Source organism: Pipistrellus hanaki, assembly GCF_964339955.1.
Source record: "Pipistrellus hanaki genome assembly, chromosome: 16".
In the NCBI taxonomy this organism is placed as follows: domain Eukaryota; kingdom Metazoa; phylum Chordata; class Mammalia; order Chiroptera; family Vespertilionidae; genus Pipistrellus; species Pipistrellus hanaki.
In genome coordinates this window covers 2,937,910-3,061,333 of record NC_140518.1, presented here as the reverse complement: position 1 = coordinate 3,061,333, position 123,424 = coordinate 2,937,910, and the positions used below count along the sequence as shown (strand labels likewise).

The 123,424-nt window shown below is 52.5% G+C and overlaps 9 protein-coding genes across 18 annotated transcripts in view; 5 read left to right on the top strand and 4 right to left on the bottom strand.

Annotated features, from left to right (window-relative positions):
• Window positions 1-2,294: 2,294 nt before the first annotated feature.
• ATP5PD (ATP synthase peripheral stalk subunit d) lies at window positions 2,295-8,061 on the bottom strand. Of its 2 annotated transcripts, XM_084862675.1 has the most exons (7): window positions 7,026-7,956; window positions 6,673-6,815; window positions 5,700-6,200; window positions 4,712-4,808; window positions 3,608-3,679; window positions 2,616-2,678; window positions 2,295-2,494 (listed from the first exon to the last, which is right to left on the bottom strand). In XM_084862675.1, the coding sequence occupies exons 3-7, from the start codon at window positions 5,819-5,821 to the stop codon at window positions 2,363-2,365; spliced, it is 486 nt and encodes a 161-aa protein (XP_084718801.1). In that variant the 5' UTR covers window positions 5,822-6,200; window positions 6,673-6,815; window positions 7,026-7,956; the 3' UTR covers window positions 2,295-2,362. The 2 variants fall into 2 exon arrangements, with proteins under 2 accessions (XP_084718801.1, XP_084718800.1); XM_084862674.1 differs by lacking the exon at window positions 6,673-6,815 and having other exon boundaries at window positions 5,700-5,830; window positions 7,946-8,061.
• Window positions 8,062-8,132: 71 nt separating this feature from the next.
• On the top strand, window positions 8,133-16,835 carry KCTD2 (potassium channel tetramerization domain containing 2). Of its 2 annotated transcripts, none has more exons than XM_084862672.1 (6): window positions 8,133-8,612; window positions 10,196-10,304; window positions 12,071-12,162; window positions 14,140-14,235; window positions 15,102-15,227; window positions 15,878-16,835. In XM_084862672.1, exons 1-6 carry the CDS (start codon window positions 8,187-8,189, stop codon window positions 15,905-15,907), a joined length of 879 nt encoding a protein of 292 aa, XP_084718798.1. In that variant the 5' UTR covers window positions 8,133-8,186; the 3' UTR covers window positions 15,908-16,835. The 2 variants fall into 2 exon arrangements, with proteins under 2 accessions (XP_084718798.1, XP_084718799.1); XM_084862673.1 differs by having other exon boundaries at window positions 8,135-8,612; window positions 14,116-14,235.
• Window positions 16,836-19,203: 2,368 nt separating this feature from the next.
• On the top strand, window positions 19,204-27,784 carry LOC311610795 (tripartite motif-containing protein 16-like; the record flags this gene model as incomplete). Its single annotated transcript, XM_084862313.1, has 8 exons — window positions 19,204-19,261; window positions 19,398-19,454; window positions 22,425-23,059; window positions 23,666-23,761; window positions 23,926-24,159; window positions 25,522-25,684; window positions 25,892-25,954; window positions 27,240-27,784. The coding sequence occupies 8 exons, from the start codon at window positions 19,204-19,206 to the stop codon at window positions 27,782-27,784; spliced, it is 1,851 nt and encodes a 616-aa protein (XP_084718439.1).
• A 10,881-nt stretch (window positions 27,785-38,665) lies between these two features.
• On the top strand, window positions 38,666-51,936 carry SLC16A5 (solute carrier family 16 member 5). Of its 4 annotated transcripts, none has more exons than XM_084863143.1 (6): window positions 38,666-38,846; window positions 40,116-40,285; window positions 42,682-42,944; window positions 45,421-45,564; window positions 48,227-49,036; window positions 49,995-51,935. In XM_084863143.1, exons 3-6 carry the CDS (start codon window positions 42,746-42,748, stop codon window positions 50,261-50,263), a joined length of 1,422 nt encoding a protein of 473 aa, XP_084719269.1. In that variant the 5' UTR covers window positions 38,666-38,846; window positions 40,116-40,285; window positions 42,682-42,745; the 3' UTR covers window positions 50,264-51,935. The 4 variants fall into 4 exon arrangements, with proteins under 4 accessions (XP_084719269.1, XP_084719267.1, XP_084719268.1 ...); XM_084863141.1 differs by having other exon boundaries at window positions 40,113-40,285; XM_084863142.1 differs by having other exon boundaries at window positions 39,447-40,285.
• A 1,429-nt stretch (window positions 51,937-53,365) lies between these two features.
• On the top strand, window positions 53,366-62,064 carry ARMC7 (armadillo repeat containing 7). Of its 2 annotated transcripts, none has more exons than XM_084862244.1 (3): window positions 53,366-53,753; window positions 53,848-53,991; window positions 61,075-62,064. In XM_084862244.1, exons 1-3 carry the CDS (start codon window positions 53,663-53,665, stop codon window positions 61,434-61,436), a joined length of 597 nt encoding a protein of 198 aa, XP_084718370.1. In that variant the 5' UTR covers window positions 53,366-53,662; the 3' UTR covers window positions 61,437-62,064. The 2 variants fall into 2 exon arrangements, with proteins under 2 accessions (XP_084718370.1, XP_084718371.1); XM_084862245.1 differs by having other exon boundaries at window positions 53,522-53,753; window positions 53,848-53,927; window positions 61,075-62,058.
• A 371-nt stretch (window positions 62,065-62,435) lies between these two features.
• Window positions 62,436-63,932, bottom strand: NT5C (5', 3'-nucleotidase, cytosolic). The gene is made up of 5 exons (XM_084862242.1): window positions 63,674-63,932; window positions 63,285-63,385; window positions 63,135-63,195; window positions 62,843-62,957; window positions 62,436-62,755 (listed from the first exon to the last, which is right to left on the bottom strand). The coding sequence occupies exons 1-5, from the start codon at window positions 63,869-63,871 to the stop codon at window positions 62,541-62,543; spliced, it is 690 nt and encodes a 229-aa protein (XP_084718368.1). The 5' UTR covers window positions 63,872-63,932; the 3' UTR covers window positions 62,436-62,540.
• Window positions 63,933-66,122: 2,190 nt separating this feature from the next.
• On the bottom strand, window positions 66,123-77,716 carry JPT1 (Jupiter microtubule associated homolog 1). Its single transcript, XM_084861625.1, has 5 exons — window positions 77,544-77,716; window positions 71,798-71,940; window positions 71,303-71,406; window positions 70,404-70,422; window positions 66,123-67,057 (listed from the first exon to the last, which is right to left on the bottom strand). Exons 1-5 carry the CDS (start codon window positions 77,597-77,599, stop codon window positions 66,909-66,911), a joined length of 471 nt encoding a protein of 156 aa, XP_084717751.1. The 5' UTR covers window positions 77,600-77,716; the 3' UTR covers window positions 66,123-66,908.
• Window positions 77,717-85,564: 7,848 nt separating this feature from the next.
• Window positions 85,565-96,597, bottom strand: SUMO2 (small ubiquitin like modifier 2). Of its 2 annotated transcripts, XM_084861623.1 has the most exons (4): window positions 96,405-96,597; window positions 94,727-94,858; window positions 90,351-90,422; window positions 85,565-86,217 (listed from the first exon to the last, which is right to left on the bottom strand). In XM_084861623.1, the coding sequence occupies exons 1-4, from the start codon at window positions 96,423-96,425 to the stop codon at window positions 86,155-86,157; spliced, it is 288 nt and encodes a 95-aa protein (XP_084717749.1). In that variant the 5' UTR covers window positions 96,426-96,597; the 3' UTR covers window positions 85,565-86,154. The 2 variants fall into 2 exon arrangements, with proteins under 2 accessions (XP_084717749.1, XP_084717750.1); XM_084861624.1 differs by lacking the exon at window positions 90,351-90,422 and having other exon boundaries at window positions 96,405-96,596.
• Window positions 96,598-108,675: 12,078 nt separating this feature from the next.
• Window positions 108,676-123,424, top strand: part of NUP85 (nucleoporin 85) — an 18,732-nt gene continuing 3,983 nt past the window's right edge. For all 3 annotated transcript variants that reach the window (XM_084862668.1, XM_084862667.1, XM_084862666.1), the window contains exons 1-14: window positions 108,676-108,805; window positions 110,189-110,282; window positions 111,763-111,922; window positions 113,055-113,125; window positions 114,162-114,205; window positions 116,331-116,400; window positions 116,907-117,028; window positions 119,648-119,782; window positions 119,886-120,008; window positions 120,201-120,332; window positions 120,567-120,673; window positions 122,349-122,432; window positions 122,582-122,647; window positions 122,822-122,973. In XM_084862668.1, the coding sequence (XP_084718794.1) occupies window positions 108,773-108,805; window positions 110,189-110,282; window positions 111,763-111,922; window positions 113,055-113,125; window positions 114,162-114,205; window positions 116,331-116,400; window positions 116,907-117,028; window positions 119,648-119,782; window positions 119,886-120,008; window positions 120,201-120,332; window positions 120,567-120,673; window positions 122,349-122,432; window positions 122,582-122,647; window positions 122,822-122,973 (1,393 nt within the window). In that variant the 5' untranslated portion in view covers window positions 108,676-108,772. The remainder of the gene's footprint in view (window positions 108,806-110,188; window positions 110,283-111,762; window positions 111,923-113,054; window positions 113,126-114,161; window positions 114,206-116,330; window positions 116,401-116,906; window positions 117,029-119,647; window positions 119,783-119,885; window positions 120,009-120,200; window positions 120,333-120,566; window positions 120,674-122,348; window positions 122,433-122,581; window positions 122,648-122,821; window positions 122,974-123,424) is intronic.

Here is a 123,424-nt window from a genome sequence, read left to right as displayed (position 1 = left end):
TTTCTAGACCCCAGATAAAAAAACTTGCCTTCTCTTTTCTCTTTTTTATAGCCTTTTTTGTATGTGTTGCACAGGAGAGCTTCAGCAGCAATTATCTTACCCTTTTAAAAAAACGTGTGTGCATATATATATAATTTTTATTGATTTCAGAAAGAAAGCGATAGAAACATCTATGATGAGAATCATGGATGGACCGCCTCCTACACGCCCCACACGGGATGGAGCTCGCAACCTGAAACCACAGCATGTGCCCTGACCTCCTGGTTCATAGATCCACACCACCCCGGCTGGGATTATCCTTTCTTTTTGATCAAGCTGTACTGCACTCTGAAAGATGTGAGAGCCAATGGGGCCCTACTTCCTGTTGCCTCTGCGTTGGTATCCACTCATCTGGTGAAAGGAGTGTGTTCTGTGAGAGACCATCACTGTATAGTTAATTGGCAAAACCTTAGCCCCTAGTCTCTCCCTGCCTCCCATTGGGGTGAAAATGCTGCCCAATTCTATGCCCAAGATTCTGCTGTGGGCTGTTCCCATTGAGATGGCACCCAGTTCTATGCAGGAAAGAAGCTGGCACTCAAACCTTCTGATCCAGGAGTGTTGAAAAGAGGTTATTAGCCTTAGCTTGTTTGGATCAGTAGATAGAGCACTGGCCTGTGGATTGAAGGATCCCAGGTTCGATCCTGGTTGAGGGCACATTCCCAGGTTGCAGACTTGATCCCCAGCTGATCAATGATTCTCATCATTGATGTTTTTCTCTCTCCCCCTACCTTCCTTTCTAAAATCAATAAAAATATATTTTAAAATAAATATATAGATAAAATAAAAGGTACATTTATAGCTGAAACTGGTTCGGCTCAGTGGATAGAGTGGACTGTAGACTGGAAAGGTCTCAGTTTGATTCCGGTCAAGGGCATGTACATTGGTTTCAGGCACATTCCCTGTGGGGGTGTGCAGGAGGCAGCTGGTTGATGTTTCTTTCTCTCTTATTGATGTTTCTAGCTCTCTATCCCTCTCCCTTCCTCTCTGTAAAAAAATCAATAAAAAATATTTTTTAAAAAGGTACATTTATGATTTTCACACTTTCCTATGTGTGTATCCTTTAGAAAAAAAAATTTAAGCTACAAATCTGGCCAGATTTTTTAATTTTTTTTTTTTTTTTACCTTGAGGCCCATAGCTCCTGAGAATGGCTGGGCTTCCAAGGTTGAATCTCTCACATTATGTGCTGTGTTGATGGGATTTTTCAGAAACCCTTGACTCCAAAAAGTTTAAAAACCAGTTTCTTGTACTTTTGTAAAAGAAACAATGAACAAAACAAAGAAACAGAAATTCTCCTCTTCTCCAGGGCCATGCAGAGTTGTCTCTACTCCAAACCAGTCACTAAGTGTCATGGATGCCACGTTAAAGCTCCCTCTGGCTCCCAAGGTTTGCCACATGGGCTCCTGTGGGGTCCTCTGCCTGAGACACTGATTCTGTTCATTTCAGGCTTGTTCTCCCTGAAACCATCATCCACGCTCTGCCTCCAAGGAGCTTACATTGCAGTGAGAGGACAGGAAGTAATTAACAGATGATTCAAAATAGAGGGCGATGGGAAACTACTGAGTAGTCAGAGGCCTCTGGGTAGAGAATAGCAAACTTACCATTGGCAATGTTGTCACCTTCAAAGGACTTTATATATGTTTTTATTGAGTTTAGAGAGGGAAGGGAGAGAGAAACACCAATCAGCTGCCTTTTGCAAGCCCCCTCCTGGGGATGGCACCTGCAACCCCAGCGTGTGCCAATCCAGCCAGGACTTCCAAGGCCTTATTTAATGTCTTGGCTGATACACTACCTACCTCATAGTTGTTTTGGGGAGAAATGAGGTATTTATCTACAGTGATTAGAACAATTCTTAGGACATAGTGTATGCTTTGTAAGTCCTGATCATCATTATTTACTAATTAATATATTAGTTGGCCCTATTATTCAAGGTTTATGTGATAATCTCCTAGCTAGCTGTGAACCCCTGAAGGCTCACATTTCTTCTCTTTCATTTACAAAGAATTCATATTAAAGCTCTTCTAAATCCCAAGCACAGTGCTAAGCCCTGGGGAATAGAAATATGACTAAGGTATAGTGCTGGCACTCAACGAAGAATCTTCTAGATCTTCTGGGATTGAGAGCATATCCTGTCCATTAGACAACTGAACCACATACACCTATAGGCTCACCTTTCCATTTTAACAAAAAGCCTACTTCCTGTGAGGTGCCCCAGAGCTGTGACTACCTCCACTGCAAAGGAGCAAACACACACAGCGCCATCTGATAATCTTTAATGTCCAGAGAGTTCATAACACAAGGACCAGAGCTTCCTCAGACTCAGGTTTATAAACTCTCTACTGGCTTGTGAGGCCAGTAGGGATATTTCTTCTTGTCTAATTTGGTTTCTGGGAAGACTTCATTCAAATCCTCCATGGTCATCTGGTCGAATGGAATTATGTTCTTCATCTTCTCCAGCTGGAAGGAGGGGAAACAGGTGAAGGTAAGGAGGGCTGCAGAGATGCAGAAAAGGAACCCAAGGCAGGTTACTGCCGCTCGGTAGGAGGGGAAACATATCCCCAAGGCCGGTCCTCCTTACCTCTTTCTCGTATTGCTCAATCCTGGACTTTGAGAGAGACACAAACTCAGCACAACTTTTCACCTTTAAAAGAAGGGAGAGATTCTGGTTTGGATCCAAGTCAAAGAGTCCTGACCCTGAGGCCCCCAAGGTCTGAGGAGTCCTGGAGCCAGACCACCGCTGCTTCCTCTGTAGCTGCTGACTCCTGGGGGAGGGGGCTTTGGGAGGCAAACTCCAGCCTAATGCACAAGCAGCCCACGCAGGAGAGGCCGCTTACAATGGCAGAGCCAGGGTTCTGCAGCAAGTGACTCGTCTAGGCAACCTGCAAAATGCCCGTTTCCCAGGTGCTGGGTACCGAAGGGCCGGGACAAGATGCCTGACTCCCTCGCCAGACTTCTCTTTTGCGGAGCCACCTGCACTCCAACCTTCGGCCTTCAGTACTGTCAAGCACATTGGGTAATTTTCCCACCCAATTCCAACTTCTTAATTGTTGGTAACAGCTTTGCTGAGGTGTAATTGCCATACAGTAAAAACGCACATATTTAAAGAATCCACTTGGTCAGTTAAATGCATCCACCGGTGAGACCATCACCACAATCAAGAGAGAGAACACACTGATTAGCCCCCTCCCTCCAATTACCAGGCAACTACAGAGGTTGCATTTTCTAGTTTTATTCCTCCTTTTATTCTCTACTTCAACCTGATGACTAAGAAGAGTCATCAGGAATGAAGAGCATCCTATATAATAAAGATGCAATATGCAAATGTCGTTACGCTGTGAAGTGTGAAGACGGATCACAGATCAGCAGGAGGTGGGGGCAGCGAGCTACAAGTGGCAGTGGAGAGCCACAGGAGGGGGTAGGGCAGCTATGAGGTGGGGGGAGCCCCAGGAAGGGGGGCAGCAGGCGGAGAGCTACTGGAGGGCCCAGTGAGGTAGGTACTGGCGAGTTACTGGCGCACGGAATCGAGCACAGGGCTACTAGTTTTGGAACAGAAGAGTCCCAGCTACTTACATCTTCTTTTTCTTCAGCATCCACCAGGGCAGTGTAATTATCCTGTGGCACAGGCACCTTCAGGGCGTTAAACTGCAAACACAGGCACAGCGAGCCGCCGTTAACACACGCCGCTAATCCTTAGCGATCACATAGAACACAGTCTCCATAACAAGAAAAAGCCAGTATGGAGCTAGGGTGTTGCAGTGGAAAGAACATGGGACAGAGAAAGGGATCTCGGGTTCTTCTGAATCCTGTCACGAACTGGAGACCTTGGACAATCCTTTACTACGATGACCTTCATCTGAGAAGGACAGCTGAACTGGATGACCTCAAAAATGGCCTCTTATCCCTGGCCCGGTAGCTCAGTTGGTTAAAGCGTCATCCCAATAGGCCAAGGTTATGGGTTCGATCCCCGGTCAGGGCACATACAAGAATCAGCTAATGAATGCAGAAATAACTGAAACAACAAATTAATGGTTCTACAAGAAAAAAAAAAAAAAGAGGGGTGGGGTTGGGGGATCTCTTAGAAACTTGTAGCTCTAAAGAAATTCTTATTTCTCTTTTAAGTGAAACCCTAGTGGATTGGGGGAACTAATGTTTGCAGAATGGAGATGGAGATGGTCGCCCTAGGAGATGGCTTAGTGTTATAGCCCCAGCACTCAGCGCTGCACCTGGCACAGAGTAGACCCTTGATAGGTAAACAAGAAATTACAGCTTGTAAATTAGAGTGAAAAAAAGAAAAGAGAAAAAAAAAGAGCAGAGTAGAGAAAGGAGGAAAACAGGGAAAGGGTAGAAAAGATAACAGTTTATTCCAAAGGAGACAGATGGGGGACCAAAAAATAATTCAGGAGGAGGAGTGGAAACCTAACTTGACAGCCCTCGGGCTCCCTGATAAGGCCATACTGTGTGTTTCTTTGGATAAAACCTGTTGAATAAACAGACCTGAATTCTCTGCATGTACCGTTTACCTGCTAGCATGAGACCTCTGGCCACACACACCTCCCCTGAGCTTCCCTCGGGACCTGAGGCTACCACCCCCTTCTTTCCTTGCAGTCACCCCGCGTCCCCCCTCCCCCACCAGCTGCGTCACCAGGCCAGTGCGCTAGCTGCCTGCAGTCTCACCTTCTTCTCAAACTCATCCACCAAGCCGGCCTTCGCCACATTGGCCTTGTAGTAAGCCCAGTCGATGGCAGGAGGTTTCTCGGGGAGAGTAGCCAACCTGCTCACATGGGAGACAAAAGTTAAGATTGTTCTGTGAACAGAAAACTCACACAGTCACTCCCTGCTCCTTATTCCTGCCGCCTGGATGGATCATCACTGTCCTCTAGGAGGGAAAGCACTGGAAGGCAGAAAGGTTCCTTTCATTTGGAAAATACATGGATTTCTTTATCCTTTCAGAAGAGCATCAAAAAGTCACTTGTCGCCCCTAATCACCGTTTCGTTTCCACATTCCATGGAAGTCAAAGCACTCCCTCTGCGAAAGGGGCTGCCCTGGAGAGAACCAAGACGAAGGCGAAGTAACGGCCTGTGCTTGCCGCCTCCCACAACCGTTTCAAAATCACAAGCAGCACACAGAACAGCCAGCATTCAGAACCGCCCGGAAGCTGGCTGAATGGAAGCCCTACGACTAGAGAAGTAAAGAAGGCACAGACACTGCCTCGCTGAGCGGCCTTCTGGGTGCTGTGTACCCCCAGGTGAGCAACAAAGCCAGCCTCAGGCCCAGCTGCATTGAATGACCTCCACCAATCAGTGCAGACCACAACCCCGAGAGGACACACCTGGAGAGCTGCTGAGTATTCTATGACCCTCCCCTGGGGCCGCCCCTAAAATCTCCGCCCTAAAACCCTTAGGATGGAGGGCCCAGCGCCTCCCCCTCCGGGGAGCAAGCCTGTGCCTTTCCCTAACGGTTAGGGGGAAGGGGTTAGGGGTTAGGGCCTAACCCCTAACCCCTTCCCCCTCCGCCCCGCCCCAGGCCCGTTACCATTGGCTCCAAGGGCCTTCCTTCGCCTCTGCAACTTGTTTCCTGAGCCCATTTCTTCTAGGAATTATTGCTTCTACCTCTGCCGTTTACCAAATAACTGTTCTCTTACAACAACACAGGGGGACTGACCTGGAGGTGAGGTTCTCATTCCAGGATTTCAGGGTGTTAGCAATGGCCTTCTGGTTTTTGGGTATGATCTCCCCAAAAGCTACCCAGTCAATGGTTTTTAGAGCAAGTTTTCGCCCAGCCATCTTGAGATCCTGGAAAATAAAACAGGTCAGATCAAAACTGGGCTCTTGGAGAGAATTCTAGGGAGGCCATCTTGGAAACACGCCAGTCTTTCAGAAACAGATCCGCATCCTCCGAGTGCGTGGTGGACGTACTTAACAACTAAAGAAATCGGAATGACTAACTCGGAAAAGGCCAGCGCAGCTCTTCAAATTCAAGGTGTGCAGCTTGACACGTAAATATATTCTTCCCCCTATGCTCCTCCCTCTATTCTCCAACTCCTAACTCATCCTAAAAACCCCGATTCTCTGGTGTTTGTTTTCCATGTACCTTTGGAAATATTGCTGAAGTAACACTCATGCCTTGCATTAAAGTTAAAAATTAAATGCGTTTCCACTCAGACTGTGTTTTATTCGCTGACTCTCCCGTGCTCAGAGCTGACACATACCCCTGTTCCCACCAAGGCTTAAACAGAGCAGACTCTAGACGGGAATCTCGGCTCCTGGGAAGTGAGGGTCTCCTCAGCCCTGCTTACTCAGGAAGCTGGTGAAAGGATCAAATGAAATCGCGCACTTCAATTTCTCTACAGTTTTATACAAACTTAAGAGGCTCTCGAGCCCTCCCTATCAGATGGGCCACACGCCTGCACTCCATACTCCTGTCTGATGTGTCCCGGCGGCAGCGGCACACTGAGTGTGCTGTGGGCAACACCCTCGGCGTGTACGTGAATGTGAGACAAGGAGGAAAGTGATTACAGCCTTTTTGTTTTTAGTAACTCTTCATTGTTGGAAGTATTACATGTCTCCCCTTTCCCCCCAGTGGGCCCCCTCCAGGCCCCCCCGGCCCCCATTGTCTGCAGCCATGGCCCAGGCACATATGTATATGAGGTTCTTGGTTGATTACTTGGCACCCACCACAGCCATTTTTAAATAAGACCGAAGAGAGTAAACAGTCCACTGAAACTCGGTAAGACAAGTGCCAACATCAGGAGGAAGGCTGAAATGTCAAAGGTCTAGGCTAGGGGTGTCGAACTCAGTCAGAGAAGGGGCCAAAATCTAAAATCCAGCCTAAATCGCGGGCCGAATGGTTTACTGAACAGTCATAAACTGACAATGTCATAAACTGACAGCGGAGTGCAGTGATGACAGCGCGGTGCGGGCCACATTGCAAGGCCTGGCGGGCTGGATTTGGCCCGCGGGCCTTGTGTTTGACACATGTGGTCTAGGCCATGGGGTGGGTCACAGGGAGGTGGCAGTGAATCTTCCCCAGATCTTTTTTTTTTTTTTTAATATATATTTTTATTGATTTCAAAGAGGAAGGAAGGGAGAGACAGCAACATCAATGCTGAGAGAGAAACATTGATTGGCTGCCTCCTGCACGCCCCCCACTGGGAATCGAGCCTGCAACCTGGGTATGTGCCCTTGACCAGAATCGAACCCGGGACCCACATTCTAACCACCAACCAGATCTTAAAAAAAAAAAAAGAAACTTGTCCAACACCTGCCGCTTCCCTTCCTTCCCCCTCAGGACTGCCTGCTTGCGGGAATGGAGGGGAGGGGAGGGGAGTTTTAAAGATGCCAGAGGAGCAGCTCCTTAAAGTGACCTTTCCAAGCACCAGGCGCAGGTGGGCTCCGTAAGGGAAGGGATTTCTGTCTCTTATTTGCTGGGGAGTCCCCAGCGCCCAGAACAGACCGTGCACACAGGAGGCGCTCAATGAGGACCTGCTGAAGGGGAACATGAACCTGCACCGGAGGAGCTCCGACCAGGCCACAGCTCGAAGCTGGACCCCTCGGGAGGGAAGGGCGGACGCACCCAGTTGCATTACTATCTTCAGGGGACGCTGCTCCAGCACCCAACCCGGACGTCTAACCTCCGCCGCTCCCGGGGCGCCCGGGCGGGAGCGGGTCCGCGGAGGCGCCTCGGTGAAAGGTGACCGGGTCGCAGCCGGCCCGGCGACCTCTCCCGCGGGGAGGGAAAAGGAAGGAGCGCGGGGCAGAGCGGCTCCAGCTGCACCCGGGCCCGCTTCCAGCGAGGCGCCCGCAGCCCGGCGTCCTCGGCGGCATTGCGACAAGGGTCGGCGCGAGGTTTGGAGGCGAAAGAGCAGAGGAACCCCCTGGGGTCGGACCCTGCGTCCCAACCCGACTCACCTTCACCGACCCCGGCGGCCCACGGTCCACAGAGGAAGCAACGGAAGTGCGTCACCGGAAGGGCCTCCCTCAGCCAACCACTAATCCAGAGGGGCGGGCCTTGCCGCGCAGATTAGCCAATTAAGATGAAGGTTCCTTCGGGAAGTCCCGCCCACAAGGGCGGGCACAGCGCCTCACGGTGCGGATCCCCGGGTGCTGGTTGGGGGCGCTCGCGGCCCTCTCCCCGGCCCCACCCCCGTCGATGGGCCGGCCCGGCTCTCCCTCCGCGAGATGGGCCGGCCCGGCGGCGCGCGGGCAGTGGCGGCGGCGGCGGCCCAAGATGGCGGAGCTGCAACTGGACCCGGCGATGGCCGGGCTGGGAGAGGGAGGTGGGAGCGGGATGGGCGACGGGGGCGGCCCGGGCCGCGGACCTCCCAGCCCTCGCCCCGCCGGCCCCGCCGGCCCCACATCCCGCGGCCACAGCCGCCCGCCCGCCGCCGCCGCGCAGCCGCTCGAGCCGGGTCCCGGACCCCCCGATCGGGCAGGGGGCGCCGGCGCGGCCCGCTGGGTCCGGCTGAACGTGGGCGGCACCTACTTCGTGACCACCAGGCAGACCCTGGGCCGCGAGCCCAAGTCTTTCCTCTGCCGCCTCTGCTGCCAGGAAGACCCGGAGCTGGACTCGGACAAGGTGCGCCCCGCCCTCGGGCGCGCCCTCGGCCTGCAGACCCCCCGCTCCTCCTAGGCTGGCCCCCCGATTCCTGTGGCACCCCCTCGCAGGCGGGCCCCGGGCCTGGACCCCCTCCCTTCCCTCCTCCCTACAAGCTGTAACCCCGGCAGCTCCTCTCGCCCATGCCCCGGCGCACCCCGGGTTTCTCTCTGACCCCACCCTTCTTTCGGTGGCAGCGGCTTGCTCGCCACACCGCCCACCCGCACGCACGGGAACCCCTTCTCCGGATTCCTCGCCACCCCTCATCCCAGCCCCTCGGGTCTGCATGAGTTTCCCCCTGGCTCCCCGTCAGCCCCTCACTGCCGGTGCCAGGTCCGCCCAGAACTGGGTCAGGGTGAGCCAAGGCATCTTTGTCGCTTTCTCAGACTTCCTCTCGGACCCTCTGCCAAGTTGGGTGAAAGCCTGGGTTAGAGGGTGGCTCCACACGGCTGCCATCACATTCCTTTCCCGGGATCACGGCCCCTGAGCGGGGCGCTGGGAGCAGTCGCTGTCTGAGGTCCATCTCTGAGATGAGATGCATTCCTTGGAAGGAGGTTGCCGTTTCCGGTGCCAACCCCAGACCACGGGTTCAGATCCAGGGAAAGGAAAACAGGAATGCTGTTGGGCAAGATGCATCGCTGCTCACCAACAGCGGGAGAGGACCCAAGAGACTTAACTCATTTCCAGTTTGAACTGTTGTTTTTTGTGTGTTTTGTTTTTAACTTGACACATTCAGCCTTTAGTTCCCAGCCTACAGGAATTGATCATTGCCCACATCACCTTGTAGCCCATATACCCCTGCAGCCCGTTACCTGGAAGCAGACTTGGGGCTGGGTAAACATGGGTTGATTTCACTGACCTCTCCTCTAACCAATCTCCGATGGATGGAAACCTGCCCTGCCCTGACTTTAAAGAGATTCCCAAACCCTCGCTTTTAAAGGAATTGTTTTTCATCCACCCTAAGCCTCCCTTATTGCAATAGGTTCTGTTTATTCTTCTCTCTTTTACTGTAGAGATGAGTAGGGTCAGAACTGCTCAGAGCCAAGCCCTGGCAGCGCCCAGCTTCCTCTGGGCACAGAGCTGGGGTGTGTGAGGTGCAGCTGGCACTGCAGACTGCCACTGACGTTGGCCTCGAACCCGGGAGCATTGCCAACTACACAGGTTTTCTTAGAATTAGGAATATGACTCAGGGACAAGAGGGAATTCAGAATGTCCATCTCAAGCAGAGATTTAACCACAGCTATGGCGTTTTTCTTCCTGCCTTTCTTAAAAAAACAACAACAACCACACACACACACAACAATAGCCAGAAAAATTGGTCATTGTGTCCAAGTAAATATTTTAAAAGTTCAAGTAAACACCTACATGATATGACTGTCCATCCGGAACATCTCACCTTAAATTATCTTAAAGTACCAGATACATAAAGCTAGCCTTCCTGCCAGCAGTTCGTGATATGCAAACGTCTAGCAAAACATGCCCTGTCATGCTTTGTGACCAGGTTGGTACCCTGTCCGGACTCCGTCTAAAAGCTCCCCAGCGATAACCCTTGTGTTTGTCTGCAGGATGAGACGGGGGCCTATCTGATTGACAGGGACCCCACCTACTTTGGTCCTATCCTCAACTACCTCCGCCACGGGAAACTCATCATTACCAAGGAGCTGGCCGAAGAAGGTAAGAACGTTTGAACCGGCCATTTCCACACTTGAGGCCGAGTCTGTTTCACAGCTTTGACTTTTGTTTGAGACTTGCATTGCGCTCACGTGCAGGTATAATGAAGGCGTATGAGAGTGAGCAGGGAGCCTCCGTTACTTAGCGGCGTCTGAGCGAATCTTATTTAAGGAAGAATCGTCACGTTCTGCTCGTCCACCTTAACGAGAAGGAGAAGAGGTAGCTCAGCTTTGCCCAGACCTGCAGAACGTTCAGGATCCCTTTTTACGTCTCCTTGTATGCTAGCAGTGAATGTCTGTAGCCTGAAGCAACACATCTCTGATACCTAGTTATTTATATTTTTAATTTTCGTTTGAACTTGCAGCTGTAAAGAAATAATAAAGGCCTGGCCTCATTTCTTTTAAGACTGGCCTCGTGCCTCCTCGTCAGTTTTTGCAGCTGACCTAATTCATTCTCCCATCCATTGTCAGCTTCATCACCAGTGAGTGGCCTCATCCTTTTGTTTTTTAGGGCGTTTAGACTAAGTGGGTCTAGCTGTCTTTGTGAAAGGCTTGGTCTCATCGAAGACCTTCGGTCAAAGACGGGGGCCTGTCCCCGAGCCCCGGGCACCCTGATCGGGAATGTTCTCTGAGTAAGGAAGCCGTAATGGCTGCTGGTTAATTCAGCAGCTGCAGAACACCTCTGTTCTCCCAGGGAAAAGAGCGTGCTCTCTCTTTGTGAACGCCCTCTTTACAAAACAAACGCATTTCCATGCACACAGAAGTAACGGGCATGACACAGCAAATCCCATGCACCCACCATCCGGCTCCCAAATTGCCAACTCGGGTAATCTTGTTTCTTGAAAAGAGGACTCTTAATGCAGTTCTTTTCTAATGCCTTTTCAAAAACTTTTATTTTGAAACAATTTCAAACTAGGAGAAAAGGGCAGGAATGGTACCAAGAACTCCCTTTACCCAGACTCACCAACTTTTAACAATTTTTTTTTATCACGTTTGCATTATCATTCATTCATTCTCTCTCCTCCTCCTGCCTCTCCATCCTCCACCCCTCCCACAGGTTCATTTCTGAACTATTTGAGAATAGATTCTAGACTTCTCCCCTTAATACTTCAATGATATTTCCCAAGAACAAATCTATTCTCTTACATAACCTCAGCATAGTGATCAGATTGAGGGGATTTAATACTGATGAATACTTTTATCTATAGCTTATTTTCCAATTATGTCTACTATTCCAATAATGACCTTTATAGGAATTTCTTTTCCTGGTACAGGATCACATATCCCATGTAGCTGTCCTGTCTGAAGTCTTTGATTTTATGGGGCATGGGATTCTTCCCATTATTGCCTTTTATATTGTTCAAACAATAAGCATTCTGTTAAATTTGGTCCACGTATACTTACACACACAACCCACCCCTGGTCTTGTTTAGGATAAACTGCAAGCTCAGGAGTTATCTGATGCGACCAGTTCCAGGAACTAAGTGGTAGATGGCCAGGGTGTCCTGCAGCTAACGGCAGGCACAGGGGAGTCAGGGAAGGCCGGTCGGAAACTAAAGGTGAGGGAGCGGACAGGCCAGGCCCTTCTGCTTGACTCCCTTCTGTTGGGCAAAGGGGATGGGTGCACCCTAAACAGCAGAGAAGCCTCTCGCAGGCTGAGGGGGAGGCTAGACTGGCATCTGGAAACGGCAGCTCTCGGCAAACACAAACGCCAGCCTTCCCGCCCTCGGGGAGCGCACGGTCTCTGACTGCAGTTTGGCCTTGTTCCAGGTGTGCTGGAAGAGGCAGAGTTCTACAACATCGCTTCTCTCGTGCGGCTGGTGAAGGAAAGGATACGGGACAATGAGAACAGAACTTCCCAAGTAATGGATTTTGAATTTTTAAGGGGAAACTACCTCAAGTGTCTGTCTGTCCGTGTGTCTGGGTGTAGTTAGGAAAGGGTGACTTGCCCTCGGCGCCTGAGGTCTGTGTGGCAGGCTGTCCATCTGCCAGACGGGCAGCATGTACCCCACCAGGCTGTTCAGAACAAAGAAAACAGAGGAGAAGAAATAACAAAGAAAACTCATGTCCCTTTAGAAGAACGGGGAGGCAGCTACTCACCATCTGGCAGTGGGAGGTCCCAGCCCTGCTCTCGGGGGAGAGCATCTGTCTCCCTCCCGGAAAGGCCAGGCCAGGTCCCGCCTGCACCTGCGGGCTGCTCTTTGTCAGGAACAGCCTCACTGTGTGGCCACTGCACGTCGGCTCCTGCAGCCGCCTGAAACCAGTCTCCTGGTGTGGACTTCAGACGCTGCTTGGCCTACTGTGCTCCTGAGAACATAGTATCAAGCTTCTCATTTTATTATGAAGCCTAGATTTTGGCATTAGCTCAGTAGATAACAGTAACAAAAATGAAACACACTTCCCCACCTAGTTTGGGAAGGGAAGACATAGAGCAATGGTCGGCAAACCCATTAGTCCACAGAGCCAAATGTCAATGGTACAACGACTGAAATTTCTTTTGAGAGCCAAAGACCAACTGCACATGGGCACTGTACATGCGCGCCCGCTAGTGGTATTTTGTGGAAGAGCCACACTCAACGGGCCAAAGAGCCGCATGTGGCCCTCGAGCCAAAGTTTGCCGACCACTGACATAGAGCATACTTGGCTTATTTTATGTCATCCATCATGTGTCTTAAGAGGCCACAGTAGCTTCTGTTAGGCCCTTGGGACTCTGACCACGGAGAAGTCCCATACCCTCAAGAAGCTTGGAGTCAAGCAGGAAAAACAGACACCCCCTTTCACGTGTGCAGGCTCTACTTTAAGTACAACTGCAGTACCAGGCAGGGTCAGACTTCGCCATGACTCCGGACTGTCTGTTCTGTGGTGTGACGTGCCTCCTCCCCCATCAAATCCCATCAGACTCCTGTGGCGGAGGCCTTCTTGAGAGCTAATCGGTTGCAACGTAGAATTTTCCTGTGATTAAGAAGAGGGCAGTACATTTCTTTCCACAGTAGTTCCTTGCTCCTCCGGTGTTTGACTTGACAGATCCGTTTTCTGGCTCTGCATGGATTATCTGAATGGAATAACTGACACCTGAGATAAAAAATGAACTTTCTCTCCAGCAGTTTGCAGAGGTGGAAAGAAGGGCGCATTCATTTGGTTTCCATCCAGCTGAGGGCTGAAAGGCTGCTTTCATATCAAAGATGAATTTCCAGTTGGTTTGCAGATTACCAGTGAAATAGGATCTGGTGCCACCAAGCTTTTGCCACCTCTTATCATATTTACAGGCGCCTTTCCCTGGTGTAGAGATTTAAGGGCTTAGATGTTCTGAAAGTTCTAACTCTCTCACCACAGTTCTGGTGGCCGGTCATTAGCATATGAAAGGCGTTTATCACTCAGGAGATTCCCAGGGCTCATTTTTTATTATTGCACGGTCTGCAGCAGAATGTCATGTCTCCCACGGCGACACTCCCTGTCCGCCAGCATGGCAGAGGGTAAAGGTAGCTGGGACGTGTGTATGTGATGGGTTCCTAGTTCATGTTATTCCCATAAGAAGGTGTCACTGCCAATAAACCAAAACATAATCTACATTTTCCACACGTATGTTAGACATGAGCATGTGGCTTTCTTGTCCAAAGTAAGTTTGCTCTATTTTCTGTTTAGGAAAACAGAGGGAATCTAAGAATATAATTCATCCCTCCACACTTGAGGATAATTTTCCCCACTGACTCATCTCCCTGCCCCTGTGTGGTTGGAGAAGTTTTATTGTAAAAGGGGGTAGGTTGGCTGCCAAGAAAACATTCCAAGCAAATCCTTCTCAGCGTTTGTTCTTTTAGCCTCACTGTCCGTGGTTGTCGCAGGGCCCCGTGAAGCACGTGTACCGAGTCCTGCAGTGCCAGGAGGAGGAGCTGACACAGATGGTCTCCACCATGTCTGACGGCTGGAAATTCGAACAGGTATGTTTCCTAAGCGATACAGCCCCAGTGTCTCCCCGGGCGTCCAAATACGGAGCTCCGCAGCCAGGTAGGAGAGAGAAACATCCATGTGAGAGTGCAACATCGATGGCTGCCTCACGCATGCCCGCACCGGGCATGTGCCCCCAACTGGGCATCGAACCAGCAGCCCTTCGGTGCACAAGACAGTGCCCAACCAACTGGGCCACACTGGCCGGGACTCTTATTTTTTTCTCCCCCCAGAGGGATTTTCTTCAGAAATGCGTGTTGACGCATCTAGAATAATTACCTAAAGAAGACTAGGATTCACCAATAGCCCTTCCTTTGCTTGCCCCAAGGTCAGAACTTTATCATCCTCGTTGTGTGTGTCATGGGCAGAGAGAGCATGGTGAGCTGCAGTGATAGGAGAGGAAGGAATCAAACGAATGGTTACCGTCCGCGGCTGTGGATTCTGTTCTTGTAGCTTTTGCCATTAGGTGGCAGAATTGTCCTGTTCATCCACTTCCTTCAAAGCATGGGGGCTGAGCATGAGCAGAATGAATATATTGTCATTTTATTTGGATCCTGACAGCTTTTATGTAGGCCAGTTGAACTGTTACCATAACTTACCTTCTCAGAAGTTCCTTTTTGTGTCTCTGTCATCAGAACAGACATTGGACTTTTCCTCCCACGGACCTCCCACGGCAGAATCAGTTCTGCCCGCGTGTCCTTCTAGTCTTGTCAGGTGTGGGTTGCAAAATGTTGCCGTACTTCCACTCCAGAAGTGTTTCCCCAATTAAAGTCTTTTTTTTAAAAAAATATATTTTATTGATTCTGTGGCACTTCGTGGTGGAAGGTCCCGTGTGTTCAGCATGTCCTTGTTTTCTCAGCTCATCAACATCGGGTCTTCCTATAACTATGGGAACGAGGACCAGGCCGAATTCCTCTGCGTCGTCTCCAGAGAACTAAATAATTCCACCAACGGCATCGTCATAGAGCCGAGCGAGAAGGCGAAGGTAAGAGGCCGCTTCCCCAGTCTGCATGGGACTCCCTTGCTGCCCCAGGGGCCCTGTCTCGTTCCTTCCCCTCCGTTCTCAAGGCAGCTTTGCGGTTCTTCATTGGGTCTTTTGATTATTATAATTTAAATCAAGACTTATGAGCAGTGAGAGGGGCTAGAAAACACACAGAAAAGAGCAGAGAGTTCCCAGCCTCTGTCGAATCAGTGAGAAAGGTTATCGCTCTGATCCCCCAAGGTCGGCATTCTGAACCTCAGCATTCGTGTGCGAAGTCCCATATGTCACCATTATTCTTTGAAACTGTCCTTTCCCTGCCTCAAGAAGAATTAGGTTACCTTTGTGGCTTAAGTTACCGGAAAAATGTTGTACACAGTTGCCTTTTCCCTCCAGTGGGGCCCCTTGAAACCACTTGGAAGGCCCCACATGTGTCCCGACCCGTTCCCTGGAGCGGCGGTCACAGTCTCCAACCAGAGTGCCGGGGGGCGGGAGGGGGGGCGCGAGGGGGGCTCCCATCCTGCCTCGCTTCCCGGGAAACGGATTGGCTGCTGCTCGCCGGGGCCAGTGGGAAGCGGTGGGCCTGCTTAGCAGCTGGGCCTAAGCACTCTGCACCCGGAGTCCACGCCTCAGCCCCCTCCCACTTCCTCTTCCAGATTCTTCAGGAGAGAGGGTCTCGGATGTAAAGGCCAGAATCCTGGACATGGAGAGCCCGGCAGGGCACCTCTGGAAGTCAGACTCACTCCTGTGCAGTGACAGCTCCTGGAAGCAGCGCTGAGCCTGCCCCCCGTGGGGAGTTCTGGTCAGACCGAAGGAGCCGCCCCCACCCACAGGAACCTGAAGACAGACGTGACTTCCGGCTGCAGACACCTTTTCAGAAACCTGCTTTGTGTCCTAGCCAGCGCTATAGCACACCTGTACAACCGCGTCTGGGCTGGGTTCCCAGTGGGGCTGGGCCGGGGAGGGAGAGGAGGGCTGCTCCCGCCGGGCTCTGCTGCAGGAAGGGGAGCAGAGAGGACAGCCCTGAGCTGTGCCCGGCCTTCACCGCAGTGAGGCGAGATGGCGCTGGCACCAGCCGCTCTGTAACCATCTTCCCTCCCCCTTTGCACCGCACACTAACGTAGCAGACGCAGAGGAGTCTAGCTCCCATTTGTGAACTGAACTGAGGGTTTTGGTAAAGGACCGAGTACCCCGCATTCCTATGAACTAAGCCTCTGAGGACAGGAGGATGGGGAGTGCTGCTCGTGTGGGGCGATCGGCTGCTGCCACGTCCAGCTTCGCCCGCCTGTCTCCGGAGCCCGGGCGCCGGGCGGCTGGCCTTCTCGCCAGGAAGAGGGTGGAGGCAGGCGGCATTCTGCACCGGGTGAGACGGACAGATGGGAGCTGTAGGTAGTCGGTGTAACTGCTTCCTCGGCCTTCTCTTACCCTCCCTCGGTCCCTCTTCCTTCCTGACTGTTTAAACTGGGATGAAGGGACTTGGGACCCCTGGTGGCGTGGGGTGCGGATGGCTGTTTCTTTAAGAGTTGCCAAATGCGTCCTGTTCTGGTGTCCAAAGTGTTATTTCTGTGATTGTCTCCTGGAAATGCCTTGACTAACATGTACTATTTGTCTGTGTGTCTCTTGGTCGCTCACTCCGGCAGCCCTGCCCCGCAGCCTTGTCGGCGACCCCCCACCTCCCCGCTGGAGGGTATGCGTTTGCGGGGCAGCCTGAGGGCTCCCTCCCTCACCCTCCCCCCCCCCACTATCACTTCTTTCTGGGGAGCGCCCTGCCCTGGAGGACCGAACGCTGTCTGCCCCGGGGAGCTGAGCTGTGGCCACAGCTTGTACCGACCTCAGCGTTGAGTTTCGGAGCAGCCGTGACTGCCCGGGGCCGGAAGCCTTGTGTTCCCTGATGCCCTGAGCGTGCCAGGTGGGCCTAGACGGGAGGGGGCCTCGCCAACCCCCACCTGTGAGCCCCCGCCAGCCAGGGCTGCTAGCTTCTCCAAAGCTGAGGTCCCCGCAGCTCAGCTGCTTGCTGGGGGCCCGGGGTATAATTTTTGGATGTGACTGGAGACTGTGCCAATGTCTCTTGAGCTTGTGGCCTGCGCATGCCCAGGATTCTCCCTCTGACCCTATTCCCCTGTGTGAAGTAGGATAGACAGACGTGTGTCTGCTGCCAGACGGCCGCACGCCAGCCCGAGGTGCACACTGGCACCTCAGAAGCCTGGCCGGCGCCCAGGGTCTTTACGGCTGTGACGTCGAGGAACTTCTGCCTTCAGTAAAGGCCGTCACCTTCCAGAAAGGGTGTAGGCATCCATCCTGTCATCTGCCGGGGGGAGAGGGGAGTAAATATGTCAGGGAAAAGCCGCTCTGACAGGACGGAGGACTGGAGGGGTCTCTGCACAACTGGGATGAGGAGCCTCAAATGAAAGGAGGGCGGGACGCGCCCCGTGAGACCTGCTTTCCCGGGCCCTGGGCGCGCTGCTGACCAGCCTGGTCCCGGCTCAGGGGCGGCGGAGGCGGGCACGGCCAGCCCCTGGGGTGCCTCTCCTCGCAGAAACCCGCCGCGGCCTGGGACGGACTGCCGAGCCGCTCAGCCCTCCGAGCAGCAGCCTGAGTGACGCTCTTGTCTCCTCGAGGCTGGCTTTCCCCGCTCCCCTCCTGGCAGCCCTTTCAGAGGCTCCATCGCTCCGGAAATCTCAGATCATTTCTTTCTTAAGGTTTCTGGGAAAGTATTTTACCCAAACCCTTCATGAGCCAAGTGGGTGTTTTTCTTAAAAGTCTTCTCCCCCTGGCAGAGTCTGGCTAATCAGAGAGGCCTGGCCACTGGCTTGGGGGTGCCACAGGACCAGTGACCCATCCTCCAGCTTCCCGGCGCTGCCATGGGGAGTGTCTTCCTGCTTCTTCTCTGCCCAGGGCTGTGGCCACAGGCCGTGCGGGCCAGGCCTGGGGAGCAGCCGGTATCCGAGTGGCAGACAGCAGTGGGCTTGCCATGTGCTCAGAGCTGCTCTTTGCCCTTGGCGGTGAGGGGGGCCAGCCCCTCTAGGATGACTTGGTCCCTGCGGTTGTAGCTGATCTCAGGGTGTTGGGAGGAAGGGGCGGCTGCTGAGGGGCAGGGCTGAGAGGACGCCCACACCCTGCAGCGCGGCCTTCGGTCCTGACATCAGGGAGCAGGCCCCCTGTGGGTGGCCTCTGTGGAGTGCTAGGAGAGTGAAATGGTGCGGCCTATCCTTTTCCTTTTGGTCAATAAACACGTGACACGAACTGCTGAACCTGAGACCGTTGGTGTGTGTTTCCCAATATCGGCAGCTCCTGTGTCCACGCACCATCCATGTGTCCACTCAGCTCCTATGTCCACTCACCATCCATATGTCCACTCAGCTCCTGTGTCCACTCACCATCCATGTGTCCACTCAGCTCCTATGTCCACTCACCATTCATGTGTCCACTCACCATCCATGTGTCCACTCAGCTCCTGTGTCCACTCACCATCCATGTGTCCACTCAGCTCCTGTGTCCACTCACCATTCATGTGTCCACTCACCATCCATGTGTCCACTCAGCTCCTGTGTCCACTCACCATCCATGTGTCCACTCAGCTCCTGTGTCCACTCACCATCCATGTGTCCACTCACCATCCACGCTCCTCCTGCCCTCTCAGCGGCAAGCTTCACCTCTGCCAGCAGGGCCGCCCACAAAGGCCCAATCTCCTGCTGCCAAGACTGCCCGGAGGTGCTGGGCCTCCCTCCGCCCCTTCCATTTCCCTGAATCTGAGAGGACTCAGTGCTGAGGACCAGAAGGTGGGACAGATGGGCACCCACAGAGCTGGAAAGAGATGGGGGAGGAGTGAGGTGTTTTATAGTTTTTATTTCAGAGAGAAGAAGGGAGAGAGAGAGAAATCAATAACATTGACCAGCTGCCTCCTGCACGCCCCCTACTGGGGATGGAGCCCGCACCCATGTGCCCTGACTGAGATTGAACTGTGACCTCTTGGTTCATGGGGATGACGCCCAACCCAATGAGCCACACGGGCCGGGGGAAAACAGTCCTCCTAGGAGAGGGTAAGTAACTAGTAGCCCGTTTCTTCTGCAAGGTAGAGGGTAAGAAATGAGAGGACCCATCACTTCCGGCACCAGGCAGCGTGTGGGGTCCTCAAAAGGCCTTTGTCTCCCCCCTCCGCCCCCCTCTCCCCCATAGGAGACAACTGGACACAGAGGTTCAGAACCAGGTACAAGGTGGTGTCAGCAGGATCCAGTGAGCGGGAGGCCCAGTGGTTACCAGGCTGTGGGGAAAGGAAGGAAGGGCCTGGGGCACACGGATGTCGCAGGTGGAGTGATTACAGGACGCTCCGGGCCCCAGGAGCAGGGGGAGGAGTCGGGGTTGTGAAAAGGGGAAGCCGCCGTCCCGGGGCTCAGGAAAGCTGGGCTCATGGTTAGAGGCACAAAGGTAAGGTGCCCGGACGTCCCGCTTTTGGCGGGATAGTCCCGATCTTTAACAATTTGTCCCGCGTCCCTCGGCGTTTTAAAAAAGTCCCGACATCTGGTCACCTTACACAAAGGACCCTGCTGGGAGCTGCTCCGCTGCCCGAGAGAAGCTGCAGCGCTGTGGCTGCTCAGCTGGTTGGAGCACCATCCCAGGCACCAAAAGGTGGAGGGTCGGGCACACACCTAGGTTGTGGGTTCGATCCCTGGTTGGGGCAAGTACGGGAGGCGAACCGATGGATGTTTCTCACATCGATGGTTCTGTCTCCCTCTCTCTAAAATCAAACATCTCCTGTGAAGATAAAAAAAAAAACATAAATAATAAAGATCTCTTCCTCCGCCAGCAGGAGGCAGCACTGTGCCGACAGTCATTGCCCAGGCGTCTGAAAGAGTCACACCGGCTTCTGAGCAATTACACAGGCCGCGTGGGTGGGAGAACACCCTGTTTGTGAGGGGCAGTTCAGGTCCTGTGGCTACTTGATGCCCCCTGGTTAGGTGGCGGGAGCTGTACCCCAGAAGGAAAAGAGTTAATCTGCAAAAGAAAGCAAGGATCTACTCCACAGCCCTGGCGTTCTGCCTGCTGGTGCTCCAGGGAGGGCTTGCTGGCAGCTGCCGGCAGCACCAGCACCTGGAACAGATCACCGAGCGGCCGAATCTGCTGTCACAAAGCCCAGGTGGCAGCCTCCGGCTAAACTTGCAGCAAGAATCACCCCGCGCATTCTCATCAGGAAAGCTTTCCACCGGAGGGAACCGCACTCCATGCAGCCAGTGTAATTCCTGGATCGGTGTTCTATGCCGTGCAATTCAGTTGTTTCCAAGTTCTCTGTTCTCGTTTTCCGTAAAAATATTTTCATGAAGGCCCAGCCAGTTTGGCTCAGGGATTGAGCATCGACCTATGAACCAGAAGGTCACAGTTGGATTCCCGGTCAGGGCGCATGCCCAGGTTTTGGGCTTGATCCTCAGTTTGGAGTGTGCAGGAGGCAGCTGATCGATGTGTCTCTCTCATTGATATTTCTCTCTATCCCTCTCCCTTTCTCAAATCAGTAAAACAGCCCAGTCAGCGTAGCTCAGTGATTAAGCATCAACCTATGAACCAGGAGCTCATGGTTCAGTTCCGGTCAGGGCACATGCCAGCTTGCGAGCTTAATCCCCAGTGTGGGGTGTGCAGGAAGCGATCAGTGATTCACATAATTAATGTTTCTACCTCCCTCTCCCTTCCACTCTGAAATCAATAAAAATACATTTTAAAAAATAAAAGCAGCCGAAACCAGTTTGGCTCAGTGGTAGAGCGTCGGTCTGCGGACGGAGGGGTCCCAGGTTCAATTCTGGTCGGGGGCATGTACATTGGTTGCAGGCACATCCCCAGTGGGGGGGTTGCAGGAGACAGCCGGTCGATGTTTCTCTCTCATTGACGTTTCTAGCTCTCTAGCTCTCTCCCTTCCTCTGTAAAAAATCAATAAAATATATTTTAAAAATAAATAAAAGCAATAAAACATTTCAAAAAATTCAATTTTTAAAAAATATTTCCATTAAGATTGATGTTTTCCATGTTGACTTTATGGTGGGATTTACAGTCTTTGCCCTTTGTGAGCTTTCTTTTGAGGCTATTATTTCCTCCAAGTCAAATTTGGCTGCTCAAGATCTAACTTTCGTAACTTTTTGAAACAAAAAGTGATATACTACAAACTTCTCAGGACATCGGTCCTGTGGGACAGGGAAGAATGAGAAAGAGAAAGACGAACAAGAAGCCCTCAGAGTAATGAGGGTCCCTCTCCAGTTTTGCTCATCCTTCTTTTCCTCCTGAGGGTCAGGACCAGAGTGGGAAGCATCGATCTTTAGGATCAGCGATCAGATAGTGATCGGACCAATCCGCTCTAGACCAAGAGGGGGCCTTGACACACCATCTCCTACCACAGCCCCGTGGATTCATTAGAGAAGAGCCATGGTCCAGAGACACTCAATGCATATCCCGAGATCCTGCTGCCACCGAGTTGCCATTTCCCCCCTCGGGTTCCCAATGAGTCCCTCAGTCCCACTGCGCTGGCCCCGGGTGCAGCGGCAGCTCGGCCTCCTGGGACGCAGGCCCCCGGATGAGGAAGAGCCTGCGGACAGGAGAGCCATCGGCACCGCAGCAGGCCCAGCGTACACCTTCCCCGCTGACGTCACAAGCAGGAGGCTGGGCCTGGTCCCACTTGGATTGTGACGTCAGGAAGCAAAACTGAGGACAGTCAGAGGGAGTGAGGGGGCAGCTAGATAGGGAGACTGCAAAGCACAGCCGAAGGGAAAGGTGAGATGGTGGCCACCAGGCCCAGGGAGATGCAGGGGTGGGGTGGGAACCCGCTAGACGGATGGGGGCCCTCCCAGCAGCTGGCGAAACGGGACCAGGGGGGCAGGGGCCCTGCACCTGAGTGCCCGCGGGCTCTTCCCTCCCGACAGGCAGCCACCCCTGGCCCTCCCTGACATGCAGAGAGGTTCACGTAAGTACCTGTGCCAGGGAAGGGGTTCCTTTCCCTTGTCCTGTGACTGCTCTGCCATCCACCCTCTCGTCCCGGACTTGTTCCAGGAATTAGGGCTGGGGACCGGGAGAACACAACCCCCAACATCTGTCCCCGCTACGGGCTGACGGATGGCACAGTCCCTGTCCCCCTGGGCAGACAGCTGCCTCTCAGAGGAGCGGGGTACCCCTGTCAGGCCCCCTCAGGGCCTGCCCAGGCCTCCCCATGGCTTTGCTCCGTCTCTCCAGAGCCCGGCCGGGACCATGTCCGGGCCCCGCAGTCCCCGGCCTCGCCCTCCCGGCCTCCACCCGGCCAGCTCCCGCCGAGGACCACCCGCAGCCTCTGCAAGTTGGAGGACCAGGTCCTCTGCCCCATCTGCCTGGAGGTGTTCCGCAGCCCGGCCACCACAGCCTGCGGCCACAACTTCTGCATGGCCTGCCTCCAGGGCTTCTGGGACCACCAGGCGGCCGTGGGCGAGACGCTGTACTGCCCGCAGTGCCGGGAGAGCTTCGCCTCGCGGCCGCGCCTCTGCAAGAACGGGACCCTGGAGGACATGGTGGCCTGCCTCACGCAGGCCGGGCCCCGCGACGTGCTCTGCGACTTCTGCGGCCCCCAGAAGCGCAGGGCCGCCAAGTCCTGCCTGCAGTGCGTGGTCTCCCTGTGCGAGGAGCACCTGCGCAGCCACGCGGAGGACCCGGCCTCCCGCGACCACCAGCTGCTGGAGCCGCGGTGGGACTTCCGCAGCCGCCTGTGCCGCAAGCACGGCGAGCTGCGCGGCCTGTACTGCCGCGCGGAGGGCTGCTGCGTGTGCGGCGCCTGCCTGCGGGAGGAGCACCGCGGCCACGACGCCATCCCGCTGCCGGAGGAGCGCGCCCGCCGCGAGGTGAGCGGAGCCGGGGCCTGGGGTTCTGCGTTCCACCGACGGTGCCAGTCTTTCGCAAGCCCCTCTCCCACCCCGTCCTCACCCCCACCTTTACCCCCCAACCCCCTCCACACACCTTTCCCGGGAGGAAAATTCTGCAGCCGTTAGAGTGTGGCCAAGAGCCCTGGCTGGTGTGGCTCAGTGGATAGAGCATCAGCCAGCGGACTGAAGGGTCCCAGGTTCTACTGCAGTCAAGGCATGTGCCTTGGTTGTGGGCACATCCCCAGTGGGGGGGGGGCAGGAGGAAGCTGATCGATGTTTCTCTCTCATCGATGTTTCTACCTCTCTATCCCTCTCCCTTCCTGTCTGTAAAAAATCAATAAAACATATTTTAAAAAAACAACAACAACAACAACAAATAAAAACGGGCAGAGACCTAGAGGAGGGGGTGGGCCCTCAGCCAGCACCCCTTCAGCTCTGCTCTTTCTCATCCTCACCCTCACCCTCACCCTCACCCTCACCCTCACCCTCATCTCCTTGAAACCTCTCTGTGCGTGAGCCCAGGGCTGCTTGCAGAAGGCTTCTCCTAGGCGCCCCCTCCTCCACGCCCCTGTCCCCCGTCACCAGGTGGAGCTGCGGCAGGTCCAGGCCAACATGGAGAACCAGGTGCTGATGATCACCTCCGACAGCCAGAAGCGCCGCCAGCAGGTGGCCTTCCTCCTGGTGAGGCCGCCCCACCCCAGGCGGAGGGGCTCGGAGGGCTCGGTGTGGATGGGGTGGGGGCAGCGGGCAGAGAGGGGATCCAGGGGGCTGGGCACCATGACATGCAGGGAGCAGGGCGGAGCTCAGAGATGCCTCTCTCCGCACCCTCGCGCCTGCACCCCCAGAAACTGACCCAGACGATGCGCGATGAGGTGCACTCCTGCTTCTCGGGGACCATCCGGGAGGTCAGACAGCTGCAGGGGAAGGTCCTGGACTTTCTGGACAAAGAGGAGGCCGCCGCCCTGGAGAAGCTGGGCAGCTCCATCCAGCAGAGCCACAGCTGGCTCCTGAAGCTGGAGGCCGACAGCATCTGGCTGCGCAACCTGCTCACCAACCCGAGTGACCAGCAGTTTCTGCAGGCAGGTCCCGTCCCCACCTCCGCGCCGGGCCCCCACCCCCTCCGTGCCGGGCCCCACCACCACCACCCTCCCTCCTCCCACAGACACACCCCCACCCCACCACCACCCCATCCCTCCTCCCTCCTCTCACAGACACACCCCGCCACCCCCATCCCTCCTCCCACAGACACACCCCCACCCCACCACCACCCCATCCCTCCTCCCTCCTCTCACAGACACACCCCGCCACCCCCATCCCTCCTCCCACAGACACGCCCCCACCCACCCCATCCCTCCTCCCACAGACACGCCCCCACCACCCCCATCCCTCCTCCCACAGACACGCCCCCACCCACCCCATCCCTCCTCCCACAGACACGCCCCCACCACCCCCATCCCTCCTCCCACAGACACGCCCCCACCACCCCCATCCCTCCTCCCACAGACACGCCCCCACCCACCCCATCCCTCCTCCCACAGACACGCCCCCACCCACCCCATCCCTCCTCCCACAGACACGCCCCCACCACCCCCATCCCTCCTCCCACAGACACGCCCCCACCCACCCCATCCCTCCTCCCACAGACACGCCCCCACCACCCCCATCCCTCCTCCCACAGACACGCCATCCGCTTGTGGGGCAGCGTCACTGGGCCACTCCCCTGCCTCTCAGGTCATCCGTCACCCACACCCTTGGCTTCCTCCACCCCAGCAGCCAGCCTGACCCTCACATTCCTGCCTTCGTTCCCCTGGAACAGAGGGGTGCACCCTAGGGTTCTGGGCTGGAAGCGAGGCAGAGCAATCTACAGAGCCCGGATTGAAACCCCATTTCTTTCCTCAGCCCGGGCCTGGCGCCACAGCCCGGTTGGCTGCTGCTGCGGGGGGCACCAGGCAGGGTAGCTGGGGGGGGGGGGTGTCAGGTGAAGGTTGGGGGGCAGCCTTCTCTATGGGCGGGGCCGGGGCTGCCCCAGCCCGGTGCTGGGAACTCCCAGCGCAGCTCTCCTTTCAGCGCATCGCACCCGAGCAGACTTCTAGGGCTGTCTCTCCCCTTCCCCCCCCCCTTGTCCCCCCCCCACGCACATCAGGAAGCATCTGGCAGGGTTTCCCACTAAGCAGTGGGAGGCCGCAGGAGGTGGTGCCAGCTCTGTTTCCTAAAATCACTCTGCAATGCGCCAGGCCAGGCCTTTGGCAAAGCCCGAAGCTACGGTGTCCAAACGCCAGGAGTGGGGGGGAGGAGAGGGGGCGGGGGATGCCCTGGCTGGAGAGCAGCAGCTTCTCCACCTGCCCCACGCCCTGGGCGCCACCATGCAGAGGCGGGACCCTGGCAGCTGCTTGGGCCCTGGTGCAAGCTGGCACCGCTGTCGCCGCCCCTCCCGCCTGCAGGAGTTCCCCAGGCTCAAGCTCTTCCAGGACCGCACGGAGCCCCTGATGGGCACCAGGTGGGAGGAGAAGCAGAGCTTCCTGCAGCTGCCCCAGACGCTGGTGGAGCTCCGGAGCCGCCTGGTGGGCCTGGGGCTCAGCCTCGTCAACCAGCTCCTCCTGCAGGGTCCGTACTGGCCGGGGCACGGGCATTCCGGGCGGGGACGGCCCTGCGGGGCAGCGGTGGGGGGGTTTCTGGGCAGCTCAGAGGGCCCTGCTGGCCCGTGTGCACCCCACCTCCACCCCCTCAACCCCCGGGGACGCTGCCCCCTGGGAGCCCTGTCTCTGGGCGGAGGGGTGCGGGCTGGGTCCTTAGAGTCCTCCGTCTCCGCAGGCATCAAAATGAACTCCTACGAGGTGCTGCCCGCCCCCACAGACAGGAAGACGCTCCTCAAGTGTGAGTCCTCAGTCCTGGGGTCCAACCGCGGGGAGGGGGGGAGCAGGGCCCCTAGGTGCCTCGACTTCCCCAGCTCCGCCTCTGCTCGGGCCAGGGCTCCGGAGATGCCAGCTCTCTCTTGCCCGGGACTGGAGACGTCAGGCCCGGCCTGTGCCCCAGGCCCTGATAGGAAAGAAGACTGTGCTGTCCTACCCCGGGGGGGGAGGGGAGGAGACAAGGCCTCACCCACTGCCCAGAGGTCTGCGGCCGTCCCTGCCCTGTGTCCCTCCTCCTCTGTCCCCGCTGGGTGCCTGACCCCCTCCAGGGACTTTAGCCAGGCCAGCTGGCAGGCCCTGTCCCTTCTCCCTCAGCCCCCCTCTCCACTCCACCTCCCCCCGGCTGGGCTGGGGCCCAACCCCCAGGACTGCCCTGCGGTCCCCAGGGTCAGGGTTGCCCTGCCCTCGGGGAGCCCTCCCTCTGAGGGTCCCCCTCCAGGAGCCCTTGACGCCCCCCCTCACCCGTTCCACTCTACCTTGCATCCTGAATAAGTAAAAAGGGAGACTGTGTTAGGGGCTGGTGAGGGCACAGCGGGAGCCTCAGCGCTCAGCGCTCCGAGAAAGGCGGAGCGTGGGCTCCGCTGGCTGGGCGTCATCCATGCACCAGGCGGCGGGCCAGGGCGCGTGGCCAGGCTGCGGGCTTGGCCCCGGCTGGGGGGGAGCAGGCAGAGCAAGGCAGCCGACTGATGCACTCTCACACTGATGTTTCTCTCCCTCTCCCTCTCCCTCTCCCTTCCTCTTTCTCTAAATATCAATATTCTTTTAAAAATAATAATTTCATATGTGTGTGTGTGGAGAGAGAGAGAGAGAGAGAGAGAGAGAGAGAGAGAGAGAGAGAGAGAGGAGAGAGAGAAGGAAACCCTGGACCTTGGGGCAACACCCATCTCATCCTCTAAAACTGTGGTCGGCAAACTTTGGCTCACAAGCCCCAGGCGGCTCTTTGGCCCCTTGAGTGTGGCTCTTCCACAAAACACCACGGCCTGGGCGAGTCTATTGGAAGAAGTGGCGTTAGAAGAAGTTTTAAGTTTAAAAAGTGTGGCTCTCCAAAGGAATGTCCATCGTTGTGCTGTTGCTATGTGGCTCTGTGGACCGATGAGTTTGCCGACCACTGCACATCCCCACCACCCACCGGTCAGGGACTTTAAGGGGGTGGAGGCCACTCCTAGGAACTGGGGGAAGCCCTGGGATCCTCTGCCAGGGGGGCCCTGACCCGGCCGCTGTCTCCCCACCCCCCCCCTTCCCCCCCCCAGATTATTGCAACCTGAATTTCGACCCGGCCTCGGCCAGCGAGGAGCTGTTCCTGTTCAAGGAGACGCACTCGGTGCTGAACCTGGGCCTGCTGCTGGAGCCGTTCCCGACCGGCGGCCCGATGCGCGGCTTCAAGCAGTGGCCGCAGGTGCTGTGCTCGCGCGGCCTGGCCGAGGGCCGCCACTACTGGGAGGCCGAGGTGTCGGACTCGTGGGTGAGCCTGGGCGTCACCTACCGCCGCAGCCCCTCGCCCGGCGGCCCCCGCGGTGGCATCGTCTGCCTGCTGGGCCGCAACCCCGACTCCTGGTGCCTGGAGTGGGACTCGCTGCGCTTCTCCGTGTGGCACAACAACACGCAGACCGTGCTGCAGGGCACCTACCACCGCACGCTCGGCGTGGCCCTGGACTGCAGCGCCGGCTGCCTGTCCTTCTACGGCGTGGCCGGCCGCGTGAGCCTGCTCTACCGCTTCCTGGCCTCCTTCCTGGAGCCGCTCTACCCCGCCTTCATGGTCAGCAGCGGCTCCCTGGTCACGCTCAAGCATGTGTAGGGGGGTGGGGGGCCGAATAAAGCTGGGCTCCAGCGCTGGCCGGCCCGCGGGGTCCCCTGGCTGGGGGGAGGGCGGGGACGGGGGCTGGGGGTGGGCAGCGCACTGGTCACTCAGCAGAGCTGAGTAGGGATGGCAGAGACCAACTGGCTTGCAAAAACCTAGAAATCTAGCATTTGGCCCTGCAGTAGACAAAGTGTGTGTGCCAACTCCCGCTTGAAAAAAAATCCATAGGAACACACAGTCCTGGGAAGGACCAAGAGGAGAGAGGTGGATGTGCCAGGGGGAGAAAGGACCGGAGAGCCAGCCTGGGTGGGGAAATCAGGGCAGGCTTCCTGGAGGAAGCGCTATGTGAGCTGCTGTCTGAGGCAAAGGGTTATCCGGGGAAATAACGGGTTACCGGGGCCTGGGAATCCCAGAAAACAGGCAGTCCCGTCCGTCCCCACAGCCACAGGAGAAGGCCTCTGAACCAGGCTGGACTGTCGTCCCTGGGACTCAGGCCTTGGTTCTCCAGGCTGGTCCCGGCCACTCGGCACCAGGTACCTGTCCCTAAAGGCCTTGCGGCCTGAGAGTGGGTGAGGGCTTGGGCCGGGTGGCCAGACTGAGAGGTGGCACCTGACATTGGGGGAGGGGGTGCTCTGTCTGAGTTACTGGCTTCATTGCAGGCTAGAGGTCAAGGCCAGGAACCCAGGCCCATCTCAGACCCCAAAGGCAGAGACAGGCTGCTGACCCTCCTGCCCAGAGCTGAGCGTCTCCCACGGCTGGTGTTGCATCGTCCAGGGGGGCTGTGGGACTGAGGCCACCCTGGGTGGGCAAACCCTAACCATCTGCACCCTCCTCCGTGTTCCTGAGGCCGCCAGCCTGCCCCAGCCACAGGCCCACCCCGCAGAGCTCCTCAGCCGGGCCTCTGCCACCCCACCTGCCAGGCAGTCCTCTGCCGGTGCCCTGGGACCCTGGCTGAGCCACTGCCCTGCCACCCTGGTGGGAGGGGACTGGGGACTTGGCCCCCCTGCAGCAGCCGCCTCTGCATTTCCAGCCTCAGCCAGCGCTTGTTCCCGGGCCTCTCCAGTGGGGGTTCTCGGGGGTTAATGATTGGCTCTGAGCGGCCATGAGGCCGGTCACAGGAGAAACTCCTTCGGGCCGCGGGGTGCGCCTGTATCCACCCCCGGGCCTGTTCTCTGTTCTCCGAGAAGTGAGTGACCCCGCTTCCCAGTAGGAGCCGGCTGGAGCAGGCTGCGGGCCTGCTCTGTGGTCTGGCAGGGTGGGGCTCCCCTCGGCTCCTCTGAGCACCCTTGGCTGGCATCTCCCGCCGACCCTCCTCCCTGCACCGATTCCAACCACTTTCCCCAGGGGCCGGGACCTGCTGTGGGCGGGAAGGAAATCTAAGCCTTTCCCCGATGGTCACGAAAAGCCTTTCCCGCCAAAATCCTAAATCTCGCCGCTCCACCCGCAAACCTTCACTGTCCCTGCGTCCAGGGGCTGCAGGCCTCTGCCTCACGGGGTGGAGGTAAGGAACGCGGAGGAAGTGAATGTGTGGCCCTAGGCCAGTGGTCGGCAAACTCATCAGTCAACAGAGCCAAATAGCAACAGAAAGACGATTGAAATTTTTTTTTTTTTGAAATTTCTTTTGAGAGCCAAATTTTTTAAACTTCTTCTAACGCCACTTCTTCAAAATAGACTCGCCCAGGCTGCGGTATTTTGTGGAAGAGCCACACTCAAGGGGCCAAAGAGCCGCATGTGGCTCGCAAGCCGTGGTTTGCTGACCACTATCCTAGGGGACAGGCCCTGCTCTTGCTGGCTGCCTGGTCTCAGAGTCCTTCCCCCTCCGGGCACTGACATGGACAGGGGCGTGCCCTCACCTTCTGGCTCTGAGGGACATGAAGTCCCGGATTGGGGTGTGGGGTGACGCTGGCACCGTGACCCCCTGGGACACACAGGCTGAGACCATATCCGATGTCAGAGGGAAGTCACTGCCTTTCTCACTTGGAGTTCCTGGGCCCGTAGGTGTCCACAGAGACAGAAATCATTTTGAAATCATGTCTAGTATTTCAAAAAGCCCAATGGTAAGCAGGTGAGGCTGGCCAGCAAAGCAAAATGTCAGGGTCCTTTGCTCAGGACTCAGCGTGTGTCTCATGGGGGACCCCATGGAGGGGGACCTTCGCGGTGCAAGACCAGCCAGTGCTGGTGCCCTGGTGCCCCACACACCCCTGCCCTGGTGCCCCACACACCCGTGCCTTCCTGCTCCTGCCCTGGCTTCCAAAGACTGTTTTGTCTAATGTGAATCCAAACAGGCTGTAAACTAATCTGTCTCCAAGGAGTATTTCACTGAAAAATGTTCCGTGTTATTTCGTACAAAAGGATTGGGTAACTTCTAAATGTCTTTTTGCATTTCCTTTTTTTTTTTTTTTTTTTAGTTTATTTTTAGGAGAAACATCAATTAGTAGCCTCTGGCATGAGCCCCAGCCTGGGATTGAACCCAGAGTCTGGGTCTGTGCCCTGACTGGAGATTCAATTCGCCAACCAACGAAGTCGCACTGTCCAGGGCTGTTTCTTTGCATTTTTCTGTAAAAGTCATTTGAACGCACATTTTTACAAAATCTAATGAATGCAAAAGTCACGATTGTTGGAAATAAGGTGAGCCCCCCAAGTCAGGGGTCCTGGTAGAACATAAAACATACTCAGGAGCCAGGCAGCAAGGCAAACCTCTTTACTTCTGCGTAGAAGGGTGGGGACACTGAGCAGGTGGGCTGCTCGGGTTTATAATCGCTGATGCACGTGACCTGTCCTTTGCTCTTGATTGGAGCTCAGGTGCACAGTCTTTCGAGATTGGCTAATTCAAAGGAAAGGGGTTGGCCTTTGCTGTTTCAAGATGGCGGCCCCCAGGGGAGCTGTAAGCCATGCAGCCAACATGGCAGCTGCCAAGTCACACAGTCCAAAATGGCGGCTTTCTAAACTATTCTTTGACGGAAAAGATGACTTGTTTATTCTCACACGATGGACAGAATATCAAAATGATAAATAAAGGTCAGACCGGACTGGGCTCTTGTACCACCTGCCCCAGACCCCTCGCGCTAACCTGATCCAACAAAATGTTATTGGAAAACAGGTGACTGTTCCACTGGCCATAGTTTGTTGATCTCATTTCTTTAAATCTCTTGATTACTGCGTGGTGTTGGCATCTCTGTAAATGTGAGCCCCAGCCCGGGTCGGCCAGGGTCAGTGGTTGACCATCGACCTATGAACTGGTTCAATTCCTGGCCAAGGGCATGTGCCCGGGTTGCGAGCTTAATCCCCAATGTGGGGCATGCAGGAGACAGCTGATCATTGATTCTCATCCTTGATGTTTCCATCTCTCTCTCCCTCTCCCTCCCTCTCCAAAATCAATAAAAAAAACTTTAAAAAAAAATGTTGCCTCGCTCGCCTCCCTGCTGAGGGTGTCACAGGTCTGGGGGCACTGGTGGGACTTAGTGGCTGGACCAGGGGGAGGGGCCAAATGTCCTGCAGAGCTCGGAGCCGCCGTGCCTCACGCCCTGCTGTCAGCGTGGGTATGCACACCACACTGAGGCGAAACGTGAGTGACAGCCCTGGGGCCGCGCCCCCTTGCCAACACCAACCACAGGCAGAGCGGCAGAAGCCCAAGGGCACCCGTTTAGAGGCTTTGGCTCTTTGCCAGGTGCTTCTGGACGCCAAATCCTCCTCCCGGACCAGATTCTCCCTGCCTGGAGGATGTGTGTCTCGCACCTCGGAGATGACGGGAGGGTTAGACTTCTGCTCAGTTTGCTCCAATGTCCCACAAAGGCCCCGGAGTTCTCTGTGGGCCGGGCACAGGGCTCCCCAGGAGGATGCGGCGAGAAGCAAGATGGTAGCTTGGTGGGTGGAGGGAACACGTCCAGCCACGCACTGAGGTAAAGGCTGTTAGGGAAGAGGTGACAAAGGAGCCCTCCCACACCAGGTGACCCTGAAGAAGAGAAGCTGAGCCTTAGCCGGTTTGGCTCAGTGGGTAGAGCTTGGGCCTGTGGACTGAAGGGTCCCAGGTTCGATTCCGGTCAAGGGCACATGCCTCAGTTGCAGGCTCCCTGGTCAGGATGAGTGCAGAAGGCAACCAATCGATGGGTCTCTCTCACACCAGTGTTCCTCTCTGTCTCTCCCTCTCCCTTCCACTCTCTCAAAAAGTCAAGGGGAAAACATCCTCAGGTGGGTTTGAAAAAGAGAGAAGTTCACTTGATGCATGGAGAGTCCTCGGTGGGATAGGGGCGTGTGGCCGGCTGGGGAGACCAGCAGTGTCCATGGCCAGTTGTTGGCTGCTGTCGGGTTCGGGGTGAAAGGGGGAGGCCAGGGCCTGTGGAGCTCTGCCATGCAAAAGGTCAAGAGTGGGGGACACTTTGTAAAGCACGTGACTGCCTACCCCTGTGCTGTACACCTGCGTGGCCAGAGACGTGGAGGATACCGGAGGGAATGGTGTCCCACGAGGCCACGGAAAGGGCGAATTTCAGGGAGGGAGGGTCAGTGCTGGAGGTGGATGAGGACTGACGTGTCCATTGGATGTGGTTACACGGGGATGACCAGAGGGACAGAAGTCCAGCTTCAGAGGGTGCAGGGAGGAGGGGGGTGTGGGAATGGGTCAGAGAGAGGAGGCGCCTCTCACAGCAGGTCAGCCTGTCAGGGGCTGGGCAGAGGCCGCAGGTGGGGAGGGGGAGAAAGAGGGCGGCCTGAGAACCAGGGGCAGCCTGGGGGAGAGGGAGGCGGGAGGTGAGGGTGTGACCTCCAGTGAGGTGGCGGCGGCGGGGAGATGAGTCCTGTGCGAGGGCTGTGGGCACCTGGGCTGAAGGACGGGGGAGTGGGAGGTGGGTGTGCAGACCAGAGCCCCACCGGGCATCAGCGGCCCCTGAAAAGCGGAGCCTTTGGAAGGTGAGTCTGGGGAAGGCCGGAGCCTGAACAGAGAGGCCCTATCGGGCTCAGCGTCCAGGCCTCGTGGCCTGAAAAGGCTCAGCATCAGGAAGAGACGAGAGCCGAGCACGGGGAGGAATGGGCGATAAGCTGGGCAGGAAGATGAGGCCTTTGAGTCAAAGAGTGGAGGTGCGGCCTGATCCAAAGAGGGTGAGGGTGAGGGTGAGGTGAGGTGAGGTGAGGGTGAGGTGAGGGTGAGGGTGAGGGTGAGGGTGAGGGTGAGGTGAGGGTGAGGGTGAGGGTGAGGGTGAGGTGAGGGTGAGGGTGAGGGTGAGGGTGAGGGTGAGGTGAGGTGAGGGTGAGGTGAGGGTGAGGTGAGGGTGAGGTGAGGGGAGGGTGAGGGTGAGGTGAGGGTGAGGTGAGGGTGAGGGTGAGGGTGAGGGTGAGGGTGAGGGTGAGGGTGAGGGTGAGGTGAGGGTGAGGGTGAGGGTGAGGTGAGGTGAGGGTGAGGTGAGGGTGAGGTGAGGGTGAGGTGAGGGGAGGGTGAGGGTGAGGTGAGGGTGAGGTGAGGGTGAGGGTGAGGGTGAGGTGAGGGTGAGGGTGAGGTGAGGGTGAGGGTGAGGGTGAGGTGAGGGTGAGGTGAGGGTGAGGGTGAGGGTGAGGTGAGGGTGAGGGTGAGGGTGAGGGTGAGGTGAGGGTGAGGGTGAGGTGAGGGTGAGGTGAGGGTGAGGGTGAGGGTGAGGTGAGGGTGAGGTGAGGGTGAGGGTGAGGGTGAGGTGAGGGTGAGGGTGAGGGTGAGGGTGAGGTGAGGGTGAGGGTGAGGTGAGGGTGAGGGTGAGGTGAGGGTGAGGGTGAGGTGAGGGTGAGGGTGAGGTGAGGGTGAAGGTGAGGTGAGGGTGAGGGTGAGGTGAGGGTGAGGGTGAGGTGAGGGTGAGGGTGAGGTGAGGGTGAGGTGAGGGTGGTGTGGGGACAGTGAGATGGGGACAATCTCAAGGAGATGGGCCTGGAGCTCCGGAGAGAGCTGGGGTAAGAGAGCTGAGGAGGAAGAGGCAGGAGAAGGAAGAGGGGAGCCCCAAAGCCATGAGAGCCGCACTCCGACAGCCTCTCCTTAGGCTCGGGCGGGGCAAGGGGTCCTTGGAGGGAGGGCTGTGCCAGGCTGTAGATCCAGGCGTGCCCACTTGCCTGGATTTACGACCATCGCCCCTTCCCACACCCCTGAAATGGGGCAGGGCTCAGCACAGGGGGTCACAATATGGTTTCCCGTATCCTGCTCCCCAGCATGAGGTAACCTCCCCTGACTGGGCTGGACAGATCAGGACATCTCTGTCCACCCCCCAGAAGGTGGGGACTGGAGTGGAGTGCGGTGGGGGTAATGGGTACCCAATATTACAACTAGCGTCTATGACCAGCCTTGGGACCGATTGCCCACCAGATCTGCGTTCAGGGGGACTTGGGGAGAGCAGCCAGCTGGTGGCACAGCCTAGGCCTCTGGCCAACTGGCAAGCTTCCACCTGCCTGGGCAAATGGGCAGAGGGGTGACGTGGAGGAAGAGCAGGGAAGCTGCCCTGGCACTAGCGAAGGAGAAAGGGGTTGTGAAGGGGGAGGCGCAGAGGGCCCCAGCCCCCCCAGCATCCCGGGGATCAGGAGCAGACCTGTCGCCCTTGTGCCAGCAGAGGGCACTCTGTCTATGCCAGGACACAGCGGGTCGCAGCACTGGCCAAGAGCAGGAGCCCACCCTGGAGCGTTGGAGTAATTCAATACTTTAAAGGACCCAGCTCTGGGGTTGGGGTGCTAGGACCAGGAACAGGGTAGCGCCTTGGGTGGCCGATGTCCATTCCTTCACTGACACTGGCCACTGAGCCAGTGCCGGGCGCTCCATCCATGGGGACCCTCAGTACTATGGCAGCTGTTGGCCTGTGCCTGGCACTGGGCTCGGTGCTGGGGCAGCAGATCCCCGGGGCTGGGAAGCTCCTGAGCCTTCGGGATCTCAGCAGGATCAGGCCTCCACTGGGGAGGCCTGGGGAAGCTGCCCCCTGCAGCCCCACCTCCTGCGGACAGGGTGTTCCCGGCAGAGAGCACACCCATGGGTGCACACAGAACAAAGGGGGGGTGGGCCGCAGACCAGCAAGAGAACAAGGTGCCGGTTGTTATCACTGACATGGTGGTGGCAGGAGGCAGTTAATGACAAATTATTGATTATTGATTACTAAAGATTTATGATTTGGAGCAGGCGCCCCCCCCTCTTTGAAGAGGTGGGCCAGTTCCCCTTTCTTTCTTTTTTTTCTTTTTAAAAAAATATATTTTATTGATTTTTCACAGAGAGGAAGGGAGAGGGATAGAGAGATAGAAACATCGATGAGAGAGACACATCAACCAGCTGCCTCCTGTGCACCCCCCACTGGGGATGTGCCTGCAACCAACGTACATGCCCTTGACCGGAATCGAACCTGGGACCCTTGAGTCCGCACACCGATGCTCTATCCACTGAGCCAAACCGGTTTCGGCGAGTTCCCCTTTCTATAGGGTGATGACCCCTTCCCCTCTGGTCACTCTAACAAAGCCGTGTGCCGAGACCTCCCTCTGAGGGGACAGTCAGAGGCGGGCAGGGGAAGGCGGGAGCACTGCCTGTGGGAGCCGGAGTGTGGGATCCCAGGGCAGCACCCACAGGGGCCGGGCCCCAGCCTGACGGGAAGCTCTGTCTGAAAAGGCCCCGGGGTCCCCCACAACTCTGTCAGCTTCCTCCCGCGGAAGCACAGGTGAACTGCAGGTTGAATCAAGCGGGGGAGGGTGATTTTTTCAGAGGGGATAGAAAATATGGTAGCAACCACACTTGGGTAAACACTGCTGTTTAATATTTTAACCTTGCTGTTCTGGGCTCTGTACTCATTTAAAGGTTATTTTGATTTTTCCGAACGTATGGATGCTGTCCCAGTACTCCGTGGATGGTGGTTTGAACGTCCCATTGATTGTGATCTCACTGGTCATCCAAGCACATTCTTCTGGGACCAGGACAGAGCCCTTATCCTAAATGGTCTCAGGGGCTACAGATAACGGAGTTTCGGGTGACTCAGTGGTCCCGGGATCGGAACAGACCCTAAATGGCCTCAGCGGCTACAGACAATGCATTCCTGTTGACTCAGTGGTCCCAGAATCTGGACAGCACAGTTATTCTGAATTGCCCCGGTGGTCCCAGAGAATGTGTTTCTGTCCACTCAGTGACTCGTAGATACTTGCTAACTAACTGGTTAGATACAAGATAACTAACCTGCTCAGTTTCACTTCTGTAAAAATGCTTTTCTCGAAGCAGGTTCCTCACTTTGGACCCAGAGATGTAATCGATACCTTGTGATATTCTGCCAATATAAGCCGGATGTGGCGAGCTGTTCTGTTCGGGGCTGCGAGATTTGGAGCTTTAACCCCTAGTATGCCGCCAGCCTTTCATAAATGACTCCATAATGTGACTTTTTGAGGCGTCCTTTGTAAGATGGGGGGTTACACTACAACAATAGGATCCTCCAGGACACCCCTGGATGGGGTGCCTGGGCCCTGCCGGGGTACCCAGGGCGGGGTGGAGGGCTGCACCCGCCTGCACTGAGTGCCGGGGGTAGTGCTGCCACTCAGTCCCTGGCCGCCCTGAGATAAGGAGCCCAAGATGGTGCAGACCCCCAGGTATATCCTCCCTGTCCCCCATCCACACCTCCCTAGGTCTGGGGTCATCCTGTAGGACCATAAGATAAATCTTACTAGATCCCCTTCCCTCATCCTGTTACCGGCGAGACAACGAGACCGTGGTCCTTGTCTTCTTGAAGGAAAGATTTCAATCAAGAGACAAACTGCAGCAGAGCAGACAGAAGCCTTGACCGGTTTGGCTCAGTGGATAGAGCGTCGGCCTGGGGACTGAAAGGTCTCAGGTTTGATTTCGGTCAAGGGCATGTACCTTGGTTGCAGGCACATCCCCAATAGGTGGTGTGCAGGAGGCAACTGACTGATATTTCTCTCTCATCAGTGTTTCTAACTCTCCATTCCTCTCTCTTCTCTCTTAAAAAAAAAAAAAAAATCCATAAAAAAAATATTTTTTTTTTTTAAAAAAAGAACTCATTGGCTTCAGCAAGAGCACACCTGGAAGGGAGACCAGGGGGGCTTAGCACAGCAGCAGCAGCAGGAGAGCCCAGGCGGGCCGCTCTGGCTCACTGGGAAGGCAGAGGGGAGGGCGCCTGGAGACAGGCTCGGGGGGTTCACTCACTGCCCACTGCTCCCCTGTGGCAGGGGGTGTCTTACAGGGAAGAAGGGGGCAGAGGATGGCTAGGGTGTGCTCCTGGGGGAGAGGTGGAGCCGGGTCCTTTGCATTGAGGGCATTTCTCTCTCTTGCAGGTGAAATCTCAGGGGAGGGTCTTCATAGAACCATAGAGCCACCAGCTCCCCAGGTGTGCTCTCTCAGGCTGTGGTCTCCGCTGACTGGCCGGTGCCGGGGCAGGGTCATGAGTCACTGCAGCTGGTCCTGAGGCAGCCACGGGGTTCCTGGTCTGGTTTTGCTGCTCTTCTGGGCCTGAAACTGAAATACCACTGAGGCCTGGAGGGTATCTTCAGGGAGGAAAGGCCAGGGGGTTAAATTACATGACCAGCGAGATGCCAGGGCCGGAAAGGTCACCCGGGGGCGGGGTCCCGCTTTCCCAGGTTTGCCCTTTGCCAGGCCCGGGCTTCCCGCCCTGGTGACCTTCTGTGCCTGGCCCGTCGCCCTTGCTCGGCTCAGGTCTGCCTGACTGCCCACACCACTCCCACGGTTTACATCCAGACACCTCAAGTTACACTGAATGTCCTCCCGTGTCAGAGCCAGCCCGGCACGGAGACAGGTGGCACAAAAAGGGAGCCACAGGCACAGCGGCGACGTGTCTAAGACACGCCTTCCAACCCGTCACAGGTATCACTCTGTGATACACCCAGAGGTGAAGCCACCCCGTGGGTGGCAGATGGTATCTCCCGTGGGTTTGATTAGCATTTCCCGATGAATAAGGATGTTGAACATCTTTTCATGTGCTTGTTGGCTGCTTTGGAGAAATAGCTACTCGGATCCTTTGCGGGCTTTTTACTGGGTTGTCCTCTCACTGCCGAGTTGTAAGAATTCTCAGCACAAGTCCCTTATCAGATACAAATGGTTTCTCCCATTCTGCTAATTTTTTCACTTTCCCGGTTTCTTTTGCCCTGGCTGGTGTGGTTCAATGGATAGAGCATCGGCCTGCGGATTGAAAAGTCCCGGATTCGGTTTTGCTCAAGGGCACATGCCCAGGTTGTGGGCTCGATCCCCAGTGGGGAGCATGCAGGAGGCAGCCGATCCATGATTTCTCTCTCCCTCTCCCTTCCCCTCTGAAATCCATCAAAATATATTATTCTTAAAAAGTGTTTTATTTTGCCGAAATTGGTTTGGCTCAGTGGATAGAGTGTTGGTCTGCGGACTGAAGGGTCCCGGGTTCGATTCCAGTCAAGGGCATGTACCTTGGTTGCCGCGCATCCCGGGTGGGGGGTGTGCAGGAGGCAGCTGGCCGATGTGTCTCTCTCATCGATGTTTCTAACTGTGTATCTCTCTCCCTTCCTCTCTGTACAAAATCAATAAAATATATATATATATATTTTTTTAAATAATAATTTAATTAAAAATTTTAAAAATAAATAAAAAATTAAAAAAGTAACTACATTTCAAACAATGCAGATCAAGGGCTGGCTAGCTGGGGGCGAGGACAGAGGGTGTGGCTCTCCACGCTCCAGCCTGTCATTGGGAGCCCCCACCCCCACCCCGGGCAGCTAACCACCCTGGCTTCCCACCCCCTTCCCGCTAAGAGAGGGAGCCTCTTGATCGCACGCTTTCTCCCTCGCTCTCCTGGGGGCCCCAAGAGGGAGCATATGGTCTATGCAAATCACATGCTAACGACATTCAAATGAGCCCCGCCCAGCCGCGGCCGCCCGCTGCCGGACGGTCCACGCCGCTCGGAGGAGGGGCCGGGCGGGATGAGGTGCCGGCCCCGCCCGCCCCGCCGCGCTCCCCGCGCCCGGCTCCGAGGTGTCCCACCCCCTGCGCCCGCCTCCCGGGCCCCCGCCCCGCCTGCCCCTCCGCCGGGAGGCCGGAGGCCGGGCCGCAGGAAGCCGGCGGGGAGCGGAGCTGCCGCCGCCAGCGGGGCCCGAGCCGGTAAGCGGGCTCCTCCCTCCCCGCGCCCCGCGGCGCCCTCCGCCGGGGCCCCGTCCGCGCGCGGCCGCCCCTCCCTCTGGGGTCCCCCCCCCCCCCTGGGGTCCCCCCCCCCCGTCCGCGCGCGGCCGCCCCTCCCTCTGGGGTCCCCCCCCCCCCCCGTCCGCGCGCGGCCGCCCCTCCCTCTGGGGTCCACCCCCACCCCCACCCCCGTCCGCGCGCGCGGCCGACCCTCCCTCTGGGGTCCCCCAGCCCCTTCCCGCCGGTCAGGGGGGAGGATCTGGGAAAGCCTTTTTGTCCCGGGTCCTGGGCTGCCCCAGCCTCCGATGGCGGGGACCCCCCCCTACCCCCGAGGGGTCTCTCCAAAGCGACTGCTTGACCCCCATGACCTGGGGAGCGAGGGGATGGGCACCCCCACCCCTCCACCCCCCAGGCCTGGCCTGAAATGTGCTCGCGGGCGCCGCCTGGACGTCCCCAAGCCCCACCCCAGGAGCTCCGTCCAGGGAGGGTGGAAAGCCGAGTAGAAATAGGATCCCTGACGGCAGACAGGGCCCAGGGTGGCAAGAGGTCACCAATTTCTGTTGCCAACCACCCCCCTGGCAGGCTGTGGCCGGCCGGCGCCTGTGGGGCCACGTTCGGGGCAGAGAAGGGCGAGGGTGACCTGCCCCGCGCTCGCCGACCTCTGGACCTGCCTGCTTCCTTCCGGGGCCCCTGCCAGGTGCGGGGTTTGAGGGTTCACGCTGGCTCTGGCAGCTCTGGGGCCCAGGGGGAGCCCTAAGCTGCCTGCCCCGTGCCCTGTGTCCTGTATCCGGACATGTATGGTCTGGCGAGGGAGGGGGTCTCCAGGGCCTGCCTCGGGCCCCTCCTCTGGCTGCTCTGGGGCTTTGGCCCCTCCTTTGCCCTCACCGTGAGAAGAGAGAGGGGGGAAGAGAGGAGGGGGCCCTCCACTTTGCACACCTGCCCAGGAACCCCCACACCCCGGCGTGAGAGCTTGGCTGGTCCTTCCCACCACGCTGGCACACTCGGAAGGACAGGGGGAGGATTCTGAGGGCCCAGCAGGGCCTCTGACATCGACGGGAGGCTCTAAGCACAGCCCGGGGTTGGGAGGGTGATACACGTCATCCTGGCATTGTCCCCTGGCATGAGGGTGGTCGCTGGGTCGGGGGAGCCCCTGAACGCGGAGGGGACTGGCTCACCCCCGGGCCCAGGAAGTGAGAGTGAGGTGTCCCCAGCCGCATCTCCCTCCTTGCCCGACCGACCGCACAGCAGCAGGTGGTGACTCATGGTTCCCAGCCCGGAGGAGAGACCACTTCCCCGCCGGGGCCGAGGCCACGCCAGAGCCCCCAGCCCCGTGGCGTCTCGGAGTCTTCTGGAATGGCCCTGCCCGCCAGGAAGCCAGGTCGGCCTTGGTCCTCGGCTTGCCCGCCTTCTGGGGAACACAGGTGGGTCACGTTAATGGTATTTGGGGGGCTCTGAGGGAGGCTGGGGGGAGCGGGGGAGCAGGTGCTCGCTCCTCGTGTAGGAGATGGGGGCAGGGGCAGGGGGACCAGAGGGGGGACTGACCCCTCCCATGTGGTATGACAACCACCGCTGAGGGAGGAGACAGGAAGGGGGTCTACCCCCCTGGGGTGGGGGTCAGGGTGGCCTCCTAGGGCGGGATCTTGAAGGACCAATCAGACTTCTCTCCGGCTTAAGATCTTGGAGGAACCGCCACTACAGCCAAGTTGGGGAGTGGGAGGGACAGCTTGCTTGGGGGCGGGGGGCGGGAGGGGGTTTGGCCTGAAGGACCCACGGGACATAAAAGCCTGGGAGATGCTGAGGTGAGAGGAAGGCTGGGTCCGTGGGGGAGCTTCCAGAGGGACGAGGCCAGGGGTGCCCAGGCTGGGAGGCAGCACCCTACGAGAGGGTCCCTGTGCTGAGCGGTGTCCTGGGCTCTGATTGCCTCCGGGGAGGAGAAGCTGTGAAGTTCCTGGAGTGAGGTGGGTGCAGAGTGGAGGTCCCCAAAGGCGCTATCTGGAGAAGGGGCTGCCGAGGAGGGCAGGAGAGGGACCGCTCCACGGAGGGGCAGGCCGAGGATGAACCGGAAGGGACCATGTCTCTCCTCCCATCTCCCCTCCCGCCACCTCCCTGCGTGCCTGTGCTGCTCCGAGGGGAAGGGAGTGCCGGGTGCGGCGGCCGCGGAGGGGAGAGCGGGAGGAAGTGGGGGTGCAGGGGAAGGCTGGCGGCCCTCCTGGGAGCACAGAGGGAAAGCGAGGGGCCCATCCCAGAAAGCGGAGGGGCCGGGATGTGGCAGGGAGGAGGGCGAGCGGTGGGCGGGTTTCGGGACTTGACATTCAGGCCGCCGTGGGGAGGATCAGGTGGCATTGTGGCCTTTCCGCTTGCTGAGGGCACAGAAACCCTGGGAGGGGCCGAGCCAGCGAGGAGGAGCCGGATCTGAGGTTTGCCAGTGGATCGGGCCGAGGGATCTTCAGGGCCGGTGTCCCAGGCCGGAGCCAGGGGGCAGGAGCTGCTCCTGGCCCACAGGAGGGCACAGTCACACACTCTCACGCACGCCCTCAGGCTGGGATGACGGGACAATGGGCTGGGCAGGACTGTACCCCGAGAAGGGATCTGAGCACCTGGAGCACTCCCTTCGAGGTGGATCCCAGCTTCCCTGTTGTCGGCAAGCTCCTGGCCTGGGGGGAAGGTGTGGGCTGCTGGGCTTGGCAGGAAGAGGGGGTTTCATGTTTCTGAGTTCCCATGGATCTTCCCCGGAACCTGGGGCTCAAAGGGGGGAGGTTGTGGGAGCGGGAGCGCATGGGCCCGCGGCTTCATGGAGGACAAAGCTGCTCCACGGCTGCCAAGCCCGGAGCCCCGAGAGCAGGTGAGTTAGAGGATGTTGGGGAGAGCCAGGATGGAGTGAAGGTCCGGAAAAGGGCTCTGCCTTTGGGGGGCTGGGGGTTCTTGGGGCTTCTAGGTCTGGTTACGGCGGCTTCTGTGATGAGGGGGAGTGGCCCGGTGGTGGCAAGGACCTGAGACAGGACTGAGCCAAAGATGGGAGGGTGTGTGTGCGTGTGTGTCTGTGTGTGGGTCTATGTAGCATGTGCCTGGCTGTGCATTTGTTTGCATGCCTCTGGGCTTGCCTGCGTGTGTCTATGCCACTGTGTGTCTACCTGTGTGTCTGTATGTGAGCGTGTGTCTTGATTTGTGTCCACGTGGGGCTGTGTATGTGTTGGCGTGTTGGAAGGGGCAGTGCGCAGAGGAGCCCTCCCAGGTGGTAGATCATGGGTCGGCACGGACTGTTGGCCGTGGCTCTTTCTAGAAGGAGCCTGGCAGGGCTGTCCGAGGCCGTGCCCTTGTGAAGTGTTCTGTACGCTCCTCAGCTGCACCGGGGCCAGCTCGCTCACCTTGGCCAGTCCGGGATTGCGAAAGACGGTGTTTGTGTGCGGGAGGCCCGGTTATGAATGGAAATGTATGCGCGTGCCTGTGGGGTCAGTGGGACGGCCCGGGGCCCTGCTCCGTTCTCCGGGTTACCCGGTGCGTGCCGTGTGCCCGGGCCGGCCCGCCCCGGAAGCCCCACCTGCCGGCTGCGCCGAGTGATGTTAGGCTGGAAAGAATCCCACTGGCCTGCCGGGTCCCTCCGATCCCACACCTGCCAGCGCCTCCCGCCAGGCTGGCTCTGGGAAGTGGCTGGAAGGAGATGCCAAGGCCAGCGCGTGGGCCCCTGGCCGCCGCCCAGGGGGTGGCGCTCCTCTGATACCTGCTGCTGAGGCAAGAGGGACGGTTTCAGCCGCCCAGGGGAGGCGGCAGGTGAGCCGGGAGGCTGGCGGCGTCATTCTGTCCCCTCTCTCCCCCCCAGGCGGCCCAGGCGCTGGTAGCGGGGGCAGCGAGGCCGCGGCCGCTGGCGGCGGTCCCAGCAGAGGATGCCCCAGGCCCTGGAGCGCCCCGAGGGCTGCTGGGCCTGGGTGGTCCTGCTGGCCTCCGTGGTGGCCCAGGCCCTCACCCTGGGCTTCCCCGCCTGCATCGGCATCTTCTTCACTGAGCTGCAGCGCGAGTTCCAGGCCAGCAACAGCGAGACCTCCTGGTTCCCCTCCATCCTGACGGCCATGCTCCACGCAGGGGGTAAGCAGCCGAGGGCCGAGGAGGGCCGGGGAGGGCAGGAAGAGCCACAGCCTCGCCGGCCTCTGGGTCCCTCCCCTGGAGGCCCCGGGCTTTGCCTTTAGGGTGAATTCCTAAGATTTCACTTGATTTCAGCAGGGCCGCTGGCTCCCAGGGCTGGAATCCTGCTCCCCTGGCTGGAATCCGCTGGGCTGGGCTGGGCTGGACAGGGGCTGGGGAGGCACCCTCAGTGGCCACTGCAGGATGGATCCAGTCTAGAGGAGGCGCAGCCTGGGGTCCAGCTGGGAGATCACCCCGAACCTTAGTTCCTTCCCCTGCAACAAGGGGTGACACCCCGCGTCCGGCCCACCTCCCACGTGGGATCGTGGGGACATCACGTGACACTCAGCAAGCGCTGAGGGAGGGAGAGGTCAGCTGTGAAGGCTGGTATCCTGAGATCCTCATCCGGGCGTCAGGACCCAAAGGGGCTCTTTGAAGGCACCGGGAGCGAGATGGGGGCATTGCTAGAGCCCCGTCTCTCACCAGGCAGCAGAGAGGGGGGTTGCAAGAGCTGGGAGATGGAGGAGGCAGCCCCCTCATTTCCTGGTCGGCTCCTCCAGGGCTGTGACCGCCTCACCCCGCCCCCAGCCATGGGGAAGGTCAGCTGTCCAGGGAGTCTGCACAGCAGCCGCGGGCTCAGGGGCCTGCCCCAGCTTCCGGCTGCTCTGGCCTTCAGGGAGACTCCGCAGGGGCCTGCAGGGGGGCTGGTCCCCTGGAGCGGTGTCTGGCGGGCGCAGGGCTCTCCCTGCATGAGGGTGTGGGATGCCTGCCTGGCAGACCTCATCTCCCTGCCTGCCTCCTGCCACTTCCTCCACCTGGCACCAGTCGCCGCTTGTCCTTCCTCTTCCTTCCCTCCAGTCGGGCGGGAGGTCGGACTGCGAGGTGCCACCTTTGCTGGAATGCCTCCTGAACGGGCTCAGGGCGAGGGGGAACGGCCAGGCCGGGCCCAGGCCACGCGACCTTTCCACTTGGGAGGCTGGTGCAGAAGTGGGCATCTCAGAGGGCTCCTTCCACGCAGCCAGGCAGGTCTGGGCCACAGGCCGGGAGCCGGGCAACTAGTGGGACCCCCACTTCCCAGCCAGCTTTCCACTCACTGCCCCCTAGCAGGCTGCTTGGGACTCCTGTCTGTCTGCTTGGGACTCCTGTCTGTCTCGTCCGTCTGTCTCTCTCACACACCTGCCTTTAGCCCATGCTCAGAGATCGATAGGCCATTTTAAACTGGGAAGTATCGTTGATCCCAAGCGCCTCCTGCTCCCACACATTTCAGAGATGAGGAAAGCACGCGAGAGCAAAGTGCAAGGCCTGCCCAAGGTTGCCGAGTGAGTTCTGGCGCCTGCCAGCGGAACACCCTGCCTCCCAGCGCCCCACCCCGCACCCCCAGCTATCTCAGCCGAGCTGGCTGCCGGCCCGGGCCCACCCCGACTCCATGACTCAGGGCTTTCCCCAATATCACCTTTCCTGACACAGGTCAGCGGAAGGCGGCAGGGGGGGCCTGTGTGGGCCCGGGGTCATACCCGCGGCCAAGCCTCGCCTCTCCCTCCTCTGCTCCTTTATCTCTGAGCATGGGCTGCTCACTTCCTCTTTCCCCCCAAAGCTGATAGCGGCCACACGCACACACCCCGCTTCACCCCAGAAACGCACACGCTAAGCTCGTGCACACTCACACTTTCCCTGGAACTCCGTTCCGGGGCTTGGGGGCAGGGCACCGGTGCAGCTGGCCGGGACTGGCTGGTTTCCACTCCTCTGGGTCTGGGCCCGGGGAGAGCCGCTCGGGGTGGGGTGGGGGTGGGGGTGGGGTGGGAAAGGCAGGCCCCTCTCCCACAGCAGCCGCACACCTGGGTGCCGGCTCTGGTGGTGGCTGGAGGCCGTGGGGGAGGGGAGAGGGACCCCACCCAGTTTTCTCCGGCGGCCAGTGCAAAGGGGTGCAGAGTGGCCCAGGCCCCAGCTGCTCACCCTGGACAGACGGGTGGGAGGCAGCAGGGAGGGCTGTGGCCAGTCTTCTTGAGGATGGGGGGTGTGCTTCCTGATTTAGATGCCTGGTCACCCCCCTCCTCCACCCCCGAGACAGACCCCCAGTGAAGAGCGCACCCCGGCCTTGAGCCGATCCTGTTCCAGCGGCTGGAAGCAGCCTCAGGTGGGCGGCGACGGTCAAACTGGACGTCGGACATCGGCAGCACCTTACCTCACACCTGGTCACACATGCCCCAGCCTGACCCCTCCTGTAGGAGAGGAAACTGAGGCAGAGAGAGAGAGAGCCTTGCTGGGGTCACCGGGGCAGTGCGTGGCAGGGTGGGCATCAGGATCCAGGACTGCGGGCCCTAGGGCTTATGCCCTTTAAGCCTCCTGGCTAGTTCCTGCTGGAACCCCTTCCCGACCTGCCCTCCCCCCCCCCCCGCCCCCGCTGGCTGGCTTCTCACCCCGCCCCTCCCCTCCCCCACAGGGCCCCTGTGCAGCATCCTGGTGGGACGCTTTGGCTGCCGAGCCACCGTGATGCTGGGGGGCGTGCTGGCCAGCCTGGGCATGGTGGCCAGCTCCTTCTGCCGCTCCCTCGGCCAGCTCTACCTCGCAGCGGGCTTCTTCACAGGTGACTGTCGTTCGTTCGGAGAACTGCTGGGCGCCTATTGGGGAGTGTCCGATGCAGGTGGACGGGGCCGGCAGAGCTCAGCGCGGGGGCCGCTCGCAGGAGGGAGCCCGCAGGGAGAGGGGCCGCGGACAGATAAATAAGGGGCCTATCTGATCGCGACCAGTGCGTGAGAGACGGGACAGCGCTGTGACAGTGTCCCTGCGGAGGGCGGTGGTGAGCAGAGGTTAAACAAGGGAGCATGTAGACGATGGAGAACGCCCGAAGCGGAAGGTACGCAGGGTCGAAGGGAGGTTGCTGTTTGCAGCCGGCAAGCAGAGGAGGCTGAGAGGAAGGGACGGCTGGCAGGGAGCTGAAGAAGGGGGTCTGCTCCAGGCTCTGGAGGGGGGCGGGGGAGGGTATTCCAGGCAGAGGGGACAGCAAGTGCAAAGGCCCTGGGGTGCCCAGGAGCAGGGTGGTGGCCAGCTGAGCAGAGGGGCATGAACAGGGGTGGAGGCTGGATGGGGGTTCAGTTGTAGTGAGACGGGAAGTCATGGGACGGGTTCGGGCGGCCGGGTGAGTGACATCATGTGATCACTGTTTGCAAAGCTCCTTGCTGCCCCCCGGGGTGGTCAGAAAACCCTGTGGGAGGCTGAGCATGTGAAGTGCAGAGAGGAGGTGAGGATGAGCCAAGAGCAGGAAGGCGGACCCCAGGCCTCTGGGCCCTGAGCCGCCAGAAGAATGAAGCAGCCACAACCACCTCAGGGAAGGAGGGGAGGGCAGGTCTGCAGGAAGACGGGCAGCTCGGAGGGGAACAGGCCCCGGGCTGAGCGACTGCTGGGACATTCTGAGGTGGCTGGTATGCACGCCTCGAGCTGAGGTGTCAGCCTGCTGTCAGAGGGAGAGGGAGGGCTAGTGGTCCAGACGGGGAAGCGACAGAGAAGTGGGAGAGCCCGGAGGGTGGGGTTTCTAGGGGAGAAAATGAGGGAAGTTGGAGAGGAAGAGGGAGTGGTTCCGGGTGCCAGGCCGCTGCGGGGTCAGAGCCAGTGGGGCGCAGACTCTTTGGATTTGGCAATGGAGAGGTCGGTGACCTCAGCGAGAGCAGCTCTGGAGCAGAGGTGGGGGTGAACGTCTGATGGGCGCTGTTTCGACACAGTGCAGGCGGAGGGCAGTTGATCAAGCTTCACACGAGATTCTGGTGCAAGGGGAACAGAGAGATGGGCGGGGACCCAGAAGAGGCCGTGGGGTCAAGGGAGGGTTGTGTTTTGTTTTTAATGAGAGAAATAACAACGGAGGAGAACGATCTGGAAAAGGGGTGGGAAACGGGTGATGCGGGAGAGAGGGACACTGCTGGAGGGCTCTCTCTCCCAGTGGACAAGAGGCAGGGCCGGAGGGAAGGGCTGGCCTTGACTGTGGGCACAGATGGTCCATTGTCACCGGCGGGAAGGCGAAGGTGGCTGTCAGCGGGGAGTGAGGAGTATAAAGAGGAAGAAGCCCGGGCCTCATCCAGGAGGAGGGAGAGTCGATGGATGGCATGTCTGGCCACCCAGGGCCCGCCTGAGGCCAGTGGTCATGGCGGCTGTGAGCTTCTCTCCAGAAGGCCCAGCTGTGCGGGGGCAGCAGAGTGAGCTGCGTCAGGACAGGGGAGTCCGGGAATGTGTGCCCGGCAGAGGGAACGCAGCAGCGATGCCTGAGGCAGGGAGCAGCCTGGTGTCCGGAGGAAGAGAAAAAGCCAAGGTGGCTGCCTCCCGGTGAGTGACAGGGAGCGTGGCCTGAGGTGGCCGCCAAGAGGTGGCCAGAGGCCCGATGGTACAGAGCCTCCGGGGCAGAGTAAATACTCTGGCTTTCCCCCTACGTGTGAGCGGGAGTCTCTGGAAGGTGTTAAGCAGGGGAGAGACTTACTGTGATTTTAAGTTGTTGTCTTAAAACATATATAAACAAAACAAAAAAAACCCAAAAAACTATATATATATATATTTGGGTGTGTTTTTTTTTAGAGAGAGTGGAAGAGAGAGGAAAAGACAGAGAGAAACATTGATGTGAGAGAAACACATTGATTGATTGTCTCCTGCACATGCTTTGACCAGGGCCCGGGCTGGGCCAAACCGGCTAGAGCTAAAATATATATATCTGTATTGATTTCAGAGAGGAAGGGAGAGGGAGAGAGAGAGAGAAACATCAATGATGAGAATCATGGATCGGCTGCCCCCTGCCCCCTGCACACCCCACACTGGGAACCAAGCCCGTCATGTGCCCTGACCGGGAACTGAACCATGACCTCCTGGTTCACAGGTTGACGCTCAGCCACGGAGCCACGCTGGCCGGGCTGATGTTAAGTTTTTAAAGATCACCTGGGTACTGTGCCCACGGGACAGGTGTGCCCTGGGAGCCCTGGGAGGGCAGACCTGAGGGGCAGATGTTTCCAGGGAGGGGGGCGGGCAGGCTGACTCCACTTCAGATACCTGGGGACCTGGAGAGGGGTTTGAGCTAGAAGGGAAGGAGAGCAGATGCAGGACAGTCCCCCATGACCCACTGTGGGCCTGTGACCCCGCTGTGGGTGCTGTGGGCCTGTGACCCTGCTGTGGGTGCTGTGGGCCTGTGACCCCGCTGTGGGTGCTGTGGGCCTGTGACCCCGCTGTGGGCGGCTCCAGCACGCCCTCGAGCTTGTCCCCCCCTTCCTCCACAGGCCTGGGCTTGTGCTTCAGCTTCCAGTCGACCATCACCGTGCTGGGCTTCTATTTCACCCGCCGGCGGGCACTGGCCAACGCCGTGGCTTCGGTGGGCGTCTCCCTGGGCATCACCCTCTGGCCGCTGCTGGCCCGCCACCTGCTGGAGGAGCTGGGCTGGAGGGGCACCTTCCTGGTCTTCGGCGGGGTTTTCCTGCACTGCTGCGTGTGCGGGGCCATCCTGAGGCCCGTGGCCCCCGGCGCGGCCCCCGTGTCCAGAGGAGGCCCTCCCGTGCCCTCCAAGGCCCCCGCGCCCGGCCGCCGAGCAGCGTGCGGCCGGGCCGCCCTGCGCTACCTGGCCTTCGACATCCTGTGGCACAATGCGGGCTACCGCGTGTTCACGCTGGGCGTCACCTGGATGATCCTCGGCTTCCCGCTGCCCCAGGTCTTCCTGGTGCCGTTCGCCATCCGGTACGGGGTGGACGAGCACAAGGCCGCCCTGCTCATCTCCATCATCGGCTTTAGCAACATCTTCCTGCGGCCCATGGCCGGGCTGGTGGCCGGCCGCCCGGACGTCGCCCGATTCCGCAAGTACCTCTTCAGCCTCGCAGTCCTGCTCAACGGGCTCACCAACCTGGTGTGCACCGTGTCGGCCAACTACCGCGTGCTGGTGGGCTACTGCCTGGTGTACAGCGTGTCCATGAGCGTGGTGGGCGCCCTCTTCTTCCAGGTGCTCATGGACGTGGTCCCCATGGACCAGTTCTCCAGGGCCCTGGGCCTCTGCACCATCCTGGAGAGCATCTCCATCCTCCTCTCCCCGCCAATGGCTGGTGAGGCCCCAGAGGGAGTGCGCGGCCTGGGAGGGCAGGGTTCAGGGGTGAGGCGGAGGGGACCGTCGGCACAGATTTGGGCCCAGCCAGCATCCCAGGGGTAGGGACTTGGAATCTGTGATTTTTTTTCGCAGGCACCTCACGGGACTGGCTGCAGCCTGGTCCCCAGCTGGCACTCAGTATGTTACATTTTTTAAATTGATTTTTCACAGAGAGGAAGGGAGAGGGATAGAGAGTCAGAAACATCGATGAGAGAGAAACATCGATCAGCTGCCTCCTACACACCCCCTACTGGGGTTATGCCCACAACCAAGGTACAAGCCCTTGACTGGAATCAAACCCGGGACCCTTTAGTCCTCAGGCCGGCGACGCTCTATCCACTGAGCCAAACCGGTTTCGGCTGTACCTGCTTTCTTATCAACAAAGTGAGGACGAGAATAGAATCTACCTGGTAGGCTTGTGGTGAGGGTCACAGGTCACACCGTAAAGCGCTTAGTAGAGAAGATGGGCAGAGTCACTACGAGGCACGGATTGGCTGTTACTGACATCCTGGCTCTGCCACTTCCTGCCCGTGGGACCGACCCCGCAAGTCACTTACCTTCTCTCAGCCACAGTGTCACCTGCAAAATGCAGAAAAGAACACCTGCCGTAACCGGGGCTTGGCCTGTGCCGAGCAGATAGCCCCACCCCACGGGCCCTTGTCAAAGCTCCTGCCCCAGAGGGAGCCCCGCCCTGCAGTTCCCTTTGGCCGAGGACACTCCCTGCCTGGGCCCGCGGAGGGTCCGTGCTTCCTCTCCCCCTTACCTTGACCCACTAGTTACTGAGTGCCTGTTCGCTGCCAGCCACAGTCCCCGCCCCGGGTCCCTCAGAGACAGAAAGGAAGCCCTGCTCTCGCGGGGCGGGCGGTGCAGGGGGGGCTGGCCGCCGGGGCCGGGCCTCACTGCTTTCCGCCCCGCAGGGTTTGTCCTGGACAGCACCGACAGCAACTTCAGCTACGTGTTCTACATGTCCAGCTTCTTCACCGTCTCCTCCGCCCTCTTCATGGGCGGCGGCTTCTGTGCGCTTCAGCGGAAGGAGAGGCAGGGCCGGGCGGTCGGGGCGGAGGCGGCCACCCCGGGGGCGGCCACCCCGGAGGCGGCCCCGCTGCCCGCCCTCCCCGGGGAGGACCCTGGCAGTCCGGAGAAGCAGCCGTGCACCGAAGAAATCACCTATGTGACCAGCGTCTGAGCCCCAGGACCACATGTGTGACCGGCATCTGAGCCCCGAGGTCGGGGAGCGAACACTGCCTCGGCCCGGAAACGGACGTCCTGCTGTTTCACTCGGCAGAGCCGGACCCAAAGGCCGTCCCGTCCCGCCCGCCCCGCCCCGCCCCGCACGTCGGGGCTCAGCCAGGAGCTGGCCTCCGAAGACTCAGGGTTCCTTCCGAGGAGCAGAATCCAGGAGCTGGTCCTCCTGGCGTTTTTCCTTGGGCACCAGGGGACGTGGGGCCCAGGAAGGTGGGTCTGAGCTCCGCTTGGGTCTCTCACGGCCGACCGGGCTCAGCTGGCCGCCCACTGCCGCTGCTACAACTCAACTCGCCGGGCCTTCGGGTCCAGCCTGGATGCGTCCGAGGTGACCGCTCTGTCCTTCTCCAGCTCCAGACAGTTCCAAAGAGCTCGCCTGTCCCGAGCCCCCCTGCCTCCCTTCCTCCCTGTGGCCCTGCCCCTGCCCTCGGGGCTGCCCCCAGCACAGGCTGCTGGGCCCCCCCGAGGACTGGGACTTGGGAGGAAGGGCCTTGGGAGAGAATCAGATGAGCCTGCATCAGGGTTCGGACAGATTAAATGTCGGTGGAGCACCTGTCCTGACGTCTGTGCGGAGAATCGGAGGGGAGCACCTAACGTGGGTCCTGGAATCAGTGAAGTGTGAGGAACCCCCTGCCCGGGCGGCAGGGCCCCCTCCAGGGTCTCGTTCCTTTGCCCCCCCCAGTATTTGACCGGGAAGATCAGTGCTGGGGTTGGTGGGGGGAGCTGGCATTTGACTGAGCAGCAGGGAGGGTCCGATTGCTAGGCAGGCCCCAAGGGCCTCTGGGAAAATAGAGCTGTCTTTGCAACAGAAGCCCTTCTGCTCCCCTCTCCTGCCCTCCTGTCTCCCTGCTGTGTCAGGCGTCAGCCCTGGGTGAGTAGCTGCTGGGCCAGCTGCCAGGCCCCCCTGCTGCCCAGGGCCCTGTGTTTGGCCGGGAGGTCAGCGCTCCCCACACACCCTTGGCTGGTGCCCTTCCCCGAGGTCACCCCTGTGGGGGGCTGGCTGCCATCGGCCCGGGCTTGTCCTGGCAGGGTCCTGGCCAGGGGAACCGAACACGTGTGTTTGAATTACACACACAAGTGTTTCCTGCCGCAGACTATAAACCCCGGGAGCTAATGAAGCGGGAGCCGCGCCTGGAGGAGTTCTCCTCCCCCTCAGTCCCCCCAGCTTAGCAGGGGCTGCTCACGCCCAGGGCCTGGTTTGTTGATTCAGGCTCAGCCAGGCTCCAACGAGAAAACCTTATCAGGAGGATTGATTTTATTTTCATGATCCGCCTCTGGCTTTCCTCCTCCACGCGTCCAGCTGGCCTGAGGAAGCATCTTTGGCGTGGCCCTGTCCTCTCCAGGACCCTGCCACGAGTGCCCCCTTATGGCCAAAGGAAGTAGTGCAGAGGTGAAGCAAAGGGTGCTTGAGCCGAGTTCTATGTATGACTCTGCCTCAATTTACTGTGTGCCTTTGGGCAAATTATTCAGCGTCTCTGGGCTTTTATAAAGGAGGAGGCGGGCCTGGATAAGTTAAAATCTCTCCCCGTTTGAAAAGTCGGATCCTGAAGCGCCCCACTGCCTTCCTGCTCCCCATCCTGTCCTGTGCTTGGCCACCACCCACAGTCTGTGAACTGAAGGGGCAAAACATGGGCACATTTTACCACGTCCTGTCTCCTCCATCTTAATGGGGTGGGAAAGGAGGGAACTGGGCTGGTGAGTAGTTAAAAGCTTTTGATGCTCGGAGTTCCCAGGCTTTGAAACAAGCATCCCCTAATAGGCCCACTTCCTTGAAAGATTTCTTTTAAGGAAAAAAAAAGATTATCAGTGACCATTCAGCACCGAGAACTCTGACTTTATCTGCCCCGGGCAACAGTAACCATAATCACCAGGCAAATATTTATTAAGCATCTACTGTGTGCCTGGGACTGGACAGATAACCGGTAAGAACTGGTCAATGCCCTCAACACAAAACCAAGGACTGAGAATTTTTCTCCAAGGAGGGGGGCCCCTGAGAGCTTAGGAGGAAACCATCTGACTCCAGAACCCACACTTGGCTGGTCTGGGCCAGTTCCTGAGTAGCACAGGGTGGAGCTCTGTCCACAAGCCTTTGCTGCTTTGTCTGGCCAGAGGCAGAGAAACCCCCTGGCCACCTTTGGCTGAGTGTACACCCCCAGGTCGCATCCGGTCCCCAAAGAAGCAGCCTCGATATCCAAGCACCCAGACTGTGGCCATAACTATGCAGGCCCCAGGGAGGTGTGCATCAGGCAGGGACTGACCACAGGGAGCTGAGCCCCTGTATGTGGGGCCCGCTCCCAATGGGGCTGTAGCAGGAAGGAGGATGATGGCCCAGGGCCAAAGGCACATGGTCCTGGCCCTCAAGAAGCTCACAGCCCAGGCCCCCTTTACCTTCACATCTCAAGCTCCGTGGGAGGGCAGTGGGACCACCTCCTTCCCTGGCGCTTTACAGACCCAGTGCCTATGAGGTCCGGTCACACACCACCTTCCTGAGCCGCCCCAGGAAGTAATCGGGCCTAAGGGCTACACCACCCAGGACTGCTCCCCGACCCAGAAAGCGGCCAAAACGGTACATCTGGGTGGAAAGAGGTTCCTACCACCGGTTGGCGCTGCCCCGGCGCTCCCTGTCCACCTGGCTGGCAAACAGCCATACCCAGTCCCGATATTTCTGACCAGAGGTGGAGGGCTCAGCTCGGGGCGCGGGAGCATGGGTGCCAGGCTCGCCCGGCTTCTTGGAAAAGGACCCGTGGGGGGGCGGGGGCGGAGGGGAGCTGGCGCCCACGCTCCAGTGGGGCGTCCTTCAGTCGAGGAGGCTGGCCTGTGCCCCCTCGGCAGGTGCAAGGGGATCTAGTGGTGGTTCTGCCTCGACAGCCCCAGAGGAGTCCCCCTAAGCACCCACCGCCCTTAGGGCCCGGGCGGGGCGCTGGGATGTCTACTCCGCACGCGCGCCGAGCTCCACGACGGCCCCGCCCCCGGCCCTCCTGGGCCCGCCCCGCCCCGCCCAGGGGCGGAGCTAAGCGCGGCTTCCGCCGGAAGTGCGGGATCCTACGGGAAACCGTGCCCTGCCGCTCGGGGCAGGGTGGTGCAGCTCCCTCCTCCGGTGCCCTGTCGCTTCCGTGTCCCCCGCGCCCCAGTTTAGATGTTCACGCCCCACTCTCACACAGCCCTGGTGTCTCCCCGCACCCCAGTTCCAGCTGCACATCCCTGCACAGCCTGACGCTGGGAAAGGAGCCCGGGGCCCGCCCGGGCCCGCCCTGGCCCAGGGAGGCCCAGGGGGGTTCCCGCCCGCCTTTCCGGCCCCATCACTCTCCTGCCTGCCCCCCGTGCGCCCCCCGCCACCCCGGCCATGGCCCAGAAGCCGAAGGTAGACCCCCACGTCGGGCGGCTGGGCTACCTGCAGGCGCTGGTCACGGAATTCCAGGAGACGGAGAGCCAAGGTGAGGGCGACAGGGTGGGGGTCCGGGGACGGGGCGGGGGTCCGCCCGCGACCCTCGCCCCGGACCGGGCTCCAGCGCCGCTTTCCCGCCGCAGACGCCAAGGAGCAAGTCCTGGCCAACCTCGCCAACTTCGCCTACGACCCCAGCAACTACCCGTATCTGCGGCAGCTGCAGGTCCTGGACTTATTCCTCGACTCGCTGTCGGAGGAGAATGAGACCCTGGTGGAGTTTGCTATCGGTAAGGACGGGACGGCCTCCCGGATGCCTGACGGGCTGCGGGGAGATGAGCGAGTCGGAAGTGAGTGGCTGGGAAAGAGACCTCAGGCAGCCTCTCCGCTGCAGTGGCAGCCTTCGGGGTTCACACATGACCGGTCCCGGCCAGCTTGGGTCAGGTCTGGCACTCAGCCCCGGAGCCTCTGCATGCCTGCCTGCCTGCCTTCCCACCTGCTTAGAGATGAGATCATAAGTGAAGGAATGGATTGCAGCCACTTGGGAGAAGAATATGTAGAGTGACCTTTTAAACATCTTTTATTTTAATATTTTAAACATCAAGAAAAGCAGAGCTGACTTAGAATGACTTGTGGTCTGAGATCTATTGAATTCTTCACCGGACAGATGGTTATGGGGCATGAACTGTGTGAGCCAGGCCCTGTCCTAAGTGCTGGAGAGACAGGGGCCTGCCCTGCATCCCCGCTCTCCTGGGCAGCTTCCCGGTTTTCTCCTCCCTGCACCTTTTCCTCTGCTTTTCCTCCCTCCTTCCCACCAGAGCAAGGTTCTCAATCCCAAGAGCAGTGGCTCCCTCGGCACCGGATCTCTTCACGGGATCCCCTGCAGGTTCAGTTTCTCTTCTCCTTATTGTGCGAGTCCGGAAGGAGAGCCAGTGCTACTTAGCAGCGGATCTGCTTCCTGCTGTCCTCCTCCTTTCTCTCACCGTGTCCGGGCTCCGTGGGGAACGCTGGCAGCGCGCACTCTGCTGTGGAAGGCTCTGTGCTGCGGTTGGTCGTTTTGAATCTTTGAACCGACGGCAGGTCTGAGATTGTGATCTCCGCGAGGGCAGAGCCAGCCTTGCTTATCTCCGCTGCTGTCTTGGATGCTCTGGCCTTTTGGTCCCGGGAAGGTGAGAGAGGGCCCCGTAGGTGCAGAGGACCGGCCACCAGCTGCAGGCACGTGGTCCTGCGCCCTCTGCACCGGCACTGAGACAGCACCTCGGTGAGGTGAGGCCCAGTGCCTGAGGCTCACACTGAGCACTCACTGGAGCCAGGAGTTCACCCCATCTTCCTGGACCCACATTCTGTGCCCAGGGGACCCGGCTGCCGGAGCCAGTGCTCACAGTCCAGTGTGCCCTCTCCCCTGGTTCCCATGGCGCCTGGCCACTCCGGCACCTCCCTGGGATGTTCTGGTGGCTGGTCAGCCCCGGCCCAGGTTTTAAGCCGAACTGTCACCAGATGGTACTGCTCCAGGTAGGCAGGGCATGGGAAGCGAGTGAATTCCGGGGAGCCAGATATAAAGCCAGGATCTCAGCAGATACCTGAATGAGTATTCCAGGCTTGTGCCCCACACAAACACTCCGGAGCCTTGGCATTCATTTGGGAATGTTGGCCCCAAGCACCATGCTGACTCTCAGGCATCCTGTATGCTGTGGGTGCACGCCGGCGCCATCTTAGATGCCGTATGGAGACAGGAAGGGACCGGGAGAGACTCCTCTACTCCTGTGAAAACTGGTTGAATCCTGGGACATCACAGGACACTTGAGTCTTGTTACTAAAACTGGGTTCAGATAGGTTGCCTCCCCGAATTCAGGTTAAATCGCTTTCTTGTGCTCTATTTCCTGCCATACACGAAGCTGCCACTAGGTGGTGGTGGTGCTCAGAAAAAGGCAGGTGTAGGTAAGTCCTCAGGGGCCTCTCTTTGGAAAACGGTATTTAGGAAAATGGAAGCCAGGCATGCATACCCCCTGACCCAGCAGTTACAGTCATCGCAGTAGGGCACATGCATATCCAGACACGTGTGCAAAAATGTCACTAGCAAACTTGTAACAGACACAGACTAGAAACAGTAACCGGTAGACTGGATACCAACATTGTGGGATGTTGCTACTATTTAGCAGGGCAAATGACAGTCAACAACTACATGCAATGACGTTATAAATTTTAAAAAAATTTTTTTAATTTATTTTTTTGTTAATCCTTACCGAGGATATTTTTTCATTAGTTTTTAAAGAGAGTGAAGGGAGGGGGAGAGACAAAGAGAGAAACATCCATATGAGAGAGACCCATCGATGGGTCTCTCCAGCACATACCCTGCTCAGGGCCAGGGATCGAGCCTGCAACTCTGACAATGTGCTCTTGACCAGAATCGAACCTGGGACCCTTCAGTCTGTGGGTCGATGCTCTATCCACTGAGCCAAACGGGCTAGGACAGTCGTCAGCAAACTCATTAGTCCACAGAGCCAAATAGCAACAGGACAACGATTGAAATTTCTTTTGAGAGCCACACTTTTTAAACTTATTCTAACGCTACTTCTTCAAAAACCACTCGCCCAGGCCGGTTCACGTGGTACAAAATATAAACGGTAGTGAAAGGTAACTCCCTCTCTAACCTTCTCCGTAGCTCACCACTGTTACTCGTTTCTTAAATATTTTTTGGAATTCACAAACACGTATATATCTATATGAATATATTTTTGCATGTTCTGCAATGCGGTAGTATACTATATATTCTTCTTGTCTTTTTTTTTTTTACTTAGCAGCATATCTTTTTTTTTTTTTTTTTAAATATATTTTATTGATTTTTTACAGAGAGGAAGAGAGAGGGATAGAGAGTCAGAAACATCAATGAGAGAGACTCATCGATCAGCTGCCTCTTGCACACCCCCTACTGGGGATATGCCCGCAACCAAGGTACATGCCCTTGACCGGAATCGAACCCGGGACCCTTCAGTCCCCAAGCTGACGCTCTATCCAATGAGCCAAACCGGTCCCGGCATACTTAGCAGCATCTCTTGACGTACCTGCAGCGTCAGTCATTCCTGTAAAGCGGCGTGGTGTTTCCCTGGCGTGGAGGCGCTGAGGCCTCGCCAGGCCCTGAGGGATGGGTGTTTAGCTGCTTTCCATTTGCCAAAACTACCAGTGTTTCAATAGACACCTTACCGGTGTTTCATTTCTTACTTGTGGGTCTATATCTGCAGGATAAATCTCTAGAAATGAAATTCATCAGTTCAGGTCAAAACTATATTCCAGGGTTTATAGAAATCTCCCTCCATTCCTGTCTCTTCCACAGTCCTCCCCTCACAGAGAACCAGCAAATGTGAGCACATACATGTATATACATACATGTGTTTGTCCCCCCTCCTCCCTTCTACACAATGGTACCGGTAGCTTTTTCAATAGTGTTGTGACCCCCAAATCTGAAATTTCACAAAGAACCATTTTCAAGATGCTAACGTAAAACTCAAAAAACAAATAGTCCCAAAAACAAAAAACCCAAGGGGAAAACAATGAAGGTTTTGACTTGTGATGGACGGGGGCCGGCCCAGGTGGGCGGGTCCTCGAGGTGGGCATGTCTTGGGCCATTTCTCCAAGGCCCCGCCTGGCCTGCAGGCACCAGGTGCGGGCTCAGCGTGTGTCAGCGTGACCCCATTTAATCCCCGGGACAGGCCTGGCTCCCAGCAACACGGCCCTACGTGCCTGTGCCCCAGAGTCACCTGCCTGACCTCTTGGAGCCTCCAGCGTCCTCATCCCAGGCCGCGTTTGGGGGTTCCTCCTCTGCCTCTCCCGGGGGTGTCTGTGGCTCCGTGTGTCTAGCAGGGCCCTTCTTCTGCCTCCTGTTTTCTTTCTCTCTTCTGTCTGGTTTGTCCAAAACACGCTCCCCAGCTAGTCCCAACTTGTTCTCGTGTTTGCCTGGTATCCATTTTTGAACTGCAGCTGGTGAACATGCAGTGGAACGCATATACCTTAAGTGCATGCATGCCCGGGTAACCAGCCCTGGTCAGGTTTTAGCAAGGTCCCTCGTGCCCTCTCCCAGTTAGTGTCTCCCACCCCAGGGTAGCCACTGACCTAACCTCTGTCCCCATGGATTATTTTAGCCCGTTCTTGAACTTCATATTAGTGGGATCATGCAGGTGTGTACTCTTTAAAAAAAATTTATTATTATTTTTTTACTGATTTAGAGAGAGGGGAAGAAAGAGGGAAACAGAGGGGAAGGAAGAGGGAAAGAAACAGAAACATCTGTGATGAGAGAAGCATCAGTTGGTTGCCTCCTGCACGCCCCCTACTGGGGATGGAGCCTGCAGCCCCTGTCATTTGCCCTGACCCGGAATCAATCCGATGACCTCTTGGTTCATGGGTCGCCGGTCAACCACTGAGACACCCAGGCCAGTCAGGTTGTATACTCTTGTATCTAGTTTCTTTCACTCAACGATGTGTCAATCTAAGAAACATCCATAGCTGTAGAGAATTTTTATGAATTTATTTGAGCCAAACTGACAATTGCTGAGAAAATGATCCAAAGAATGACAGTTTTACAGCTTATTTTATTTTTATATTTTAAATATATTTTATTGATTTTTTACAGGGAGGAAGAGAGAGGGATAGAGAGTTAGAAACATCGACTAGAGAGAATCATCGATCAGCTGCCTCTTGCATACCCCCTGCTGGGGATGTGCCCGCAACCAAGGTACATGCCCTTGACCGGAATCGAACCTGGGACCTTCGAGTCCGCAGGCTGACGCTCTATCCATTGAGCCGAACCGGTTTCGGCTACAGCTTATTTTATACGTTAGAATCAAAGGAGGAGATGTAAGGTTGGGGGAGGGGGGAATTGTTTGACATTGTTTGGTGGTGGCTTAGGGAGGCGGGAGAAAGCCAAGCGGGGAATCTCGGAGAGTGGATAAAGAATAAAACGGGGACACTTCACATCGGTGGGCACCGGAGGAAACGTTTACAGCTCATAGAGGCAGTGTGTGGGCACACGATAACAATGAGGGCTCTGTGGTCCCTGAGGGGTGAGAAAAAAGTTACGGGGAAGGTGGCATGTTACCTCACATGCAAAGACAACAGGCCGGCTCACCTAAGGTGAAGATTGACCTTCGTCAAGGAAGCTACAGGGTTAGGGGCCCTCGCCCTCCCCTCTCGCTCCCCGTGTTTGGACCAGGCGGTCGTGAGCTCCAGCAGGTGCCTGCTCCATCCTGGAGGCTCCCGGGCCTCACGTGGGCACAGGCCGGCCTGCTCTCCTGAGGCCTCTGCCCCCGCCGGCGGGGCTTGCCGCCCGGTTCTCCCCGGCTCTGCTGGCCGCGTCCCACCAGGCGCTCCTGGGCGCGATGACTGACCGGCCGGAAGTGGGTCCGTCCTCCTGTCTCCGCTTTACAGCGAGGCCAGTCCCTCCCCGCCCGGGTGCGTCTGCCGCGGCCGGAGGCTGGGTCACTCTCAGGCGGGAGATGGTGCAGGTGTGTCCCCGTTCCCAGTCCAGCCTGGCGCCTGCCCACAGCGGGGCTAGTTGTCCTTGGAGCTTCTGGAGGGACCCCCTTCCCCTGGGTGTGGCAGAGGGCTCCCCGTCTTCTGGGACTCTGGACGAGTTACTCAACAGCCTTGGCTGCTTCTGCTAAAATGGGGGTGATGGTAATACTCTGTGGGGTTCATCCGTGTCTCCAGCATGTGTCCTGATTTCAGGAACGCCTCTCAGCCCCTTGCCTCCCTCAGATGTACCCTGCCTGGGAGCCACAGCCCGGATCCAGAACTACGGGGGGTCCAAGGTGGGCTGGGTCTCAGGGAGCCATCCCAAGCAGCCCCCAACCCTCTGCAGGTCAACCCTTTCCTCCCTCACTGCTAAGGCCTCCAACAGATACTCGTGGAGTGCCCGTGGGTCAGGCACCCAGTTAGACCTCTGAGGCGCGTTCTTTTTAAACCAAAGAACGTGTGAACATTTAACGAACTTCCCTCCGTGTGGCTTCAAACTATCGGGACACAGCCTGGCCTGAGTGGTTCAGCGATTGAGTGTCGACCAATGAACCAGGAGGTCACGGTTCGATTCCTAATCAGGGCAGGTGCCCAGGCACCTGGGAGCTTGATTCCTGGGGTTGGGGGTGGGAATGGGGTTGTGCAGGAGGCAGCTCATCAGTGATTCTCTCTCATCCTTGATGCTTCTCTCTCTCTCCCTTCCTCTCTGAAATCAATACAAATGTATTTTTAAAAAAAACAACAACAGCCGAAACCGATTTGGCTCAGTGGATAGAGTGTTGGCCTGCAGACTGAAAGGTCCCGGGTTCGATTCCGGTCAAGGGCATGTACCTTAATTGCAGGCACATCCCCAGTAGGGGGTGTGCAAGAGGCAGCTAATGGATGTTTCTCTCTTGTCTATGTTTCTAACTATCCCTTTCCCTTCCTCTGTGTGAAAAATCAATAAAATATATTTTTTAAAAATATATTTTAACACCCCTTAACCTTCTCCGCAGCCCTTCTTGCTGACAAACTTGGCTCCATGGCCACAGGCTGCTGTGGGAGCCCCTCCCCCAGGACTCCGGTAGGGATCGCACTCAGTGATAAGCTCCGCTCTTCTCCTCTGGCCTCGGCCCACGGTTGGCGAGGTTGACTGGGGCGGAAGCTCTGGGTTCTCTGAATGCTGGTGCCTCACCCCAGTCTCCCCAGAGGAACCCGGGTGGAGCCCTAGAAGCTGACCCTGTGGTGATGCCAGGCACCCGCATCGCCTCGGCCTCCCGGTGTTTCCTGTGCTCGCGGTGCGGCCGTGGCTCATGTGGCCCCGTGTCCAGGCTTCCTCAGTCCGGGGGGTGAGTCGTTGGGCGGCGGGGGTGCAAGAGGAAGCTGAGGTCTCGGTCGCAGACCCGCACCTGCCAGTGGGCTCGGCGGGCGGTGGCAGGAAAACCGCCCGCAAAGACACATTCTCGTGTTCTAAGCACATGGCCAATGGCCTGGGGTGGTGAGGAGCCCCCAGACGCGGCAGGGAGTGGCTAGTGGGGTGCTCCAGGGAACCCTCCCTGGTGAGGGAGCAGTGAGTGCTGGTCACCAGCCAGCGGGTGGCAGACTGAAGGTCTGGGGCCAAAAGGTCCCAGGGTTGGTGACTGTTTTTTACTTTGAACAAAGGGAAAGTGTATCAGCCATTGAACTGGCGGGCCCACTCTCAGGAGAGGCCGTGGCAGGCAGGCAGGCAGGCCGGCCTCTCTGGAGACCAGACTGGGCTTAGGGTCCTCGTCCCTGGGCCGCCTCCTCGCAGGCCTGGCTCTGCCCTGAGCCTCCGTGGCAGAGAAGCGGGAGGCTGGGGCGGGGGGAGGCCGGGCCGCAGCATCCAGGCTTACCTCGCTCTCTCCCAGGAGGCCTCTGCAACCTGTGCGCGGACCGGGCCAACAAGGAGCACATCCTGCAGGCGGGGGGCATCCCGCTCATCATCAACTGCCTGTCCAGCCCCAACGAGGAGACGGTGCTGTCCGCCGTCACCACCATCATGTACCTGAGCGCGCCGGGCCCCGGCCGCCACCCCGAGCTGGGCGCCGCGCCCGTGGTGCAGTGCATGCTGCGCTTCTCCCTCTCCGCCAACGCCAGGCTCCGCAACCTGGCCCAGGTCTTCCTGGAGGACTTGTGCTCCCCGGGCCAGGTGGCCGAGGCCCGCCGCCGGCCGGCCCACTCCGCCCTGGGCATCCCCCTGCCCCCGACCGAGGCCCCGCAGCAGCCCTGACCCACCCACCCACCCCCGGAGACCGGCCCGGGGTCCTGGCGGGGGCTGGGAGCCGGACAGCGTGGCTCCCCTGCGTGTTTCCCCCCAGCTGGTGCCCTGGCAGCCATTTCTAAGGCGAGTTCCTCAGCCTGGCGGGCCTGGCACAGGAGCAGGCGCTGGGAGAGTTGAGGAAGGCAGACTGAGATGTGGAGAAGGAAGCCAAAGGCGCTGTCCTCAGCCAGGGACGGCCAGGGGCCTGCCGCTGCCCACCCCCTGCCAGGCTCCCTCCTGGAAGGCGCCCCCTGGGCCCGGGGTCCAGGGCTCTTGCAGACGGTGGTTCTCCCGAGAGCAGCTGGGCCCGGGCCTGGGGAAACTGCCCGCACCTGAGGGAGCCGGGCCCTCACAGAGGGTCTGGAGTCGTTCTGAGGAACGGGAATGAGGAGCCTTGTTAAAGCCGGAGCTGGGCAGCTGGGCGTGGGGCAGAGCGGATGCTGGCCCAGGAGGAACCGTGTGTCCACACAGGCCTGTGTGCCGGGCTCCACGGGAGGGCCTCCAGGATGAAGACGGCCCTGCCCTTGTTAACGTGACCATCAGGCATCCGGACCCAGGCCCTGAGCGTGATGACATCGGAATACAGGCACAAACCCTTGTACTGCGTCTTATTTCACACACACACACACACACACCCGTGGTTCTTGTCCCTGGAAATGCATCTCAGGAGGCCTTGGCGATGCAGGCAGAGGTGCTCAGGGTGACAGAAGACCAGAGACTGACCTAACGTGCATGCTGGCCAACACGGGGGAGGGTGTGGGCACCCATGGAAGGCGGGGGTTCAGGAGCAGTGGGGAGTCCTGGGCATCTGTACCCCCTTAGTGACCAAGGGAAGGCAGCTGGAGAGGAATGGCATGGTGGGGGGGAGGGGGCAGGTCCTGGGCCTCTGGAAAGGGGGGCTCTATCAGCCTCATCCGACTGCAGCCCTCGGCGCCTGTGCTCTCCTTTCCCAAATAAAGAGCCTGGACAGAGCAGTAGCCAAGCTGTTTATTGAGATGATCTGACTGACTGCCCCCGTGCTTCCGCCCTCGGGAGGTGCCAGGCGGCCGCCCCGCTCCCCGGCACTGGGGTCACTTAGCTGTGCCGGGCTTTCCCCGCCGGCCTGTCCTTCTCTCTGATCACTGTCCACCCCCCCGGGGCCATGTCCGCGCTGTCCCGCTTGCTCTCTATGATCTCCCTCCAGTTGTCGCTCCAGGAGAGCAGCCGTCGCCGTGGGGGGGGCAGCGCCAGGTGCTGGTTGTGGCAGCAGGTGAACAGGATGTGCTCCCAGGCCGGGGACTCCTCTTGGCCTTGGGGGGGGGGGGGGCAGGCGTCCATGAGCGGGTGATGTGGGCTCCCTCCCCCGATCCCGCAGGCCCCCAAGGAACAGACCCAACCTAGAATGGTGTCCTTGTCATCGATGAGCAGGTCCCCCGAGACCACCGTCTTGTCTCTCGTCATGACGATGCGCTCCACAAACTGGGGCCCCAGATGCTTGTCCACCCAGGAGAACTGTGTGTGTGTGTGGGGGGTCTGTCAGCCGGGCCTCGGGCCCCTGCATTCAGGCCAGTGAGGAAGCAGTGAGTGGGGCTCCCCTCTCCCCGCCCCACACCTCCCGGGTTTCCCTGGTTTAGTTAGAGTCAGGACTTAGGGAGGGAAGCTTGAAAGGGGGCGCTGGGGCAGCCGCACCTTCTCACCCACACAGTGTTTGTACGTGACCAGGGGGCTGGTGCAGATGAAGACCTCGGTGCTGCAGGGAAGGCCGGTTGGTCAGGGAGGTGCCAGCCCCCTCCCCCTCCTCCTTCACCTCCCCTTCCCCCTTCCCCCCGCCTCCCTCACTCGTGCATGGCCTGCATCTCATGCATGGCTTGCAAGGCTCCCGGGATGGGCTCCAGGTCCAGGAAAAAGCCCGGGCTTTCGTACACACTGGCGAGTTTGTCCTGAAAGAGAAGTGTTCCGTCCCGGCTCTGCCCCCGCAGATCCGACCCGGCGGGACCTCCACGTGGTGGGCGGGGAGGGAACGGGGGGCTGCTCCCGTCCGGGGTGAACTGTCTGAAGTCAGTGTTGCTGATTGGAATCGGGAAGGGGGCGACTCGGGGACCGGGGCGGAGGGCTCCCCGCCGGGCGGTGCCCCGCGCGGCCGGAGCTCCCGCCCGGGCGGGTTCTGCGGTCCGGGCTCCGCTCCTGCCGGGGTCCGGGCTCCCACCCCCCCTGCCCCCCGCGCCTACCGCCAGGTCGGGCCGCAGCGCCCGGTACTGCTCGCGGGCGAAGAAGCCGCGGCGCTGCTCCAGCGGCACGTGCGGCTCCTCGGGGAAGCGGCGGCGGAAGGCCCGCAGCAGGCCGCCCTCGAAGTCGGCCAGCACGCCGTCCATGTCCACCAGCACCCGCACCGGCCGCGCGCGCCGCGCCGCCATGGCCGCCGCCATCGCCGCGCAGCGCGGGCCGAACGCGATCCCAGAGGGCGGCCGCCGGCGGGCGGCGAGGGGCGGGGCCGGCGGGCGGCGAGGGGCGGGGCCGGCGCGGGGGGCGGGGCCTTCCCACCCGGCGGGGCCCGCGGGCCATTCACACGGAGGCGCCTCTGGTAGCGGGAGCGGCCGCCCTGCCCCCGGCTCCGCCTGCAGCCGCGGCCGGGCTCCCGGGAAGGCGGGCTCCCGGGCTCAGGGACCGGCCAGGGAACGTGGAGGGAGCCAGCTCCTAAGAAAGGAGCTCAGACCCGCCGGTGTGAACCGCGTCCCCCGGGGAGAGCTCCCGCCTCGCCGTCCCCGCTGGAAAACGCTGAGATAACGCCCTTTTGTAGATTTCTGGCTACACCCGAGGACAGGTCCCCATCTGAGCCCCCAGACCTCCGGATCGTTACAGGGAGGCCGACTCCCATTCAAAGATGACTTATATACACGCGAAGAAGAGGAGGCACTGACTGCACAAGCACCACACACTGAGCACTTGTCTCTTTCCCCTCCTTCACTAGGTAAAAAGCCCAAACTGGCCCTGACCGGAGTTGCTCAGTGGATAGAGCGGCGGCCTGAGGATTGAAGGGTCCCCGGTGTGATTCCGGTCAAGGGCATGTACCTTGGCTGCGGGCACACCAGCATGCAGGAGGCAGCTGATCGATGTTTCTCTCTCATGGATGTTTCTAACTATCCCTCTTTCTTCCTCTCTGTAAAAATCAATAAAATATATTTTTTAAAATAAAGGTGTGAACCAAATTTTAAAAAAGTCCAAACTGTCCATTCTAGTCATCATTGTAAGATCATTCAATTTCACTTTCTAAACTTTCTAACCGGAAACTTTAACCTTAGCAAACATGTACATGGAATTTTAGGAAATTCTATGTAAATTATTTTAGGAAATTTCATGTAATTTTGCTTATAGCAAAATGAAAGGCAGAACTGTCCTTCCCTCAGAACCCCTTACTTTTGATTAGGCATTTATCTGCGTAGATTATGGAGAAAAATCCCCAAATCGTAAGTGGTGACACAAATCAGGGACATATCTTTCCGGGAGCCCCACCTTCACTGAGAGAAGGTGCTGGTTCCCAACCGCCGAAGTCATGAGAGAAGCTGAAACTCAGCTCGGGTGCTTTACACTGAGAAACTCGACACCCACCGCCTGTGAGCACTCCTCCTGCTCCCGGACGCCCAGTGGTTCAAGTGAGTCTGGTTACACTACACTCAGTCATCTCCATCTTGGGAGGGGTTCAAGAGGTGACCTCGTTCATCAAAAGTGTCACTTTTAAAAACACTTTAAAATTATTTATTGTTTTGTTGTTAATCCCCACCCAAGGATACCCTTCCATTGATATTTAGAGAATGGAAGGGAGGGGGAGAGACACATCAATTAGCATGTGCCCCAACCAGAGCTGGGGAGGAGCCTGCAACTAAGGTACCTGCCCTTGACCAGAATTAGGACCCCCCCCACCCCCTCAGTCTGCATGCTCTATCCACTGAGCCAAACTGGCCAGAGCAAAAGGTGTCATTTTTAAGTTAGGAAATTGAGTCCCGAATAACAAGCCAACAGCATGCAGCTGGTCAGTACTACTGATGGGCCTAACAGCCAGGTCTAATAATGCCCAATTCAGACACCTGAGAGAGCATGTTGGCCTAGAGCAGTGGTCGGCAAACTCATTAGTCAACAGAAAGGCAAACCACAGCTTGAGAACCGCATGTGGCTCGCGAGCTGCTGTTTGCAGACCACTGGCCTAGAGCTTCCTCCCTAGAACCCAGCCGCCTCCCTATCACTCAAGGCGACTGATTCCCCCGACCCTGTCCCCTTCTAATTAATGTGGACCCTCCTTTGGAGCTCCCCTCTGACCAGCCACCACTGAGAAGCGCCTTGCAGGTTGGACTCTGTGCTGGGTGTGCAGTCCGTTACACCCAGCACGAAGTAGAAGAGTCAGACATACAGCATATTGGCTAATAATTATTTTAGATGTCAGTTCATCTCATGATCCCTGAATTCTATTGCCACCGACATCAGAGGTCGTGATCCTTCTGGCAGTTGGAGCTCACGCTGTGTGGAAACGGGCAGCTCTAGAGAGCCGTCTCCAGGGAGAAGCCCGCTGGCCTCGGCCTTCACCGGTCCTTTCACCGAGCAGAGGGTCTGCAGTCACAAGGAGAAAGCAACCAGCCAGCCAGCACACCGACACCATCTCAGAAAGAAGACACAGGACGCAGCATGTCAAAATGTGTACATTTGTTTACTTGAAGCAACAGTCCAGGATTGAGAAGTACAAGTTTGTAAGGATGAGATTCGTGTCATGGCCCAGTACCAGCATCATGCACCAGCCCCCGGCGGTCAGAGCACTGCCCCGGCTTCACGGGGAATCGGTCAGCTGCAGTGGACACAGCGCCCTCTGCGGGTCAGCGGGAGGCTCTCTCCCGGCCAGCCCCGTTAGTGCCCGGCTTCTGGCTTACGGTTCAAACAGAAAAGGCAGCTTCTTTGCTCTGCAGGCAGCAGGGCATGAGGCACAGGAAGATGCTTCTAGCAAAGGGCACGGCCAAGTTCGGGCGCCACCCTGAAGGTTCGGCATAAAGACAGCCCGGGGCGGGGGGGGGGGGGGGGGGGGGTAGGGACGGTGCCTGTGGACTGTTGACTGGCCTGTCCATTAGGCTTGGGAAGCCCAAGTAAAGCTGACAAGAAAGGGGTTTTAAAAACCTCAGTACAAAAGATCCTCTAACACGTTTGGAACCAAATGATCTGTTCTTAAAAACACGGGACGAAGCTCACGAGGCTTTCCCTCCTCTCTACCACTAGGGGCGCTCATGCCACGGCCCGGGGACCCGCAGGCAGGAGGCCGGATGGAGAGCCTCCTCCGCAGAGAAAGGGGGAAAGAAAGACAGCGGGACATAAAGTGCTTCTTTAATGAAACAAATCCCAAAGGTGGACAGTCAGGCTCAAGTTGTGCAGTTCACAAGCATGGAGGAGACGGACAGACAGACAAAACGACGGCGTTCGGACGGCGCGCTAGCCCAGGACCAGGCTGGACTTGCCGCCGGGCGGGTTCCTCCGGGACGGCACCGGGGCCGGCGCCACGGGGCTGGGCACGGGCGCGGCGGGCACCGGCTTCTCCTCGCTCTGCCCCAGGCTGGCCTGCGAGTCCACGTCCACGTTTTCTACGGAGACAGAAGGAGAGGAGGCTAACAGCGATTCCGGCGAGTCTGAGGGAGCTAGGTCGGTGGCTTGTTTTTTAGAAAGACTCAAAACAAAACAAAACACAAAAAAAAACAAACAAAACAAAACAAAAAAAAAAGAGACTCAAAACACACCTGGAGACAGAGAGAAGCAAACCGCCGCCACCAACCCTGTCCCCACCACGCATATTGGACACCACTGAAAAGTTAGAATTTCTAAAAAAATAGTTTTTCTTAGTTCTTCCAAGACTAAACATTAGGAGTTCATGTTCCTAAAACCACTTGTACCAAGTCTTTATTTAGCCTCCTGAAATGGAGAAGTCCCAGGGAGAAGTGATCTGAGACCAGAAACACACCAAAGTCTCAGATACAAGCGCCCGCTGCTTGTCACGTGGCATTTGGTGCACGTGTGGGGCATTCTGCAGAAGGAACACAATCTGACACACATGTTCCACAGCACTGAGCTCCAGTGAAACTCTTAACAGGACGCTTTCCAGGGCGACAGCCCCCCGGTGAGCGGAAGCTTGGGGAGAAGGGGTCGGCTACCCTTCACTTCCTGTTGCTACTTCTTGTTACGCAAGAAACGGGATCACATGCATCCCCATCAAGGACCCAAGTCCCACAGTAAGTGTCCCTTACATAGCCTAAGAAAGTGCGTCCGGCTCTAACTGGTTTGGCTCAGTGGATAGAGTGTCGGTCTGTGGACTGAAGGGTCCCAGCTTCGATTCCGGTCAAGGGCATGTACCTTGGTTGCGGGCACATCCCCAGTAGGGGGTCTGCAGGAGGCAGCTGGTCGATGTTTCTCTCTCATCGATGTTTCTACCTCTCTATCTCTCTTCCTTCCTCTCTGTAAAAAAAAGAAAGAAAATATATTAATAAAAAAAAAAAGAAAGAAAATGTGTCCGATGTACCACAAATACAAAACCTCCAAAACCTACATTTTAAAAACAATTCAAAATAGATGCCAGGCGAGCGGTCTCGTTCCTGCTGCGAGGACACGGCTCCCGCTGCACAGATCTCCCAGAATTCTCCTCTGTGGGCCCAGAGGCTGATGGGAACTTCTAAAGGACACAAAACCACCCGCAGCTCCACGGGGCAATTCATCCCCACAGAGGGATTCTTAGCTAAATCACTCTCATTTCCACCCAGCTTCTGTCTTTTATTATTAACAAAATGTTCTCTTTCACAACAAGGTAACAGCATACCAAAAAAAAAAAAAAAAAGTTTAAATTAAAAAAAAAAGAGAAAATAGAGAAACGCGCATATGGAACTAAACAGCAGTGGGCCTTAATTTCCTCTTCCTTACACATTTCCAAAGTCCTCCCTGTGGCCACTCCTGTGTTTCACTGCTCAAAAGACAAAGGCAATTTCCCTTATAGCCAAACAAAACCTGTTTAGTTTAAGCTGAGCAGAATAGCGCGGCTCTGAAGTAAACTTGGCCACAGCATCGGGTTGACCTCCACTCCCCCAGGTGTGTCTGAAAGTATCAGGCCCCTTGTCATGTGATGACAAAGTAAAAGCAGCGATCAGGAACACAACACAATCAGGTGGCAAGAGGATGACATTGGGAGAAAAGAAGGAAGGACTTGCCATGCCACACAGTTCCGGGAGCGATTCACCTGAAGGATCTGTACCGGTCTGAGCCGGGCGGGGGGTGAATTACTCCGCAGGACAAAGGACTCACCCTCTCCTCACCTCCTCAGGGTTCTCACTCCCCAGGCTCCCCAATCCCTCATTATAGTCATCGGCCAAATTAGTGGGTCCAGATTGTGGCTACATAAGGTCTCAGTGCAGTCATTTCAGAATGACAAAAAGCGGTGAAATCGAAAAGCCTAGAAGATACTTTACCTGCAGAACAGTCTTCTCAAATGGGACAGATTGGACATGAACAAAAACAAACCCCTCCTCAGCCAGTGCAAAGGGGATGTGTCCCATGAGCATGCGCCCGGGCTATCCTCAGAGTTCGGAAGAGCTCCCCCGACTCAGGAGAAACACCGTGTGCCCCACCGCGTGGCTCAGTGGCTGAGCATGGACCTCTGGACCAGACCACGGTTCGATTCCCAGTCGGGGCACGTGCCTGGGTTGCGGGCTCGATCCCACTGTGGCGAGTGCAGGAGGCAGCCGAACAATGACTCTTATCATTGATATTTCTCTCTCTCCCTTCCTTCCTCTCTGAAAGCAATAGGAATTTTTTTTTTTTTAAATATATTTTATTGATTTTTTACAGAGAGGAAGGAAGAGAGAGAGTCAGAAACATCGATGAGAGAGAAACATCGACCAGCTGCCTCTTGCATACCCTCTACCGGGGATGTGCCCGCAACCAATGTACAATACATGCCCGTGACCAGAATCGAACCTGGGACCTTTCAGTCCCCAGACCGATGCTCTACCACTGAGCCGGTTTCGGCAAGGAGTATTTTTTTAAAAGAAGAAAAGAAGCCATGTTTGAGGACAGCAGTGGAATGGGGGCTTAGACCGCTGAGTCCCTGGGAGGCTGCCGCACAGCGCGTAGGGGAGGAAGAGGTCGTGAGGAAGCCATGTCCGCCCAGAGGGCCTGCGAGCTGCATTCCAGCGAGTCCATTTTTACCGCCGCTGCCTGGTGTGTGTCACCTCTGCCTCACACTTGTCAGGACTGCGCTGGCACCGGTTAAGGAAATGCCAATGAAGACTTCACAGATTAAAATAATTAAATGGCAATAGCTCATTTCCCCCGGGATGGAAACTTACATCTGCCCCGAAATCATCCTGTGTAAGATCACCTGGCTACCATTGTCTTGAAAAATAAGCACCTTAGTGCTTTTTATATATAAAAATTCAAACTCTGTAAGCTCAATGCCATGGGCCAAGTTTGAACTGCCAGAGCCATTTACTAAAAAGCTCTCATTAAGTCTAACAAATGCCAGCCTGAATAATGGACATGTTTGCAAAGGTTTGGGTTTTTTAATCCTTTCTCACACACGCCTGGCATTGCTCTCCCTGCTGGCCGTACCAGATGCGGCCGTGTTTGCTGACTTTCCTGTTTCATTTTGCTTCCCTCCACCCAGAGTATGCTGGCAAAGTCCCAATCTCTTTCCCAAGACATGATTTGAATAAAAATCCCAATCCATTCTGTCATTGATTTCAGAGAGGAAGGGAGAGAGAGAAACATCAATCGGTCATTCCAGTACATGCCCCAACCTGGGATAGAACCCGCAACCCAGGCCTGTGCCCCGACTGGGAATCAGCCTGCAACCTCTCAGTACGCGAGACCACTGAGCCACCGGCCAGGGCGCCGATCGATTCTAAAACCATTTACAGAACCGGAAATGTGGGCTTCGGAAGCACTCACCGTGGATGTCACCTTCTCCCTGGAAGAGAAAAGAGATTAAAATTTTACTCCGGATTTTAATTTTTGCAACATACAAACAAAGCAGTCACAGTTCAGAGAAGCTACTGTGTCTTTGAAACCAACCATTTTCATTCTGATGTGGTCAAGGTCAGGGTCAGGCTGCATCACAACAAGCAACCTTTATTCCACAGGAACAATGCTGGACAGATTGCCCCGGGGCCAGTAACACTCCCAAAACTTAATGTCTCTCCAATATCACCCAATAGATTAAAAATAATTTTTACAAAAATCTTAACATCTACAACGATGTCCTATCTCAATTCGCGTTTCAGAGGCTCTTTTATCAGACGGGACACTGGTGAGTCTGTCCTCTCATCCCCCCTTTCTGCTGACCGAGGGGTTGGCAGGCATCTAACAGTTCCAAAGCCCCTTCCGCGGGCCTCCCACACGTGGGTGGCTGGTGCCTCCGTGTGCTCTGAAATCCCTTCTGGGGGGCGGGGGGGACTCGGCTGGGGGCTCTGGGGCGGTGCCATCGTCCTTGAGTTCCGCTCACAACTGGACTCTTAACGTTTGCCAACAATTTAAACAGCCCTTGAACGCGGAGATAGCGCCTATCTGAGACACCCAGGAAGTGAGTGTGGGGTGATCCACAGTCCTGAAAATCACACGGAGGGGAGACCAATCCCGACGGCCGAAGAGACCTCCGAACAGCAAGGTCACGCTTGTTCACCTTCTGACTTCCCTCCTTAGCTGTCCACCATCCATCACCAACCCGCCCGTCCCTCTCCCAGCAGCCTCCCTGGGACTCCAGGGAAGGACTGAAGCTCTTCGTAGGACAGGGGACCCGCTTTCTGAACAGAAACGTCCTCCGAGCCTGGCCTCGCCCCGCTCACACTGACCTTCAGGCCCAGGCAGTCTCCCGCGCTGGCTTCCACGGAGCCCCTCCTCTGGGGCCCGGCCGGCTCCGGGTCCGGGTCTTCTCTGCCCCCGCTGGGCTTGGCCCCTGGACCAAAGACACTTTCCTGAGGAGCGGAACGGGGAGGCCTAGGCAAACCCTTCTGAGCGAGCGTGAGGCTTGGCCCTCGTCTACGGTGACCAGCCATCCCGATTTCTAACAGTTTGTCCCGCGTCCCAAACACCGCGGGACAAATTGCTAAAAATCGGGACGTCTGCCAAAACCGGTTTGGCTCAGTGGTAGAGCGGAGTCCCATCTCTATAAAAAATCAATAAAACATATGTTTTTTTAAAAATCGGGACTGGTCACCTTATCCTAGTCTTTCCCCAGTGAGGAGTTCCAGGGGCTGTGTATCCTGTAAGGTATAAGCCAGACCTGGCTCCCAGCTGTGCTCTCACGCTGGGCCCTCCCCTGACCGGCCACGGGTCCGAGGCCACACCTGCCGCCTTGGCCCACGAAGGGGGGTTCTCCTCGGGGGTCCCAAAGATGCTGGAGGCCATCTTGTTCTTCCTCACGGGCTGCTCCGTGGGCTCGTCGAAGCCTAATGAGAAGTTGGACCCGCCACCCGGAGGCCGCAAAACCCTAGGAAAAATGGAAAAAAGCAGAAATGTCATGTCAAGCCACACTAACACATCTCTTGGCAAAAGCGTGGTCAGGCACCTTTCCCCCTTGTCCAGTCATTCCCTTCCCTCCCACAAAAGAAAGTTGCTAAGGGGCCCAGGAACTGATTCCCTGGGGTATAAATTCCACACCGGTGTTAAGAACAAAAGGGCAGCGTTATAATACCTGTGGGAAGGCTGTCTGTCACACAGCAGCCCGAAGTCATCACCAACAACAGCCTGGCTGCGGCTCCTTTTAGGGAGGGCAGGGACCTAAGGGACCTGCCTCCGGGCTTAGCTGGATGTACAGGGTGCGGCGGAAGTGGGTGTACAAGGGTGAGGATGCAAAACAGCTTATTCTTATACTGTATTATTATTTATTAATTCTTGTATTATTTCCCATTCCAACTGTAAACCTACTTTTGCCCTACCCTATATGTGCAAAGTTTAGCAGCACATCTTGTTACTTATTTTTTCCATTTTCATTTTCAACAAAATAAAAAATGGAAGAATATACACATTATAAGAATAGACATATTCCAGACCAGTTGAGAAGGCCAAGCAAAGGTAATAATGAAGCGTCTCTCCTGTCTCAACATCACAGATGAGCGCCGTTTATATCCTTGGACCTCACTGCTGTCACTGGTGAACACACGCGACTAGCCACAGGGAGAGTCAATAAGAGGCGTACGTGTAAGATCCAGGCATGTTCTGTGCGCACGCACCTGCGGGCACCACCTGCAGGTTTTTGTCCAACAACGAATATCCAATAGTAGGCGGCTAGATAGCAAAGTCTGTCCATCCAACAGAAAGCCATACACATTACAGTGGATACAAAAAGTTACCCACAACCCAGGGAATAAAAAGGTTAGAGAACAAATATAAACCCAATTACATCCTATATAACATCCTATATAATAAAAGACTAATATGCAAATCGACCAGAGGAACTACGGGTCGCTATGACACGCACTGACCACCAGGGGGCAGACACTCACCGCAGGAGCTGCCCCTCAGCCATTAGCCCAGAGCCGGGCGGGCTCCTGCCCCCTTGGCTGTAGGGGACACCCTGGCCTCAGCTCCTTACACTACCCCTTCCTGCCCAGGGGCATGATCTCCTGCCCTGTCCTGTGTCCTTCCCCACCAGGCTCCCCGTGCTTAGTCCTGCTGCCCACAAGCCAGAGGCAAGGTCTGGGTAGGCCGAGGCAGAACTGAAGGAAACCAGACAAACCTCGCCAACTCCTCTCGGCACCGCCTCTTCACCAAGCCAGTCAGGCCACTTTCCTCACTGCTCCCCACACAGTTCGGCTTATCTCCATCTCATACTTTCTCCTACCTAGAGGCCTCTCCACCCTTCCCTCAGTGACTTTTTATTTTATTTTATTTTTAGAGAGAGAGGAAGGGAGAGGGATAGAGACAGAAACCTCTATGGCTGCCTCCTGTAGGCCCCCAATTGGGGATCGAGCCCCCAACCCAGGCATGTGTCCTGACTGGAATGGAACCATGACCTCTGGGTTCCTGGGCCTATGCTAACCACTGAGCAACACTGGCCAGGCCCCCTCAGTGACTCTTAAACCTTCACCTCCTCTGTGCTCTCAAAGAGTAACAGGTGGAACCTGAGTAAAAATACCGGAGATCCTGTGTGTGAAAGGGCCAGACAGGAGGGATTTTTGGCTGGCAGGTCGGGCAGTCTGGCACAGCTACAGGCCTTTGTCACATGGCACAGAGCAGCGCAGACAACATGAGAATGAATGAGTGTGGCTGCGCGCCAATAAACCTTCACTTACAGATCCAGAAACTCGATTTTCATGTCATTTTCACAAGTCATCAACTATTCTTCTTGCTTTTTTTCTTTTCCCCCCCACAATCACTTATAAATGTCAAGATCCGAGGCCAGCTGGGTTTGGCCCTCAGGTGGTAATTTGCTGGGCTCTGCTCTATCAGCGATTGCAGCTGGTGTCCCGGCAAGAATTTTTAAAATAATCAATACCTGAGTATTCAGTCAGGGCCCTGACCTCTTCCCCCTTAGACTGCCAAACAAAAAATAACAACCAACACAACAATAGCCATCCGGTATGAATGAATCAAAAATATATCTTTACCAAAACCGGTTTGGCTCAGTGGATAGAGCATCGGTCTGCGGACTGAAAGATCCCAGGTTCGATTCCAGTCAAGGGCATGTACATTGGTTGTGGGCACATCCCCGGTAGGGGGTGTGCAGGAGGCAGCTGGTCGATGTTTCTCTCTCATCGATGTTTCTAGCACTCTATCCCTCTCCTTTCCTCTCTGTAAAAAATCACTAAAATACATTAAAAAAAGAAAAGTATATCTTTTTTCAATCCAGTTCAACAGCCTCTTTTTTGTGTGTGCCCTGATCAGGAATCAAAACTGTCACGTTGGCATATTGTATCGGGACCACACTCCCACCAAGTGAACTACCAGCCGGATCCAGCCTCATTTTTAAAGGAGCCAAGTCAGGCCCTGAGAAGTTCCAAATAAATTGCCCACATTCGTTAACTGACACGGATGGGACCGAAACCCAGATCCCCAGCTCCTGCCATTGGTACAGGGAACCACACAAGGCCATTTTTCTCTTTACACCACACACCCACACGGTTGGTACTCTGATTAGTTTTCTTGCTTCCTAATCTTAAACTGTCTTATAATTCTTATGTAGGTCCTCTAGTGTCCTATCCTGAATCTATTATTTGTGTCTGTCCATAGTAAAATTCAGTACCCAATTTACATGAAATAAAAAGCCTATACAATAAAAGGCTAATATGCAAATTGACCCCTGGGGAGTTCGACCTGGAGTTGGATAGCTCGGGAGTTGGATAGCTCGCTATGACATATGCTGACCACTAGGGGGCGGGGCAGAATATGGCAGGTGACCAGCAGCAGTGGCGGAGGAAGGAGGAGGCAAGGAGCCTGATCACTGGCCAGGCCCAGGGACCCTACCCATGCACGAATTTTGTGCACAGAGCCTCTAGTGCCATTGCCTTTCCCTTGGGGTGGGGTGGGGTGAGAGATCTCATTAACATGTCAAACATTTAAAACCTCACTGGTTTGTGGTTTTTTTAAAAAAAATATCCACTTAAATTATGTGTGTTCAGGCATACATTTTATAAAGATGATCATTTTAGTTTGGTAATAATTAAAGGTAGAAATTCTTAATAAGCTTTTCTCTCATGTTAAAGTTTGAAGTGACTAGGTTTTCAACATTTGTACCCCAAAAGCTAACTTGCTTCATTGTCCTAGAGAGGAGTGAATTTTTTTCCCTTGCCATCATAATTAAATCCTTATGAATTATTAGCCAGATGAAAATCTTCAGAACCCTAATGGGCTGGGAAATATTTTTTGGCCTTAAAAAAAAAAAAAAAAGACACTAGTACCCAAACACCAGGTTAAAAAAAAAAAAAAAAATCAAAGCCCTGACCATTTCAACTTTTTAAAGGGCCCCGTTCCTGCTGGAACAGCAGGTAGCACCTACTCCGATGACGTCAGTGTTGTGGGCCCATTTGTAACAGCCAGACATCCCCAAACAAAGGATTTGGATCATAAGACGGAAATTATATCCATTTTACTTCTTCAGGCCCCACTACTCCTTCTGGGCGACACACATGGTAACTAAATCAGGATTACGTATTTGAGACTCAACAAAAACGTCTCCACGCACAGATAGCAACGTTTTAAGCATTACTTTTCCTTTCTTCTCTCTTAAAAGCCTAGGCTTCCCATAGGATCTCTGCAGACCATTCCTAAGGAGACCGGGAGGATGATCCCGGAGGAAAGAAGTTTAGGCGCTTTGGCGGAGAGGATGGAAGAAGGAAAGGCAGGAAGTAAATAAAAGGACAATGCTCCGGTCCCGGGATCGCAATCCCCGGGGGAAACTGATGACAAAAGGCGAACTAAAACACCTACTGTGCACAACCAAAGCTCGTTTCCGTCTGACATTGCAAGTATGCATACCAAAAAGCCAGCGTGAGGGCTCATGGACCAGGTTACCGAGATTCTTCCCTAAGCTCCAAACCCAACTCCACCCCAAAGGGTAAAACCTCCGATCTTTCTGCACATTGGCCATTCCAACCACCGCCGTCGGACCCGCAGGAAGTTGACCCCGTGGCACAAACGGGAAACCCAGGGTTCAATCTGCTCCAGGGTCCATCCGCTGAGAAAAATGATCTCACTGGGAGGATGACAACAGAGGAGGGAGTGACCCTCGCCGGTGTGCTACCCACGCCCCCCATCCTCCCGGGAACCACTCCTTTAGTTTTTAAAAACCTGTCCCGCTGTGTCCACGCGGCGAGAGGGAAAGGAGCGGATCACAAAGGAGCGGCATCTCCAGAGCTCCCTCCTGAGACTCAGGCCGAGGCCTGCTTTTGTCCCCAAGTCCCCCAGCCCGGGGACACCGCTCTGGCCCGGCTGTCTCCTCGGCCCCACAAAATGGCTCCCTTTGTGCCACTGGCCCAGGACCCCTAGGCTGGCCGCCCAGGACGGCAGGTCGCCACCGATGAGGAGCAGGCGCCCGGCGAGAGTGGAGCCTGGAGCCAGGACCCCGGGGCGGCCCGCATCCCACCTCGGAGCGCAGCCCAGACAATGTGGGCAGGTCCCCCGGACCCGAACCCCGCCCCAAGTTACAGCGCTGGGCACAGGGTCCCGGGGCCACCCCGGCGCCCCCTCCCCAAACGCCGTGGCCGAGGGCCGGGCTCCCCGGTGGGAACCGTACGCGGAAGAGACAATGGACGCCTCCCGCCGGCCCCGCCCAAGAACAGGAAGCCTCCTCCGGCCGGGAACGGGGCCGGCGGTGAACTCATCTCACAAACGTCAAAGCGGTGGGAGGCCGAGCCCGGGTCCGGAGGCTGGGACACCGGGCCCCGCTCGGCCCGGCACACGCCCTCTCCCGCTCGGGGCGGGCGCGGGCGGGGAGGGCGCGGGCTTTCCTTTGTTAGCGGAGGGGAGGCACTTGGCAGGGCGGCTGGCGGCCGGGTCCTGGGGAGGAAGGAGCTGGGGGTCGCGATGACCCCCCTGCCTGACCACCGAGGCCACCCGCCGGGCCGGCCCCCGCGGGGGGAGCCCGCCAGCCCCGCTCGCCGCGGCCGCGGAGTCGGACCGCCCCGCCGATCGCCCCGCCGCCACCTGCCCCGGGCCAGTGACAGGAGCGCGTGGCCCGGGGCGAGACAATGGGGCCTGGACAGACGCCCCGTAAGCTGTGCGGGCGCCCGGAGGCTCAGACACCGCCCCGGGGTCGGGCTGGCCGCGCTGAAAGGGGAGCGCGCGAACCCCCCCCCCCCCCCGGTGCGCCGCAACTTACGGCCCGCGGCGCCCTGAGGGCGAGCCCGGCCCCGGCCCCGCTCCCGGGGAGGAAGGAATGAATGGGAGGGAGGAGAGGCAGTCGGGCGGGGCAGCGTGCGGGGCTCGCGGGGAGACACAAAGGCGGGACTGGCCGCGGAGCCCCGCCGCCTGGCCGGACGCAAGCGCGGCGCCCCGGGCACGTTACCGCCAACGACCCGCAACCCGGCCCGCGTGGCCCCGCTGGAGCGGCCCTCCTGCCCCCGGGCCCCGCGTGGCGCCGCCCCGCCGCCTCACCTGGAGCTGTTCCTGCTGTTGGGGTCGACGCCCTTGAAGGTGGTGGTGGTCGTCATGCCGCCGAGGAGCGGGACGGGCTGGCGCGGTGGCAGAGCGCGGAAAGGACCGGCCGAGGGGCGCAGAGGAGCTCCCGCCCGCGGACTGCGACCGCCGCACAAGCCTCCGCCGCCGCCTGTTTGGCCGGCGACCGCTTTTATACGGCCCGTAAGCCCCGCCCCCGCCCTGCCGGCATTGGCCGATTCAAACAGCTCTCTGCCCACCGATTGGCTCCCCGGAGTGCCAAGCACCGTGCTGCCTCACGATGGGCTGTGGTGGTCCAGGCTCAGCCTAAACCCGCCCGCTTCCTGGTCAGGGAGGGTCTGGAGACCCGCCCCCTCCCCCACCCGCAAATCTCGGAGATGATTGGACAAAGGGCACTCCGGCCCCATGCTTCCCACAGCAATGCCCGCTGTCACTTCAAAGTTACCTGACAAAGGGGAAAGCTCGCTCCGGGGCAGTTGGGACCCACAGTGCAGGGCAGATTTGTGGTTCCCATACACTTGTGGTGGGCAAGTTAGGGCATGTTCCTTAAGGGATGGAAATACTACTCTACAGTGACATTGATTACTTACCGTGTGTCTCCTGTGGAAACCTGACAGTCCCAAGGCTGCAACCTGGAGTCGGCAACAGAAAGCACGCCAAGATGATCCCTTTTAAAACGGCTGGAAATTCTTTACATTTTCATGTTAATAGTTAGCTGTCATGGGCGGTGCATGCACTAGCCCAGAATTACAGTCGTTCTGATTTGAAGGCCTGTTGTAAGGCTGTTAATGCCTGGTGGCTGGGAATGCCACATCCTTTGCTGTGGAGACTATTCCAGAGCTCTGCAGCTGTTATACCCTTAAGTCATGCCTCTCCCACCTGTCCGAGTAAGTCTATCCCTGCAACAAATGCAGACACACTTGGAGGGCTCGGGAATGACAGCTTACAAAAACATAACAGGAACGCATGCAGATCTTTGTCAGTATTTCCATCACATTGAACTACTTTCCTCCTTCCATAACCTCCTCCTTCCAGTCAGCTAGAAGTTTATACTATTGGTTAACTGCTCTTCTGGGCTTTCAAAAAAAGCCAGAGATAAGTTCTTCTCTTCTAGAAGGCATGGATTTATGTGCTTACCACAAAAACTTGAAGCACATCACTTGTTTGGATTAAAATCTTTCCATTCTTAAAGGCTGGGCCTAAACTTCCAAAACTTTAATAATAATAAAAGCTAAAAAACAAAAAATCACCTTCAAACCCATCTAGCCAGTGAGCATGCAAGCCCTCCTCAAAAATCATGTAATTACTGCCCTGGCTGTGGTTCAATTGGTTGAGATGGTTACATGTTCCATCCCAGGTCAGGGCAGAGCAGGAGGCAGCTAATAGATGGATGTTTCTCACATCAATGTTTCTCTCTCTCCCTAACAAAATAAGAATTGCGTAAGTACAGACTAGGAGTTAGAGTATGGTGGTTGCTGGCTCAGGCTCTCATGGGAGAAATCTGGGTTTTAATCTCAACTTTTCTGAGCACATTTCCTCATTCATAAAATAAGGATTAAATAGTATCTGGATTCCACAGAGCTGAGGACTGAATTAAGTAATAATGTAAACTGTAAACTGCTTGGCCTGACATATAAGTCATCAAAGTGATGGCCATTTTTATTTACTTACTTGGAAAATAATCACATACTTTCTAACAATCTGAAGTATTTTGTATGTGAAATGAGGGGTTTGTACCTGACTCTTTAGGGTCCCTCTTAACCTACATTTTTGAACTTGTACTTGCCTGCCTTCCTCCATCCCCTGTAGTCCAGTAGAAGACAGGTTGCTGTGGTAACCCAGCCCTGGGCTAGAAATCAAAAAGCCTAGGTTCTGGGTCTGCTCGTCTCCATATAACACTTCCAAGTACACTGATACTCTCAGACCCAGTTTCATCTATAGAATGGGGTTAAGAATTTTAAGAATGTTGTGCTTAATCAACGAAAGCTTTCTCAGAGGTGCCTCACACTGGCTACACATCAGAATAACCTATGAGCTTCTAAGAAATACAAATGAATGCTAGGCCCCATCCAACGCCAACTAAACTGAAATTTCTGGGTGTCAGATTCAGTCATGGATATCTTTGAGAAGTTAAACAGGTAATTCTCACCTATAGCTTGGGCTGAGAACCTCTGCTTCAAGGATAAAACATGAATCCTTTTAATCTCTGATTTATTAAGAAGAGTAAATTTAGTAAAACAGACATCAGATTAGGGCCATTTTAGGCAGGCCTGTTTGGCAGTCTACCTACCTTTTTGTACAACCCCAGGGTCCCAATTTTAAAATCACTGCCATAAATAAGTAAATAAAACCACTGCCCTAGATGTGCATGTCCATTTTCACCTACTTTTAAAATACAGTAAAGGGGAGAAGAACGAACAGTTACTCACACGCTTTATAACTTTTCATGTCTTTTAACAGTTAAGTACTCTTAAATTTACCTTAGTCCCATGCTGCCACTCCCTTACTATATTCAAAGTTCTAGTCATCCATTTGTAATTCAGTTCAGAAAGGTTAGTAAGTCAGCTTACCTAACAGGTTTGAGTAAACCCAACGTTCTCCTCAGAACACAATCTATTGTTCTGAACCAGGTGGCAAGAAATCTAGTATTTAAAACACGTCAGAAAAGTGTTTGAAGCCCTAATAATTTTCCTTTAATATGGACAGGAATGCCATTGGTTTTTAATTTTGCTACTGGGTACCTGGAGAGCTTTATTCAAGAATGCAATGCACAACCTACTCAAAATAACATGCAAGTTTTTTCTCACCACTTGTGCCTCACCACTGTAGCTAAGGTCATAACTAAAAACAAAAACATGCACTAACACAGCAACTCTCAAGCACATGTTTTTACCTTGAATGTTATCAGCTTTCCCACTACCATTGCAATGAATCGCCCGGCAGTCCAACCTGCCCCGATTTATTCCACAATGCCAGAGGGAGGGGACGATACTCTCCCTAGATTCTGAAACTGGGTTTGAACCAAGCTCTCTGATCAGTGCATTTCACTGACATCGATACACACGTATTAGGGGAACCATGTGAAACCACAGATATTTGACTATTTTAGACCTACAAGAATAGCAACTGCTTAAGTTCAACCACAGTTTAATACATACTCTTTACTATTTTCTACCCTTCTGTTTCACTATTTAAAAACAAATCCTGGTCACGTGCTTTTGAATTTAGTTTAGTGACTGAATTAATGGCCCACTGACGAGTATTTCTAACAAGCTTTATTTCTCAGCCTCAACATTGCAGTATACTTCATACGCATATCACTTATGTATGACTTAAACCACACATATTTACACATAAGTTCTGCATCCATCACTCTTAAAGCCAAATTTAGTATGCATCTGTCCATTCTTTTCTTAGCCATATCCTCACCAAAAAAAGGAGGGTGGCAGCCCACCGACACAGCCTAAGTTCTCTTAAAACTCATTTGCCAAAAAAAAAAAAAAAAAAAAAAAAAAAAACTCATTTGCCATTACACAAATGTGTGAAGAGGTCTCAAATAATGGAAAATGGCTGTCATGTACTTGCCTTCTCTTTACTCAAAGGTAAACGAAATGGTACATATACTCTACTAAGGTCTGACATACACCCCTCAGGTCCTTTTTAATCACTGAATTATAGAGGGAAAACATAATTCATATTTCCCGATTTCTTCCTCTTTTCAGACTAAGAGCTGAGTAAAACACAATCATGTAGTTTAAGTTTGTCCTCTATACTCAATTCCATGTTATTTCTCTATTTAATAAAACAAACAAAAATGTCCCTGACCCATCTGTCCCGCTCTCCTAAAATGAATTCACCTCCTTAGCAAAAATAGCTAAAAGCCCAGCAGGTGTGGCTCAGTGGTTGAGTGTTAACCTATGAACCAGGAGGTCAGTTTCTCAGGGGAGGGCACATGCCCAGGTTTCGGGCTCGACCCCCAGTGAGGAGCGTGCAGGAGGGAGATGATCAATGATTTTCTCTCTCTCTTCCTCCTTTTCTAAAGTCAGTATGTCCTCAGGTGAGGATTAAAAAATTATCCTGAGGAATATTTTTCCTTCAAGACTCACTAGGGCACTATTTAGTATTAAGCATTTATTAAAAAACCTAATGAAACAAGAGACAAAGATCATATTCAGTGGTGTGTGTTTTTTAATAAATAGAAAGTTCTTGGCCAGGACTCTGATTTCTCATTTACAGTAAGTGCAGGCCATCTGGTAGATTTAGGTATTCAGCTGAAGCCTCAGCATCTGTGGTAGAGCCTTACTTCACACTGGATATAACAACTTATTTTAATCCTTGCCCAAGGATGTTTTTATTGATTTTTAGAGAGAGGAAGGGAAACATCAATGCCAGAGAAACATCAATTAGTTGCCTCCAGCCCCAACCCGAATTGAACCCGAAATCTAGGTAGCCCTGACTGGGAATTGAATCTGCAACCTTTTGGTTTATGGAACGAAGCTCCAAGCAACTGAGCCACCCAGCCAGGGCTGAATAATAACTTTAATTTAGAGTTCAGTATGTGGGAGGCATTTTCTAGCTAAAACATATCTCATTTAATCTTCACCATAAGGTGATTAACTCAGGAGTTGTAAGGATGCCTCCCAGAATTGCTTCTCAATTCCACATGCTTTGGAAATACATTTCTGGGGGTATTCTTTTAAAGCTCACCCAGTCTGGAGGGGCAATGGTAAGATATGTACACAGATAATAATTTTTTTTAAAAAACTAAAATTTTAAAAATAAAAAATAAAAGCTCACCCAGTCATTCTAATGAAAAACCAGGATGCAGAATCACTGTTAGTCATATTTAAAAGCAGCAGCAACCTAACTCAAAAATAACCCTCAGCAGCACAGGTGGCCCTCTCCAATATACTATACACCACACCCCAAAACCCCCTCCCCTAGCCACATACACACACACCACACACACCACACACACCACACACACACCACACACACCACACACACACAAAGATCTTGGAAAAAACTCCCTCAAATCCTGGGATTGCACTGTCCACTGACCTGCTGCCGTCACAATTCCCAATGTAATTGCACACTTTCACCCGTCTCCCATTTCTCCTCCAACTATTCCTTCCCATCTTCCATTCAATCTCACTAAAGTAATATGAGGCCAGCCAGAGTTTAGCTAAATTATAAGTTAACCAAAATGGCAGCATAACTCCCATCACTTGAATGTCCCCTCCCAAGCCAAAAGAAGAAAAAAAAATTACTTTCAGTATTTTCAACTCAAACAATTCCACTTTTCGAAGCGATTTTTAAAAAGTACTCCACAAAATTTTCCCACAGAATATTTGTTTTGGTAGCAACTTATGTGAAATGGTCAAGAGCAACAATCAAGAAAAGTCCATTTTGAGCTGCAAAAATGCCCAGACGATGAAATAGGTCTCAAAAGAAAGAAATGGAGGACAAAAAGCGACTGGATATAGAGTTCAAATCTACGCTTATAAGGTTTTTCAAGAATTTCCTAGAAAAGGTCAATAAGACCTATGAGGATATGAAAAGGGATCAACTAGAATTAATAAGGAATCAACAAGAAATGATAAAGGATCAACAAGAAATAAAGAATACATTGTCTGAAATAAAAATATTATACAGAGTCCTAAAAACAGAATGGAAGATCGCAAGAATCAAGTCAAATATTTGGAACATAAAGAGGCAGAAGACACTCCTCTGCAGAAGCAAGAAGTCAAGAGAATCCAGAAAATTGAAGATAATGTAAGAAACCTCTGGGACAACTTCAAGCGAACCAACATCAGAATTATGGGGGTCCCAGAAGATGAGAGAGAGCAAGATATCGAAAACATACTGAAATAGTGACAGAAAACTTCCCCCACCTGGTGAAAGAATTAGACTTACAAGTCCAGGAAGTGCACAGAACTCCAAACAAAAGGAATCCAAAGAGGACCACACCAAGACAAATCATAATTAAAATTCCAAGAGCAAAAGACAAAGAGAGAATATTAAAAGCAGCAAGAGCAAAGCAGGTAGTTACCTATAAAGGAGCACCTATACGATTGTCAGCTGATTTCTCAACAGAAACCATGCAGGCCAGACGGGAATGGCAAGAAATATTCAAGGTGATGAATAGTAAGAACCTACAGCCAAAGATAATCTACCCAGCAAAGCTATCATTCAGAATCCAAGGCTAGATAAAGAGCTTCACTAATAAAAAAAAAAAAGCTAAAGGAGCTCATCACCGCCAAACCAGAATTATATGAATTGCTGAAGGGGGTTCTTTCGGAAGAGAAAGTAAATAAAGATAAAAATTATGAACAACAAATACGTAACTATCAACAAGTGAATCTAAAAACCAAGGAAATTTATTTTTTTAAAAAGAAAAAGTCCATTTTAAGAACACAAATAAGGTATATACACTGACCCAAATATCAATAAGCTACAACATGCTCTATTATTGAACAGTGCCCTTTCCACACATTTCTGGCTCTTTTAATTGTACCAATTTTTTTTACTATGAAGAAATTTAAAGTCTTATCTTCTCCCAACAAGACAAAAACTCATAGTATTAATTCCTCTAACTGAAGAAAACCCAATTCAAACCGCCTTCCACGTTAAAGTTCTCTGATTTAATCAAATTTCAATTTAACTTTAGTTTTTATGACACTACAAAACTCCACTATTTAATAGTACCTAGATCAGTAAATCAAGAGAAATGTACTTATGATCCCTTCTAGGAATTCTTGGGGGCAGGCTTCCCACAGTCTCACAGTGTAGGCTATAAAAATGGGTTGGTAGCAAAATAAAAATTGACTCAAGATTAATGCATATATTGCCCTAGCTGGTTTGGCTCAGTGGATTGAGTGTCGAGTCAGCCTGCAGACTGAAAGGTCCCAGGTTCAATTCCAGTCAAGGGCACATGCCCAGGTTGTAGGCCGATTCCCAGTGGGGAACATGCAGGAGGCAGCCAATCAGTGATTCTCTCATCACTGGTGTTTCTATCTCTCTCTCCCTCTCCTTTCCTCTCTGAAATAAAAAATAAAATAAAAATAAATAAAAAAATTATATGATTTTTTGATTATGATTAACACATATACATAATAGAGCCAAAAATCTAGAGAATTCCTGATGCTGGGGAAGCTCATTCACTGTGGACATGGGGAATGAAGAGATGATGCGGAAAGAGGTACAGTGAATTGAGTGAATGAAGTGGATTATAGCACATGGGGAATTGATCCAACAAGACATCGGTGGGTCAGCAGGGTGGGAATTGTTTCTTGAGAACCAGTTTGGAGAATTCAATTGGGATTAACAGGCAGTAGGAAACATATCTCTAGTCCCAGTTTTATAACCATGTAGCTGTGTGACAACTCTGGATCAGTTTTCTCATCTCTAAAACAGGAGTTAGAATTAGATCTTCTTCTTTATCTTTCCTGCTCAAATACTCTATTTATTGGTTCTATAGCCATGATCTTTCCCCATACATTTGAAGACAGTAATGACCTGTATATTTAATGCTAAAGAGAAATATATGTAGATAAACATTTTCTGTCCTTCAACATCCTTAAATAAGAAACAGACTAGATTCTATTTTAGAGTAGGGCATATTCATAAAAGTGAAAGCTAGAGAAGTGACGTATCAGCAGTTAGCTAAAGCAGGACCTTTTTCCTAGCTGCATTTACTAAGACCTCAGGAAATGGTTTATAGAAAAGAATGCTTGAGAGTAAATCCACACAGTAGGACCTTTTTTTTTTTTGCTATTAAAGTTGCATGTTTGGACCTAAGCTTTTTGAACAAAGAGGAGGCTGGAACATCCGTTTATAGACACTTTTATGACTTTGTTACTCTGTTTTGCATTAGTCTGTCAGAAATAAAAAGTTCTATTTCTTCCTTTAAATGTTACTTCTAACAGGCCTATTGGTCTCATATTTTTTTCCTAAACTTCAATTTTCTTATTTAATATCCTCAGAATAAAGAGAACAGCTCATTTTAAACAAGAAGTTTATTTAAACAACAAGACACTTGACTTGAAGGGAAAACTATCTAGGATTCATTTTTTAGAGTAATTTATCCCTACTTAAAGACAGATTGCCCTACATGTAACAGCTACGTACAAAAAAGTTATAAAATTGTCCTTGGTTTTACAATGATAAATGAAAAACATTAAAATTCTCCAATCAAACAAGGTATGCAAGAATTTTTATGTTGTTCTTTTTTTGTTAAACAGTGAGAGCAAAATAACTTACTGGAATATAAAGATAGAGCTGAATGAGCATGCCACTAATGGAGAAAGGGGGTGTTTTCACAGAACCAGTATTTTCCCCGTCCCATCTCCATTTGATGTAGATCAAAACACACCATTGGCCATTTAGTTAAAAAAAAAAATGCAAATGCTTGTGCACATACACCAGTTACTTTATGTACAATAAAGGAATGGGGAAGGGGAAATGAAAGAATAGAGAAAACTATACTGTAGTAGTCAGATGTGTTGAAACCAAATTGCAGTTTTCTAATTGAGAATGTCTTCTTGGTCTGGAGGAACAGAGTTCTGGAGTAAAGTAGCAGGTTCCCTTTTTAGTAGACACCTCCTGTCTGCTGCTGGAACACATCAATTGTATCTTCATCCTCCATTTCCAACTGGCATAAAGGAAAAAAAGCCATTGATAATTCAGCTCTTAAAATTTATAACTATCAGACCTAAATATCCTGAAAAACTGCACAAGTGTGCCCAATTCTAGTTTTGGTTATTTTAGACATCCCAGACACTAACTTAGTTAGATCCCAGCTTTAAATAATTTTTCACTTGGTATCCTTTTTTTATTTTTTAAATGTATTTTTATTGATTTTTTTTACAGAAAGGAAGGGAGAGGAATAGAGTTAGTAACATCAATGAGAGAAACATCAATCAACTGCCTCCTGCACACTCCCCACGGGGGATGTGCCGGCAATCAAGATACATGCCCTTGATCGGAATCGAACCTGAGCCAAACCAGTTAGGGCTGGTATCCTCTTTTAATGAATATTATAGAAAACTTAGCTTTTAAGTTAAAAATTGAACATGTCTAGGAGTTAAATCATCTCCTTTGAGTACTGAAAATAAAAGTGATGCCTGTAAAGAATCTCACTATGTTGTTTAGATGAGCAAGACTGGAAATAACCTAAGTATCATTAGAAACCCAAAGAAATACTATACATTCACAATGAAATACCACATAACTGTTATTACAGAAAAAGCAGATTTACATGTGAAGTAGAAATATCTCTAGAATACAAAAACATTTATAAACTAGGCAACATTTGTGTTTTTAAAAAAATATTTTTTTGTTGATTTTTTTTTTTTTTTTAATAGAGGAAGGGAGGGAGATAGAGAGCTAGAAACATAGAATAGAGAGAAACATAGATCAGCTGCCTCCTGCACACCCCCACTGGGGATGAACCCACAACCAAGGTACTTGCCCGTGACTGGAATCGAACCTGGGACCCTTCAGTCCACAGGCCAATGCTCTATCCACTGAGCCAAACCTGTTTTGGTAACATTTGTGTTTTTAAAAGTATGTGAGTGTGTGTGTACATGAACGTATCTTTCCCTATGCATAAAACAGTGGTTGCCTCTATGCAGTAAGGAAAGGGAACGGGCAAGAAGAAACTTGTGTTGTTGTGTTTAAGTTAATTTCAACTTTAAAATGCTATTCACAAATTAAGTTTGCAAGTTTACTACCCATACATTATATACAAAACAACCATGTTGATAATAGGAAGGTACCAGAACCTGTAAACTGCAGGAGTGGGGAATCTTTTTTCTGCCAAGGGCCACTTAAATATGTATAACATCATTCTTAGGCCATACAAAATTATCAACTTGAACATGGGCCTCCTCCGTTTGGTCAAACATTTAATTAACTCATCCCTAATACCGTGGCAGGGCCAGACCGAATGATTTCTCCCGCTGTAGTTCCCCACCCCTGCTGTAAAGTAAATAACCTTTGTAGCAGTTTATTATGCTGACAATTACCCTTAAAAACTGGTAATTTTGCAAATAAAACAATCTTGAGCACCTAACGACAAGAAAGGGAACGGTTTCTAACAAAGTTCAAATATACTCAAAGCAGAGCTAAGGCATTAAAATATTAATAACTGAGTCTCAATTCCCTTTGTAAAAAGGCATAGCATTCAGTTATGAGAATTAAATGAGTTGAAGAAATTATTTAACAGAATGATGGGCACCATAATTATACTGCTATTAAAACTGGCTGATGAGACTTTCTGATTTACAGTTCTTCTATTTCATATTGGGAAAACAATTCTAAAACAAGTCAATTTCATTCTAAAATGAATTCAATTCTAAATTCATTGGAAGATTTTGTAATGCAGGCCTGAACAAATCCTCCTCACCGGTTAGTATTTACAGTTAGCATGGTAGACTAGCCTTAGAACTGTTTTCTGGTGGGGGCTGAGGGCTTCACAAAACAGAAAACACATTCTAATCATCAGACTTTAGCTTAATGAATTCTTTTTATTCTTTTAAAACCACCAATTCAGGCCCACCCTGGGATGCAAAAACTAACAAAACCACAAAATCAAAAAAACACACACCCAAACACATCTTCAGCCTATCTACTGAAACTATTGGCATTTTAAATTTTATAGTGAAACTTTAAATGCTTTTAAAAGATAAAAGAGCTTTTTCTCTTTCATCAAGAGAATTCAGCTCACCCTAGCCGATTTAGTTCAGTGGATAGAACATCAGCCTATGGACTGAAGGGTCCGAAGGGTTGGATTTCGGTCAAGGGGACATGCCCATGTTTTAGGCGCAATCCTCAGTAGGGGGTGTGCAGGAGGCAGCTGATTGATTCTCTCTCATCATTGATGTTTCTCTCGCTTCCTCTCTGAAATCAATAAAAAAATGTGTATTTAAAAAAAGAATGCAGCTCCACCTTGTGGTTATGGACTCTAATTGCTTCTTAGAGACTCACCAATGGAATTTCTTCAAATCTTCCCTCAAGTATAACTCATAGATATTTGTGTTTTTAAGATTATCAAGGGCCGGGACCGGTTTGGCTCAGTGGATAGAGCGTCAGCCTGCGGACTGAAAGGTCCCGGGTTCGATTCCGGGCAAGGGCATGTACCTTGGTTGCGGGCACATCCCCAGTGGGGGGTGTGCAAGAGGCAGCTGATCGATGATTCTCTCTCATCGATGTTCCTAACTTTCTATCCCTCTCTCTTCATCTCTGTGAAAAATCAATAAAATATATTTAAAAAAAAAAAAAAGATTATCAAGGAAGCCACAATCTTGATGTGCTGCTTCACTCTTACCATATTTTTTTTATATATTTTATTTATTTTTTTCAGAGAAGGAAGAGGGATAGTTAGAAACATCGATCAGCTGCCTCCTGCACATCCCTTACTGGGGAAGTGCCTGCAACCAAGGTAAATGTCCTTGACCAGAATTCAACCTGGGACCCTTCAGTCCGCAGGCACAATCTGCTGAGCTAATCGGGTTAGGGCCACACACACCAGATTTATCACTTTCTGGTTTTTAGGCGTGATAAAAAAATTTTTTCAAAAATACTCAGACTCTACTTTAAATTTCCAAAGTGGAATTCTTAACTGGAACTTGAAAAGGTAAAAAGAAACAAAAGCTTACAATGTGACCGACCAAGATAGGTAAAAAGATAAAGGGATCAGACAGCATCACCTTTTTTTGTTGTTAATCCCCACCTGAGGACATTTTTTTCCATTGATTCTTAGAGAATGGAAGGAGATGGGGGAGAGGGAGGGAGCAGCTAGGGGAGGGGGGAGAGTGTGAAAAGAAGAGTGTGAGGGAGAGGAAGGAGGGGGCGGGGAAAGAGAGAGAGAAACCAACAGCTGTTCCATCTATTGGTTGCATCCCACACAGGGCCAGGATCCAGATGGAACCTGCATCCAAGGTGCAGGCCCTTCACGAACCAACACTGATCACTGAGCAACGTGGGCCAGGGCAGCATCAGATTTTGCAGTGAGCTCTGGCAAGCCACTTACTGTCAACAGCCCCCACTCTCAAACTAAGCTATCAAGAAACTTGCAGCCGAAACCGGTTTGGCGAAGTGGATAGAGCATTAGCCTGTGGACTGAAAGGTCCCAGGTTCAATTCCTGTCAAGGGCATGCACCTTATTGCAGGCACATCCCCAGTAAGGGGTGAGGGCGGCTGATTGATGATTCTCTCTCATCGATGTTTCTAACTCTATATCCCTCTCTCTTCCTCTCTGAAAAAAATCAATAAAATATATTAAATAAACAAAAACAAACTTGCAGTTGTCCCACAGGTATGGCTCAGTAGTTGAGGGTCAACCTATGAACCAGGTCAGTTTGATTCCCAGTCAGGGCTCATGTCGTGGTTGCCGGCTTGATCCCCAGAGTGGGGTGAGCAGGAGGCAGTGATTCAATGATTCTCTCTCATTATTGATGTTTCCATCTTTCTCCCCATCTATCTTACTCTCTGAAGTCAATAAACATTCTGAAGAAAAGGACAATTAAAAGAAATGGGTTAAAGTAAAACTAAATGACATATTAGTTTTACTGAGTGATAACCAGATATTTTAAAACCAGTGGTATTTCCTCAATCTATTCCTGTTTTTTTTTTCTTTCTATTCCCCCTTGATCATCTATTACATAGCTTTGAATTGTGATATAGAACTATATTTCAACATCTAAAAGTTAACAAATAAACAAAGCTGTTAAGCAAATTACAAAAAAACATTGATTTTTTTTTCTAGTTAACAGAGATTTTTACCTGTGCAGGTGTGTCTGTTTCATTGATTGGCTGCCCATCAAATCGGAATCTGATCTGCCTCATTGACAAACCCTGTACAAGAGAGTTTAAAAGCATCTTACTGCAAACAATAATAAAACTATGTGCATATTTAGCCACAAATGTATTAAATGAGACATGAATACATTTGCTACCAACGTTTCTGTGAGTAAAAAGACTTGGGATGACTTTTACTTTCTTTAAATTATGTCTAATTTTCTTTGGAAAAATAAAAGTTCTTCTTTAAAAAAAGCTGTACTGCTTTTGAGATCGTAGCTAATCCAACCCTGAATAGATCAGACCTAGAGTTAAACTGTGCATTTAAATAAGATACTAAAAGGAAACTTGAGTTAACTGATGCCCACAGCAATATTCCTCAGCGCATGTTCCAGAGATCCTGGAACAGGAGAGGGAAAGGGGGAGAAGGAGCAAAGCATCAAAGCTGTTGAGAACTGCAGCCAAATGAAGACAAGATAGAAAAATACAGTATCTTTCAAGGTATGGTATAAATATATTAACTTGATAGCTTTCTAGAAAGCATCTTACAAGAAGCCACTCAATATGATGCTAAAACTATAAATTATAATTGTTACACAAAAACCATACTTCAATGAATATAGTTTAAATCCTCACGTGAGGGTATGTTTATATTGACTTTTGGGGTTGTTTTTTTTTTTAGAGAGGAAGGAAGAAAAAGGGAGAGGGAGGGGAAGGGGGAGAGAGGGAGAGAGAGAGAGAGAGAGAGAGAAAGAGAGAGAGAGAGAGAGAGAGAGAGAGAGAGAGGGAGGGAGGGAGGGAGGGAGGGAGGGAGAAAGAAACATCTTACAAGGCTGCCTCCCACAGGCCCCTAGACTGGGAATGGAACCTGCGATAGGATGACACTCCAATTCACTGAGTTCTAGTAGCCAGGGATCTATTTAAAATTAAACCACGTTCTTAGAACTAAAAATATTCAAAGTGCTGATCAAATACTTATGTAACACCTCTATTCTCTTAACAAGGGTTTGCTGAATCTGACTTTAAACTATCTGTAACATGAAGGTCATAATACTCTTCTTTAAAGCTCTACAGACACATACCACTACAGACTAGCCCTTGCCCCTGTCTTGAAGATTACAAGCAATCCTTCATCAGGTAGGTGAAATTCCTCATGACTTTTCATGTTAATTAGCGATTACAAAAGGAATCACTAATTCAAAGCATTAATTACCAAGTTTTACATATTTAAAAACACTCCACTGAAGACTGTGCTTCAACAAAATATTAAGCACCTTCTATATGCCGGGTTCTTCCTCCACTACAGCCAGTGGTAAGGTCATATAAGGACAATGGTACAGCCATTCAAAATAAAAGGGGGGGAAAGGCAGGGCCAGAACATAAGCAAACTATATTTATTTTGTTTTAAACTTCACCCAAGGATGTTTTTTATTGATTTTAGTCAGAAACATCAATGTGAAACATCCATATGTGCCCCGACCAGGGATTGAGCCCAAAACCTTTGGGTGTAAGACAAGATACTTCAACCAACTGAACCACCCAGCCAGGACTGTATTCCCTTATTGCCACCTGTTTATATGCTTTTATTCCCCCCTTATATTATCATTAATTTCAGAGGGGAAGGGAGAGGGACAGATAGAAACATCAATGATGAGAATCATTGATGGGCTGCCTCCTGCAGGCCCCCACTGGGGATCAAGCCCACAACCTGTGTATGTGCCCTTGACCAGAATCGAAACCAGAACCCTTCAGTCCGAAGGCCAATGCTCTATCCACTGAGCCAAACTGCCTAGGGCTATATGCTTTTCTTTATCAACAAAATATTTTGCTATGGAGCGAAAGTCGAAAATTCAGAAGACTTTTCATTAAGGTTCCATAAGCCTTGTAAATTCAAACAAGGAATTTACATTAAACCAGTACTTGAGCTCCTGAATAAATCTCACTCCTGAGTTTTAGAGTTGTGCCTGAAGAGTTAGTTGTGTGAGCTTATCTCTTTGGGTCCATTTTCTCATTTCACAAAAATGAATTGGAATAATCCAATAAATCTGTGCCCTCTGAAACCACCTGACACTCCATGAAATAATCTGTAGGGTATATCCACACTACAGTGGGAAGACTTTGTGGCTGACATAAAGTAGGCAAACTTGCCGAAACCCGTTTGGCTCAGTGGATAGCGCGTCAGCCTATGGACTGAAGGGTCCCAGGTTTGATTCTGGTCAAGGGCATGTATCTTGGTTTCTGGCACATCACCAGTAGGGGGTGTGCAGGAGGCAGCTGATGGATGTTTCTCTCATCAATGTTTCTAGCTCTCTGTCCCTCTCCCTTCCTCTCTGAAATCAGTAAAAATAAATAATGACCCCAAGGTATTGACTTTCACAACAATGTTGAATATTGCTATTTACTTAGTGGGGACACCAGAGAAGATTTCTAGAAGGAAAATCAAGAGTCCTCTTTTGGATGTTCCGTTTGAGATGCCCATTATACATCCACTGGAAACTCCAGACTCAAGATATCATCAAATGTGTTCATTACAAAGTTAATATGCACATTCAATTAATCTTGATAGGAAATCCATGGTCAAGAATTTTCAACTGCCAAGTGTAGGTATGGGCTATTAAAAAGCAAGGAGTCAGCCAGGCCGGTGTGGCCTGGTGGTTGAGTGTTGACCTATGAACCAAAGGTTGAGGTCTGATTTCTAGTCAGGAACACGCCCAGGTTGTGGGTTCGATCCTCAGTAGGGAGCATGCTAGAGGCAGTATCTCAGCAATGTTTCTACCTCTCTAGCCTCTCCCTTCCTCACTCTCTAAAATCAATTAAAAAATAAAAATAATGAAAAAGCTAAAATTTAGCCCTGGCCATTACTCAGTTTGTTATAACATTGTCCCTATACACCAAGGATGCAGGTTGGATCCCCAGTCAGAGAATATACAAAAATTGACCAATGAATGCATAAGTGGAAAAACAAATCAGTATTTCTCTCTCCCTTCCTCTCTCTAAAAAAATCAATGTTAAATAGCTAAAATTTAATAGTAGAGAAAACTTAAGATCCACAGAAAATTTTGTTAAAAACCAGCAAATTTAGGCATGCGTTTGTGTTTTGTATAAGGTTTGGCAACATAAAACTTCTACAAAGTGATTAGCTTTAAAAATTCCCCTGTAATCTGAAGGGGAACTTGTGTTCAAATATGAAAGGTGCCAGTGCAAGAAAAAAAAAAAAAAAAAAATCTTTAGCACAATTAAAAAGTACATATTCACTAACTAATAGGGGGATTTCACCAAAATTCTCCAAATAAAGAGTATACAGGGGACCTGGCTGGATAGATGTTGGTAAGAGTGTCACTGATACACCAAGATTATGTGTTCAATTCCTGGTCAGGGAACATACAAGAGCCAAACCAATAAATGCATATGTAAGTGGGACAATGTATCTGTTTCTCTCTACCCCCATTTCCTGTCTAAAATCAAGAAATAAAAATTTTAAAAATACTTCTGCCAAGTCACTGATGTAGGTACTAGAGTTTTTGTTATACTTGCAAAAGTCACTTTCTAACGATGCCTTTGTACGGTTACTCATCACGAAGGGAGGCTTCTCTGTCTTACAGCTCACATTTACTTCCCAGCCTCTGTGTATTTCTGCTTCCTCTTCATTTTTTTAAAGGTATTTTTATTGATTTCAGAGAGGAAGGGAGAGGGAGAGGGAGAGAAACATCAATGATGAGAGAGAATCATGGATTAGCTGCCTCCTGCAAGTCCCCACTGGGGATGGAGCCCACAACCTGGGCATGTGCCCTTGACCAGAATCGAACCTGGGACCTCAGTTCACAAGCCAGCTAGGGCAGGTTAAATTTCTTGACATCCACTATTAGTGTAAAAAAGAGAATATTAACATTTTACACGCTTCAGGAAAATTTCAATGTCCTTAAACTCACTTAAAAAAAAAACCAAAAAAAAAACACCTCACATTTAATTGCATTTTCAAACTGGTCAAAATAGTTTTGACATAAGACAAATCTGAAATGGAAGAAAACAGAGCCTGACAAGAAATTTTACTATGTTCATCCTTATATTCTTATATCACCTTGGAAACAAATCATGTGTTGTGAGTATAATTTGATGCACTTGTGGCACAGGACCAGACTCTCGTCACATATTAACCAACCCATCCTCAGGGTTTTCATGAAGAATCAACATACAAGTCCAAGTGTATGATAAAACTGATGTCACATACATAAGGGCATATTCATTCTACCAAAGTCAGTGTACTTATTATGTTAGTCTCCTTTCTATTCTCATGAAAATAAGGTTTGTTTTTTTATTTAAATAAGTTTTATTCAGTGAAAGTGCTCGTGCCAGTTCCTCACCTGTCGTTCACAATAGGCTTTCATTAGTTTACTAAGTGGTGTATGCCTCTTAATCTTAAACTGCACCACAGAACCATCCTGCCCCGCCACCTTCAAATTAATATGATCGTTGTTCTCAGTCTTGACTCCTTCCTGTTGAAAGAAAAATAAAAGTACAATTTGGAAAATGAGAAAAAACAAACACCTTTTTAAAGCAGCTGCAGCCCAAGTTGCTTCAGGAATCAACAGGTTTCTCATGCTGTATGATACAAGAGCATACAGCTGTTTCCAGCCGCTGAAATCAATCTGAAAAGATGAGAAACCCTGAGGTGACACTGCATAGCTGTGTGCCACAGACACAGAAACGAAGCCTCGTGCAGGACGAGCGATCAGTGGCAGCAATCGACTTTTAAAGATGAGCCCCACTCCATTCACTCCGGGGCTCTCTTGAATTGTCTAAAAGGGCATATCCGGTCACTTTCAAAATCTACCTTTTCCCTTAAAAAATTAAAAACGAGCGTCCTTTCCCTTTTCAAAGTACAGGTGCAGGGGAACAAACTCAAAACTCGTTCAAGTTACCAAACTCAATCTGATGACTTAAATCTCCAGTCCCATTACCAAAACTCACGGAGGAGTAAATATCCTGATTTCCCTCCGAAGCGGAGGTGGGAACTCAGAACCACCATTACCGTCCGCCTCTGCTTGCAGCTTCATTTTGTTTGTTTTCGGTGGAGGGCCCTCTGGCTCCCCTCCCCTTTGTTGACATGAGTCAAATGCAGTTTATTCCAGGTCTTCCTCGCCGATTCCCACCGAACCTGAAGCTCACCCAGATCCAGGCACCAAGAATCCCGTCGCCCCTCCATCACTTCAGAAAGGAAGTGGGTGAGAGGGGGGGGTCCTGAACCGAACCGAGCCGCACGGGGAGCCCCGGGCGCCAGGTGGAAGGTGGAAGGTGCGCCGGGTCCTCCCGGGAAAAGCCTCCTCGGCGCTCAGAACCCGCGGAAAAAGTTAAGCCCGAAGTCTCCGCGCGGACACCCACCCCGACTTCTCGGAAGCACATGGCCCCCGAGGTTGGGGGCCGTTTCACACCGAGGAGAAGCCCCTGCCCCTCCCCCCCCGGGGGAGCCCGAGGCCATTGAACTGGGACGCGCTCCCCGGGAGCCCCGGCCCCGCAGGACCGCCGGCCGCCATCCGGCTTCCGAGCCGCCGGCGCCCATTGATCGCCGCCGCGGCCCGAGGCCGGGCCCCCGGCCGCCCGCGCCGCTCATCCCCGCGGGGAAGTCCCGGCCGAGGGAACTCTCGCCGCCGCGGAGGCGGCAGCACCCGCCTCGGCGCCGCGCGGGGTCCGCGGAGGGTGGGGACCCCGCGCGCCCCAACGCCCCTCCTCCCGCGCGCCCGCCGCCCGGAGCCCCGCTCGCAGCCGTTGGCCTGCGGGCGCCCGCGATCCGCCCGCCCCACTCGCGCCGGCGCGCACTCCGAGGCGGCCGGGGGCGGGGGAGGCCGCGCAGCCTCCTCCGGCGCGGGCGGGCGGGCGGAAGAGGGGAGGGAGGAAAATGGCGCGGAACGCCCGGGCCTGAGCCGCGGCCGGCCCGTGAGGGGCCCGGGAAGGCGCGGGGAGCCCGCGGCGGCGCGGACTGGAGACCAGCCCGCGCCGTGACCCCGCCGTGCGGCGAGGCGAGGCGGCCGGCGCCGGACTCACCTTGGGCTTTTCGTCGGCCATGGCGAGCGCCGGGGTCTCCTCAGCTGCCGCTTCACAAAAGAGGCACCAGGTCCGCACCAAACGAGCACACAGGCGGCACCAGGAGCGGCAGAAGAAGGAGGCGGCAGCGGTGGAGGAGGGAGAGGGCGCGCGCACGCCGTGCGCTCCCTCCCCCCGCCCTGCGTGCGCGAGCACGAGCCGCCGCGGCTCCCCATTGGCTGCCGCCTCGCGGGAGCGCGCAACGCTTACATAACCGCCCCGCGCCCCCGCCCCGCGCCGCCGCGGCCCGGGCCCGGCGCCTGCCCGGCCGGAGGGAAGAGGCGCGGACACGCGCACCCGGCCCGCCGCGGGGGCGCGCCTGCTCTGGGCGGGGCTGTATTGTCCTTCGGTGGTGGAGCTTAATCAAAATGGCTTCCAGCTGGTCCTCCTCGAGGACGAGGAGGCTCGAGGCCTGGACGTGAGACCCACGCCGGGCGAGGCCTGGACGAGCCTGAGTCGTAGCCCCGGCACGAGGTCCTAGGGAAAACACTCCCTCGTTCACTGGCCCAAATGCAGGGTTCCTCAGGTCAGAGGGACGTCTCCTTCCTCCCAGCCAGCCTCTTGTCCTTCGGGTTTTAAAGCTTCAGCCTCCACCCGCTTCCCACCAAGTTCCCGCCTCGGCGCAGGGACCGCTACCGCGCTGGTGACCCTACAGCGTGGCTGGCTGAGTGAGGGGACACGTTCATCCTACAAACTCCTCACTCAGGGCCTGGCTCCCAACCTCCGGGAGGAAACAGAATCCACCGGAGAGCCCTGTCCCATATCAGGTTTCCAGTGCGACCAACCATTTCCTCCTTCCGTCCGGCTACAGCATGGAGGTTGGTCCCTCCTGCTGTAAGAACAAATCCCAGCCGAAACCGGTTTGGCTCAATGGATAGAGCATCGGCTTGGGAACTGAAGGGACCCGGGTTTGATTCCGGTCAAGGGCATATACCTTGGTTGTGGGCACATCCCCAGTAGGGAATGTGCAAGAGGCAGCTGATCGATGACTCTCATCAATGTTTCTAACTCTCTGTCTCTCTCCCTTCCTCTCTGTACAAACTCAATAAAAAATATATTAAAAAAAAAAAAAAATCCCAGCATCGGTGCAATGGATTCCCTTCAGCAGGTTTTATTTTGGCCTTTGTCCCTGTGTTTCCTTCTGAGATACAACGTCTGCATAGAGAAAGACGCGGGCCCTGACTGATTTGGCTAAGTGGGTAGAGCGTAGTAGGTCTTAAGACTGAAGGGTGCCTGGTTGGATTCCAGTCAAGGACATGTACTTTGGTTGCAGGCACATCCCCAGTGGAGGGTGTGCAAGAGGCAACTGGTCGATGTTTCTTTCATCAATGTTTCTAACTATCTCTCTCCCTTCCTCTCTGTAAAAAAATCAATAAAATATATTTCTTTAAAAGATAAGAAAAATTAAAAAATGCGGTTCTATTTCTGTCGTCAGTTACCACCAATATATCTCTCCGTTCTGGGCCTAACGTCTTGAAGAATTTGTCCATGCCAGCCATCTCCACTGCCTCCCCTCCCACTCTCCTCAGCCCACTGCCTCTGGGGCGGTTCCTGCAGCTCCAGGAACACTGCTCCCTACAAGGTCACGGCCGCCTCGGCTGAGTCCAGTGTGCCTGCCAGCTCCTCACTCCTCTAGAACTCCCTCCCTGCGACTTTGCACCGACTCTGGCCCGTCCTTGATCCCTTGGCATTCCTTTTCCTCCTCCGCCCTTCCCTTAAAATGGTTCTCGGGCTGTGTTCTAGAGTCTAGAATGCAGACCTGTTCTCGCCCCTCCATTCTCATCTATGTGTTGATAATTCTCAAATCTGAATTTCTAGTCCAGATCTTCCTCTAAGCTTCCAACCTATAGATCCAGCTGACTTCTGAACATCTCTGCCTGGATGGCCCAGATGCACCTCAAACTCAGCAAACCTCAACTGAATTCCTCACTTTCCCTTCTCTGACCTGCTCCTCTCTATCCATCCAGGTGCAGGGAATGGCACACCAATATGACATGGCTCCATGCTAGACGGGACATCCTAGCCCCTTCCTCTCTTTCACACACTCCCCGTCCAGTCCACCTCCGAGTCCTGTGTAGTCTGCCTTCTAATCTAATACTACCAACTACGTCTCCTTGTCTCCGGCCTCTGACCAAACCCCGGGTGAGGCAGCATTAGCTGGGCTTCCCGCTGGTCCTCCATGGGAAAGCGGAGGCTTAAAGCCTTAATTGTAAGACAAGCCGAGGAAGGCCCATGCAGCAGGGGAGGCAGGGAAAGCCCAAGTTCAAGTCAGCTCTCCCCAGGGCTACTGCAATAGCCTCCTAACGGGGCTTTTTGTTTTAAGGTAAGTCCCACTTCTATCTGAATGTTTATTTATTTATTTATTTATTTATTAATTTATTGATTTTTTACAGAGAGGAAGAGAGAGGGGCAGAGAGTTAGAAACATTGATCAGCTGCCTCTTGCACACCCCCTACAGGGGATGTGCCCACAGCCAAGATACATGCCCTTGACCAGAATCGAACCCAGGACCTTTCAGTCCACTGAGCCAAACCGTTTTCCGCGTGTACCTGAATATTTAAGTGAATCAGAATCAAGTAGGGTGCTGTGGTTTTGTTTTTTTTCTAATATATCCTTATTGATTTCAGAGCAGAAGGGAGAAGGAGAGATAGAAACAGCAATGAGAGAGAGAATCATTTATTGGCTGCCTCCTGCACCTGGGACCCTGAGTCTGCAGGCCGACGCTTTATCCACTGAGCCAAACCGGTTTCGGCCCCTGGTGATTCATTTATATATATATATATATATATATATATATATATATATATATATTATTGAGTTTTTACAGAGAGGAAGAGAGAGGGATAGAAAGCTAGAAACATCGATGAGAGAGGAATATCAATCAGTTGCCTCTTGCACACGCCCTACTGGGGATGTGCCCGCAACCAAGGTATATGCCCTTGACCGGAATCAAACCCGGGATCTTTCAGTCCGCAGGTCGACGCTCTATCTACTGAGCAAAACCGTTTTCGGCCCTGGTGATTCTTAAGCACACTAAAATCTGAGAACCACAAGCCATTCTAAAATAAAAACAAAAAAAATTTCTGCCACATTTTGGTTCAGTGGCAATCCTCTACTTCTAGGATAAAGTCCCAAAATGTGAATAAGACCCACAAACCCTTTAGGAGCTCACCCAGCCCTGGCCAGGTAGATCAGTTGGTTAGAGCATCATCTTTGTTTGTTTGTTTGTTTGTTTTTTAGAGCATCATCTTTGATACATCAAGGTTGGGGGGTCAATCCCTGGTCAGGCAGGTACAGGAATCAACCAATGACTACATACATAAATGGAACAACAAACCCATATCTCTCTCTCTCTCTCTCTCTCTCTCTCTCTCTCTCTCTCTAAAACAAACAAAAAAACTAATCCAGATTAACCATTCCAGCTCACTCTCATCATTTCTTCCTGGAAGCCCCCACCTCTTTGGTTCTAGTCAATTAGCTGGGTTCTTAAAGAACCTGCTCTCTCTCCACTACAAGCTTTTGTCCATTGTAGGTGCTCAAAGAGTCACTGAGTCCTAACCATTTGGCTCAGTGGATAGAGTGTTGGCCTGTAGAATGCCAGGTTCAATTCCGGTCAAGGGCATGTATCTTGGTTGCGGGCACATCCCCAGTAGGAGGTGTGCAGGAGGCAGCTGATCGATGTTTCTGACACTCTATCCCTCTCCCTGCCTCTCTGTAAAAAATCAACAAAATATATTTTTAAAAAAAGATTCACTGATTGCATGAATAAACGGAAACTCGCTATGGGAAGTTCCTGGGCTAGGCAGTGGGCAGACAACATCCCTGACTCAAATAATGTAACTTGGTGGCATGGGGGCGGGGTTAGGAAGTACACAGAAGTGAAAGGGGAAGAGAACCAACAGCCATGTGTCTGGCACTGCATGGGGCTTTACTCTGAGCTCATTTCCTGCTCACACAGAGCCTTCTAAGCGAGCATAGTATTTGTTTGCTATTAAGGCTCCAAGGAATGAAGTACCTTACCCAGTGGCACACAGCTGGCAGGTGGTGCTGAGCGAGCTCCTCTGATGCCAGGGAGGGAGCATGCTGGGTTCCGGGCCGGGTGCTGGAGAGGAGGAAAGAGAGATGCCATCCTTGCTGTCCTGACCTGGGGCTTGTGCAGCCACCACACACCTCCCCAGCCTGGTAGGACGGCGGAACCATCCACCCTAGAGGAATATGTCCTGTTAAACTTACCCTCATTGATAGATGGGCACTTCCTGTAAGCCAGTGCTTGCTTAGTTCTGAGCCTCTGGGTGATGGGTGTGTCCGGCAATATCCCCCCTCTCCAAAGTTATGCTAAATGACACAATCACCTTCAGGCAATGGAGAAGTTCCTAAAAAACACAGTGAAGCATATTCAAATGTGTGAGCTACACATATTCCAATGGAAAACTGGGATTCTGTGAGCTGAGCGTAGGGGAGCTACTGAAGTCCTATACTGGGAGTCTCTTTCCAGTGTCCAGCTTTAAAAAAATGGTGAAAAGATAGACATTTCCCAACATCAAGTTTCTCCCTCCATCATTTAAAAAATAAATAAATAAATAAATTGCTTTTAGAGAGAAGAAGGAAGAGAGAGAGGAACATCTATTGGTTGCCTTCGGTAAGTGCCCAGACCCCAACAGGGAATCAAACCTGAACCTTCTGAAACCGGTTTGGCTCAGTGGATGGAGCGTAGGCCTGTGGACTTAAGGGTCCCGGGTTCGATTCCAGTCGGGGCATGTGCCTTGGTTGCGAGCACATCCCCAGTGGGGGGTGTGCAGGAGGCAGCTGATTGATGTTTCTCTCTCATATGTTTCTGGCCCTCTATCCCTCTCTGTGGAAAATCAATGAAATATATTATAAAAAAATATAAAAAAAAAAAACCTGAACCTATGACCTAGGTATAGGCCCTGACTGGGAACTGAACCCAAAACCTTTCAGTATACTGGACTATGCTCCAACCAACTGAGCCACACCAGCCAGGGCTGTTGTCCCGCTCAGTCATGCATTCACTATTAGCTTCCTGTGTGTGCCCAAATCGGAGATCAACCCTACAACCCTGACCTCCAGACAACACCCCAACCAACTGTGCTACCAGCCAGGGCTCCCTCCGTCATTTGTATAGAGGCGGGGGGAGGGCGCACTGGAAAAGGGGCTTTGGGAAAAGAAAGGGAGAGGAACACTGTATACGGAAGAGCAGCTGCAGGTATTGAGTGAGTACTATGTGGAGATTCTGTGCCAAGCCCTTCATCCTCGCAAAGCCTGTGTGGCTGTTATCCCCATTCTACAGATGAAGAAAGTGAGACATAGGAAAGTTGGACAACTTGCTCACCCAGCTTAAAGTGGCGGAGCCAGTATCACGCTGAAATCAAGATTTCTGACTCTGAGCCTAGTTACCGTAGCACTGCACCCAGCGCCCGCCCTGTGCAAGGATGCAGAGAGAAGACATGCAGGAAAAACATCCCAGGCCCTGGGCGGTGTGCTCAGTGGTTAGAGCACAGACCAGAGCGTCTCAGTTTGATCCCCATCCCTCCCCAGACCCTGGTGGGGCCCGGGAGGCAACCAATCGATGTGTCTCTCTCACATCAACGTTTCTTTCTCTCTTTCTGCCCTTCTTTCCCTCCCACTCTATCTAAAAATCAATAGGGAAAAAAAATATCCCTTGTGTGAGGATTAACAACAACAAAGATCCCAGATTGGGGCCAGGAGCACCAATCAGGTTGTTGTGACTTACATTTTTGTTTGGCTCTCTCCCTCAGCAGAACTGAAGTTCCAGAGAAAGCTGGGACCTGTCTGTGCTGTTCACAGGTTTATTCCAGTGCTTGGTATCAGTTCCTGGATCCTGATGGGCCGGCAAAGGAGAGAGTGAGGAGGGAGTGAGCAGTGAGCAGTTTTCACCGTGAGGGCTTAACTAAGAACTTGGGCAAAAAGGCCCAATTTTTCTATTCTTTTAAAATATATATACTTTTTATTGATTTCAGAGAGGAAGGGAGAGATAGAAACATCAATGATGAGAGAGAATCATTTGGTTGGCTGCGTTCTGCACGCCCCTTACTGGGGATCAAGCCCACAACCCGGACATGTGCCCTTGACTGGAATCCAACCCAGGACCCCTCAGTCCCCAGGCCGATGCTCTATCCACTGAGCCAAACCAGCCAGGGTGGCCCAATTTTTCTAGACTTCTAATTACGTGTCAATAACTGATGTTAGAAGTATCGATAGAAGAATAGCTGAAACCAGTTTGACTCAGTGGATAGAGCGTCGGCATGCTGACTGAAGGGACCCAGGTTCGATTCCGGTCAAGGGCATGTACCTGGGTTGCGGGCACATCCCCAGTGGGGGGTGTGCAGGAGGCAGCTGATCGATGTTTCTGACTATCCCTCTCCTTTCCTCTCTGTAAAAAATCAATAAAATATATTTTTAAAAAAAAATAGAAGAATAGGGTGAAGAATCCAGAATGTTCTCCTCAGGCTCAGATGCCAAATCAAAAAGCATCATTCCTAGAAAGTGCAGGAAGATGAGAATCACGGAGTCTATATAGAGCTTTAAATCCTTGCCAAAACCCTTGAGAAACACGTAACTGGATGATAACACAGGTGACTAAACTGAGTAGTTTATGCCATCAAATTTCCTTCAGGATCTGAGGTTACCTGAGTTCTTGACTCTCTGTGAATATGGCAAGAACACTGACCGCGGGGCGGGGAGGGGAGGGAAGAATAAATACACCTCAGGAACTCTGGGGGCAGAATGGTGATGGGAAAGCCTTCTGGCTTTCTCTCCTTGGGCCATGGCAAAGGTGGGACCCAAGACTGTGCCAGCAGTCATAGTCAAGAACCTGGTATATGGCACTCTGTGTCAGCTAGCGCGTAAAAGATAGGGAAGTGCCGTTCCACTTAAACCATACATTAGTCAAGACCGGTGTGGCTCAATGGATAGAGCGTCGGCTTGGGGATTGAAGGGCCCCGGGGTTCGATTCCGGTCAAGGGCATGTACCTTGGTTGCGGGCATATCCCCAGTAGGGGGTGTGCAAGAGGCAGCTGATCGATGACTCTCTCTCATCGATGTTTCTAACTCTCTAACTCTCTCCCTTCCTCTCTGTACAAAATCAATAAAATATATATATAAAAAAATAAACCATACATTAACTGGATATTAACATACATGCTGTACAAAGCATACTTGGGGAATGGTCCTGTAAGCTTTTTTTTTTTTTTTTTAATACATTTTATTGATTTTTTACAGAGATAAAAGGAGAGGGATATAAAGTTAGAAACATCGACCAGCTGCCTCCTGCACACCTCCCACCGGTGGATGTATCGGCAACCAAGGTACATGCCCCTGACCGGAATTGAACCCTTCAGTCCACAGGCCAACACTATCCACTGAGCCAAACCAGCCAGGGGAGGTCCTGTAAGCTTTTAGAGGACAGGTATTTTCGCTTTTCATCTTCATAGTCTCAGCAAATAACAAAGTCCTGAGAGCCAGTGGTCAATAAGAGTTCATTGACATACTGATGCAATAGTAACATAGCACTTGTCATGAGAATCCCCCAAAAAGCCTACATCAGGGCTCCTGAGCGTCTGTTATGCAGCTTCTACTTTTTCCCCCCAATATATTTTATTGATTTTTCACAGAGAGGAAGGGAAAGGAATAGAGAGTTAGAAACATCCATCAGCTGCCTCCTGCACAGCTCCCACTGGGGATGTGCCTGCAACCAAGGTACATGCCCTTGACCGGAATCGAACCCAGGATCCTTCAGTCTGCAGGCCAATGCTCTATCCACTGAGCCAAACCAGCTTCGGCAGCTTCTACATTTGAACAACAATTTCCAGTTCTTCTAACCCCATTAATTCCCCAATCCTATTGCTCTGTCCTTTGCTGGGTTCAGGTATGGCCCAGTGACTAGAGTCTGTTTATTTCATAAAACGAATGAAAACAAATTAAACACAGTTTGTATTTTGCTGTTGTGCCTAAAAAATTTTAATTCACTCATATTCCCACAACACAACACTTATTTCTCGATTTTAATTTCTAATTTTTATCCACACATACATTTCTTTTCTTTTTCTGTTACACATATACATTTCTTTACCTAATTGTAGAAATACATAATTTTTGGTTTACTCTTAATTTTTTTTTCTTTTTTTTTTCTTTTTTTAAATATATATTTTATTGATTTTTTACAGAGAGGAAGGGAGAGAGATAGAGAGCTAGAAACGTCGATGAGAGAGAAACATCAACCAGCTGCCTCTTGCACACCCCCTACTGGGGATATGCCCGCAACCAAGGTACATGCCCTTGACCGGAATCGAACCCGGGACCTTTCAGTTCCCAAGCCGACGCTCTATCCATTGAGCCAAACCAGTCTCGGCTTAATTTTTTTTTCAATTGCAGTTTATATTCAATATTACTTTGTATTAGTTTCAGGTGGTTAGCCAGTTTACTTTTAAATTGGAAAATGATGTGGTAACATGCTAACGAGTAACTTTTTCTGTTTGTCAGAATAACACTCCTCATTCCTGCCAGTATTCTCTCTATACAAATATTGATACGTATTTTTTTTACAAAATTGATGCTTTTAAACAAAATTTTATCTTTAGCCGAAACTGGTTTGGCTCAGCGGTAGAGCGTCAGTCTGCGGACTGAAAGGTCCCAGGTTCGATTCCAGTCAAGGACATGTACATTGGTTGCGGGCACATCCCTGGTAGGGGGTGTGCAAGAGGCAGCTGGTCGATGTTTCTGTCTCATCAACGAGGTTTCTAGCTCTCTATCCCTCTCCCTTCCTCTCTGTAAGAAAAATCAATAAAATATATTAAAAACAAAATTTTATCTTTATAAAATTTTGCTAGTTACCTTCTCTTTTTTTTATAGTTACCTTTTAACGACTACATAAGCCTCTCTAGCTGTGGGACGTTTATTTCCTTTGTGTGTGTGTGTGTGTGTGTGTGTGTGTGTGTGATTATTCATAATGTCCCTCATGATTATTTCCTGGAAATACAATTATGGGTGCAAAAGGTGAACATTTTAAAACTTCTTGAAGAACTTTTCCACGTTCTTATGTCTTCACTGTTCTTCTAAATAGGTGAATAATATCTTATTGATACTATATTTACAGTCAAACCTCATTTTTCCGAATGTCTCCCATCTCAAACAATTCAGTTCTCAACCAAATTGTTCACAGGAAAATGTCTCAGTTGTTAACCAAAACTTCAGTTTTCAACTGAACATCCCTTTTAGGGTCTCTCAGGCAATAAAGGAAGGAGATAATGCTTTTGTTGCCGGCAGAAATCGAAGATTAGCGCCATTTTAAAACACAAAGAGGCCATCAACAGTGTTAATGATGCTAAGGTGTGAAAGTGCTCACAGAACCATAATCACAGGCAAATGAGTGGGCAGAAAACTGTTGTTGCCTGGATAAGCACAGAGCAGTTAGCCCGTGTGATAGCTTCCGGGAGGCGGTGATATCTGAAAAATTCTTCTTTTAAGGCCAGTAGGATGTGGTTTGATGAAAGGTTACAATAGAGAATCATTTGGGGATCTGGACCAGAATAATTTAATTTACATTTTTCCTAATGTGGAAAAATGATTCGGTTTTCAAACAACTCACTTCTTGAATAACCTTCTGGAAGGAATTAAGTTCAAGAACACGATTCCACTGTACTGCTCCATTCCTCTGTTCCTCTGTGGTGGGACATCTATGACAGTAGCTCTTAACAGAGGCGATTTTGCCCCCTAGGGGACATCGGGAGTATCTAGGGATATGTTTGGTTGTCACAATTGTTGAGAATCACTAGCATTTAGTGGGCAGAGGCCAGGGATTCTGTTAAACATCCTGCAATGCTAGGACAGCTCTCACAACAGAATTATCAGGCCCAAAATGCCAATAGTGTGAGAGTTGAGAAATTTTTGTTGTTACATATGTATGTAATATGTATTTTTTGCTTTTATATATATTTGTAAGTAATATAAATCACTTACCAAAATTCACATATCTTTTTTTTTTAATTCTGTAAAATAAACTTTCAAGAGGACTTATTGGGTAAAAATACATAAATAGTTCTGTGGCTCTTGACAATCCATTTCTACCTTGTTTACCAAAATTATTTTTTTCCAAAATTATTTTTACAAATTTTTAAAAAAATATATATTTTATTGATTTTCTACAGAGAGGAAGAGAGAGAGATAGAGAGCTAGAAACGTTGATGAGAGAGAAACATCGACCAGCTGCCTCCTGCACACCCCCCACCGGGGATGTGCCAGCAACCAAGGTACATGCCCTTGACCGGAATTGAACCTGGGACCTTTCAGTCCGCAGACCGATGGTCTACTGCTGAGCCAAACCGGTTTCGGCTTTCCAAAATTATTTAAAGTATAAATATATTTTATTGCTTTTTTACAGAGAGGAAGGGAGAGGGATAGAGAGCTAGAAACATCGATGAGAAACATTGATCAACTGCCTCTTGCACACCTCCTACTGGGGATGTGCCTGCAACCAAGATACTTGCCCTTGGCCGAAATTGAACCTGGGACCCTTCAGTCCGTAGGCTGACGCTCTATCCACTAAGCCAAACCAGTGAGGGCACCAAAATTATTATGTATCTTGAAATGATTATGTATTTATTTCTCTGGAGGCATTGGTTTTACTAGGATGCATTAAATACATCCACTTAGCCCCTTACAGAAAACAAACTGTAGCATAGTTCCTCTAGCTTGATCTGAGAATGACTAAGTTTGACTTTGGAGTGGCAAAGTGCTTTCTGGTTTGACTCTTGCACATTGGTATGTTCTGTTTTAGGTGATGGGAGAGCAGGGGGAGAGGACAGAGCCCTGGCTGGGTGCTTACTTGGTAAGAGCATCCTCCCAATAAGCCAAGATTGGGGGTTTGAACCTCTGTCAGGGCACATACAAGAATCAACTAACTCCCGGGACCGGTGTGGCTCAATGGATAGAGCGTCGGCCTGCGGACTGAAAGGTCCTGGGTTCGATTCCGGTCAAGGGCATGTACCTTGGTTGTGGGCATATCCCCAGTGGGGAGTGTGCAAGAGGGAGCTGATCGATGACTCTCTCTCATCGATGTTTCTAACTCTCTCTCTCCCTTCCTCTCTGTATAAAATCAATAAAATATATTTAAAAAAAAGAATCAACTAATGAATGCATAAATAAATGGAACAACCAATCATTGTTCCTATTTCTCTAAAAAAAATATCAAATAAATTTAAAAAAATTAAAAAGGAACATGAATACATAATTTATTATACTTCATAGCCCCACCATTGGTGTCAGAAACACTCAGATCAGTAAACTATGAAACATGTAGAAAATGCAGTAAGACATCGATGGCAGAATTACATTGAATTTTATCCTAAGGATAGATGGCTGTCTTAAGAGAGGGATTTGGATGAAATTGTGATAGCCACAGGATTTTCCTTCCTTTACTTAACGATTTGTACCTCAAAAGAACAAACTAGCCGAAACCGGTTTGGCTCAGTGGTAGAGCGTCGGTCTGCGGACTGAAGGGTCCCAGGTTCGATTTCTGTCAAGGCCATGTACATTGGTTGCGGGCACATCCCCGGTAGGGGGTGTGCAAGAGGCAGCTGGTCGATGTTTCTCTCTCATCGATGTTTCTAGCTCTCTATCGTTCTCCCTTACTCTCTGTAAAAAATCAATAAAATATATTAAAAAAAAAAAAAGAACAAACTATTGGAGGCCACAAGATTTTCCTTTATCACTCCAAGTCATCTTATTTCCACCAATTCAAGTAGGCCCTTCAGAGTCATCTCAGGCAAAGAACTGTTTCCCCAGTCCCTTGCCCTAGACACCGCTCGGAGAAGCGGCTGCGCCGACGCCAACAGTGCAAACCAACAAGGGGCGCGAAAAGCCAGAATGGCGAGACATCCTGGGCTCGCTCTTGCGCGGGGCAGGCCCACCGCTACCCACGAGTCTGCCAGCCCGCGCACGCGCAAAAGCAGCGCCACCGCTCCCGCCTTCTCCGGGGGACCTTCTCCCGGACCGACGTGGGGCTGTCCGCAGCGGCGCCTGACCAGGCGGTAGGGTTCCTCCGAGGACAGACGGCCCCTGGCGCTATTTTGCCTGAATTGTTGTCGAGGCCAGAATGGAAGGAATCGTGTAGAGTGTCACAGAGGGATGGTCGTGGCCGACGGGAGGGGCCCCTGCAGCGTTGGGGACTGGGACCTGCAGGCAGTGCGAGAGGCGGCCGGACGGGGTCCTCCGTCGCAGCCGGCTCCGAGCGGGAGGCCCGAGCCGCGAGCTTTGGCGGCCCCGCGAGTTCCCGGCGGCTGAAGTGCGGCGCTATGGAGGAGCTCGATGGCGAGCCGATAGTCACTGTAAGGGCGCCCCAGAGAGTCTCGCTTGCCCTCGCGGGCCAAGGGTTGAGCCTGCTTCGTCAGTAACTGCGGGCTTGTCTCCCTCAATGCCGCCCGCGAGGCGCCCTTCCCCTCCCTTCAGCTCAGCGGCCGCTGTCCGGAGGTCACGTTAGCTCGGGGGTCGCGTCGGGGTCGCAGTGGTGCCTGGGCTTCCGCTGCTCCGTGTGCTCAGGATGCCCGGCCCCACAGGCCCCGGCCGGCCCTCTCCCTGTTTGTCTTCCCGCTTCCCTCGCTTTTCCAGTGCTCACTGAGCGCGCTCGGACCTGGCCGAGGAACTGCTTTTTTCTAATTCCAGTCCAACTAAGCTTCACATTGCAGCGCCGGGATTTTGGCTTGTGCTTGTCCAGGGCTTACTACACATATCCTCTCGGGGGATCTTTCTTTTTATTGCTCTGTTTGCTCTCAATTTTATCTCTAGAGAATAGGCCAAGTGTTGCTGATCTGTGATGTTTCAGATACGAGTCCCTGCCGCTCCCCCAGCCTGGAATGCACTTCTCTTATCTCCTCATTTTTCAAATGCAAGTTCCCGCAGCCTCTGACGCCCCGACTGGGGCAAATACTGCCGATGACAGGCGCGTTCTCCACCTCCTAGCTCTTGGTAACCTACAAACCCCACGAAACTGCAGGTTGTGTTTTTGCTTTTTAGAAAGTTGAGATGTTACCGTTTTCAGCTAAAGTCGTCAGACCGCAAAGCAGTATTTGACAAAACAAAAAATTGAGACTAGGTTTCATTTCAAAGCTAGCTGGACAAAACAAGGCGTGAGATCTTAGTAGCAGGTAACATGTTTCAAAGAGATGGCATAGAAGCTGTGTGACTGGGGGTCTGTCCTTTTAGTAGTAGTTCAATTTCTATTTATTTTTACTATATCTTCATTGATTTCAGAGAGGAAGGAAGAGGGAGAGATAAACATCCATGATGAGAGAGAATCATGGGTTGGCTGCCTCCTGCAAGTCCCCGTCTGGGGATCGAGCCCACAACTCGGGCATGATCCCTTTACGAGAATCGAACCTGAGACCTTTTAGTTCACTGAGCCAAAAGGGTAGGGCTCCTTTTTATTTTTTTAATTTGTTTTATTTTTTAAAATGCAGGTTACTAACTTATAATAATTGCTTAGGGTGTGAGCTTTCCTTTTTGAGAAATGCAGGCTGGGATGAGATGCCCAAACAACGCTCTCTAGCTTATTCGGGGTGGAATACACTGGGCTGATCTCGGCCACATTCCCCTGTGCACATGGATTCACACTTAACTTTCATGACCACCTGTTTCTAGGATTGTTCTTGCAAGTCAGTTGGAAACAAAGATAAGAATAAGAATAACAGTTTCTGTGCCTTATTTTTTACTAGTTGATTCCAGGAGTGGACTCCAAGAAGAAGCAAATGTGTTTTGACTGGGGCCCAGGGGAGATGCTGGTGTGTGAGACCTCCTTCCACAAAAAAGGTACTTACTATTTTTCTTACAGATGATCTGTCTGGGCACATTTCATTTTCTTTCCCCCTTTATTCTCTCAGATTTGACTAGTTGAGACACGATACAGTTGAGCTTATTTTGTACTATTTTTATTTTTAAGACTTTAGCTGTTTAAGAATTTCATTGATTTATGAGACCTGGAAGATGATCAGTCCAGGGAAAAAAAAGTAACAATAGTTTTCCTTGTGTTAAAGAAGGGTTTCTTTTCTTTAAAATTGACTTTTAGAGAGATAATGGAGAGGAAGAGAGAGAAACATCGATGTGCGATAGGAACAGCAATTGGCTGCCTCCTACACACCACCTACTGGGGATCCAGCCAAAGCCCAGGCATGTGCCCTGATCTGGAATTGAAACAGCAACAGGGACGACACCCAACCAACTGAACCACACTAGCGAAGGCTTTTTTCTTCTTTTTTGGAGAATTACTTTTCTTTCTTTTTATTTTGTATTTTTACTAGTAGCCTTGTGCACAAATTCGTATGCCAGTTGCTCGCTGCTGCCCTCCAGTAGCTCTCTGCCTCCTGCCCGGTCCTCCTGTAGCTCCCCCCTCCCTTCTTCTCCTCATAGCTTGCTGCCCTGCCCCCTCCTGTAGCTCTCCACTGCCACTTGTAGCTCGCTGCCCCACTCTCCTGCTGATTGTGATCCTCTGCGGTCGGTTGTTATGCTTCACAGTGTAACAACCATTTGCATCTTACACCTTTATTATATAGGATTGATTTCAGAGAGGAAGAGAGAGGGAGTGAGGAGAGAAACATCAATGATGAAAGAGAATCATTGACGGTGCCTCCTGCATGTACCACACCAGGGATCTCACCCACAACCTGGGCATGCGCCCCAGCCGGGAAGCAGACCATAACCTCCTGGTTCACAGGTCAATGCTCAATCACTGAGCCACGCTGGCCAGGCATCTTATTGAGTTTTTTACATAGACTAATATTAAGTGAATTTACTTTTTTCAGTAGAGTTTGATTGATGGAGGTGAAAGATAGTTTCCAAATATGCTAGTAAGCTGAGGTGTAAAATCAGAGAATAAGCATTTATTTTTAGAAATGCTTGTGTGGATAATTGATAAGTGGTCATTTATATAAATTTTAATAAATGACATTAGTAGCTAAAAGTTGAAGCTTTTGTAGCCGAAACCGGTTTGGCTCAGTGGTAGAGCGTAGGTCTGCGGACTGAAAGGTCCCAGGTTCGATTCCGGTCAAGGGCATGTACCTTGGTTACAGGCACATCCCCAGTAGTGGGTGTGCAAGAGGCAGTTGATCAATGATTCTCTCTCATTGAGGTTTCTAACTCTATCCCTTTTCCTTCCTCTCTGTAAAAAAATCAAAATATATATTTAAAAAAAAGTTGAAGCTTTTGTAATTAAATGGTAAAAGATTTTATAGTGGATTCTTTTATGATGGTGATAGATGTTAAATTTTTGGTTTTTTTTAAAATCTTATTTCAGGAAAATCGGAGACGGTGCCAGGCTGCCCTTTTATCTACCTTGTCCGGAAAGATGTAGATGTTTACTCTCACATCTTGAGAAAGCTCTTCAATGAATCCCATGGAATCTTTGTGGGCCTTCAGAGAATTGAAGAATTGACTGGGAAATCCAGAAAAGCTCAGTAAGTAGGCTGCTGCAGTTACAACTAAATTGTGAAAAGCCAAATGAAATGCATTCTTGACCTTTCGTATGATGGATGGCCCTCCTGGAGCAATGAGGGTCTCCTAGTTCTAGTCCAGTTTCTGTGCTGTACATGGTAAGTGGTCAGCAGTGGGAGTGTCTTACAGGGAATGTGCATGTGGTGTTCATTGACTTGCTGGCTTGATAAGGTTCTTTGTTTATATTCCTACTTATTTTTTTTTTAAAATATATTTTATTGATTTTTTACAGAGAGGATGGGAGAGAGAGATAGAGAGCTAGAAACATCCATGAGAGAGAAACATCGACCAGCTGCCTCTTGCACACCCCCTACCGGGGATGTGCCCACAACCAATGTACATGCCCTTGACCGGAATCGAACCTGGGACCTTTCAGTCCGCAGACCGACGCTCTACTGCTGAGCCAAACCGGCTTTGGCTATATTCCTACTTATTTACAAAGGAGAAAATTTAGACCAAATAAGCATCTAAGAGTCACAAAAGAGGTCACACTATTGGAAGATTTTGAAATTAATATAAATGAATTTTGTTTTGTTTTTAAAGAATTACTATTAAGATATTTTTTGGCAAAAGACTAGAAAACTATTGTACTATTTATAAACTAGGATTGTTTGAGGTGTGGTTCATATGTTAACTTCATCAGTGATTTTTTTGCAAGAATACCACATGTATAATGTGTTCTCAGTACGTGGCGTTTATGATGCAGATGTTTTATTATTACTGGTGAGGTTGACCTTGATCACTTGGTTAATGCAGTTTTTTTACTATAAAGTTATAGTCTTTCCCTTTGTAACTCATAAGTATTTGGGGGAGAAACTTTAAGACTATGCAAATCTCAAATTTTCAACCACTGATTTTAGTGCCCATCATTGGCTTTCATCTGCAACAATATCAGTATGGAATCATGGATACTTACTTTATTCCATGTATTGTATTGTATTTTTACTTCTTTCATTGCTCAACTTGTTCCCACTTTGGCCATTAAGAGCTCCTTCAACTTGGCTGTGTCTTTCAGCAAGTTCCTGTCACCTATTCTATTTTCTGTTACCACAAGTGGTTCCAGACTCATCTTGTATGTCATTTCATTTTTTGTAGATTAGTTCGAGTGAGTAAAAACTACCGATCAGTCATAAGAGCATGCATGGAGGAAATGCACCAGGCTGCAAGTAAGGATTTTGTGTATATGTATATGTGATAGTATTAAAGTATTTATCTGGCTATGAATACTACAAGGTAAAAGCTGATTGACATTCCAGTTCAAAACTCTCACTTTTCTATCTTAACTTTTTGTCATCTTCCTTTTTTTTAATTTAATTTAATTTGTTAAAAAAAAAAATTGATATTTACAGAGAGGAAGGGAGAGAGATAGTCAGAAACATCAATTAGCTGCTTCCTGCACACCCCCTACTGGGGGTGAGCCCGAAACCAAGGCACATGTCCTTGACCAGAATCGAACCTGGAACCCTTCAGTCTGCAGGCTGACACTCTATTCACTGAGCCAAACCGGCTAGAGCTTTGTCAATCATCTTAAGTATGTCTTTCAAGTTAGAACATATAGAGTAGACATGTATAAGGAAGCCTAAAGGGCCAGATTAAGGATTTAAAAAAAAATAGATTTAAGCAATCTTTTTTTTTTTTTTTTTTTTTTTTTTAATAATTTTAATTGATTTCAGAGAGGAAGGGAGAGAAAGAGAGAAACATCAATGATGAGAGAGAATCATTGATCAGCTGCCTCCTGTATGCCCTCCACTGAAACCCGCAACCCCGGGCATGTGCACTGACCAGAAATCAAACAGTGACCTTCTGACACATAGGTTGATGCTCAACTACTGAGCTACACCAGCTGGGCTAAATTAAGGATTTTTGAAAATTTCATCCCCAGTTCTTTGATCTTGGTGATTTAAAGTTACTATAACCACGAGAGCCACGTGACTTCTGGATGCCAGATAGTCTTATATATCATGGTGGCCTCAGTGTTTGCTGTGTTGCAATTAAATGTGACACTTCTAACTTCAGGGTCTTGGTTGGTTTGAGAATCATTGATGTACAACAAAAAGATATGATGCATTAAAAAAAAAATGTATAATGAAAGTGGTAGTCATAGAAGACACAAAGACACAAACTACAGAGCCTGGTATGTGAAGTTATAACAGTGAGACTGAAAGTTCCGTTGCTCACTTAAAATGTCTTATGTTTTGTTAGTTGCTGCTAAAGATCCAGCCAGCAGTCGCCAGTTCAGCAGTCAGGTAAGGGTCTTTGCTGTTGGCACTATTATGTCTTCCTGTGTCCTCGGCACCCACCTGGAGTGGCTTTGCAGTCACTCTTTTTTGCAGACCTCTATTCTTTCCAGGCAGACAGGCAACTCATTGGGGTGGTAAGGATCCTTTTCAACTTCTAGTGCTCCTTCACGGCCTACTATCTGGAAACAAAGGATGTGCTTGATAAATACTTGTATGAGTTTTCAGTTCTAATGGGAAATACAAATCTTAACCACATTGTGTCAGCTGAGGTAGAGAGCTGAGCTTTTGCAACCGCTGCTTGGTCTCATAAACTACACTCAACTCATGAACCAGCGTTTACTGAGCTGCAAGTTCTTATCCTTTAGTTGGAGCTGCAGGAGGGCTTAAAAAATTCTCTTTCTTTGGTAGAATCTTTTTAAAAAAATATATTTTATTGATTTTTTACAGAGAGGAAGAGAGAGGGACAGAGAGTTAGAAACATCGATGAGAGAGTATCATCCATCAGCTGCCTCCTGCACACCCCCTACCGGGAATGTGCCCACAACCAAGACACATGCCCTTGACTGGAATCGAACCCAGGACCCTTTAGTCTGCAGGCCGATGCTCTATCCACTGAGCCAAACCAGTTTCGGCTCTTTGGTAGAATCTTTTAAAAAATATTTTTATTTCTCAATTACAGTTCACATTCAGTATTATTTTATATTAGTTTCAGGTGTACAGTATAGTAGTTAGACATAAGTCTAGTACTCATCTGGTACCCTACATAGTTATTAAAATTTTAGTGACTTTATTCCTTATGCTATATTCCATGGCAGAATCTTTTTTTTTTTTTTTTTTTTTTTTTAACAGAGAGGATGGGAGAGGGCTGGAGAGTTAGAAACATTGATGAGAGAGAAACATCGATCAGTTGCCTCATACATGCCCCCTGCTGGGGATGCTCTGGCAACCAGGGTACATGCCCTTTACCAGAATCAAACCTGGGATCCTTCAGTCCGCAGGCCAATGCTCTTATCCCCTGAGTCAAACCAGTTAGGGCTCTCTTTTTTTTCCTTTTCTTTTTTTAAAATCAAGAATTTATTGCCCTCGCTGGTTTGGCTGAGTGGATAGTGTGTCTCCTTGCAGACTGAAGGGTCCTGGGTTCACTTCCAGTCAAGGGCATGTACCTTGGTTGCAGGCTTGATCCCGGCCCTGATTGGAGCTCATGTGAAAGGCAACCAATTGATGTGTCTCTCTCACATCCATGTTTCTCTCTCTGTCTCTCTCCCTCACTTTCATTCTCTGTAAGAATCAATGGAAAAAATATCCTTGGATAAGAATTAACAAAACAAAACAAAAAATGTTTACTAAGGGAAAGTCTATGGCAGAATCTTGATGCTATTCAAACTCAGTCATTTATAGGGAATGATGCACTGTTTCTCATGTCAGCAGAGCATTTACTTCCCTTACAAATAAGCTATTCTGTGTGTGTGCATAGAAGGGTGGTGGAGAAGGGAAGAATGTATATTTCTAAGGGCAAGTTTATTTTGGGGTTTTCTATTGGGTTTGGTTTTTCATAGACTATTTTCTAGACTTCATTCCCTTAGATATCAACTTTATAATTTTTGCTGTATCTTTATATTTCTTATAATATTACTGAATATTTTTTTAAAAAATCATCTCTCCTTTATTACTCAAATAAAGCCTCTTACTAAATCATAATATTCATCAAGATCATGGGTGTGATGAGCTAGTTATTAAATATATTTTTATTGGTTTTAGAGAGGAAGGGAGCAGAGAGACAGAGACAAACATTGATGCAAGAAAGAAACATCGATTGGTTGCCTCCTTTACCTGCCCGGGTCGGGGACCAAACCTTCAATCTGGGCCCTGACTGAGAATCAAACTGGTGACCTTGCAGTTCCTGGGACGATACTCAACCAACTTAGCCTATCAAGGCAGCTATTTTTTTCTAATGTACATTAAGACCACAACCATTAAGAGAGATGTTAGTTTGCATTCTCTCACTGGCTTTGGGAAACCCTGCCAAGGGAATACTCAGTAAATGTTGACCATCTTGTGATTCAAGCCCAGCTTGGTTCCTTTGTTCTGAGAGTAAGTCCTGGGAATGTCTGTGTCTCCGTTTCTCCCCGAGGTCTCCATCCTGTCTGCAGTGGAGCTCATCTGGAACCTTTGTGAGATTCTCTTTATTGAAGTTGCCCCAGGTGAGCATGGCCTCTTTCTGTCAGCATCAGTGGTGATGGTGATGGTGAGGTGTGGGTCTTGTGTTCAACCCTTTCCTTTATATATACTTTTATTGATTGATTGATTGATTGATTTCAAAGAGGAAGGGAGAGGGACAGAGAGAGAATCATTGATTGCTTGCCTCCTGCACACCTCACACTAGGATCAAGCCTGCAACCCAGACATATGCCCTGAACAAGAATCAAACCATGACCTCCTGGTTCATAGGTTGAAGCTCAACCACTGAGCCACACCGGCTGGGCTTTTTAACCCTTTCTCGGATTCCGTGAAAGCTGTTGCTGTCAGACACAGGAAGTATTCCATAAAAGCCCATTTGCTAGTCCAGTCCTTTATTCAGGACTGCACGTATATACTCATTTAAAAGGGATACTCCTTTTCTACAAAGCTCTTCTGCCTTACACCCTCTGTACTATGGGATACTGGGATTTGCCGCGCGTGAATGTGTGATGAGAGTCTCTCCCTGCAGCCGGCCCGCTCCTCCTCCTCCTCCTTGACTGGGTCCGATTGCACGTGTGCGAGGTGGACAGTATGTTGGCAGATGTTCTGGGCAGTGAGAACCCAAGCAAACACGAGAGCTTCTGGGACTCGGTAAGGACCCTGTGCAGGCTGGGCCGCCCCTTCTCCCACCTCAGGTCCTGTTTCCCCAGGGCTGGCAGGCAGGCCTGAGGGTGCTCACTGAGCCTGCGCACACGTGGCCTGGCTCTTCCTGTCTGTGATTATGGAAACACCCCTAGATCTTTGCCCCCTTCTCCATGGGAAAGTTTAGAACTAAGTTATCATGTTAAAGAAGTAATACTTTGTAGACTTTCTAGTGAGAAGGGAAATTTGGTTTCTTCGGGCACCTAAGGGGGAGGAAGACACGAATGGGGTTGGGGGTCGGGCGTGGATGTAAATGAACTTGAGGGGTTGTGTTGAGGGGATAGAAATGTTCTAAAACGATTATGCTGGTGGACAACTCTGCAAACTTACTAAAACGAATTATACACTTAAGTAGGTGAGTATTTATAGTGTGTAAATTATAACTCAATAAAACTATTAAAAGCAAAAAGGATGAGATTCGCTCATCCTGTCAGAGAGGGAATAACTAACAGAGGAACTGTGGTCTGTGGGGCCACGCTGCCCGGTTAGCATTCCAGCTCTGCCTCTTACTAGCTGTGAGGTCATGAATGAGTTCCTTCACAGCCTTCAGTGTTTTCGTAACACCACCACCTATAGGGCTGTTATGATTAAATTAGTGAAAGGGCGTAATTATGTATGAATTAGTTGGTAGATACAGTAAAGAGCTTCTGTCTTATTCCTGGGTCAGCTGGGTAAGGGGGATGTTGGAGAGTCTAGCAAAGGTTCTTCTGGCTACTCCTGGGGACAGCTAGGCCAGAGCAGATACCAGAGTGGAGGCCATGGTGCTAAACCAAGCAAAGATGGGGTGACCTGGCCAAACGTAGGAGCTGAGCACTGGAGATGGTGAGATGAGAAGTGATTGCAGTTTAAAGACATAACTGATGGGATTGCTAATGGACTAAATGTGGGTATGTAAGAAGAGCAGAATGTGGGAAGATCAGGTTGGAGAGTTGGAGGTGACCGGGTGCTTGCTTTTTGAAACATGTTCCGATGCCTTTGAGAGCCAAGTGGAGACATTGACTGGGCAGTAGGAAATGGGAGTCTGGAAGTCAGAGAAGGAAGTCCAGGCTAGGGAGAAAATGGGAGACTTGTCAGCATATATATCCTTGGCTTTTTAATTTTTTTTCTAAATATATATTTTTATTTCAGAGAGGAAGGAGAAGGGAGAGAGAGAAACATCAATGATGAGAGAGAATCACTGATCGGCTGCCTCCCACAGGCCCCAAGCTGGGGATCAAGTCTGCATCCCAGGCACGTGCCCCTGGCCGGAATCGAACGTGCGACCCTTCAATCCGCAGGCTGACGCTCTATCCCCTGAGCCATCCCGGCCTGGCTCCTTGGATTTTTTTAAAGCATGATTTCTAATAAAATAAAAAGTTGACTTTTATATATGTGCTTGTATACATACCTATACTGTTGATTTGCATTATTCGAGATAGGTCTATAAAGGTGCCTGGAACACTGAACTGGCGATTACTGGACCTCTGCTTCTAGGGGAAGTGCAGAATCTCTGGTCATAGCCATTCTGTCAGCTGGTTACTATATAGTCCTCTTATATGTTTCTGTCTAAAGGCACCTTATTTAAACTGTGTTGTTGGTTCATTGACATTGAACTCAGCCAGCAGCCCTATACAGCACTTCGTGCCCGGACGAAGCTTCTCTAACACGTTTGGGGTTTCCATAGAGCAGGCACATCACGCCCATTGCACTTAGGGACCCTGCGTAGCACTTAAGCTCTATGCTTGGGGGCCTAACAAAGAGCATAAAAAATGCAAACAATCTTGGCACTAAATAGTTGTGAGAAAGACACTTGTTTCGTGTGAGAGCCGATACAAGCAGGTAGAGCGCTACCTTGTTCGCTCAGCTGGAAATGTGTGCACGAGGTGACACAAAGTTATCACTGCTCTGCACGTATTCACAAGTGACAGTGACGGCACCTCGAGGGTTGATTTTGGGGTTCCAGATAAATTTTAGCAAGTTGGCGAATTTACAGACAGATAGGGACTCTGAATAAAGAGGATTGACTGCACTTACATCAAGTGTGTGTGTGTGTGTGTGTGTGTGTGTGTGTGTGTGTGTATGTGTGTGTGTGTGTGTGTGTATATATATATATATGTGTGTGTGTGTGTGTGTGTGTGTGTGTGTGTATTTGAACTGAAACCTTTATGAACCAATAACTTATTTGATACCTCTGATCTTTTTTGTTTCATTTATTGTTTAAACTGTAATGGGTTACACAGTCAATTTCAAAAGCATGGATCACCTGCAGCCGTGTCAAATTCGGTGCCTGCCCCCCATGGCAGGCATTGGTCCAGAAGGCTGCCATAGAAACACTGTGGCACATGGGCCCTGGTCCCATCTGCTGGGCCTCAGGGATAAATTTGGCTACAGACACCAAGCTCCTAGACCTGGAGGCTGGAGGGTGCAGGTGGGGGAAGCATGGTTCAGATGAAAGCCATAAGATTGGATGAGCTAGAGTACCTCTGGAGGGGAGAAACCATCACGCTTCCCCAAGGCTAGGATGCCAGATTGTGAACCAGGGAGGGCTTCTGGGCCTCCCATGATGCTCATGTTCTTGGGTGTCCCCAGGTGACCAGGTTGGTGCTGCAAGGCAGGCTGGACGAGGCCCGGCAGATGCTCTCCAAGGAAGCGGACGCCAGCCCCACCTCGGCAGGCATGTGCCAGATCCTGGGGGACCTGATGAGGACAATGCCCGTTCTCAGCGTACGTGGGAGCAGCCCTGCTCTGAGGGTCATGGGAGGTGGGTTCGTTCATTAAGCATAAGGGGTTCACGTGGTGATGGTGTCTCGCTGCCTCTCTCCCTCAGCCTGGTAACACGCAGACCTTGACGGAGCTGGAGCTCAAGTGGCAGCACTGGCACGAGGAATGTGAGCGGCACCTCCAGGACGGCACGTTCGTCTCCAGTCCTCACCTGGAGTCGCTCTGCAAGGTGCGGGAGCCAGTCCAGGTCGGGGTCCAAGATGTCTTCGCTTACGGCTGTGGTGTCCAGCCCAGTGCTGGCAGAAACTTGGTCCTCCTTGGCCAGGGCTCTCCATTCTCTGAGGAAGGAGTGGGCATTCAGGCTGAGCTCAGGAGAGTTAGAGAGCTCCCCTGGAGCTGAGGGGAAACTCTTTCTCCTCAGATCATGTTGGGAGACGAAGCTGCCTTGCTGGAGCAGAAGGACCTGCTGAGTAACTGGTACCATTTCCTAGTGACCCGGCTCTTGTACTCCCATCCCACCGTCAAGCCCATTGATCTGCATTTCTACGCCCAGGTGAGTCTGAGCTCCAGGGGGTGGGGACGAGGGGTCCTGAGGCTCTGCTCCCTGCTGGGTCATTTTCAGTGTGGGGCCTCTGCATTGAACCTCCCTGGAGAACTGCAGGGGCTTTCCTTTGGCGCTGCCAAAGGGCCCATCACCTTCTCCAGGGTTCCCTGCGCAGTAGCCCTGCCAGCCCCCTTGAGTCTCTGCTTCTGTTCGGGGATTGAATGGGTCACCACCTTCCCACAGTCCAGCCTTGACCTGTTTCTGGGACCTAAGAGCCGCCCAGAGCCCCTGGACAACATCCTGATGGCGGCCTTCGAGTTTGACATCCACCAAGTGATCAAGGAGTGCAGGTAGGACCTGCTGTGCCACTGGCATTCAAACCGCCTTTAGGTGGGTTCAGTGGCATTAAGTACATTCACAATGTTGTGCACCTGAAATACCCTCCTTTTCTAGAATGTCCTGTTCCTTCTGGCTGGTGTCTTAACCTCCCAGCCACGAGTAGATGGATAATGGCTTCTCCCTGGACAAGCTGGGGGCCTTCTGAGGCTGAGGACCATGTTTATAACAGTTTCCATTTCAGGGATGTTCACTTAAAACAACAAGGCAGGAAATTAATACTTAAAATCCAGAAAAAGCCAGCCTATTACTCAGAACTTTTAGATATGCAGCCACCTTAAAGGACAACAATTCTCAATAGTCCCTCTCTAAGGAGCTAACAGCTCCCACACCCTGGGGCTCCTGGCTGGGTCTGTTCAGAGCAGGTGTTCTTTTTAAAATATATATATATATATATATATATTTTTATTGATTTCAGAGAGGAAGGAAGAGGGAGAGATAGAAACATCAATGATGAGAGTCATTGATTGGCTGCCTCCTGCATGATCCCACTGGGGATTGAGCCCACAACATGGGCATGTGTCCTTGACTGGAATCAAACCTGGGACCATTCAGTGCACAGGCCGATGCTCTATCCACTGCGCCAAACTGGGTAGGGCTAGAAGTGTTCATTTTTTAACAGTGGTCCCAGATGATTCTAGATTTTGATTAAAAGTCTAGTTTGGAGAATGACTTATTTTCTTTTTTAAAAATGTTTTTATTGATTTCAGAGAGGGAAATAGAAACATTAATGAGTGAGAATAAAATAATTGATTGGCTGCCTCCTCCACGCCTCCTACTGGGGATCGAGCTTGCAACCCAGGCATGTGCCCTTGACAAGAATTGAACCCGGGACCCTTCAGTTCACAGGCTGACGCTCTATCCACTGAGCCAAATCAGCCAGGGCTGCAAATGACTTTTAACCTTCATTGTTAAATTACATACACAATAAAATTACAAATCATGTAATTGAACAAAAAATAACTTTATACAAAGTATTACATAATAGGTACCTAAACACAAGATGGTTTTTAAAATGAAGCCACATGTATATAGTTGTATTCACAAAGTACACTAACCAACAGCTTTCCAGTGCAAAACATTAGCACATCCAAATGCAAATCAAGATACTCTTTTGAATTCCATGTCTCATTGAGCATTAGAAACTTCCAAATTTTAGTCCTTTTTTTGTACATTGGTCTCAGTCCTCATTTTCTGCAGCTAATTGGATCCCTGGATTGTATCTCATTGTGTGACATTTCGGTGGTTCCTTGTCCCCACATAACGAAGAGAAACTTTTCATTCTGTGCTCTCATTACTGTCCCTCCCATCCTTTTTTTTTCAAATAAGTTTTTATTGATTTCAGAGAAGAAGGGAGAGGGAGATAGAAACATCAATGATGAGAGAATCGTTGATTGGCTGCCTCCTGCATACCCCTTACTGGGGATAGAGCCCACAGCCTGGACATATGCCCTGATTGGGAATCGAACCATGACCTCCTGATTCATAGGTTGACGATCAGCCACAGCCACAGTGGCAGGGCCCTCCCATCTTTTTTAAGCAAAGCACACGTGGGGTTCCTGCTCATGCCCCACGTGGGCCATGGCTTCTCACTGACTTTCCTTCTTGCCTTGGTGTCTGAACCTACAGCATCGCCTTCAGCAATTGGTGGTTTGTGGCCCATCTGACCGATTTGCTGGATCACTGCAAACTCCTCCAGTCCCACAACCTCTAGTAAGTGTGCATGGCACAGTCACCCTTTTCTCCCCGCCTCCCAGGCTCTAGAGGGGTGAGCTGAATGCCTAGAAGGGATGTTGGGCTGCGGAAGGGGCCCTGAATGGAGCAGACCAGGAGTCTTGGTCTCACCATTCGTTTTATTCCAGCTTTGGATCCAACATGAGAGAGTTCCTCCTGCTAGAATATGCCTCGGGGCTGTTCGCTCATCACAGGTAGGAAGGCCCCAAGGGATGAGCAGGGTGCTCTCAGCATGCGGGTGCATTGGAAGTGGGGCTATGTTCCCTGAAGGCCATGGCGGACTAGAGATGAGCCATCTTGGGGTCCAATCCCAGAGCTCCCCGGCAGCACCCAGACAAGTCCTCATGTCTGTCCTTGGGCCTTTGCAGCCTGTGGCAGCTGGGGGTGGATTACTTTGACTACTGCCCTGAGCTGGGCCGCGTTTCCCTGGAGCTGCACATTGAGCGCATCCCTCTGAGCACTGAGCAGAAAGCCCTCAAGGTGCTGCGGATTTGTGAGCAGCGGCAGATGACTGAGCAAGGTAAGTCCGCCTCCCCTCAGCATGGCCTCTGTGTTCAGACCAGGCCCGCCAGCCTGGAGAGAGGTCAGGAAGTGGATGCCAAAAAGAACCCAACACAGGAACATTGCTGGGGAGGGACAAAGCTAGGGATTCTTTGGGACCTAGAGACAATCAAGCACGTTGCCTTTTTATTTTATTTATTTTTTAAAAAAACAAACTTTTATTGATTTCCGAGAGGAAGGGAGAAACATCAATGGTGAGAATCAGGGATGGGCTGCCTCCTGCACACCCCCTACTGGAAATTGAGCCATGACCACCTGGTTTGTAGGCTGACACTCAACCAGTGAGGCACACCATCCAGACGAGCACGCTGCCTTTTTAAAAATGTTACCCACCACTCCTCTCCTTACTCTGAGGTCAGGGCTGGGTCAGTGTTGAGTTTGCCTGTCCCGAGGGAGTTGCTGTTGCCAGA

Bases quoted from the DNA above. Each gene is read 5' to 3' on its own strand.
- ARMC7 (XM_084862244.1), top strand. From the start codon at position 53,663: ATGGCCCAGAAGCCGAAGGTAGACCCCCACGTCGGGCGGCTGGGCTAC. The intron at 53,754-53,847 runs GTGAGGGCGACA...TTCCCGCCGCAG, and splicing joins CCAGGAGACGGAGAGCCAAG to ACGCCAAGGAGCAAGTCCTG. The intron at 53,992-61,074 runs GTAAGGACGGGA...GCTCTCTCCCAG, and splicing joins CCTGGTGGAGTTTGCTATCG to GAGGCCTCTGCAACCTGTGC.
- JPT1 (XM_084861625.1), bottom strand. From the start codon at position 77,599: ATGACGACCACCACCACCTTCAAGGGCGTCGACCCCAACAGCAGGAAC. The intron at 71,941-77,543 runs GTGAGGCGGCGG...CATTTTTCCTAG, and splicing joins AACAGCAGGAACAGCTCCAG to GGTTTTGCGGCCTCCGGGTG. The intron at 71,407-71,797 runs GTGTGGCCTCGG...TCTTTGGTCCAG, and splicing joins TTCGTGGGCCAAGGCGGCAG to GGGCCAAGCCCAGCGGGGGC.
- SLC16A5 (XM_084863143.1), top strand. From the start codon at position 42,746: ATGCCCCAGGCCCTGGAGCGCCCCGAGGGCTGCTGGGCCTGGGTGGTC. The intron at 42,945-45,420 runs GTAAGCAGCCGA...CCTCCCCCACAG, and splicing joins GGCCATGCTCCACGCAGGGG to GGCCCCTGTGCAGCATCCTG. The intron at 45,565-48,226 runs GTGACTGTCGTT...CTTCCTCCACAG, and splicing joins CGCAGCGGGCTTCTTCACAG to GCCTGGGCTTGTGCTTCAGC.
- NT5C (XM_084862242.1), bottom strand. From the start codon at position 63,871: ATGGCGGCGGCCATGGCGGCGCGGCGCGCGCGGCCGGTGCGGGTGCTG. The intron at 63,386-63,673 runs GTAGGCGCGGGG...CTTCTCTTTCAG, and splicing joins CGCTGCGGCCCGACCTGGCG to GACAAACTCGCCAGTGTGTA. The intron at 63,196-63,284 runs GTGAGGGAGGCG...CCTTCCCTGCAG, and splicing joins GAGATGCAGGCCATGCACGA to CACCGAGGTCTTCATCTGCA.
- SUMO2 (XM_084861623.1), bottom strand. From the start codon at position 96,425: ATGGCCGACGAAAAGCCCAAG. The intron at 90,423-94,726 runs GTGAGGAACTGG...TCTCTTGTACAG, and splicing joins AAGCCTATTGTGAACGACAG to GGTTTGTCAATGAGGCAGAT. The intron at 86,218-90,350 runs GTAAAAATCTCT...CCTTTATGCCAG, and splicing joins AAACAGACACACCTGCACAG to TTGGAAATGGAGGATGAAGA.
- KCTD2 (XM_084862673.1), top strand. From the start codon at position 8,187: ATGGGCCGGCCCGGCTCTCCCTCCGCGAGATGGGCCGGCCCGGCGGCG. The intron at 8,613-10,195 runs GTGCGCCCCGCC...GTTTGTCTGCAG, and splicing joins CGGAGCTGGACTCGGACAAG to GATGAGACGGGGGCCTATCT. The intron at 14,236-15,101 runs GTATGTTTCCTA...TTGTTTTCTCAG, and splicing joins ACGGCTGGAAATTCGAACAG to CTCATCAACATCGGGTCTTC.
- ATP5PD (XM_084862674.1), bottom strand. From the start codon at position 5,821: ATGGCTGGGCGAAAACTTGCTCTAAAAACCATTGACTGGGTAGCTTTT. The intron at 3,680-4,711 runs GTGAGACTGCAG...CTGTGTTTGCAG, and splicing joins TGGATGAGTTTGAGAAGAAG to TTTAACGCCCTGAAGGTGCC. The intron at 2,679-3,607 runs GTAAGTAGCTGG...CTTCTTTTAAAG, and splicing joins ATGCTGAAGAAAAAGAAGAT to GTGAAAAGTTGTGCTGAGTT.